This window comes from Nyctereutes procyonoides, unplaced genomic scaffold, assembly GCF_905146905.1.
Source record: "Nyctereutes procyonoides isolate TBG_1078 unplaced genomic scaffold, NYPRO_anot_genome, whole genome shotgun sequence".
Taxonomy (NCBI): Eukaryota; Metazoa; Chordata; class Mammalia; order Carnivora; family Canidae; genus Nyctereutes; species Nyctereutes procyonoides.
Window position 1 is genome coordinate 26,187,421 of NW_026575140.1, and position 142,467 is coordinate 26,329,887.

The window sequence follows — 142,467 nt, forward strand, 5'->3', positions numbered from 1 at the left end:
AAGCCCTTGCTCATATTGTGCCCCCAAACACCCTCCTTGGTTCTATGCTCAGCAGACTCCTGTCCCCTCCCACTCAGGCCTGCCCCAGGTAGTAGGTCTCCTGTTCAAATCCCTTCACCTCTTGGGGATGCGGTCATGCTGCACTTGCCACCTGCACAGGAAGCCCCAGGACCCCACTCTCAAACCTGTGTTGGAGAAATGAAGTCATTTCCATCTGCAGCCAGGACCTCTACCCACCTGCTGCCAGGGCCTGGGCCACCCAAGTGAATAAAGACATGACGGCCTGAGATGTATAGTTCAAAGGTTGGTATCTTTTTTGGTTTCCTTTTTTGTTTTTGTAAAGAAAAATAAGGTTGTGTTTTTTGTTTGAAACAAAACATGAGGAAGCCCCCCCTCCCCACTCCGCCTCTCCCCTGCCCCTGCGAGGTGCTGTAACCTCCGGGCTTGGGCAGGAGGGACCAAGCTGGCCCAGACTGAGACGGGAGGCTGGGCACTGTGTTGAGGCTTCCTCAGAGCCACAGAGGAAGGGTGTTCGGGAACGGAGTTTGGCTTTGTTAGGCAAAAAATAAAATTAAAAAACTTGACACACATGCCCGCTGTACAAATGGGGGCCAAGAAGCAGCACCTCCAAGTTGGAATCATCTCTGGCAGTTGGACACAGGGTCCTGGTGCAGCCCCTGGCTCCCCATGCCCCGTGTTCTGGGGGTGAGACAGGGCAGGAAACAGCTCTCAGGACAGGAGTGGGGGGAAGAGGAGAGAGGGGGAAGTCAGAGCAACTCCTTCCCCACATGGTAAAAAAAACTCTAAAAAAGCACCCAAGGCTTAAAAAAACGAAACCTCCCTGGCAGGGAGAACTGGGGGCATCCTGCTTACCAGCAAAATGCCTTACCTGGCAAAAATGTGTAGAAAAATAAAATTAAACTTTATCCCTGAATGATAAAGACCCTTCCTCCTGCCCTCATGACCACCACCCTCCACCAGCAAGTCTCAGAATTCCCCAAGACTGCCAATTCCTCCCCGAGTGGCACAGGATTGTGCAAGACTGTGGCTGCCCACCCGTGTCTGAGGCCCCGGGGCAGCGGGGACGGGGTCAGGGGGGCCTTTGATGGCCACATGCACACTCGTTCCTCACAGCAGTGGGGCAGGGGGAGTCCCTGTTGCCAGACCAAGGGCCCGTCCTTTCTCCTCTCAGGGGCAGGACGGGACCCCAGCAGAAAGGCAGGGGTTGGGGGGCAAATGTGCAGTAGCAGTCGGAAGGGCAGTGGCAGGGCTGGAGGGCAGTGGGGTGGGAAGGAAAGCCAGCTGAGTTGGCCTGAGACAGAGGTCACCCTGAGCCCACCGTGACAGCAGAATGAGACGGAGGGGAGGAGGTTCACGGCAGGGCAGGGGCAGGGTCCACTCCCATCTGAGACCTGCAGGCTGGCCCGGGCCTGTCCCGCAGGGCAATGCAGGCCAAGGGCTGGAGCCTCCCCTGTGGGCAGTGTGTGGAGGAGGGGCCCAGAAGCACAGGCCAGGAAATGGGGTAGGGGGCTCTGGGTAGTGTTCTCAGTGTCACAGGGCTGCTGCCTGGGAAGGGCACTGGAGGTAATAAAATGGGGGCACGAGAGGCCAGAAGGGTGGCTGGTGGGGGCGGGAGGGGAGGTGCTTACACTAGAACTCTGAGGGGCCCTGGGCTGGGGACCCCCGGTACCTGCCTGCCCACCAGGAGAGCCAGAAGGCAGGCTGGGCCTGGAGCTGACAGGACAGAGCAAGGCAGGGCCAGGTACTGCCTGTCCTCAAGGGGGCCTGCCCAAGGTCTGTTCTTCACGGGGCAGGACTGAGGATGAGGGACACGGGGATCACCCTCCATCCTCCCCCAGGGAACCTGAGGTGGCTGTAGTGGGATAGAAGTACAGTACGGAGATGTGGTCCTAGCCCGTGGCGCAGGGTCATGAGGCAGCCCAGCGCCTGCTGCAGGTACAGTAGTAGTGGCACGTCGGCCAGGTAGGCTGGGCAGTTGGGGGGGACTCCAGGGTCCTGTAGCCCCTCAGGGACCCCTGGCTTCGGGATCAGGGTCAGCACCAAACACAAGAGATGTCAGCCAAGGAGACGGGCAGGGAGGAGAGTGACCTCACGGACCAGGCTCAGCCCTGCGGTCTGTTAGGTGAGGAGGAGGGATCCCGAGCACAGGACGGGCCCAGTGAGGTCAAAGGCCCTGGAGAGGACGGTGGAGACAGCCCTGCAGGGAGGGCTCTGAGGCCGGCAGTGGTGGAAGCAGCATGCACCTGGGTGCCTCGGAGACCCTCTGGGCGCTGGGAGGCTGCGGACCACAGGTCAGCGCAGAATCTGGTACAGGTAGGCGGAGGTGAAGAACACATTGGCAGCTAAGCTCACGGCCAGGAGGCCCCGGACCAGGGAGGGCCTGAAACGACCTTCGGGAGAGAGCAGAGAGATACAGTCAAAGGGGCAAAGGTCAGAAGAGGGACCTGTGCGTGGTAGGGTTGCTGTGCAGCAGATCACCAGCCCAGCCCCCCAGAGATGCTGCTGTGGGGCCCTGCGGCCCTGCTCCCAGGGCTCTCCTGGTACCCAGAGAGACCCCTAAACCTGGGGTCACCTGGTCAAGTCCTGCCTCCCCCAAAGGCACCTCATTTCCTGAGCTCATGCTACCCGGCAGCTACTGGGCCAGGGTGTGTCCCGTACTTGTATCCTGGTGAGAGGGCCAGGAGTGTGTCCCCCACTTTACAGACAGGAAACGGGGGCTTTAGGGCAGTGAGTAGTACCGTGCCCAGGCTTCAGACTGGGGCTCCCCGCTCCAGGTCTGTGTTCTGGGTCTCACTGCTGCTGGGTCGCACCCCAGACTGGCTGGATTTGGGGGCAGCACCTATTTCCAGTCAGTTCAAAGGTTTCTTTGCTAAAAGACTTGTCGTGTACACGTCAATCCATCTTCCCCACATACATGTCCCTTGAGCCCTCCTAGGGAAAACACGGGGCGCTGGCTCTTGCGTGCCAGGCACTTTACAGAACCAGGATCTAGTCTCATACCCGGCCCTGCAGCCCGCAAGCAGAGGAGCCGGGATTGGAACCCAGCAGGTCCGTGCCCCGCGGTGCACCAGGCTCTCCAGGCCCGCATCTTCCCAGGGCCGTGCAGGAAGAGAAGCCACCGCCCAACATGGCAGCAGCAACCTCAAGATGTGGCTGGCACGGCAAAGAAACTACATTTTTTACTGGCATTAAATGCTCATTCTGTTAAATTTAAATAGCTCCCTGTGGTCAGAGATGCTGTTCTGATGCAGATCCAGACCCTGATCTGAGGGTGGGGCATGCCATCTGCCAAGTCGTGGTCGGACCCAGAAGGTGCTGGGTCCCCCATCACTCGAGGGCCCAGGACAGCTTGCTCTCTCAGGATTCCACACAGACCAGGAGGTGATGGGGGCTGCAGTACAGACCTCTCCAGGCAGTGGCCTCCTCCACGCACCCTTGGGTGGTTGTGTCCACCACACAGGTGGATGACTGGGATGAGTCATCCTCTTTCTTGATGGAGCGGCTGCTGCAGGCACTGCCTCTTTCTGGCACTGACCTCATGTCTGCAGAGAGAGAAGGGGTGTCTCAGAGGGTGCCCACAGCTCACCCCCAGGGACAGACATGGGCAGCTCTACCTCCAATCCCAGGACTGTCCTTGGATGTGGCCAGCCAGCCCTGGCCATCCCAGCCCACTCGCCCTACTCTGGGCAATGGAAGGCCAGGTCCTCGTTCATATCCCGGCTGTGTAGCTGCCACGAAGGGAGCTGGTTTTAGATCAGGAGCAGCAAACTGCACGGCCAACAGGTGCTGACAGATGATGGCCACAAGTGAGGCTTCCAGACGTGGGGCAGGGGGTGACCGAGGCGGGGACGTGGGATCTCAACTTGCCCTTCCACCTGTCTGGCCAGTATTCAGAGCCACTGTGGCCAGATCTTCGGACATTGTAAGAGACACAGGAGATCCACACATTCATGTGAAAGTCCTAAATTTTAAAGGTTGATGTTAAAAATTTAAGAATTAAAAAATACTTGACAGGACAATCACCATTTGAGCAAAACAAAAATATCTGTGACCAGACAGATGCAGGCTAGCAGGGTATAATGCATTTTTGATCCATCCCAAGGAACAAAGGACCCTCCAGGTCAATTGCAAGAGAAGAAAATAAAACCAGCCAACGGAGGGCAAGGTCTTGGATGGTCCAAGGTCCCCAAAAGCCAGGCCAGGAGTGTCTGGAGCTTGGGAGGGTGGCTGCACATGCTTGGATAAGAGCAAGGACAGGCCCTGCGTGGCCTCTTGCCTGCACGTGACCAGAGACACCGTCACAGCTCAGCTGGGCTCTCTTGTATCCCAGGAGGGCGATCAGAGGGTCGTACCCACAGTGAGCTTCGTGTCCTGCGCCGGCGATCTCTGTGGGACCTGGGGCGGCTCGAGGGGAAAGAGGCTGCCGTTGTGGGGCGAGTGTTCGTCTGAGCTGCTGGGTGTGTTGGGCACCTCCCCGGGGGGTGACGGAAACAGCAGCAGCTTCTGCCCCTTCAGGTTGAGCCGGGCCGGGCTGATGAGCGGCCTGCGGTGGCGCAGAGAGCCGGAGCTGGAGGCCACGGAGCCGGCCACGGAAGGTGCTGGGGAAGGGAGTGGGGAGGAGGGGCAGTATCCCGACAGCAGAGAGAAGTAATCTGGAAGGCAGGAGGACAGAAACGGCGACTTCTGGTAAGAACGGTAACAAGGATGAGTGCTGCCTACTGTCACAGCTACGCTTGCTACAGCAGCTGTGCTCCTGCCACTTTTCCTCTAGAAACCCAAGAAGAAAGGCAAGGCCGGCCCAAGGTGGGGGACAGAGGGAAGCCTGCCAGAAGCTGAGAGAGGCCAGAGGATCACAGAGCCTTAGCCCCGTCCCCTTCTGTCTGCCAAGGGCACTGAATTAAGCTCCACTAGACCGAGCCCTGCTGATGGCGGGATCCTCAGTGCGTGTATCCATCCATCATCACTGAGAAGGGGATGGCATTATACCTAATCCTGGAAACTATCACGCCCATTTCACAGAAGAGCAAACTGAGGCACAGGGGTGAGTCACTTGCTCAGGGCTGCACAGCTGGGAGGCATGGGGCTGAGGCTTGAACAAAGGCCCTCGTCAGATCCTAAGGCTCATGGTTAATCTCGCTGCTGGTCCCCCGCTCCCTCCAACTGCATGCTCGGGAAACTTGGGCCCACACTGTCCCCAGCGAAAGCAGCCACCCCGTTCTCCTTACCTGAAACAGGAACCTCTCCAGAGCGAGACACCTGAGATGGCGGACGGCTCCCGCTGAACAGATACCCCGAGTCTGAAGAGGAAAGAGGAGGGTGAGACATATCAGGCCCATGGTGACGACAGCTGCCCACCCTCTCCATTGTCCAGTCCCTGCCCTGCTGACATTTAACCTTTGTCACTCACGTCAGGCCTTCACGGAAACACAGGCTCTCAACTGACTCCCTGAACTACTGTCTGAGATATGCTTGGCCTATGCTTAGTTCACGGAGAAAGAAACAGACACCAACCCTCTCCCCACCACCTGCACCTGCTGGCCTGTACTACACCTCAGGGAGGACTGAACTTGCTGCTTTTCCTCAGTGAAGCACACCCCGAGGGCAGAGACACCACCCCAAGGGTCCTATGTTTCCCCAACACTCAGGTGGGAGCTGAATGTGGAGAGATTCAGCAACCACCATGTGCTGTCATGAGCGGCTGCTCCTCCACTGCCCGTGGGGCTATGAGGGTCCCTTGGTCACAGCGCACCTCCTGCCCCTTCCCTCACAAGGCCCAGCAACAAAGACCCGGCCAACCCATGTGTCTGGGTAAGGGTGGGCATGTGGCCCAAGCACAGAGTCCTTTCCAGAGCCCGCTCTATGGATGCTAGGAGAGCAGTCTCTTTGTTGGGCATGAGCTATAGGGATGCAGGGATGAGGACAGCAGCAGGAAGGAACAGAGGCAAGGAGGGTGAGAAAGAGAGAAACAGGAAATGGGAACCTGGCCTGGTGCCTGAGCCCCAGACTACCAGCTCCTTTTGGTTACCTAAGCCAAGGAACTGCAAAAACTCATCCTCGATGCCCCTGGCAGTGGAGACCCTGGGATCCCACCTGTCACCAGACATTTTGAGACCAGCCTATGCCCCACCACCCCAACCTCCAGCCTCACAGGGCAACAGGGAGGCTGCGGGTCCTCCACGATGGGTGTGAGGCCCTGCCTCAATGGCCTGCACTAGCTCTAGAATGCTACCCTCCCCTCCTGAGGGGCTTGAAATAGAAGCTCCCCAGCTCGGGCCACCCGGGGTTAGCATGCACAGAGAGCCATCCAGGAGAGTCAGGCCCAGGGCAGGGCTGCTCCTGGCTGGGCAGGTGCTGGGCTCCTGGTGCCCTCAACAGGCAGCCCACTCTCTCCCCAAGTTTTCCTCAAGACCCACAGGGAACAGAGAGGGATATCTCTGCTAAGAGGGTAAAGGAAAATTATCCTACTGTCAACTCGGGGTATAAGCAAAATGGCCTTTAGTCACCTTGGAGGAGCTAGGCCTCCAATTGCTGCTGTTATCAGCATTCCTATCCCATTATAATAACTTTAGTCATGTTTGCTAAAGGCCCTGTTCTAGAAGCTTCTCTGATATCATGCCCACCTCAGCCCTGAGGCACAACCTCTGGTTCTAGATCCTCCCAGGGTCTTGGGCTGGGGGCCTGCTTGGCCTGGGGCTCAGTTTTTCAACCCTGCATTTGCCCTGGCTCTCCCCAACACGGCCTTCAGAAGGCTCTGGCAGGACTTGAAATGAGCTGTCCCTACCTCGGGCCCAACCAGCCCCACCGCTACCTGGAAGCTGGATGGACACAGCTCTAAGAATACTCTAGGGGGAGGGCCCCAGTCCCTAGGCCTCCCAGGTTCCCACACTCAGGGAATTTCAGGGTCTCCCCTCACCTGCCAAGGGCTGCTCACAAAGAGTCCAAAGAGGCCTCATCAACTCTGCTGAATGACCATTCCCGGAGGAGGGTGCTGGTTACACTGCTGGTTACACAGAACCATCTGGCATCCAGGTGTCTGTACTTGGGGCAGTCACACCTTCTATCCTACTCTGAAGGCCTTGAACCCTACCCACTGTGTGACCTGCCCTCTTGTGGTGTGACCCACCCTCTACCCAGGAGGACACGGGCCTGCACACACCAGGGCTGCAGGATGCCTGAGCTCAGGAGCCAGATGACTGGGTACAAAGCCCAGCTCCAAGCTTGGGGGGCGGGGAGGGGATGTGACTGAAGTTCAGAGGGCATGTGACTGGAGCTGGAGTCCCCAAACAGGTAGAGCTGCTGAGGGGCTGAAACGGGAATCCGGGACTCTGACTGCAGGTTTCCAAGCCCAGATTAACCAAGACACCGTCCACATTCTTGGAGGCTGGGATCCTGCCTCATGATGTCCTGCTCCCAAACCTGCGCCTCCCAGGAGCCAGTCCCTAGGACACATCCCAAGGAGGATGCAGCCTAGTCCGCCCAGGTGGCTTCCCCAAGCGCTGAGGGCCATCACAGAGTGCTCGCCATGCTCTGAAGAGGAAAAACTGGATTTAATTTATAACTGACCTCCCAGGAAGATTCTGCTGGAGAAGGGGAAGGATAAAACAAAGTCTCTTGTGCCAGGGCCCATGTGCAGCAAGCGGTCAAGAAGTGGGGCAAATTTTCCAGCCCCCAAGGCCTCAAAACAATGGCAATAATAATGACAGCAAGAGGGGTGGTAAAAGAGGATGCCCAATGTGCGTGGATGTCTCAGTGCCCACAAGGTGCCAGCTGCCCTTCTAGAAGATGCTTTGAAGGTATCATCACCTCATTTGACACAAACACCCACAGGCAGGTTCTGCTACTAGCCTCATTTTCTTTCCTTTTTTTTTCTTAAGATTTATTTATTTGAGAGAGAGACAGAGAGAGATCGAGCACAAGCAGGGGAATTGACAGAGGGAGAGGGAGAAGCAGACTCTTCATTGAGCAGGAAGCCTGATGCAGGGCTCGAACCCAGGACTCTGAGATCATGACTTAAGCTGAAGTCAGATGCCCAACCAGATGAGTCCCTCAGGGGCCCCCTAGCCTCATTGTCTTTGAGGGAAACAGGCTCAGAGTGATAAAGCCCCCTGGCTCAAGGCAGCTAGCTACTGAGCGGACTCGCCAGGATTTGAGGCCAGTTCCGCACATCTCTACAGCAGGAGCTCTAACCACCCTCTCACCCACATCCCACCCCACACTCAGTCAGCGTCTCCCTGCCCAGCCCAGCTCACCCTGCCTGGGCTGAGCACCTCCTACCTGCTCGAGTCAGAGAGGGGATGGTTCCCAGTGAGAGTGCCCGGCTGAGGCGGCCTGGCAGCGAGGAGGGCGAGGCCCGTCGAGGAGACCGGAACAGCTGCTGGCTGGCAAGTGGCAGGAAGCCAGGCGGGCTGGGGATGAACAGAGATGCTGCAGGGCCCGCGCCTGGGCATGGCACGGCTAGGTTGGGGCTCGTGGGGAAGAGGCCGGCCGAGTCTCTCGGGAAACACCTGCAAGAGCCCGTCGGGCACGGGAGACAAGAGGAGGGTCAGCCCCGGGAGGCCCTGGAGGTGGCCTCCACACAGGTCCCGTCCCCTCTCCCCTGGTGCCAGGTGGGGCCGGAGTCGGGGTCCCAGGGAGGCGTGCGTTAGTTGAAGCAGAAAAGCAGTCCAACCGCATTCACGCCATTAGGAGCGGGTGGCTGGGAGGTGCCAGCGTGACCCACCCCTCCCTGCATGCCCCCTCCGATCCCCCTCAGCTTTCACAGCAAACTAGTTCCACTACTGGTCTCGGTATTAAAGTGACACTGTCGCCCTTGCCAACCTCATGCCAACCCTTTGCCTTGAAGTAAAAATGTTCAACCCTGTGCCAGGTGCTCAACGAAGGCCTTGCCACTCTGTGCTCCATGCCCAGAGCCTCTGGACAGGGCGGCTGTGCTCGGGGAGCCCCCTGCTCCACAGGGCCGGGCTCCAGGAATCCCGTTGCTGCTCCCTGGTCTCGGACACTCCTCTAAAGCCCCTTGCAGAGCTGAGGGGGAGGTGGCCAGGCGTTGGACTTCCCGGGGAAGAGGCTCTTGCGGGACACAAGCCTAACAACTCAAGCTTGGAAAAGACCAGTAAACCATTGCAAGGTCTGCCCCAAAGACTGAAGGTGACAGTGTCTCTTTAACTCGAGAATGGGACAAATCACACAATAGGACCTGGTGGCCCCAAGCCAGATTGTCAACCATGCTTCTGATTAAGGCAACCGATTACAGAAGAAGGGAAGGGGCAGAGGCAGTTAATACATTAGTCCGCCGTCTGGACGGAGCTGGGGGAGGTCCAGCCTTACCTCAGTCCCAAGGGACAATTGGGGCCATGGACAATGTGCCGACGGAGGGGCAGGCTGGCTCAGGCCCTGCAGCAGAGCCGGGGGCCTGCTAAGGGACCCACCCCACACCCACCGTGAACAAATACTCAGGGCACTGCTAGCTAAACTACACTCCGCTGACTGCCCTATTTTCACTCCTATCCCTCCTTTTAAACAAGTTCTATAAGGCGAGTGTAATGTCCACCGCTGCCCTCCTAGAGGGCCTTCCAAAGTGCCAGGAGGCTACCTGGATGTCAGAACCAAAGGCGGGGCCTTGGGTTTTGGGGGCATGGGGAAATCGTGGCAGGAACTCCTCAAACCAATCGCCAGGAGGTGGGTCTGGCCAACTCCAGGCTGGACGAGGCCGCACTCCATGTGCCAACTTGTTCTGCCCAAGCCTGACACCCACCTCCTTGCCCCCCAGACACCTGAGGAAGGTTCTGTCTCCATACAGGTCGATTTTCTGTCTCCACACAGGTTGTCACTGTAGAACTGGGTGTGATACCATCTGGCAGGATGGTGCTACTACTGTGGGGAAAGGTGAGGTGGGGGGCCACCGAACTCACAGCAGGGGCAGGGGACATGCACTGGGACCTTTGGCCAGTTGGCTCTGATCACGTGTGAAGGAAGCTCTGTCCCCTGCTGGGCCTGAATCTCCTAGAGGACCCACTGGGGGCAGGGCACGCTTGGGCCTGTCCAGCAGATGGCAGCAGGATTCTGAGCAGGCTTTCTGTGCCCACCCCTGCCGCAGAGCCCAAGGCCCACCCCCAGTAACCAGCAAGTGAGGGGAGAGGCTCCATGCCAGGCTGCGCAGCTCAGAGGTGGTCAGCTGTGCCCAGAAGCAGCTTCCAGGGTCTTTCCAGCTCTTCCCTTTTTCCCAGATCCTGCCCACACTTGGGGCCACCCTAGTGCTTAAAACTTGAGTCTCTCAGCCATCTGGCACAGAGCTGTTCCCAATCTGATTCCCTAAGAACACTGGCACTGAGGAGACAGCTCTTTGGTCTGACCCCTCTTGCTGTGACATGCAGTGACATCAGTCAACTAGCAGATACTTGTAAAGGGCCAAGCGAGCTCTCATCATGGCTCTGCAGCAGACGGTCCCTGGGAACCTCTGCCAGGCTCCAGAGAGCTCCAAAGTATCTATACTTCCTTTGGCAAGGGTTCCCCCCAGACCACCCTGCACCCTCAAACACCATCTCAGAGAAGCACTCAGCCCATAACCCAAGTCTGTACATCCACTGGGATAAACAGGTTCTGGGATGGGTCAGGCGGTTGTACTGTATCCCAGCTGACACTAAGGGGGCTGTCCAGTCTTTTCGACCCAATCCCAGTCCCAGACAGGAACGGAAGGAGAGAAAGGACTACATTTTAAGCAGCAGTTTATTGAGACGGGGGAAAATATGACCCAGCAGGACATGTGAGGGCAGCTGGGCCCCAAGCAGTTGGCGGCCATGTTGCCAGCACCCAGACCTGACTCCTGTGGGCATGCCTGTACCCCAAAATCCCCTTACCCTGCCACAGAAGCCTCTGAAGGAACGTGAAAGAACAAACAAAAAAGACATGGTACCTGATGCCCACCGGTAAAAGCAGAGCCCCGGAGGCATTTATTGAAAATACAGCACGAAAAACACAACATCTATGGCCAAGAGTTATGGTTACAGCAGAGAGAGTCACCGGCCGATCCTCCGCAGTTCTACTACACAACCAGAGAGGTTGGGACACTTGGCCATGGTCACGGACAGAAGGGACACAGGCTCCTCCCGGGGCGGGTGCGTCCAGGTGGCTGCTCAGCCCATGATGGGGACCCCAAATTCGGAGAGAGAAGACAGCCTCCCTCATGTCTTGGAGATGGTCACCCCGACCCCAGGTGATCTGACAGTTGTCCCCAGTGGAGGGGACAGAGGTCCCCAGTAGGGCAACACGTTTCCAGTTAATAAGCCACGGTCCCAGTGGTGCCAGCACTTCCTCAGCGGTTGCCAGTAAACATCAGAAGGTGCTAGAATATGCTCCAAATAACGAACTTTAAAGGACAGACAGGTCATTTTAAAAAGTCACACACAACTCTAAAAAGCCCAGGAAGCCTTGCTCCGATGAGGCTCATCTCATGAGGGTGTCTTTCCCTCCCCACTAGAGGGCAGGAAAGACATCTGCTCAGCAGGGGCTCCTGGCCAGCAAGAGAACTGGTTACGGTTATTATAAATAATTTAACTTAAATACACACATACACACAGATGTCCTGCTTCTACACAACGCCAAGAAACGCAGTAATTAGCATCACACTGTCAAGTTTCCTTGAGAATGGGAGATTCCGTATACAAGGGCATGCACAGCTAACAGACCACTGGCTCTCAGCCTGGTACCTGCGGCCGCCCCTCCCCTTGGGCGGGCTGCCTGGGGGTGACGAGCTAGAAGGGGGGCCATCTCCTCCCCAACCTCGGCCAGGCCAGCAGGGCCTGCTCCCGGTTCAGCATGCTCCCTGCTCGTCAGTCACCTTGTACCTCACCCTCCACAGAGAACAAGTAGAGCCCAGCCAGGAGGGGCCTTGACTGAGGCCACACAATTGAGGCTACACTGGTACAGGGGCAGCTCTGGACCCACCCAGGGGCCAGGGTGGGGCACAGGCTGCTGCACAATATGGTGAGTGGTGCGGGGTGGCTTCTTAGGACCCCATCAACGTAAGGACCTGTGACGGTGGGGCCCAGGCTCCACGAAGGGCCTGCCCAGGGTGCTCTCCCTCAGGCTCTGGCAGCTGCTGTGACCCTCACGTGCATGGTATCTGCTTTGCCTTCTCCCGCTTCAACGTGTAAAGTGGAGTGGTTGGGACCCTTGGGATCGCATCTGGAGGGGGACTCATGCTCAGAGTGATGAGTGGCAGGGCATACTGGCCCCAGAGGGAGTCATCAGGGTGCACAATGCAGGAAGAAACAGCCTGGGGCTGCTCTCCCACTGGGCTGGCACTTCTGTTTCCACAGGGTGTCCACACCAAGGTGAGCACTCAGAGGTCCTGGAGAAAGGTCGACCTCTCATTTCACAGATGGTAAACTGAGGCTGGAAAGAGCACGGGCCTGGCTAGGATCAGCTAGTGAGAGGCAGGTGTGCCTCTCCCCGGAGCGGTGACTCTGTCCCTCCCCTCCCACCTGACCCACAGAAGCAAAAGCTACCCCACAGAGAACTGGAAAGCAGGAAGCCTCGGCAGCCTCCATCAGGGGCTCCAGGAGCCAGGAGGGTAGTGGTGACAAATGAGGGCAAGGTGACAAATGAGCTGGTGTCCTGGGTGTCGCTCTTGGGCCCTCGCCTTGTGCTATCCACACGCAGTGAGAACTTTCCCCAGGCATCATATGGGGGCTAAGTGGAGGAACTCCCAGGCATGGGAGTAAGGGCACAGGCCAAGAGTACTCGGGCCTCTACTGCCAGCCTTTGCTGGCGACGCCTGCACCCTAGCCCCTGCAGGGGTGAGCAGAGGGCTCAGCCAATACGATAGGGCCCTGCCCTTTTAGGGCAGAGCCAGGCACGTCTCAGAACAGGGAGCAGCTTGAGGGTGCCCTAGTTCTGTCCTAGCCCACAGCAGTGCCCGAAAAATAGACGGATAAAGTAAAGACTGCTCAGATCCCCCAACGACCTGGCTGCTAAGAAGACACTTGCTGGCCACAGAAACAGGATTCTCTACTGTCCACCTCAAGAGTCTCACGCCACACTCATGGTCAGGCCCAGTCTGGACCCAAGAATTGCATTCTCCATTCCTGGGAAAGGAGGCTGGGGGACAGTGGGTCTCGGGAAGCTCTTAGGGGCAGCCCTGTGTCCTGCTGGTTCCCTGCTCTGTGAGGGTTGGCTGGACTACGGTCAGGACTAAAAGGATAGAGCAGAGAAGTGATGTGAGGACAAGGTGGGGGGGCTCTGTTCTGGCCCCTGCTCAGCCGCACCTGCCCATGCCAAGCAGCCTGAGTAGGCCATGCGCCAAGGGCTCAGCCTGCAGTCACTGTCACCAGCCCCTGAGCCCGAAGCTCGGGGATGGAGCAAAGTGAGAGGAGAGGCAGACAGCAGAGACCTGACCCTCACCCCCAAGTGTGAGAACCAGGAAAAGGGCGTGGCCAGGGTGGGGGCTCTAGGAGCTGCCCACTGGAGACCCTGGGTCAGAGGCAGGCTGTGTGAGTGCCGCCTGTGATCCAGTCTCAAGGCAGCAACAGGGTCTTTGGCCAGAAAAATGGCGGCAGTGGTGGGCAGCTAGAGGACACTTGGAGGGTGGCTTGGTGGTGCCGGAAAGGGCAGGGAGCTCTAGGCTGGGCAAGGGCAGGAGTGAGGCAGGTTAAGACGCAAGTCAGAGGGGCCCTGCTCTGGGCCTGTCCGTCCGTCTGTCCTCCCCCCACAGTCACTGCTGCTTCTCTGACCTTCGGGGCCGGAACCTCCTTGGGCCTGTCGCCTTCCTTGTGGCCACAGCTGCCGTGAAGCCCACCAGGCAGCACAGGGACGTGGTGCTGAACTTGAGTGTGTCCAGCCAGCTGGGGGAGGCAGCCTGCAGGTACTGCTCAGTCAGGTGCAGCCCCAGCAGCAGGGCCCATAGGCAGGTGGAGAAGGCGTCAATCCGCCGGAGCCTGTGGGACAGAGCACAGGTGGTGGTGAGGGCCCATGGCGTCAGGGTAAGAACCCACCCCCTCCTGCCACTTCCTCCTATGTCTGTCCCTGGCCCCGCTCAGAGGTCAGAGTCCAGGGTCGAGGAAAGTGTGGGCCTTTGACTCCCACTCCCAACATCCACATGCTATGTGACTCTGAATGGGCCTCAGGAGTCCGGCCTATAAACCTGGGTGAAGGACCCTCCCCTCAGAGCTGCTGAGGTGATGTGGACAGCATCCAGCACAGGGTCTCCAAAGTGCACGGCGGGGGAGCCCACTGGTCATCCAACAACCAGAGAGGTAGGAGGTCATCACCACCCCAACTCTGCAGATGAGGAGTCAGATGGGGGGAGAGGCATGCCCCATTTGGCCTAAGTACATAGGAGAAGGTGGCTGGCCAGCTCTGAGTGCCACCACTCCCTCAGGCAGGCCCTTGCTTTCCTCTTGCCCCCCAGGCTCCCAGCCACTGGAGAAGAGGAACCACGTCGTGCTCCAGCTACATCATGGAGCTTTACCCACTACTGCACGCCCAGCACAGTCTCTTAGCTTCAACTCCTTCCACCAAGTCCTGCCCTGCCTGGATCCCCACGCACCTGAGGCGGCCAGCCAGAAGCATGGCCAGCAGGCAGGTGAGCAGGCCCAATGCCACGACGCCCATCTGGTGGCTCTGCCCGAAGGCCCAGGCCTCGCGTAGCTTCTCTGCCGCGTGCTCGGGCAGCAAGCCCAGCAGCTGCTGCCAGCCCTCAGCCCCAGGGCCAGTGCTGTTGTCAGGTGTGGCTGAGCCATTACCACCGGGCGGCAGGGCTGGGGGCAGAGTGGCCTCAGGGGCAAAAGGGTTGCTGGTGCCATAGAGCGCAACGGTCATCAGGAAGGTGCAGGCCAGGAAGGCGAGGGCACGCAGCATGATGACCTGGACTGGGGCCTTTACCGCAGATGAGAAGCTCTGCAGGAGAGAGAAACTGGTGAGCAAGGTGGCCAGAGCCACTGACAATCATTCTTGGTGCGCACTCTGCAGAGGTCTGGCAAGGGCCCCAGAGCGCGTGCAGAACAATCTACCTGGTTTCAGGGGTGCCTGGGTGGCTCAGTCCATTAAGTGTCTGACTCCTGATCTCAGCTCAGGTTTTGAGCTCAGGGTCCTGAGCTCAAGCCCCACTTAAAATTAAAAAAAAAAAAAAATAAAAAAAAAAATTCCCATCTGGTTCCTAATGGTCAGAGATGGAGTCTTACTCGGTCTTAAATTCTCATGTACTCCCAGCTTTGTTTCTAGGTTTACTGCTGTGTTCCACTGATCTGTATCCTTTCTTGGCCTTCACCTACTGTGAAAGTCACTACGCTGGGTAGGCTACAGTTCTGCTCTGTTCTTTAGAAAAACCCTTATGGTATTATGGTGACCTGTTTTTCCTATTAAGTTTTTCAATCATTTTGTGAAGTTCTCAAAGTTTCTACTATGAATTGGCATTATAATAAACACAGAGATAACTCAGGTCAAAAAGAAGTTAAACACAGCAATAAGTTGTTTGGTCTAGGAACATGGTGGTGAGGAGGAAAGCCAAAGGTCAGCACTTCTGGCTTCCTGCTGTGCAGAAGTGGGTGTGCAGGCCAGGGCTGTGGTCTTGTGGTCAGGGGCCTGGGTGCAGACTGGAAACCACACACCAACTGGACAGAGAACACATCTGGGCACCCCACAGGACAGGCAGGAATGCCTCTGGGGTGGATGGTTTTACTGCTAATTCCACTTACTATTATATCAGAGTTTTTAAACCAGGACATTCCATCCACTTAGCACAGTGATAGTAACTAAAAATAATTTTAGCCAGATAGTCCTGTGTTCAAATCCTGGTGTGTGTCCCTCAGCCAGCTATGGAACCCCCAAGTTTGACTTCCAGCTGTGCATGGGAGTCACAGAGCCAAAGGGTGTACCTGCCATGTAGGGTGCTGTGGGGAATGCATGCCAGTATTGGGGAAGTGCCCAGGTCCAGCAGGGCTCTCATAGACCTCCCCCTCCCACTCAAGAGCACAAATACAGGTGTATTATGAGACTCTTGGGACACCTACTAAGGCTGATGACCCCAAGGGGCCTGGGGACAGGGTGGGAATGGGGCCCCCCAGAGAAGGCTACTCCCCCTGGGGAAAGGATCCCAGCTTGGCAGAACTGCCCTCCACCCACAGGGGCTCCGCCCTCTATCTCAGACTTAAGGCTGTAACTCCCTGAATGCCCTGCGGGGTGCCTCGCTCCAACCTGCGTGCGGGTCTGGTCAGCCTCCCGGCGCCTGAACTGCTGGCTGAGCAGCAGAGCGCGCAGCTGTCGGTTCTGGTGCTTGAGGTAGTGCTCGACGGCCGCCTGGCATGGCCGGCACAGCTTGTACATCTGCTCCAGGTGATGCCGGTATACCTCGATCTCCTCGTCATACCTGCCCTGCACGGGAGTGGGGGCGACAGAGGCTCAGGGTCCTTGGCAACCGGGGCTGCCCCTGGCGAGCAGGTCAGATCTGAGTTCTCTGGCAAGTGGGGTGACCACGAGCAAGGTGTCCCTGCTTGGATTAATGCCCTGCTGCCTGTGGTGATGTGGGCTACTGAGGGTAGGGCTGGCTAGCACATGGTAGGGGCCCATGGGTGACAGGAACCTCTCTGCCAGGTTCTGCTGCCACATAGGATGCACCTGGAGGCCAGGAGCTCAGGACACAGCCCCTGCTTCAGGCTTCACTCCTGGGCTCCAAGGCTCCAGGAAGGCACGTGAGTCACAGGAGAAAGAGCTCTAGCCTCACGATACTTAGATGTAGACAGAACAGCCCAGAGACAGGGCCTACCCCTTTCCTCAAGACCAAGGGTCCAGAAAACACTACAGACAAAGGCTTTACAGGGAGCTGAAGGGTCCTTTGGGCTTTAGAATAGCTCAAAAGATTCGAGTCTCATCTCTCCTCCCTCCAGGGAGGGAGCAATACATTTCTCCTTCCTCATTGCTGGAGGAGCCAAACATTTCAATCTGCGGCAGCCACGAGTGTTCAGTTTGATCTCTTCCTGGGCCGAATATGCCAGCACAGCTGCTCTGGTTGCCAAACTGCACATGTCTTCCCTTCTTTATGCAAGTCTCCCTTGCCCAGCCAGGACTCCCACGATATTCCTCCCTGCCCACAGGACTGTGGGAAAGCCAGAGTCTCTGGGCTCCAGGTGGACTCTTCTCCTGTTGCTTGGGGAACCCCCAGACTTAGGTGAGGCCTGGCAGGGGGCAGGCAGGCAGGATGTACTAGCTAACCAGGCTGCTGGGCTCCAAGGCAGGAGCAAGCTCCTAATACCAGGCTCCTTTTCCAGAAGTTGGGAGTGTCTTCTGACAACTCCAGAGCAACTGCCTGCCCAGCCAGTGGACAAGACTGACTTGGACATAGACAAGATGGGTCCAGGAGAGCCTGAGTGGGAGCCCAAGGATCCTACCTCCCCCTGCACAGGGCCAAACCCCCTGCAGGCACTGGAGTTTCCAGGTTGTTTCTGCACTTGGGAGCCCTAACAGCAGCAACCATGAGACAGGAAGGAGGGCAAGAAGCATGTTCCAACATAGGTGGAAGAAATCACACGCCCGGAACGTGGGGCTGGCGCGGGCCGGATGAGGAGGGGGCCCTCTCTGCCCCTCCCTACAGCTGCTCTAATGCACCCAGCCCCTTGCTGCGCCCCCCTCACCTCGTCACGTGGTGCGAAGGCAGCCAGCTGCTTGATTTTGGTGGTCTGGTGGTGGCTACACCTCCGGCACAGCAGCACCTGGCTGCTCACCCACTGTTGGGGCTGTGTGGGGGCACGGGGGCCAGGTGTGCTGCTCACCACGTGGTTCAGGTGCTCCATGTACTGGGCAGGGATCGGCTTGTTGTAGTCGCCATTCTGGGAGTTGGGGGGAAAGGGACCGGAGTTGGTGGGGGAAGTCCCCCACCCCCACCCCAAGCAGGAGAGCCTCCCTGCCAGGTCAGGCCCCCATCTAGCGACACTCCAGGGAAGTGTCTTCAGAGCTAGAAAGATCTGGGTTTGAACCCTGATCTGCTACTTGTAGTGGTGTGACACTGGCCAAACCACCTCAGCTCCCTGGGCCTGTTTCCTCTTCGTCAGAGGAGGGGGTGCCCGCCAGCCCCAGACAGGCCCGCACCTCCTGGAAGCCGTTGTACTGCTCGCAGTGGGGACAATCCCAGCAGTTACGATTCCCATAGGGCACGACTGTGTCCTGGTTGCAGAACCAGCAGTTCACGATGGTGTGTGTCGGCTTCATCCTGCGGATGAGGACAGAGTAGAGTCAAACAGAAGGGCTCTGCCACCTGTACTAGGGGACCAGAGAAAGAGCACAGGAAGTAGGATGGGAGACCCAGAGCTGGCGACACGGCGGGCTGGAGGAAATGATTGGGCCAGGATGAAGGGCTTGGCTGCATGTTGATTGCTTACCAGTCAGACCAGCAAGGAGGCCGAGGCTGGGCTGAGCTGAGCTTCTCCACAGGCCTCCAGGCAAAGCCTGCCCTGCTTGTGCTCCCCCACCTCTACCCCTGGTGTCCTGGGGCTTAGGCAGGGGTGGAGTGGGAGGATGGGGGAATGGGTTATAGGAGCCAGGGCAGGCCAAGCCATAGGGTCGACAGTGCCCAGGTTCTAGGACCACCCACCCAAGGCTCACAGACCTTGGGCTTGTCCTGGGCTATATGAAGAGTGTTCTTTGGGGAGTTTCCAGATGGCAGGAGCCTCCTGTGTTCCATAGATGAAAACCCCAAGAGAGCGAGGCCAAGGAGACTGAGGGGTGGAGACCAGAGACAGCTGCTCAGGCTGGAGCCAATCGTCCCCGCTGGAGGGGACAGGGCAGGCAATCCACAGTGGCCCTTGTTGGCCACATATGTGGTGACAGGTGGGGTCTGTAGGGTAATCCTGGCCCAGACACTGGGGGATCTGTTCTCTGGGCCCCTCCACCCACCTCACTGACTGTGAGGTGGAGTGGGGGGAGTACAGCAACTGCCCAACAAACTCCTCCAGTCCAGGGACCTAGAAACAATGTAGGCAGTGGGTAGCAGCTGCCTGAGCCCTGGGGTCCTGGCCTCACAGCTCCTGTCCTCCCTCAGAGGCAACCTCCAGCTCTGGGGCACTGCCTGGGCCCCTGCTGTAGCACACTCATGTGTGCTGTCCACAGGGCAGCATGACCTCAAGCTTCCTGGCCTGCCCTGGCAGAGTGTGAGCCATCACAGAATCTGCGTTCCGTGTTACTTCGATCCAACAACATGAGACACATAAAGGTGCTCTGCAATGCCAAGGGCCAGCTCCATCACTCTCCTGTCCCTGGGCCTGCCACTGTCCTGATACCGCAGCTACCTCCTGGGCTAGCCCCTCCACTGCCCCCCCATCGACCATGGGTAGGCTTCAATCTTACCCCCTGACAACTGGGGACAAGAGCATGCCAAGGGTGGAAAGTACGTAACAATGCTGGCCTAAATGCCTAATAAATGGTAATGAGCCTGGGAAGGGGTGAGGGGGAGAGGCAGACATGCAAGGAAGGACCCAGGGTACATGAGGGCACCCTGTATCGCCCCTAGCAGCCACAGCAGCATACTCCTTGCCTCTGCTCAGGTCAAAGCCCTCATGATGGATAAGGGACCACCACATCTTGTCAACAGCAAGAGGCCAGAACAAGGCCTAGAAACGGCAGCACAGCCCTGAGGTCATGGTGGCCTCTGGGGAATGTCATCTACTTCCTGGAACCTCCACTGCTTTGGGGGATAATGGGGACAATGATAATCCTTGCCCCAAAAGGAGGCCACTAAGAGGATCAAACCAGGGCATTTAGGAAAGTGCTGAGCCTGGCAGGTGGCTGGCGTGAGGCACTTGGACAGCTTCACTGGGCTCCAAGTAAAGAGTGGTTGAAGGCGGTGCCAGGCAAGGCAAGAGGTGTGGAAACCTGTTCCACCGAGAGGCTGGCACTTGGCTTTCCCTTCGTCAGTCTGCACCTGCTTTGCAGGCATCTCTGTGACAGAGCAGGGGCACATCCCAGTGAGTGACGATGCAGGCTGAGAAATCTCTCTCACCTGACGTGGGGGCCCTTCATCCTCACCATGGGTACCCTCACCCCCGCAAGCCACACCTGGCCTATGGAGAGAAGCCAAGCAGAGGAGCTGGCAGCCTCGGCATAAAGAACGAGCCAGGCAGGAGATAAAGGCGGCGGCCCGGGGACCCACGCGACTGAGCAGAACCTGTGGCTTCAGTCCCGGGGAGTCCCTGAAGCCCCTCCTGCCCCAGAAAGCCATCATTTCCACTCTGAGCCTCCAGCTCTGCTGCTCAGGAAATGAACCTGGCTTGGAAGTGGGTGGCAGGAAGGGGAGGTGGGGGATTAGCTCTGGTCCCTGGGGCCGTCAGGGCAACCAGCACTTTGGCTCCTGTTGCTCTCACCCTGTGGAAATCCCTGCCCAGGGTGGGGGGACCACCCGCCACTGAGGCCTCCCTCATAGCTCCTATGTGGCCTGTCCTGAAAAGGCCCAGGGAGCACTGGAGCTCCCCACTCAGCGCTGCCCCTCCCAGGGCTCTCCCACCTCCACCTCCACCTGTATCAGGCCTGACATAGGAGTGTTAGGGTCTATTCTGAGCCAGCTTAGCGCTGGTCCTGCTCTTGCTCAGGAAAAGCCTCCCTCCCCCCCTGCCAGGTCCTCATACAACCTCCAAACCACTTCTCCCCAAGCCAACAAATGCATCCCAGTGAGGCTCTAGGACAAACTACTCTGAGGACTGGACAAAGTCTGAGGTGATAAGACAGCACGTCCCTGTCCCACAGGCAAGATGGAGATGGGCCCTGGCCAGGTCACCTTAGGGAGGAAGGTTGGGCCCCAAGAGGTGGGCGGACAGGAGGATCTGGAAGGGTTCACCCAGTTTCTGCTACCTGCATGCTTAACTCTTGGGCTCTGCTGGAGCTAGAGGCAGCCTGAGGAGGTCTGAAGCATCTAGGAGCAGGCTAGGCTCCTGGGGAGAAGCAAGGAGTAGCTACATGCTCTGGTCCCACCTGTCCACAAGCCCTAAACATACACACTGGGAAAAGAAAGGTGGACACATGACCTCAACAATGGTATCACCCTATCAGCCCTGATGGACACTTAGTTAAAACAAAGTTTGTGCCTTGACTTTCCTACGATGGGGGTGGGGACATCTAGGAGTGAGCCCACCACTCTAAGGGATGCAACTCTAGGTCCTTGGCACCTGCCCTGAGCCTGGCACTGTGCCACATGGAGGAGACATACGGATGGTGCTTTGTCCCTAAGCGGGCTCAGAGGCTGGGGAAGACTGTTGTGGCAATGTTTCTGCCAGGCCCTCAGAAGGGCCTGGCACACAGCTGAGGACTCCAGGCACCGCATGTTGGCTGCGTGAAATCTGGGAGACTATCTCCGTGAGAATCAGGTTGGTTCCCTCAGGAACCAGGAGGTTAGCCTTAGCAGGGCCCCAGGAGGACAGCCCCCGACAGCCTCACAGGTGAGGGGGGCCTTGCTGGACCCCCACGTGGCTCCTCATTTGCTCCTCTGTGCCCTGTGGACAACATATGTTGTCCTATCCAGCCAGGAGAATTGGAGTAGGTGTCTCCAGGGTCACAGGACCAGCAGCACCAAAAGCAACCTGGTACCTCCAGGCCTCCTGCCCATCCTCAGGGCAGTCCTGCCAACACCAAGATAGAGAGCCCCCAAATCCACCTCTCTGGCCTGGGGATGGCAGACTGCCCTCCTTCACCTCAGTACAACCCATGTGTACTGAGCACATGCTAGGCTCACAGGGAGACAGGAAATGAGCAAGGCTCTCCACTTCTGACCTGGACATGAGGAGAATGACAACTTCACAGGGCAGCTAGTGACAGATGTCACAGGATAGGCCAACAAGCACAGCATTTGCTGTTACCCTACAGAATGGGTTTGCTGGTGTTCATACAGGCGGGACCGCTGGGCTGGGGGTGGGGTGGGTACACCCAGCATGCATCCAGGGCGTGGTGGCCCCTTGGCAAGTGTGCAGGACCAGGGGAGTGTGGCCAGAGGTGGCCAGAAGGATTCTGGACACCAGGATGAGGCTCTGCTACTTAACGCGGGAAGACTGCTCTTCTCTGTCTCCAAACCCCAAGAAGTAGATAATTTAATAAACACTCATGGTGCTACAGGAGGCCCGAGGCCCTCAGCAGGGATGTGCTGGCCGAAGACAGATCCTGGTGCTGAGAAGCAGTCTGGAGCTGGGCGTCTGGGGTGGGGGAGGCACAGGCAGCCATCACGACCACCTGGAGGCAGGGCAAGCTAGCCCAGGGAAGTGTAACTCAGCTCCCACCCCGGGCTGACAGTGGTGGCCTCCTGTGCATGCTCCGCGAGGACCCAGACTGTGCGGCTTGGTTAGGAGCTGAGGAGCTAGGATGGATCTGCTATTTAACAGAGGCAAGAGGAGGGCAAGAGCCCAACCCTCCAGGTCCTGGTCCCCTCACCTGGAGAATGGGTTTCTCAAGGTGGCGGCGTGCAGGTGCTTACGCAGGTCATCAGCACTGAGTTACTAACGATCCGGTCAAAACCGAGGCTCTGGGAGGGCTGCAGCCTTCAGAGAAGTGGCCTCAGGCCAGTCTTTGCTCTATATATGTCTCTGCCAGCTCTGTGCTGAGCCCACAAACATCCTACCTGGCCACGCCGCCTTCCAGAAACAACTCTCCTCACACATCTTCCCAAGGGTCACTCAAGACCCATGGTGGAGCCAAAGCCACTGTTCCTCACTGTCCGGGTGTTCGCCCTGGTGGAAGGAGATGGACTCAGTCTCTGCAGGGCTGGTCTTGCTTCTGAATCATGACAGTGGCCAATTTATGATGGCCAGATAAAAGCGAGTGCTTTTTGAAAATTTCAGAGCCTCCTGGGAAAAGTCTGGTCCTTCTCAGCCCAACCAAGGGGCCCCCATGCCACACCATGACTCTGGTGTCGTGCTGCTGGAGTGAAATGGCCTTCCAGGGACTCTCCTGGCTCCTCTCGGACCAGCCTGCCCAACAATGCACCAAGTCTCCAGATTCCTATCTCTGGGAGAGGCAAAGTGGTGGCCAGTAGTCCAGGAGGGGAAAACAGGACCCCTGAGAGCAGCCACAGCTAAAGACAGAGGAGCCTGAGGCACGGTGAGCAAACCCAGTCCAAATTCAGCCGCACTACACTCAGTGGAAGCCTGGCCCCGGCTCTGATCCTTGGTGTAACTGGGAGGCAGGGGTGTCACAGGAGACAAGCTGGGCCCTGGACTCCCCCACTGCTGTCCACACACTCTGGGAACCAGAGCAAACTGCCATGTGCTCCTGCCCTTCAGTTCCCTCACGTATAAAGTGACCGCTTTGAACCAGCTGGTCCTGGAAGGCCCTCCAGCTTCCAGAAATTGGGCAGGAACTGGGACAGTGGGAGACGTGGGGGTGTCAGGGACCCGGAGCGCTGGGAGCTCCTTCAATCCTCTCTTGGGAGGCCACCCCCTCCTCAAGCCTGCCAGTCTGGCTCACCCTGCAGACACCACCGATGCTCCAGCCCCCACCCTCCTCCAGGAAGCCTGTGACTCAGTGGCCCTCACTTCTTTCTCCCCTGGGTGAGCAGCAATATGTAGTGGCGGTTAAGGAAGAACCACCAGACTGCCCAGGTTCAAACCCCAGCTCTGCCGGTCGCAGCTGAGGGACTGCAGGCAAGTTCCTTCTCTTCTTCCATCTCATGTTGGAGCTTTGCGGGGTCCCTTGCTGAAACTATAAAGCCACCCATTTGGCCCCCAGAATGTTCTCACGACCCTTTTCCCCCTGTCCTCGGAGAGGCTGGATCAGATACAGAAGCAGCTGGGCTGCCCCGGAGGCCCTGCTGAAGCCAGAGGCCACCCTGCTTTCATCCCCCACCATGGAGGCCCCCCAGAGGTGCAGGCTCTGAACAGGGGTCACCGTGACGCTTGAGCCCCGTCAGCGCTGGGGCAGCCACCCACCGAAGCCGCCAAGCAGCAGCGGGAACCCCAGCCCATTGAAGAACATTAGGTTTCCCCGCTCCTGGAGGCGGCTCCTGGAGGCGGCACGGCCGCGGGTAGGAAAGCAGGCTCCGGGGCCGGCCGCTGCAGTGCACACGGTGGCTCTCCTAGTTCATGACAACGTTCTTAGCTCTTTTGTCCCTCGGCTTCCTTCTCTAGGGGGAGCTGGGGTCGTGACTCTGGGCCCCTGGGACGGCGTGTGCAGACCCGGGAGTGCCAGCGAGAACCAGCCCCCCACGGAGCCCGAGGCGCGGAGCGGGGCTGACGGCGGGCAGGAGCGCAGCCCGGGCTCCGCGGCCCTCCCGCAGGGTGCCGGGGCGGCGGGGGGCGGCCCTGCAGTCTCCGTGGGGGAGGAAGTTTGTGACCCACGCGCCGGCCGCGCTCGCCCGCCCCGCATTCCTGCGCCCGCCGCGCCCGCTCCCCGGCCGGGCCCTCGGGGGCCGCGCGTGGGCGCACAGGCTGGGCCCTCGCCGCCACGCCGCGGCCTCGCGGGCAGGGAGGCGCCGTGCGGCCGCGGAGGGAGGCGGGAGGGAGGCCGGCGGGCGGCGGGCCGGGGCGCGTGGGCCGCGCGCACTCACCTCCGCGCGATCCGGTAGAGCAGCACGCCGGCCGCGGCGCACGCCGTGACCCCCAGGCCGCCGGCCAGGCCGGCCGTGGGGCAGCGGGCCAGCAGCGCGCTCACTCCCTCCATGGCTGCGCGCGCGGGCGGCAGGCAGGCGGCGGCGGGCGGCGGCGGGGGGCGGGCGGCGGGCGGCGGGCGGCGGCGGCGGCGGCGGGGCTGGGGGCCCAGGGCCGCAGGCGGGACGCGGGGCGGCGGCGCGCGCCTGCTCGCGCCGTGACCTTCGCCGCTTTGTAGCCGGCGCGGGCCCGCCCCCTGACTCGGCGCGCTCCCGCCGCGCAGCCAATCGGGGCCCGAGGCGAGCCCGGGGGGCGGGGCACCGGCGGAAGCTGCGGCGCCAGGCCGCGCGCGCCCCCGCGCGGCGGGAGGTGGGAGGCGGGAGGCGGCAGGCGGGAGGCGGGAGGCGGCCCCGGCCCGGGCCCCCGCCCTCTTCCGCGCCTCCCGCGAAGTCCGCCACCCTTAGCGCCTCGGGCCACGGACTCTGGGTCGCCTTTTCTCCCGCTGGTCCTGTACCCCGACGCCCGGCCAAGGCCAGCCGGTGCACAAACAGCTGTTTTGCTGCAAGCTACTCTTTGAATCCACTCCATTAAATAAGAAATTAGTTAATGGGCACATGAACGTCTGTCCGTAGAGAAGTTGAACTAATCACAGGACAACCCTACCTGAACTTCGGGACGTAAGGCTGGAGCTATATGGCTATTGACCTGGAGGGAGGACACTTGGAAAAAAAGGAACGTGCACATTGATTTTGGGGAGAACTAAGTTTGAACAAAGACGCTCCTATATGCGTATGCTTGTAGAAGTCGAGGACTCTTCAATGCTGAGCTACGATTACCCCAGGGTGTGGATTTAGAGAAGTTTCACTTTATGCCATTTTCAGTATTATTGGCTTCAGTTAAATTACTTTTCATAACTAAAAACAAAACAAAAAACCCCAGCTGATTGTAAATGTTTGTATTCAGTTACACATCCAGTGTTTCTGAGGTCAACACTGGAGCTCTCCTTGTGGTGGATGGTGTGGGTGTGGGGTTATAGAGCAGCACACCTTACCCCTGTAACATCAGGTAATCTGCTTGGCACCCTAGTCACCTGCATTCCCAGGAGCTGCAGAGAGGGCAAGGAGCCGGGCAGGGTATCCAGGGGCTGATGAGAGAGGCCCCGTTGCAGATCCTCTTTCTTCCATGTGGGTGTCAGAGCCAAGGCCTTGCCTTGGCCATGTTGCTAATATACAGTATGAACAAGCAGCACTGAAACCTCCTTCAAGCTGTGTGGCACTGTACTTAAATACCACTTTCTTTCCAAGGAAGATTCAGAGACTGAATAATGTCCCACTCCCAGGATGGGAATCTGTGATCTACATGGACAGAGAACACACCCAACAATGAAGTCGTTGGTGTTAACTGGTCTTGCCTTCATCAGTGGTAGTGATGTGGGCTGGTGCCCCGAGTGAATGGAATGGTTTGCTGGACCCCCGCGGGGAGCGGCCATCACACAGGCTCAGATGCCCCCTCTACCCAACAAGCACTGCAGACCCACTGCTGGCCATTTTACAACTTACCATCTCTGAGTCCTCAAGCAAGTCATTAAACCTCTGAGCCTCTCTTATTTGTAAAATGTGGATGATGGTAATACCTGCCTCACAAGGCTGTGTCAGAAATAATTTCCATGAGAAAGTACAGAACATCTTACAGTGTTTGGCACCCAGTGGGTAAGCAATGAGAGTTTTACAAGTCATATATATACGTGGCTACTCAGAAATAATGAAATCCCGATGACTGAGCTTGTGCACAAGAGAGAAATTGTGAGATCTCTCCGTGGACAGCTCAAACACTGACAAGTTCCATTTCAAATCCGACAAGCCCCTTTATAGTTTCCTGCTTCTCTTTCTACTCCTGGTGCTTGCCTTTCTCATTTCAATGTCCTGGTGCAGGAGAAGCAAGCAGAGAACTGAATGATCCTTGATCAGTGTCAAATTTATTAATTCAAGGGGGATCCCTGGGTGGCTCAGTGGTTTGGCACCTGCCTTCGGCCCAGGGTGTGATCCTGGAGTCCCAGGATTGATTCCCGCGTCGGGCTCCTTGCATGGAGCCTGCTTGCTTCTCTCTTTGCCCCCACCTCCTGTCTCTCATGAATAAATGAATAAAATCTTTAAAAAAATTTATTAATTCAAGTATGTAGAAATGACAATTATTTTCAAATAATTCTCATACCCAGTTAGTGGATTTTAAGAAACCTAAGTTTTAATCTTCATACTAGATCAAACCTTGAAGACTTCAGGTGTTGTTATGAATACTAAAATACGAAGATGTTAAACATGGCTATCAATTAAACTGAGCTCCTGGAAGAGAAATCTCTTGTCTGCTATGTATTTTATGAGCACTGAGGTTTGACTAAAGTCATTTGTTTGGACTTCTATATGGCTGTTGACAGTTGTAGCAAATTCTACCAGTGAGCTCAAGCATACCAACAAACCTCCTTTGTGCCTAAAGGCGAACAAAATTAAACTCCACTTAAATACAATTTGAAAATATCCTACTCTCGCCCCCACCAGTGCATCTGCAACTGAATCTGAAACTACAATGCATCAGTTATTCAAATCCAGTATCTTTCTAGATATTCAGACTGAAAACTCACCTCACAATGGACAAACAAGCAAATTCCAGTAGAAGAGCTGGGGAAGGTTGTCCATCTGACCTGCCTTCTGCATTACCGTTTCATCCTTTATTGAATTTCCTTTAAAAGTGGGGAGTGGTGAGGTGTGGTTAAAATTCTGGTCATTTGTCATTTCTAGGGTTTTTGTTTTTGTTTTTAAACACATCTCCTAGGGGATCCCTGGGTGGCGCAGCGGTTTGGCGCCTGCCTTTGGCCCAGGGCGCGATCCTGGAGACCCAGGATCGAATCCCACATCGGGCTCCCGGTGCATGGAGCCTGCTTCTCCCTCTGCCTATGTCTCTGAGCCTCTCTCTCTCTCTCTCTGTGACTATCATAAATAAAAAAAATAATAAAGTATACTAAAAAAAAAAAAAAAAAATAAACACATCTCCTAGAAAAATAAAAGTGAACCGAGAGGTGGGCAATCAATCTTGTGTCACTGTCCTCTCCTCCAGTGCTAGGGATCCAAGAACAGGGTTAAAGACCTGACAGGAAGGGCCTATTAGTCACCATATTCCACATTCACGACTGACACGTACAAGGTGCTTGGGGGTTGACCTGGCTTAACTTCTGGAAATAGGTCCAGGAGTAAGTCTTGGTAAATAACTCATTAAAACTCATGCCTCTGGTTCCAACTGGGGATAAAGGATAACTTTAGAAAAACATTTACAGTCTAAAAAAATTTTTTTAAATATTTAGCGTCAGAAAGTTATACTTATTTTTTTTCTAACTCAGCACCCTGAAACCTTAAATTCTCAATCTGCACAAGACTTGGAAATGTACAGACCAGAAAAATGGCTGGGAAGCCTGTCCCGTCCACCCAGTGCCACCAGAATGCAACACATCTTACTTGTTCAGCAGTGTAGTGTCAGATGACAAAACAAGTTGTATTTTTATTTTGCAGGTTTTCTCTGAATTTCTAGGGTCATGTTTCACTAAATTACTTAAGCTGTAAGTTTATAGCACAGTGAACATAAAAGAGGACACAAACCAAATTTATACTTAAATTAAGTAGTGTGATTTAATTTAGTTGCTGCTTAATCCTGAATCCTCTTAAGTTAAAAAACAAAAGTTATAATTAACTATTAACGTTAATGAATTTAAACCTTCCAGAAAACATGAATCCAAAAGGAAATGTCCAACGGGATATGAGCCACATATTTTATGGTCTTTCCTGTTTCAGTCTCAAACGTTCTAAACATCAATGGAAAAAAAAAATTTCTCTATAGTTTTTTAATTTTATTCTTCTAGAGCACAATTTTCTGGCCTGTTACTGGGAACGGTCTTCTAATAGGTACACAATTAACTCATAGGTAGACAACACAATGGCAGTATTTGGTATCTGCCGGATGAGCTGGGCAAAGAGTCCTCTATAAAAGGCAAGGTAACCTTCTTCCCGGAAGACCAGCCGAGCAGTCTGGACAAAAGACTTGTACTTGGTGCCTTCCTCTCGGAGCCGTGTCCTTATGACTTCTGCAGAGAGAAGCACATACTTTATGCTACAATGAACCACATCGCCAAGCAATACAATGAGAGAATTCAAAGCACAGAGTTCTGTAACTGTCAATGTACATCTCTGGCTATTTGCCATTTCAGCTCTACTTGGACAGCATAGTCACTTTGGGACAATGAAAAGTTGCGATCTTTTTAGAATATTTTCTAATTCTGGGAAATGGTCAATTAAGGATGTTACATATAGATACAAAATAACTTTTAAGGGATTGTAAAAGCTTACATTGAATTGGACTCCATTTTAAGATAGTTTGTGGTTTTCTACTCCCAATTAAGCAAGCGCTATAATTTCACTGAAGGTGTAATTTGTATTAAGCAGAGCAAATCATCAAGACTTTCTTTTCATATGCTTGCCAACTTCCTCTCCTACTAATAACCCTTCTCCACCACTCTGTCCAGCTCAAAAGCTGCCTCCTGCATTTTTTTAAAAGATTTTTATTTATTTATTCATAGAGATGCGGGGGGGGGGGGCAGAGACACAGGCAGAGGGAGAAGCAGGCTCCATGCAGAGAGCCCGACGCGGGACTTGATCCAGGGTCTCCAGGATCACGCCCTGAGCTGCAGGCGACGCTAAACTGCTGTGCCACCAGGGCTGCCCCTCCTGCATTTTTTTTTAAAGATTTTATTTTATTTATTCATGACAGACACAGAGAGAGAGGCAGAGACACAGGCAGAGGGAGAAGCAGGCTCCATGCAGGGAGCCTGATATGGGACTCGATCCCAGGATTCCAGGATCACGCCCTGGGCTGAAGGCGGGTGCTAAACCGCTGAGTCACCCAGGGATCCCCTGTCTCCTGCATTTTTAAACTTTTGTACACCTGGCCCCTGTCGACACAGGCACAACCCCCCCCCCCTGCCGCCGCAAGCACTACAGCTGTCACTGCTGGACATCCTTCTGTCTCCCCCCCCTACAGGAGGCAGCCCGATCTCTTCTCCCTGAGCCCTAGGGGGCCGCTGAGTGTTCTACCATGTGACAGGGGCTCAATTACCTGCTTTTGAATTGACCATGTGTGTTCGTCATAGCTGACAGTGCAGCAGGCTTTTGAAAACAAAACCTGTTTTTCATGGTACAATAAACTAAGCTATTCTTTTTTTAAGTAGGTCAGTGGAACATTAGGTCTCTAATTCCTTAAAAAATAGACTTAGCAAAGTAGACTCACTCAGCACTCCATTCAAAGTGGAAGTTGAGAGTTGTTTTGTTTTGTTTTTTGGTTGGCACCCACACCATTTTTTTAAATCGAGAAATTTTAAATAAAATCCAGATTTTTGGCTTATCTGAAAACATCAGAAGTTCTATACCACAGGGCCCACATTTTGCACAGTATGTTTTGGCCACGAGTAGCTGGAGCTGAGAAGAGCTGAATTCCTGCTGCTCACATAACCTACACCAGACAGATGAAGCCAGTTTCACTCATATTCTATTACCTTAGTACCTGCAGGTACTTGCATTTCCATGTGAGCTGCAGAAGTCTAGCTTTATGGACAATGACACAAGCCTCACAGCTGTTTTACTGTTCTGGAAGAAAAAGCAAAACATACCATGTGGATAAGCGATGCAGGAAGCACATCCCTTAGAAATTGCAGCAGCTGCCATAAGTCCAAAAAAATTTGTGGAATTTTTCTCAGTCCCATTTGTAGAAGAGGCTAATGGAGCTTCTTTCAGATACTTCTTCAAACTTTCATAAATAGCAAAACAGATGATAGTTTCCGAAATTCCAGCATACGAGGCTGTTAATCCCCTGTAGAAGCCACGAATGCCTTCTGTCTGGTAAACATAGCGAGCACACTGGAGTGTGTTCATCTGCTTGGAGCCTCTTACTCTGTGTAAAGATCAATGAAAAGCCGTTAAAATGCACACTCTGGAGCCTGGCTCCTGTACCAGGCTGCAAAGAAAGGAGTGTTGAGTATAAAGAGAAATTACACATGGGTGAAATGTGGCTTCCCTGTCCTGTGTTCAGCTGAGCCTGGGCCCACCAGCTGGGACACCTGATAAGTCCACAGAACAGTATGTACATCTGTACCAAGAGCCATAAAAACATGTCCATAGCCTCTGACCTAATTTTGGAAAGAGCCGGATGGAGGAAGACGTTCATCACAGAGGAAAATACAACTGCAGTATAATAAAAACAACCCAGATGTCTAAAAATAGGGATAGATAAGCAAACTAGGATACACATACTAGATTAAAATAGTTGTGAAGGCAGTAAGCAATGCAGAAGTGCTTGCGTGGAAAGCAGGAGTATAATTACAATCATGGCAAAAATATGCTTTAAGAAAATGCCGAAGGAAAAACCTCACCAACATTCTGCCTGGGTAGTTGAGTAAGGTTTGTTACACTAGTAAGCTTTCTTAACTCTAGTCTCCAGATGGTGTATTAAAAAATATATATATTTATTTATTTGATAGAGAAAGAGAGAGAGAACACAAGTAGGTGGAGCAGCAGGCAGAGGAAGAGGGAGAAGCAGGCTCCCCGATGAGCAGTCTGATGTGAGGCTCTATCCCAAGACCCTGGAACCACAAACCTGAGCTGCAGGCAGAGGCTTAACCCACTGAGCCACCCAAGTGCCCCCAAATGGTGTATTCTGATTCCATTATTTCTAAATTTATGAAATAAACATAGAATAAACTACACAATTTGGCCTTGGGTTAGCTGCTCCTGGCTCATGATAGGTAGTATCCTAAACTGCCTAATACAAACAGAACCTTCTGACAGCATATCCACATTCCAAGAGCCCTTCCTTGGGGTTGAGGCCCAGCGAGCCCCCTGCTCCAACCAGTCACAACAGGCTCTCCCTTCTTCACTGTGTCTTTCCAAGGCTGTTTCTCCACTTCCTGGCTGGAGCAACCTTTCTAATACAGATCCAACCACACTGCTGTGCTACAGAGTGGTCCCCACTCACACCCCGAACCACAGCTCTAATGGCTGTCTACGACCCTCAAATTAGAGCCCAAAGCTGAACTCCAAGACCCTCCCGGGGCTTTAAAGGAGGTGCCCCCCACCCATGCATTTCTGTAGCCTTGCTTTTTTTATATATCCCCTCCTCCAGCACATATACACAGAGCACACTCCAACCATGCTTCCCTTCCTTTCGTCCCCGGGGAATGCATGCTTCCTGCATATTCCATTCTTGGCCAGAAGCATGTGCAGTGCCATGGACCCCCTCCCTCATTTTTTTCTAGATGGTAGGGTTGACATCACCACTAACAGAAGCCCTCCCTGTGCTTGCCCTGCCTGGACAGCATTAGGGAGGGACCCTCTGGGGTCCTTAGCATTTCTGGCCCCTATCTCATCAGCCTCTAATTCTATTACCTGTAAAGTCGTGAGCTTCTGGAAGGCAGTGCCTTAGTCCTTGCTGTTTCCCCAGTGACTACTGCAGAGCCAGCATGCAACAAATATTCATTGCTGCAGGACTGGTTAAACAAAGCTTCAAAATATCCTGAGCATGGAGGTGCTGGGTGGCTCAGTTGGTTAAGTGGCCAACTCTACATTTCAGCCTAGGTCATGATCTCAGGTCCACACTCAGTGGAGAGGGGAGTCTACCTGAAGATTCTCTCTCTTCCTCTCCCCTACCCCTCCCTCCACTGACACACTTCCTCTAAAATAAATAAATAGACCTTAAGTAAAATAAATAAAATGTCCTAAGCACAAATCATTAGGACATAAGTATAAAATTTTAATTAATTAATTAATTAATTAATTTATGAGAGAGAGAGAGAGAGAGAGAGAGAGAGAGAGAGAGAGACACACACACACAGGCAGAGGGAGAAGCAGGCTCCATGCACCGGGAGCCCGATGTGGGATTCGATCCCGGGTCTCCAGGATCGCGCCCTGGGCCAAAGGCAAGCGCTAAACCGCTGCGCCACCCAGGGATCCCAGGACATAGATATAAAAGCATGCATATAGGGATCCCTGGGTGGCGCAGCGGTTTGGCGCCTGCCTTTGGCCCAGGGCGCGATCCTGGAGACCCGGGATCGAATCCCACATCGGGCTCCCGGTGCATGGAGCCTGCTTCTCCCTCTGCCTGTGTGTCTCTCTGCCTCTCTCTCTCTCTCTCTCTCTCTCTCTCTCTGTGACTATCATAAATAAATAAAAATTAAAAAAAATTTTAAAAAAAATAAAAGCATGCATATAGAGGTTCTTAGCTGATTTGTCCATGTACCTGCTGTTAAGCAGCAATGATACTAGGACAGTGTGGGGCACAGCTGGCATAGCAAATGATTACCAGGGGTTTCCAGGAGAGGGTAGTATCCTGGCTCAGAATCCTGAGGAACAAACAGGCACTCTTGGGCGACAAGAGGGGTGTGGGACTCCTAATCCCTCCTGGTGAGGGTCAGCACACTCAGGGAGACGGAAGCCTAAGAACACCTGACAGTTATAGAAAAATTGCAAAGGACCTTGAATGTTAAGCCCACAAGTTAGGATCTGACCATGAGAGTAAGCAAGATTTATTGAAGGATTATGAGCAAGCGATCTATCCAAAATGAAGAGATCTGATGTATTCTAGAGGGTTCTTTCATGCAGAATGGATTGAAGAAAACATAGGCAGACCCCAAGCTACACTTCCAGAGGGTAGTCTTGTTCCGTCTCTCCTTTCTTTATAGGTTGCTTAGAGTTAGGCTGGAAGCTGAAAGCTTCCAGGGCCCACACATATTTCAGGCAAGAGTTACACAAGGGTTCTTAGAGTTGATGACAGTGTCCCTTATCACCATCACTTCTTTGAAATTAAGGTAGTTAGTTACTGGGCGGGCCACTGCTTGATCTTGCTATTTACTATATTAAAGAAGTCTCTTACTATATTGTATTAAAAAAATGATAATTGTACTTCAACAATTGGTTACCACTGCTTTCAAAAATATTACTCTAAAAAGCAACTGCAGAGGCGCCCCCAGACTGCCAAAGGGATCCATAACATGAAAATATTACAAATCATGGGCCAGAGTTTTAGGGCAGAAATCTAGTACACCTGAAGGCCTTTGCCATTCTACCCTTACTAGCATCTTCCCACTTAGAAGAGAAGCCATCTGGAGGAGCCCAAAGTGCTCTAATTGAGGGTGGGGGTAGGTCGGCCAAGAGCAGAGACCTGCCAACTACCTGAGAGAAGTCAGCAGCAGGTTAGGGGTGGCAAGTGAGCAAATTTCCAACCCATCCCCGCCCTGCGGTGCTACTTCTGCTGGCCCTCATTTCCCCACAATGCCTCGCAGCACACATCTCAAAACAAAAGGACTTTCTACATATAGCTTATATTCAGAAAACAACAAGGATTGGGATGGCTAAGGGCTCTGTATACCTTACTTCACAACTGGAATTGAGAGGAAGGAGAAAATCCTCACGAATATTAAGGAGGAACAATTAATGACTTACTTCCGTTCTAGCTGCATCCGAGTTTTAACCATCCATATAGGATTCATTAAGGTATTTGTGACAAAAGCTGGAAGAAAAACAAACAGCAAATGTCACCATTGAACACAATCCATGATTAAAGCTATTTCATATGATAAACTTTGAGATCAGGATTTAAATGGCTTAAAAGTAAAACTGGACAGTAGGAAGAAGTTACATTTCCAGACTGCAGATGGAAGTTACACTCTTTTAAAATGTAACATCCATTGAGATGTTGGACCTAAAAGAAACCTCTCAATTTTCTAGAGCCCTGTCTAGTCTTTCCAACCTGTAGGTGGTGCTGTTGGTATTTCTGGAAATGTCATTTCTATGATAAATAAGGAAACTATTCTAAAACTAAATTTATAAGCGTCAGGTCTAGAAATAATTTGTTTTAAAAAGTTAGTGATCTAATCCAAAAGGTTACCTTATATCAAATCTAAAACAGAAGCCACTAAATCTCCATTTACCTGAATTTGAACATACACATTTTAGTATCTCATTAATCATTTCAGGAAATTGAAGTTTTAAAGGCTGATTTGCTTACAGGAACCATTTCTAAAGCCTTTCCCATCTTTATATTGCTCATTGTTCCAGATCAACCAGAAAGAGCAGCATCATGGCATCAGCCTGACAGTGAGCTCTGAACACCTCGATCCCTCCACAATCCTAGGCAGATTAATTAGGAACCAAGACGGTGGTTTAGAGAACTCCCTCCAGGTCTGCTTTATTTGCCAATGGTTCTTTTAAGTTAATTTTGTAAAAGTCACAAAACCAACGAGCAGCTCAGAGCTTATGGCTCACTCGCGACCACCCTTGGGAGAGCTGACCCGTTCATTCGGTCACTCCACATTTCCTCCTTGGGAGTTCCGTGTTCGATAGAAATGCCTTTCTTGCATGAAGCAGCTTTGCATATGCTATCTTCTATTTGAGGGCCAGAAATTATGACTTGGAACTGCTCAGATGAGTTAGTAGAACTCTTCTGAGTGACAGAGGCAGATAAAACTGGTGCATACACACCTTACAGGCTGGCAGGAGGCAGAAATGCTTCATTGCATACCAATTTAAGTTCTTTAGGAGGCGCTTCCATTTACATAAGACATAAAATGGTACCCAAAAAGAGACAGCCTTCTCTCTTCAATCTACAAGTCCATGGTTCTTTGTCAACTATTTCCAGGGGAACAAATCCTGTTATGAATTTTTTGTTGTTGTTGTTGTTGTTATGAATTTTCTATAGTAAAGAGAAAGGATTCCCTCAAAAGGGAGCAGATACTCCTTGATCTGGTACTAGTCCTTCTAAAAGGTCTCCACAGCCCCATGCCCTCATCACAGAACCTAGCTGTGGACAGAAATGCCAACTGTGCATGGGATATGCTGGACACAATGGGGAGTCACAGAAAAAAACCTCAAATTTTTAAAATAACTTTAATGCAACAGAAGGATATGGAAACCCATTAATATTCCTTTAAAAAAGATGTAATACTAATCAGGAGTATGCACGAGCACAGATGAAATTTTGAGGAAGAATAAAATTTTAGTTGATAAAGAAAACAGAACCGAGTTACAATCTATTCTTGAACATTTGTGTTTTATTAGTTCCAACATAAAGCATTAGAAAAATGACTTTAGAGGCAAAAGATGCAGAGAGCTAATTTCTGGTTCCTGGAAAAAGCTGTTTGGCACAACACATGCTTTAGAAAACTGAGAAACTTATCTCCACTCACTTAGGGTAACATACCTGCAGAGCCAGCTGAGAAAATATGCACAATATTACTGTTAGGCACAAAAATGCCATTGAACTGCTCTTTGGCTTTGGAGTAACACGCAAAGTACACAGCCCTGTTTGAAGAAAGAGAGAACGCTACAGACATTGGCATGGCATTATATACATCCCTCCGCAACCTCTAAAAATGTAGGAAAGTATAAGAAGGTTAACAGGTAACCAAAAGCTTGACCTTATAAACCACAAGCTGCTGCTTATCACTCCAGAGAGTATTTCAGCGATGGTAGAAGTATCTAAAATAACTGGGGAAGAGGAGATTTTGGTAATATACAAAATCCATTTATATTCTTCATTCTGGATAAATGTCAATTCCTTAAGCAACCAAAATCTATACAACTTTTAAAATTCGTAATACTTCTAAAATATACCACACTCATCCTGCCTCACATAACAATGAGTATGTCAAATTATATTTGACTTTTTTTGATGACTCAGGGTCACATAGGGAACAGCCATCACATGTAAGTTTTCATACAGAGCTTCCGCTACTGAATATGCCCCCCGCCTCCCCCCAACCCCGTAACTCCTAGAGGTGGAGTTTGGCCTCCCTGCTGCCTCTCTGGTCAGGACTTCTCTGTCTGCTTTCTCTCCTCTGACTTCTTTCTTACTGGGCCTGGGGAATAGTGGCTGGTTGGTATTTTCCTCTGCTCTTTCACCAGCAATGCCAGGGAAAATGTCTCTTCATTTTCGCTGGCCAATGCATCAATCATAGAATGTATTCTTCAACTTAGGCCCTGGACTACTTATCATTATTGTGTTATGTAACAGTATTGTTTTTTTTTTCCTAGGTCCCAACTGTTCTAAATGGGTGTGGCAGCCAGGAAGCTACATCAGATTAACAGCTGTTACCAAATTAGCACTGTCCACAAGGAGATACAGCTTATTTTCTTTATTGAGTTGTGGACATATGCAGTGTGGACATATCCACCATCTATTAATAATGCATATGCAATATAATCTCACAGACTAGTGTTTTTATTTTTAAATAGGTTATACACATATGCTACAAAATTCTAAAGGAACAAAAGGATTTAATAACAATCTGAATTTTTACAACATCCTCAGGTGATTTGTATTATAAATTGGAGCAAAGATCTGCAAGAATCCTAGGAAGCTTTTAGTCTTCACCTTATATAGAACATTTTTATTTTTGTTATAAAGATTAATTCTCGGGAAGCCTGGGTGGCTCAGTGGTTTAGCACCGCCTTCAGCTCAGGGCCTGATCCTGGAGACCTGGGACTGAGTCCCTCATAGGGCTCCCTGCATGGAGCCTGCTTCTTCCTCTGCCTATGTCTCTGCCTCTTTCTCTCTGTGTCTCTCATGAATAAATAAAATCTTAAAAAAAAAAAAAAAAGGTTAATTCTCTTTAAAGTCTGAGTATTACATCAAGTAATATAAGTATCTTACCCCTGTCACCCAGCTCCCCTCCCAAGAGGCAATTTTTACAAGTAGTTTCTTATCTACTTTTCAGAGAGATGTTACACACACACTTCACCTGTTCACTTTTATCAAACACAGGCTTTAAAGAGATTTAAGCCTCATAACAGAATAAGGATGTTTTAAATAAAGTAAAGCCTGGAAGCCTTTAAATTTCTTCAGATCTCAGCTTCTAAGTGCATACGAATTACCTGGGAATCTTGCTAGAATGCGGATTCTGGGGTACAGTCCGAGAGTGTGTAGTTCTAACAAGCCCTGGGTGACATCAATACTGCTGGCCACATACCATACTTGAAGTAGCAGATACTTTTTTTTTTTTTTTAAGATTTTATTTATTTATTCATGAGAGACACAGAGAGAAAGAGAGAGGCAGAGACACAGGCAGAGGGAGAAGCAGGCTCCATGCAGGGAGCCTGACGTGGGGACTCGATCCCGGGTCTCCAGGATCAGGCCCTGGACCGAAGGTGGCACTAAACCACTGAGCCACCCAGGCTGCCCTAGCAGATACTTCTTTAGAGAAGATTATAGGTGATGAGAGCAGATGAATTTTCACTTACGAATAAAATAACTAGAAAGACATACTAGCAGTTGTCACTATTCTGTATGTCAGATGTATTCCATACAGAAAAAAGAAACTGGCCATCTAGTAGTACTGCTTTTCAGTAAGAGAGGAGTATTATATACTATACATAGTGAGCCAACTGAAAGTTTAATGCTTACCTTGATGGCGCAACTCCAACCAAATTTGGACCCAAGCCTCTAAAAAGTGACTTTGGTCCCTCCTTCTCCAAGATTGACCTGAATAATAAGAGAAGATCTTTAAAATCCTTTAGGCAGGGCCTATGCAAAACAATGAGGCCTCAGCTTTCACATTAGCTCCGTGAATACAGAACAGAATGTTTACAAGAGCCCAGACTCTTACCTGATTGTCCTGCAATACAGCATTAGAAGACTGAAAAATACTCCTTTTATGATACAGAGAAAAAGCATGCTTCAGAAGCATCAATTTGACATGTTTTCAAGAAGCCTTTTCCCTAGTTCACATGGGACCAAGATGTTCAGGGTTTGTACTACATGCTGAACTCCTCATATGGTAGGATGAGCGCCTGGCAAAACATCTGATACAGGGAATCATATCGTCATAATAACAAAATTCACTGAGAAACAGGTTCTGAGATTTCTTTGGATTGTATTCCTTTTGGATTTATTCCTTATCTCTAATAATCCAATCTTCCAGATCTTTACTTATTGTAAAAGGCCCCAATCAGGGATCTACAGAATAGAAAATCCTAATGATTTTCATGGGCTGGATGAATCTTATTTAAAGACAAAGCATAGTATCTCAAGCTTAAAGAGAATACTGCTTTTTTTTTCTTTTTTTAAATCATAGTAACATATATATAAGATGAAATTTACCATTTTCAAGTGTACAGTTCAGTGGTAGTATTTCCACATGTTAAGCAACCATCACCATCCATCTCCAAAACTTTTTCATCTCCTTAAATTGGACTCCATACCTATTAAATACTAACTCCCCATTACCCTCCCCCACCAGACCTTGGCAACCACCATTGTGCTGTCTCTATGAACTGGACTACTTTAGGGATCTCAAACGAGTGGAATTGTTCAGTATCTGTCCTTTGGTGGCTGGCTTATTTCACCCAGCACAGTGTCATTAGTGTTCATCTATGTTGCAGAATGTCCCAGAATTTCCCTTTTTAAGGCTGAATAATACTTTATTGTATATGGGCCACATGTTGTTTATCCATTTATCTGTCAATGGACACTCAAGTTGCTTTCACTTTTAGCTACTGTGAATAATGCTGCTGTGAACATTAAGTGTCCAGATATCTGTTCAGGTCTCTAGTTCATTTTTTGGTAATTTTTAAAAAAATTTTTTATGTATGTATGTATTTTTGAGAGAGAGAGAGAAAGCGAGAGAGAGAGAGGCAGAGACCTAGGCAGAGGGACAAGCAGGCTCCTTGCAAGGAGCCTGATGTGGTACTTGATCCCGGGATCATGCCCTGAGCCAAAAGCAGCTCAACCTCTAAGCCACCCAGGCATCCCGCAAGTCCCTAGTTTAAACTCTTAGGGGTACGTACCCAGAAGTGGAACTGCTGGATCATATGGTAATTTCTGTTTAATTTTTCGAGAATCTGCCATGCTATCTACTATAGCAGCTGTTTATCATTTTACATTCCTACCAACAAGGCACAAGCATTCTAATTTTTCTACACTCCTGCCAAGGTGCTTTAAAAAAAGTGTTATTTTCTGATTGAAAATGACTAAGGAAAGGATTGTATAGAACATTCTTTAGAGGCATTTTCCTGCTCCAACATGATTCTTCAAGTTGGTTAAATTTATTCTTTTCAGTGGCTCAACCCGACTCAATTTTCATGGTATCCAAGAGAATTTACACTGTTACACGGAGGTCCCCTCTAATCTTTTCTTACTGCAGATTTTTCTGCACTCAGTAATTAGTACCTCCAATTTCTAAGTTTATCTAGCTCACTAATGATCATATTGTTGTCAAAAGAGTTTATATAATGCTTTACCTTTATTATGACTCCGCAGGTAAAATAAAACAGTTGTGTTCCACTTTATGGAAAAGCTATTGGTAAAGATTCTGAATTCTGCCAATTTTATTTCTACCACCTTCCACTTTTCCCATAAAATTTCTGGAAACAAAGCCGAAATTTTTGGTGAAGAGGTTCAGTTGATCTGGTCCCTGGTATGCTAGGCAATGTTCAAGTTTTATCCAGAAAGAGGAAGGAAGCTTTCCTTCCTCTTCTTTCCTTTTTCAGGTCAATGTAATATTTCACGGTCTAGAGTCCCTGAATGTACAAACTAAAACATTTGAACCTTGGCTTCTTTCTTCAAATTTTTGGATGTTTATAAAACATTTCAATTGCTTGAAAATGAAAATATATTTGCACCTGTAAGAGCTGTCTTCAAAAGTAGCAGACTAGCAATTAAATAAGAAGAAATAAAAGGTATCTAGATTGGAAAGGAAAAAAACAGAACTTTTTTTTTTAAGTGGGGCTCAACATGGGGCTTTTGAATTCACAACCCTGAGATCAAAACCTGAGCCGAGATCGAGAGTCGGAGGCTTCACTGACTGAGCCACCCAGGCATGCCCCAGCAAAACTCTATTCACATAGACTACACAATCATTAACATAGAAATACTAATTAATACACTAAACGATTACTATAACTAATAAGTTCAGCAAGGTTGTAGGATATAATAAGATCAATATACAAAAATCAATTGTATTTCTACACAGTAGCAATGAACAATCTGAATACAGAGATAAAAACTGATTCCATTTACAAGAGCCTCCAAGAGAAGAACACTCCTAACCACAGAGATGGAGTAGATCCGTGATTGCCAGGGTGGAGTAGGGGGAGTTGGGAAAGACTGCTAGTGGGTACATGCTTCCTTTGGGGTGATGAAAATGTTCTAGAATTAGATAGTGGTGGTGGTTACATAACTGTGTAACCACTGAATTATACACTTTTAAAAAGAAAAATTTTAGGATATGTGAATAATAATAAAGTGGATCTCAGTTCCATCTAAATAATTAATTTATTCCAAAATATTAGGAAGACAACAGTCTTCTTTTCTTTTTAAACAATAGTCTTATTTTCTTATCATAGAATGTTTTTCTCACTGGCAGTTATCAGCCTGGGCCCTTTTATGGGATCCCATGACACACTCTTGTTTGTGTAGCCCAGCCTAAACCCTCTGGTCACCCCTGAGTATTACATGAAGGACCTCTGTATGAGATGCTACACAATTAGAGAGTGCATCTCACTCTAAATAGAGTGTACCTTTCTTTTTTTTTTCATGGCACCTAGAGAATGTAAAAGCACAGCGTTTAAAACGAAACCTAGCTATACAATATAACATCACTTGGCAATAAAAAGGAAGTACTGATACACACAACAAGGATGACCTTCAAGAAACATTTGGTTAAAAGTGAAAGCAGCCAAACACAGAAGGGCCTATGTTGTATTATTTTATTTATATGAAATGTGCAGAGGAGACAAATACAGAGACAGAAAGAAATTAGTGGTTGATTGCCTAGGCTGGGGCTGGGTGATGGGGAGTGACTGCAAATGAGAGATTTATTTTAGTAGGGATGAAAATGTTCTAAAGTCAAATTAGTAGTATTGGTCACACAAAACTCTGTGTACATATTAAGAACAGCTGAATGGTATTCTTTAAATGGGTAAATTGTTTGGTATGTGAATTATATCTTAATGTTAAACAAATCAAGAAACAACACAGCAAGGAAGAAAGAAAGGCTCCTTGAAAAAGGTCTAATACCAGAGTGGGGGCATTTGGGTGGCTCAGCTGGGTGAGCCTCTGCCTTCCCAGATTGTGATCCCAGGGTCCTGAGCTCCGAGGCGTTTCCCGCTCAGGGGAAGTCTGCTTCTCCCTCTGCCCCTTCCCCTGCTTGTGCTCTCTCACTCAAATAAATAAAATCTTAAAAAAAAAAAAAAGACAAAGGTCTAAGAAACAGAGGAAATATTGGCAGAACAGTTTTAAAATTCAGTTCTTCCATTAAATCAATCACAACATATAACTGATTGATCTGGAATATGGACTGTAGATTAGTTAAGAAGTAATATATGAGGGGATCCCTGGGTGGCGCAGCGGTTTGGCGCCTGCCTTTGGCCCAGGGCGCGATCCTGGAGACCCGGGATCGAATCCCACATCGGGCTCCCGGTGCATGGAGCCTGCTTCTCCCTCTGCCTGTGTCTCTGCCTCCCTCTCTCTCTCTGTGACTATCCTAAGTAAATAAAAAATAAAAAAAAAAAGAAGTAATATATGAATATTGAATTTCCTGAATGTGAAAAAACCGTACCATGGCTCTAAGAGAATTACCTTGCTCTTAGGAAATAAATGTTGAAGTACCAAGGGTAAAGGGGCATAATGATGCATGTAAGCTATTTTCCAATGGTTCAGAAAAAATATGTATGCAGAGAAGAAATGAGAAAAACAAATGTGGCAAATATTACAAATTGGTGACTTGAAGTAAAGAATATAACCAAGTTGTCTATACCATTTCTGTAACTATTCTGTAAGTCTGAAGTTATGAGAGACGGGGGGGGGGGGCAGAGACACAGGCAGAGGGAGAAGCAGGCTCCATGCAGGGAGCCCAACATGGGACTCAATACCAGGTCTCCAGGATCACACCCTGGGCTGAAGGCAGCACTAAACCGCTGAGCCACCTGGGCTGCCCAAAGTAAAAAGTTCTTTAAAAAAAAAAAAAAAAGGTGTGGGTCATAGGTTATAAAAATATTAAGCTCATGACAACAGCCCACAAAGTCACAGAAGCAAGGGGTGGGGTAAAGACCATTCTTGGGTTTCTGCAAACCTAACACGCGAGCTGAAGTTCATGCACTTTGAGTGAACTTTCACACTGGCTAAAACAAGCCACTTGGCTCTTACTGGAGGCAGGAGAATTTAGAGTTTTCAACTGTAAATACTTTTATTTTACTCCTTCTCAAAACAAGACTATGCTTTCAAAAAGCCAAGGTCTCTGAACAAAAGTGTCCAGTGACACCTTGAAATAACCTACAACTTGCAGGAGGGTATAAGAGACTTCAAATGGTCAGTATACTCAAACATTTTTAAAGCTTGGATTCTGTCTGTGGTCCCATTAAGGGACAGGGCACAGAGCCAGGCCCAGGAGGCAGTTAAACACAATTAAGGAACTCTGGCTCCAGGAGGCCCAAAAGCCTCTCATCTATAATGCAGTAGGGAACTCGTGTCCTCAAGCGACCCAGGCCTTTTAAGAACTGCAGAAAGACGGTCTCCATAGCTACGCATATTAACAGTGGGCAAAAAGTCAAATCTGTTACATAATTCAAACTTCCAACCTATCTGGATGTTTACAAAATTCTTCTGGAACAATCAAGTTCCTACTATAAATGGTACGCCTTGGCTTCATAATAAAGCATGTTAGGATACAGACTGACCTTCCCACAGTCGTATCAACTTTGATTTAGAGAAGAAACGCAAAAGGAAATCAGGATCTTGTTTGGAGCATTTCATTCTCCTTGCTAGTTTTTTTTTTTTTTTAAAGATTTTATTTATTTATTCATAGAGACAGAGAGAGAGAGAGAGGCAGAGACACAGGCAGAGGGAGAAGCAGGCTCCATGCAGAGAGCCTGATGTGGGACTCGATCCAGGGTCTCCAGGATCATGCCCTGGGCTGCAGGCGGCGCTAAACCGCTGCGCCACTGGGGCTGCCCTCTCCTTGCTAGTTTTAATCACAATATATATACTGTAGACTAATCCAAGACAAAGATCTCATCTGAACATAAAATTTCTTAAGAGATTTTATTTATTTATTCATGAGAGACACACACACAGAGAGAGAGAGGCAGAGACATAGATAGAGGGAGAAGCAGGCTCTATGCAAGGAACCCGATGCGGAACTCGATACCACATCCTGGGATCATGCCCTGAGCCAAAGGCAGATGCTCAACCACTGAGCCACCCAGGTATCCCTAAACATGAAAGTTTTTACAAGACAGAGACTAGCTCACTAATATATTACTTTTCAGATTAGAAAGGTACTTGAAAAAACAAAAATAAAGTACCTGAGTAATTTACAGAATGGGAGCTCTGATAGGGGGAAAAAAAAAGATTAACTCATAAAGCAGGCACAAGAGATAAACATATATTAATAATCCCTATGACAGGGACACCTGGGTGGCTTAGCGTCTGCCTTCAGCTCAGGGCGACATCCCAGGGTCCAGGATCGAGTACTACATCGGGCTTCCCACATGGAGCCTGCTTCTCCCTCTGCCTATGTCTCCGCCTCTCTCTCTCATGAATAAATAAATAAAATCTTTAAAAAAAAATCCCTGTGGCAAATCAAACAGCAAGGCCTAAACATGCTAGCATCTTGCCTTTTTTAAGTAACTATATTCAAAATGTAAAGATTATTGGTGCTCCAGTGAAGGATTTTTTTTCCTAACAGATTACCCTAACATGAGATACATGCAAACACTGATTTGCATTTTGAAAAATAAACTTCCTGTAAACAAATTCTGTTGCCTGTTAAGTCTTTTAAAGTATTACTGCCTGAAAGAGTAAGCCTAGAAATAGGCTGCTTAGTTTTAAGTGAATAACCATTTTATTCATTTGGGTTTTTGGTAACCCAGTGTCTTCTAAAAATGTGAACAATCTTGATGGGCTTTGTGGTATAGAGAAAAGGCCTCTTGTCCTCCTTTTGTCATTTACCAGATAAAAAGCCCTCTCTTTTTGTAGATCAACATTCCTAATAGCTCACCCACGTCAATGGAAGAAGGAGAAAGCTATCTAATAATCTACATGAAAGAGCAGGGTGGCTTCAACCAGGGACGAGAAAAGTAGCTGCCATCTATTACACCACCTTGAAAGTGTGCTTCCTTATGCTGCACACTCTTTTTATGTAAGTGCTGGGTAACAGGCTGCTTTTAGTACAAGAGGGAAAGACCTATATTACCCCTGGAAAGCAACTATGCTTTCTTCAGATGAGAATTATGTAATAGGATATTCCCCTTTTTGCCTTGGCCACCAAGAAACTCAGTTATAAATCTTAAGTTTAGGGATCCCTGGGTGGCGCAGTGGTTTAGCGCCTGCCTTTGGCCCAGGGCGTGATCCTGAAGACCCTGGATCGAGTCCCACGTCGGGCTCCCGGTGCATGGAGCCTGCTTCTCCCTCTGCCTCTCTCTCTGTGTGTGACTATCATAAATAAATTTAAAAAAAAATTAAAAATAAATAAATAAATCTTGTTTACTATTATTTATTTTTTTAAAAAGATTTTATTTATTCATGAGACAGAGACAGGGATGAGGGTGTGGGGCACAGACACAGTCAGAGGGTGGTGAAGGATCATGCCTTGGGTGGAAGGCAGGCGCTAAACCGCTGAGCCACCCAGGGATCCCCCTAAATCGTAAGTTTAAAAAGTGCAGAAAGGGGATGCCTGGGTGGCTCAGGTGCCTTGAGCATCTGCCTTTGGCTCAAGGCATGATCCCAGAGTCTCAGGATTAAGTCCCACATCAGGCTCCCTGTAAGGAGCCTGCTTCTCCCTCTGACTATGGTCTCTGCCTCTCTGTCTCTCCTGAATAAATAAAATCTTTAAAAAAATTAAAAAATTTTAAAAAGTACAGAAAGTACCTATTATGACAGCAGCTAATATTTATTATTTACATGGCATGGTGTGTGCGCTGAGTTCTTCATACTCCGTATCTTACAGCATGCCAAAATTCATTCATTCATTCATTCTGTTGGTACTGAATGCTTATTACTATGTGACAGGTAGCATTCTACATGCATGGGGACACCTCAGTGATCAAGACAAATCAAAGTCCCTGTGTTCAAGGAATTTCTATTCTGGTGGGGGCAGAGAGAAAATAAACAATATAATTATGTAAACTATACTGTATGTTGGATGGAGGTTAAGTGCTGGAGATAAAAACAGAGCAGGAAGAAGGGATAGGGCATGAGAGGAGGGCTCGTTTTAAATAACATGGTCACCGCAAGGCCTTCCTGCAAAGGTAACAGTGGGAGCCAGTCAGGCAGAGAGTGTCCAGTACAAAGGCCCTTCCTCAGAAAATGTTTCAATGTTCCCAGGTTAAATGGCTGAGAAGGAACAGAAAGGAGGCCAGCGTAGCTGGGTAGAGGAGAAACATCAGGAGGGGAGGCTGGAGAAGTTAAGGGAGAGGTGGTAGCTACGGTGTAGAGCCTATGGAGTGGTGGGCACAGGGCTTTTTTGGCTTTTCCTTAGAGGGAGAGGGCAGCCCCTGAAGGGGTCTAAGCAGGAGATTTTTGGACTGCTCTGTGGAGAGCGCAGTGAGAAGTGGGAGGTGGCAAGACTAGTTAGGAAGCTAGTCTGGTAACACAGTAAGATGTGGTGGCCTCCATCATGACAGTGGTGGAAAAAGGAGTGCAAAAATATATATAAATATGTCAGATTCTGTACATATGGGATCCCTGGGTGGCGCAGCGGTTTAGCGCCTGCCTTTGGCCCAGGGCGCGATCCTGGAGACCCAGGATCGAATCCCACATCGGGCTCCCGGTGCATGGAGCCTGCTTCTCCCTCTGCCTATGTCTCTGCCTCTCTCTCTCTCTCTCTGTGTGTGTGTGTGTGATGACTATCATAAATAAATAAATAAAAAATTAAAAAAAAAAAAAAAGATTCTGTACATATTCTGAAGGCAGAGCTCAGAGATTTTCCCGTGGGGTTTTGAGAAATAAGGTCTCAGGATGCCTCTGGGGTTTCAAAGATCCAGAATGGGAAGGATGGGGTTGTCTTTAATGGACAGAGAAGACTTTGGGAGCAGTAAGTTTGGGGAAGTTCAGTTTTGCACAAATTACACTTTGGATGCCCAGAGAACACCCCAGCTGAGAGGTCAAACACCCAGCTGGACTAACGTGGGAGGCTCAGAGGAGAAACACTGTCAGCTTACAGGTGGTACTTAGAGTTGCAAGACTAAAGCATGATTTGGCTGTCGCTAGGGCAGGGGACCACCACAGGAGCCCTTGGGGCCCTCCAACATCAAGAGGTTGTCACGGAGGGAGGCCTGGGTGGCTCAGCAGTTGAGTGTCTGCCTTTGGCTCAGGGCATGATCCTGGGGTCAGGACTGAGTTCCTTGCTGGGAGCCTCCCTCTGTGTCTCTGCCTGTCTATCATGAATAAATAAATAAAATCTTTAAAAAAAAAAAAAAAGGTTGTCACAGAAACTCAGCAAAGGGGCAGAAGCAGCAGCCAAGCTTCGTGTGAGCAGGGGGTATCCTCATCTACTTTACTCTTAGCTGCTTCAAATCTTCCTTAGAAATCTATTTATTTTTTTAAAAGATTTTATTTATTTGTTCATGATAGACACACATACAGAGAGAGAGAGAGAGAGAGAGAGAGAGAGACAGGCAGAGACACAAGCAGAGGGAGAAGCAGGCTCCATGCTGGGAGCCCGATGTGGAACTCGATCCCGGGACTCCACGATCGCGCCCTGGGCCAAAGACAGGCACTAAACCACTGAACCACCCATGGATCCCCCTAGAAATCTATTTTAAGGTGAATATATATTGAGATGACATTAGGCAAGTCACTTAACCCCTAATCTGCATTTCCTCATCTATAAACTAATTTCACATCTGAATGCTCATCTAAGGATTCTTGTGAAAAATCGATGAAATGATACCACAGAAACATGGTCATTTTCTAACTCAAAAGCTAATAAACAGCAGTTGAGAGTCTTAAAAAATGTATATATACGTCAAGCTGAGGAAAGAAAGCTTCATGAAACAGCTCAGGTGGAAAATGCCAATTTACAAATACTTTTCTAATAAAATGTTATGACAAAAATGTTAATATTTCCATTATTCGTATTTTGATGTGAATATAGAATAGGTGATTTTAAAAAGTACTCATGCGTCAGTAAGGCCTCAAGATTGTGCGGCTGTGGCTGCATGAATGCTGTGGGCCCACAGGGAAAGGAGCTATCTTACGTGTAGCGTGGTGTGAGCACTGTTCCTATATCTCACAAGATGGCGAGGCTTTTTTTTTTTTTTCCTTTGACTTACATTTCAATATACAATTGTCCTCACTGGGGGAAAATACTTATGTAAATATATATATATATATATATATATATATATATATATATATATAGAGAGAGAGAGAGAGAGAGAGAGAGAGAGAAAGAGAGAGAGTGATTTACAGGAGATAGAAGAAAGATGGAGATACTACAGTTGCAGAATAGGCATCCTGAAAACTTTAACTAGAGAAACATCCCCATTTACCTTACAAACTTGGCCCTGTTGACACCCACAACTTCTGGCTAACAGGTTCCAGTTACAGTAAATAGACAAATCCACTAGTCATGAGTTATTTGGCAAGCATGTAAGAGGAAGTTTTTTTTGGGGGGGGTGTCAGTAAAGTTGGCAAATTACCTGTCTGTTTCATTATGTTCAAAGCACTTTGTGTTCCTCAGAAGAAAGGTGTCATTTGAGACACTGCCACTGCCTAAACATAAAAAGGCATACAAGGATGGGGATGTTTCCTCAGCCATAGTTTTTTAATGAGTGAGCTTATATCCCTCCCTACTCAGATCAAAACATGCCTCCATATCTCTGTGCTTATCTTTCCTGGGCCTATCTCCCAGGTAGGCTTTCTGCCTTTTGTGTCTCCACAGCCCTTTTCCATGTTTCACTAAACTGACAGATCCTCTCAGTACCTCTTGGGTACCAGCCCTCTTTTCCCCTAGTTGGGTTTCTGATTCTCTCACTTGGGACCTTGCCCTCAGCTGCTGGTTTTGCTGTCCAGTTTTGCTGAATAAACTCAGATGCACTCTTATACACACATCTGGCATGGAAGTCTGGGTGACTCATTAGTAGACTTTACAAACAAAATGTGCCTAAAAATAAATTAAGCACTTTCCAATTCATTCCACCTTATCTAAAATGTGAGTGAATTCTGTCCAAAGTGCTAAGTGATATGGTTAATAAGACAGAACATTTCCATTTTATCGCATCTTTTTCTGTTTCCCAATGAAACATCTATATTGACAAACAGCAATGTCCTTCTTGAACACTTATCTCTGATAAGTTTCAGAGATCTGAGTATCATGTTTAGCTAAATTCAACAACTATTTATTGACCGCCTTTTATTTTTTTTATTTTTAAGTAATCTCTATACTCGACGTGGGGTTCAAACTCACAACTCTATAATCAAGAGTTAGGCCCGCTTAGGGCACCTGGGTAGTTCAGTTGGTTAAGCATCTGCCTTTGGCTCAGGTCATGATTCCAGAGTCCTGGAATCGAGCCCCTCATTGGGCTCCCTTGCTCAGTGGGGAGCCTGCTTCTCCCTTTCCCACTGCCTTTCCAACCCACCCCTGGCTCAGGCTCTGTCTCCCAAATAAATAAATTTTCAAAAAACAAAAAAAGAGTTGCGCACTCTGAGCCAGCCAGACACCCCTGTTGAACACCTCTTTTAAAGTACATGGCCCCGGGACACTTGGGTGGCTCAGCTGAACGTCTGCCTTTGGCTAAGGTCATAATCCCGGGGTCCTCTGCCTATGTTTCTGTTTCTCTCTCTCTCTCATGAATAAATACATAAAATCTTTAAAATAAGTATGTAAATAAGTAAAATAAAGTATATGACCCTAAGCTAAAACTCAGGTATTGCTGAGCACTCTTCTGCATTTGATTCTGCCTTAAGCATAGAGACTGATAGGCCATATTCAGTCTGTGAATATTTAGTCACTTCATAAGCAAATGAAACATTTTTTAATGCAGTAAAAATAACATCCTAGGCAGGTAGCTTCAGTATGAAACAAACATTTAAAAAACTATTTCACCAAATATACGTTGCAACTTTTCTATAAATATGAAATTATTTCCAAACAGCAAACAAAAAAAATCAAAATATGTTGTCTCTATATTATGCGCAGTCTTTAAATTTTTAATGTCACTCTACCAACCCAGATCTTGCCAGCCCTCCAAAGATTTCGGGCAAGAGCAACACCGTGATGCAACAATTTAAAAATGGATTTTTTGTTTGCTTTGTTAGGTTTACTTTGACTACTGCTGGATGATGATCACACGTAGCCCTGCTGCCAAGGGAGGTCAGAGCTCAAAGGTATTAGTACGGAAACCTAATTCTCAAGTTTGGACAAAGACTGCAAACAGAACACCGCATCTGGTGAGCCTGACAGACCTTCTGTACTTAGACTGGGCGCTGGCATCCAGCACGGTAACTTACTTCAGAACCTGGAAGAGTCCAGGTGTCACGGGTGTTGGTCTCACCATCCCAGCTCCGCTAATGGTCCCCAGATGAACCTGAGGATAATAGACTGTCCGAAGAGCTAATCTTGAAGACTGCAACCGTGTCTTAATGACTTCTAGTGGACAAGTGAAAATAGCACCAACCGTGCCCCCACATCTGTAAGAGAAGAAATCACAACAGGATAAGTTGTACTATTCCCTGTGCTGATAAAGTGGGAAAATTCATTTTTCTCTATTAAAGAAAAAGGCACCTGTTTGTTTCATAACTAGAACACACTGGGAGGTAAAAAAAATTTGTTGAAGTCTCAGCAGCTAAAGACAGAACCACTGTTAACACGTTGGCATACCCTTTGGGTTTTACCACTGGCTTTTTAATGACCCCTCCCCTCACTTACCTGCCTGCTGGTCATCTCTCCATCTCTCCGAGGCTGCACCTTCGCCTACACTATCATCTATGATGACCATACACTAGGACTCTGCCAATGTCTACCATTTTAACCCATTAGGAGTGCTCGTCATTTCTAACTTCACTGCCATGCTGCAGTGACTCTTCTAGACAATTCACCTTTGCACAATTGAAAATTACTAAGGGAATTTTACCATTTTGAGAAATCAATGTTCTCTACAACACAGACTTCCATTAGAGTATGATTAATTTGGCCTCCACTGAAAATTAAGTTAAAGCTCCTTAAAATGAAGTCCTTAAGCATCCCTCAGTCTCCCTGGATCAGGGTTCCCCCTGACCACTCTTTATAGTTTGTTCATGTCAAAATATTAACTGAATTTAAAAATTTAAATATTTTTCAAGACAATTCAATTATTTATTCTAAAATACCCACTTTCTTTTCTTTTTCTCTTTTTTTTTTAAATATTTAGTCACACACACACACACAGAGAGAGAGAGAGAGAGAGAGAGAGGCAGAGACATAGGCAGAGGGAGAAGCAGGCTCCATGCACCGGGAGCCCGACGTGGGATTCGATCCCGGGTCTCCAGGATCGCGCCCTGGGCCAAAGGCAGGCGCCAAACCGCTGCGCCACCCAGGGATCCCTCTTTTTCTCTTTTTAAAGAAGGCTCCACACCTAGCATGGAGCCCAACGCCAGTCTTGAACTCCCAACCCTGAGATCAAGACCTGGGCTGAGGGGCACCTGGGTGGCTCACTTAAGTGCTGGACTCTTGGTTTCAGCTCAGGTCACGATCTCAGGGTTGTGAGACTGAGCCCATGTCCAGCTCCATACTCAGTATGAAGTCTGTTTGAGACTCCGGACTCCCTCTCTCCTTCTCCCTCTCCTAGACCCCCCACCCTCCTGCACTCTCACACATGTGCTTGCATAAATCTTAAAAAAAAAAAAAAAAAAGACCCTGAGCTGAGATCATGAGTCGAAAACTCAACCGACTGGGCCCCCCAGGTGCCCCTCATCTTTTCTTAAACAATAATGTCCATGAAATTGCATGTCTGATGGGCTAGCCATGATTAATAATGTCAGGGACCATCTAAAATCATCCCACTAGTGTTACTCTTTGGGAAACACTGATGATCAGGACCTGTGTCTTACTCGTTATATCCCTGGCATCAGAACTCACAAGTGCACAAACAGTATTTGCTAAGTGAAGAATTACTGAATTCAGATTTCAAGGACAATGTCTTTCAGGGGATCTAAATGTTTGAAAAATAGCACATACTTTCTACCTTCTGTCAAAGGTTCCCTTAGCCCGGGAGCTCCTTGTAGGGAGGGGCTGAGTATTCACATACTCTTGCACACAGGTAGGATAACACCTGCCAAACAGGTGGCTCAATAAAAATGCTAAGCACCAGCACCTGTGATTGGAAACAGCAACATCAAGAAAGGATAGGCACTGGCAGACACAGTACTCAAGTTAGCTTCCCTATGCCACCAGATGTAAATGTTGGAAATTTAGAAGTGAATCTAGCACCCAACACAAACGGTGAAGTAAGGAATGAAGTAAAATTCCATGTGGTATTTTAAAATCAGGAGCCCAAAGTTCCAAAGAACAAGTACAATAATGACAACTCAGAGCTGGAAGCTATCAGTTTAAATAACAGCATTACTGCCAGTGTCTATGTTATGACAAACATTCAATTCTCCAACTATCCTATATAAGGTAGGAACTATCATTCACCACAAGAAGTATGAATGTCAGAAAAAGAGAATGAAATGTACAAACTAGGGGGAGAGTGTAAAGGAAAATGGTAATTTTTGGCTATTTAAGCAAACCTGCTTTAAAATCATGTTGGTAATGTACCGTAAATTGAACTATTTACGTAGCACAAGGTTTTCTGAACTGTGGGCCAAAGGCCATCAAGCAATTTAGGGGATCACAGTCAGAATGGCAGGAAAGACTTGATGTGTATCAGACAACCATCATTTGACCTTCAAGGGTTTTGCCAGTGGTATTGTCCTTTTGTTTTTAGATGGGGATCCCTGGTCTCAATGAGGTCATGTACTTTTTCAAAGTCACAAAGTGACTAAGTAGCTAAACTGAGACCAAATCCAATGTTCTTCCCACTATAGGATGATGGAAAGATAGTTTTGTTATCTAATTTAGACTGTTTACATTCACTATACATGACAAATTGCCTATTTGACAATTAGGCCTTTAAAATTCTGTGTTCTGCACCAATGAAAAATTGTGAGTCTAACTGAACACTGGTCTGTATAATTTGCTCTAAGCACTAGAATATGTCTAAAGAAAATGGGATATAGTGGGGAGTGTTTAAAAAAAAGGTAAAATCAACTAATTCATCTCCATTCACACGAAATAAATTACCCTTACCTATTAGAAAAACAACCATGTGTTTTAAAAGGCTTAACATTTAAAGACATTAGAAAACTCACACACACTACAGAGTAAGGGTAAACATCTGAAATCTATTTATGTTCAATAACATGACTCCATGTTGCTGAAAAAAACCCCAGAACTTCTGGGTAGTCTTTCATAAGAAAGTCAACAAGTTCAAACACGACACAGGTCAGCCACCTTTGCTTTGTCCCCATGTCAGTTACATTCCTCACTTTGGCCAACCATCAACCAAATCCATGCCACTGATCAAAGGATGACCCACTGGAAGGTATGCCTGCCCCAGAAAGCAAGTGCCCTCCTGATAGCAAGCTGGTGACCTCTTTGAGGCTAGCAGACTATGATCATTACCACACCTTCTTATGTGTTATATCCTGTGCCTATGGCAGGAGGGGGTGGTGGTTGTGGTGAAAAGACCCAGGCTTTCTAGACTCCTCACCAGGGGACAAACCAAGGTGCACTCAGGCACCTCTTCTACAAGACAGAGTGATGTCACCTCACAGTGTTACAGGCAATGACAAAATGGGGAAAACAATGCCAACTATAAACAGTGGTAAGAAGCAACTATTCAGCAGGTGAGCCCCTCCCTACCTACTTGAAACCTTAGATGAGAAACCATCATCAACTGTAAGTCATTTTTTTTTTAAGATTTTTATTTATTTATTCATGAGAGACACAAAGAGAGAGGCAGAGACACAGGCAGAAGGAGAAGCAGGCTCCATGCAGGACGCCTGATGCGAGACTCAAATCCCAGGACCCCAGGATCATACCCCGAGCAGATGCGCAACCGCTGAGCCACCCAGATCTCTCAACTGTAAGCCATTTTAAATGTTTTAAGTCATTAAAAATTTTTAAGTTATTAACCTATGTTGGAAACATCACCACGAAAATACTTCTGATTACAAGGAAAGAAGTTCTAATACTAAACTGAAATATCCAGAGAAGATTCTTCTTGAAATAGAAATAGTTCACAGAAAAAAAAAAAGAAAAAGAAACATTTCATAGAATTTTATCTTTCAGCTCAATTTTTTTTTTTTCCTTTCTTCATGAACCAGCACATAGCACATCCATCAGTCTGGGAGTATAAACTGACTTCTTTGAATTGGCTTTCCAAATTTTTCTAAAAACAATCATGTTGGGTCCAAAGCACTTGTGATTACAACAAATTACATTATTTATAGAAAAAAGTTCCTGCCAATTCTCAATTCTTTGATACAAAGATGACCTTCGGTATTAGCTTGGCTCCTAACCATGGTCACTCAGCTCAGATAAAGCCCTGTCCATTGTGACTCTGGCAGTATTTATTAACCGGGTTTTTCATGAGTCTCAATTCAAAAAAAGATATTATTAGCTCCATCCACCAGTCCTCCCCCCGTGTCTGCTTTTCAGTTGTGCTCTACTGAATTCCCCCTTTCTTATCAATGGACAGATTCCATGACTTTCTGGTAACTCCAGGTCTTCAAATTCAGGTGTGTCCAAAATTTCTATCTCAAATCTCATTCAAAACCTCCCTCCAGCAATGCCAGCCAGAAGTATGGCTTGAGGAGACTTGGGTCTGCTCTTTCTCTTCCATTCCTTTAAGGGTCCTCTGGGCACGAGGACAGAGGAGTGAAGTTTTTTTTTTTTTTTAAAGATTTTACTTATTTAAAAAACAAAACAAAACAAAAAAGATTTTACTTATTTATTCATGAGAGCCCAGAGAGAGAGAGACAGAGGCAGAGACACGGGCAGAGGGAGAAGCAGGCTCCATGCAGGGAGCCAGATGTGGGACTTGATCCTGAGACCCTGGGATCACGCCGTGAGCCAAGGCAGACGCCCAAACACTGAGCCACCCAGGCGTCCCCCAAGTAAAGTGGTTTCATGTGGTTGGTTTCTGTTTGCTGTGGGCCCACCTGGCTGTGTGTTCTGCTAATGGCCTTGGCAGACGTTATGATTTCAGTGTAGGTGGTGTGCAAACCTTCTTGGAGTGGTGTTCCATCTCACCACAGGCCCCAATACTGGGAACCCCCATAGTGGTCCCTCGAGCAGTCCCTCCCTGCGTGCCTTCCCCTCTTCTGATCCTCGTGCTCCTTGACACCAAGCGGCGTCCCACTAGAGTATTCATTCTTCCCTGTCAGGAGGCAGTGAAGTTGGCTCTTGGTGGGAAGTCCCCCCATATCCATCCCAAGCACACCACACCAGTTCCTCCTCATCCAGCTGGCATGGGCTAACAACCCATCTGCAGGAAGCACTGGCCAGAGAGCAAGGTACCATCCTTACAAATTCCCTCAACCTACAACCAGACCAGTAGGGACTGGGGACAGCAAAACGCTCTCCCAATACTCCACGTGCCACAACACTGACAACTATAGACTGTGCTCTGTATATACAATCTGGGGTGAAGTGGTCAATGGCAGTCAGGCAGATTCTGCATCTTTAAGTCTCAGGGTAGATGCCTCTTGGTTCAGCTGAGGGTCACAGGAGCCAAAGCACAGACAATAGAAAAAGTCACATCCAATGATCAATTATATGGTGGCAGTGTTGGCATCACATGATCGGGAAAGCAAGTCTGATTGGATACCAGTATTTCAGATCACTAATCTTCAAAGTGGGGGCATACTCCTAAGTTTGCACAATAGAATACTGGCCTAGCGGGGAAAGAAAAATTACAGAAAAAAAATTTTCAATTTTGTATAATCTCTACTATTTAATTTCTATTTTGTACATATGCTTTACAATATGTATAAAATTAATAGGATAATATAAATTTATACATGCATAAACATTTTAACCACAGGGCTGTGTGATTAGTCTGCAGAGCACTGCTCTAGACCAGTGGTTCTCAAGTGTGGCAGTTATGTCCCCATCCGAGGGACATCAAGTAAGGTATGGAGACATCGTTGGCTGTTGTTACTGGGGGAGGGGATACTATACTAGCATCTAGTGGGTTAAGACCAGGGTTGCTATTAAACATTCTACATGGGATGCATGGGAAACCCCACAGTAATATCCTGCCCTTTGCCAAAAAATTGTTGGGCCAAGGTTGAGAACCTCTGTTCTAGGTCAATAAAATGGACAATCTACTTGAAAACAGTACAACCGATGTGGAGGGCATTGCTGGTTGCCTCCCCAGCATCCATTCCCTTCCTCCTTAATGAAGTCTTAACAAGTCTCCAAATTTCTTATGTCATATAGTTTGGGTAATATTGAACCCATTTCTAGTTTTATACCTGACTCACTTAATCAACATAACACCATCTACACTGCCACGTCATCTGTTCAGAGATGGGCACATGATTCAGCCCAAAACAAACAGAATAATCCCCTGGGAGCAGAACCGGTTTAGAGATGGGTGCACGTCCAAATTGGTCCAATCAGATTAAGCTCAAGACTTTTCAATGGTGGAGAAACACTAGGAGCTGCAGGGAGCCATTCCGAGTTCATGCAGTGACCAATCTTGGAATCACACAGATATTTCTGGAACATGGCAATCAATGAGGGGTCCCATATTGACATTGTTGAGCCACTTAAATAAGCCCTCACCAAAGCCTGTTCTCTCTCTAGAATTTAGGTCCATGTGCCAATAATTAAGCCAGCTGGAAGTGAGTTTTTTATTACTTACAAATGAAAGCCTCCTAAATGAACCTAGTCAATTAAAAAAAAAAAGTACATCCTCCTTTTTCAAGAAAGCACTTACAGGGATCCCTGGGTGGCGCAGCGGTTTGGCGCCTGCCTTTGGCCCAGGGCGCGATCCTGGAGACCCGGGGTCGAATCCCACGTCGGGCTCCCGGTGCATGGAGCCTGCTTCTCCTTCTGCCTGTGTCTCTGCCTCTCTCTCTCTCTCTGTGTGACTATCATGAATAAATAAATATAATCTTTAAAAAAAAAAAAAAAAAAAGAAAGCACTTACAGAATTTTACTATTATCAGTAATCTTCCAAAAGTAGGTGGGACTCATGTAGCTAGTAGGCTATGTTTCCAACAGCTATGAGGAAACTCCTTGGATGTTCATTTAATTTTGCTCCTAAGGTAATATTGCTCTATCCACTGATGCCAAAGTTCAGAGAGAATTCTCTGTGGGATATTCCATTCAGTGTAGCCATCGGGAAAGGGTTTGGACAGAGTAGCACAAAGGCTATGAACAGTGAGCAGTTCAATAAATTACATGTCTGGGAGCAGTCATAAGAGAGAGTTGCTATCTGAAATCTATTTGCCCAATTTTCTAAAAAATTTATTATCTGGATTTTTCTGTGCCTTTTCCCTCCTACTACATATTCCTGAATGCCCTCCCCACAACTTTCTTTTATTCTTTCTTGCCCAGAACTGAAGTCTTGGGTTTAGTACACACATGTGGATTTAATCTTTTCACCTTCCTAAGCCTTACTTGATATCCCTCTGCCCATGGAAGAGGCTCCTCTCCTCCACTTTACAGCAGAACAAAGCTAGACTACCACTACTACAATATATACACTGGATTTTTTTCCTTTATCTTCATGTGACCGGAGACACAAAAACTTTTAATTATCCAGACAAACTTTTACCTTTTAACTCTGAGTATCAAGTAACAAGGACACCTTTCTAAAACCAGATGTTTTGGGGGGCACCTGAGTGGCTCAGTGGTTGAGCATCTGCCTTTGGCTCAGGGTGTGATGTGGGATAGAGTCCCACATCAGGCTCCCCACAGGGAGCCTGCTTCTCCCTCTGCCTGTGTCTCTGCCTCTCTCTCTCTCATGAATAAAATCTTAAAAAAAAAAAAAAAAAAAAGGCTGAAGTTCTTCCTGCCTTGCCTCTAATAAAAAACAAACAACTAGATGTTTTCAACAAGAACTTGTTTTCCATATAGACACTCACTCATCTTAGGCACTAAAGCCAAGACCAATCTACTCTTTATTAAAATCGCTACCTAATGGATAGTAAACTACTTTCCAGATTCAGAGCTTATACATATCTACACCATGGATTCTACCAACAAATGATACTGTCAGACAATCTGTGGTCTTCAGTAATTCTCTTTTCATCTACTAACTCTATAGTCACTACTTGAAAACACTAGTGCTTCTTTATATATACTTTTCTGGAATGTCTCATTTGAATACCTGGCATAGAAGATTTGGATCATGCAAATTCTGTATTTACTCAGGTCAAACCAAAATGTCTAGTTTCAATGCAGCTAATTACCTTTTAGATACTATCTCCTATATTCCATTTCATTTAGAAAGAAAATTTAAATAGCACCCTATGAATGGATTAAAAAATCCTGTAGTACTTTCTGAACCTGAAGAGAATCATTATTTTTTGCAAATACACAAATCCAAAATAATGTTACCTTACGCCAATATAGTTTCAGCAAATGTTAATATAGAACCATGTTCACAATTCGTAAATAATCAAAGTACTGCTTCTCTTTATTTGGGACAATTTAGCAGGCCACATAAACCTAAACCCCCAGATAAGACACACACTACCTTTTATTCATTTAAACAAGTACTGACCAAGCATGTGTAACACGTGTGATACCAGTATCACTCGCGATATACTAGTGATGAAAACAGACATGGCTGCTATTCTCATGAAGCTTACTTCTAGCAGGAATCTTTCTTAATTTTTTTTTTTTTTTATTTAGTTATGCTAGTCACAGAGAGAGAGAGAGAGGCAGAGACACAGGCAGAGGGAGAAGCAGGCTCCATGCACCGGAAGCCCGACGTGGGACTCGATCCCGGGTCTCCAGGATCGCGCCCCGGGCCAAAGGCAGGCGCCAAACCGCTGCGCCACCGAGGGATCCCTAGCAGGAATCTTTCATACAAAAACCATATAGTATTGAAAAATGTTTGTCACAAATAAAAAGTACACTGATGAAATGAAAGTCAGCTTATATTCTCAATATATCTATATGTAGGTATGCCTATATAAAGTATTATGCGCACACTATACCTATCTTACCAAAATTTCTTTAAGCATTTTAAATAAATCTTGCACCTTCTTTGCATTGGTCCCCTGGCAAATACAGGAATATGTGCCTAACACTCCAAAAGTAACCATTAGCTGATACAGATTACATCCATAGAGACAAGCACAGCACAGAAGTATACCAGGTGACAGCTGCCCATAATGGAAGGGGGGAGGGTACATGAAATACTGAATATTGAAAATTATCTTGATTATGTATTTTAAAACCTTAAAGACTTACCATATTCCCACTAAAATAGATTTTTAAAGATATGTATTTTTGATGACAAAAGAAAAAAATCATGCTACAAAAAGAGGACTAAAGCATATAATCCAGGCTGTCCCCCTCTAACTCCAGTGGCAGCTTAGCCTAGCTATTTCAGGTGCTGAGCATGTCTGCTAAGTCATCACCCGGCTGTCACTGCTAGTTTAACAGGTGAAGGGCATCACTAACACTATATGGACTATGAGAACCCCCAAGACATGTGAGAAGGAAAGTTTAAAGGATTTTTCTTAACAGACATAAAGTCTAGCCTCAGATGGGCAACTTCAGAGGATTTCAGCGTCTCTCTTACTGAGAGAGTCTGAAGAGTAGAAAGGAACTACAGGTTTTGCTATATAGTAACAAAACCTGTTTGAATAGGTTTTTTATACTGATGATACTGCCCAGATTTTGGGAGGAAGGAAGCAGAAAAACCACAGAATCCCTAAAGACACTAAAAATCAACATCAAGTGAATGATGTTTGTTCATGCAGAAGTAACACATTTTAAGAACTAGTTATGGGGATCCCTGGGTGGCGCAGCAGTTTGGCGCCTGCCTTTGGCCCAGGGCGTGATCCTGGAGACCCGGGATCGAATCCCACATTGGGCTCCCGGTGCATGGAGCCTGCTTCTTCCTCTGCCTATGTCTCTGCCTCTCTCTCTCTCTCTCTCTCTGTGACTATCATAAATAAATAAAAATTAAAAAAAAAAAGAAAAAAAAAGAAAAAAAAAACTGGTTATGAATGTGCTGGGAGGTACCAAAAGCCTTAAAAATGTGTTTTGACTCAGCAACTATACCATTAGTGGTTTATCTTAAGGAAGTAACCAGAGAACTACACATAAGGATATCTAGTTATTCATGTTAGCAAAAAAATAAGAAACAAGATTAAAAAGAAAGGTCATCAGAATAAGTTATAAATTAGGTAGCCCTGTCATAAAGTTACTATAACATCCTCACTCTACATTCCAGTCACTGGCCTTGGAAGCTGAGTTTGCCTTCCTCACTGCAACCACCCAACATTAAGGACTGATTAAAGGGTTACCTAGAAAATTCACTACATACTGCCATTAAAACTCAGTGTAGGGGATCCCTGGGTGGCGCAGCGGTTTAGCGCCTGCCTTTGGCCCAGGGCGCGATCCTGGAGACCCGGGATCGAATCCCACATCGGGCTCCCAGTGTATGGAGCCTGCTTCTCCCTCTGCCTATGTCTCTGCCTCTCTCTCTCTCTCACTGTGTGCCTATCATAAATAAAACAAACAAAAAAATTAAAAAAGAAAAAAAAGAAAATATTAAAAAAAACTCAGTGTATTACTAAGAAGAAAGCAATTTAAAGAATATGAGCCTATTTTAAAACTAGCTATGGAATTACATTTAGTACACATACACATGCATAGAACCATTTCTAAAGCGCTTATTTTAGGTGTTGATTTGTGGGTGGTTTTTTCTCCAGTTCTCTTCTTTAAGGGTAACACTGTTAAAAAGAGGACTATTACAGATTAAAACAGGAGTATTTTTACCTTTGCAAAGAGCCCAAGAAATGGTTTTAAAAAAAATCAAAAAAATTTAAAAGACTATGAGTTGTTTCGGGTGTAGTTTTTATTTCCCACGCTCTAAAGTTAATTTTCAACTATACCTAAGCCTCTGCTACCTGATAAAAACAATCGTTCTATATCATTAACTAGTGACAGCATTAAACCTGTTTGATCTGGGGATCCCTGGGTGGCGCAGTGGTTTGGCGCCTGCCTTTGGCCCAGGGCGCGATCCTGGAGACCCAGGATCGAATCCCACATGGGGCTTCCAGTGCACGGAGCCTGCTTCTCCCTCTGCCTGTGTCTCTGCCTGTGTCTCTGCCTCTCTCTCTGTGACTATCATAAATAAATAAAAATTAAAAAAAAAAACTGTTTGATCTTAAGAGTCCAATGACTATTCAACAGGAGAAATGTGACCAATTTATAAACAAAGGGCTCTGACTTCTTTTCAAAGACCTGAATTTCAGTTCTTTGGAAAAATGCCAGCTTAACAGTGAAAACTAGTTACTTAGAGCAAAGCAGTGCTATCGGCCATCACACCAGGTGGATCCACTGGGTTTACTGATTTTAACTATATAATATACTAAGCACTCAATACTTAGCTCCTTTAATGTTCTTCCCTTAAAGAAATTGAAATAATGTATTTCAGGCTACTGGGAATGAATCAAAATCCAATTAGTTACTCTGAAAGCATCCTGTTGGAAGATTTATTTTCTTTCTTGAGTGTGTCTGCAAGTAATCCCGAACTGCTGCTTAAGAAGGAACCTGTTAAATACAATGGCTTCAGGCACCATTCTAATAAACCCTCTACATTTTAATCAGTCCTTGCAAGCCCCGGCTACTGCGGTTTCCCTTGTCACAGGAGGCTGGTGCTCGGCCGGAGAATTAGCAGCCAGAGGGCACTGTGAAGGGCGGGTAGGGAGATTCAGCAAGACAGGGCAATGGATTATGCAGCAAGCCTAACAGAGGCTGCTCCGGAGCATGTAACTCTCCTAATCTTGAGTACAAAGGATTTTTGTAAAGCCCACCTCACTAACATGAAATCAAAATCATGGAGTATAAAATCATTTTTCAGTTACCCTTCTTGGCTTGAGAGATGCCTTTAACATGGCCAACCTGTTTAAAATTCCTCAGAATGACCAATTAATATCCTGTGTGACTTCAGAAATGCTACCCCCTTACCCCTGTGACTCTCAGGAAACACTGGGAGATGAAGTGAAAGGATGAAGAGGGAATGACAAGAAAGAGATGAATGAGAAATTCTCCCTACGTATGAAGAACCAACATTTTTTATTTGGAGAAACAGAGTGGGTGATCACCCATAATAAGTACACTTTCATCGTAGTTATTTTGCAGGTTAAGTTTTCTCAACCGATACTAGTCTGAAATAATGAACATATCTCAGTCTAAGCTGCAACTAAAATACTCAAGATGATAATCCAGAATAAATTCTAGTTTATGCAGAACGTTCTACACTTTAGAATTGCTGTGCCAGGCTTGCGAGGTCTTCAAGTAAGACAAAATATCTGGAAGACTTCAAAAAGACCCAGAGCCACTGGCTGTATTAAAAGAAAATCACTAATGCTAGAACACATCTTCACTACTATTTTCTGAAAACAAAACAAACAAAAAAACAAAACAGCTCCCTTCCTAACCTCCCTACCACCCAACGTCCCTAAAAATGCGTTGCCACCCCTGAAAAATATCATGTGCATGATGTTTAAAAAAAAAAAAATGCAGCTCTCAAAACACAGGGCACATCTTTCCGGGGAAGCGTCCACCAGCAGGTGGAAAGCATTTCAACACAGCTTCCGGACCTCGTTCCCGCCCCCACCCCGAGGGCCCCCAGGAGCCCTCCCACAGGTTGCTTGCAGGCCAGCATCTCGCAACGCCAGCACCCTGCGGGCCCCGGCTGATGCCCATCACCTGCTGCCCGCCCTCCAGACTGCACTCGCCGACGCGCTACCCGGAGGAAGCCCCCCGCCCCCCGGCCCCGCGCCCGAGCATCCACGAGTCAGACTGCCCAGGGCCTTGGGGGAAAGGCCCCGGAGCGCAATCCAGGCAGAAGGACGGCGAGTGCGGCACGACCTGCGCCGCCAGCTGGGAGGGCGTAGGGCGGACCGAGCCACAAGGGCCAGGCAGGACCGCCCCCGAGTGACGCTCGTCACACCAGCTTCTAATTGTCGAAAAGGAGAAAAAGCAGGCGAGGCCGCGGGAGCGCGGCGGGCACGGGGTAAAACCGCCCTCGGAGGATGCGGCCCGGGGCGGGGAAGGCCCGCGCCCCCGGGGCCTCCCCAGCGTCGGGACTTCCTCCTCCTCCAGGAGCCCGCGCTCCGGCCTGGGGAGGGCGGCCGGCCGGCCGGGGCGCCCCAGGGCGCAGCGGGGGTGGGGGCCCGCGAGGTGCGGTCGGGCCAGGACGCTCACCCGCCGGCGAAGAGGTGAAGCAGCGTGTTCTCCTTCTGCTGGGTGCCCGTCGCCATGGCCGCGCCGGCTCCGCGGCCCGCCGCCGCCGGGTGCCGCGGGCGCGAGGTCGCTCGAGGGATGCGCGAGGTGGCCCGCTCCGCTCGCCCGGCTGCCCTCAGGCGGCCGCCGGCGCCCCCGCCATGCGCGCGCGCCCCGACTCCCCGCTCCCCCGCGCTGCGCCCTCCGCGGCGTGGCCGCCGGCGCCTCACCGGCCTCTGCGGCGCGAGCCCAGCACCAGCCGGAGCCCGGCGCGCGGCCGTCACGTGGCGGGGGCCGGGCCGTGTCGTCACGCGGCTGCGCGAGCCCGGGGCGGCACGCGGCGGGGGTGTGGGCCCGGATCCCGCGCGCCCATTGGCCGGCGCCGGACGTGGGCGGGGCGACTGCGCGGTCGGGCCGGGTGGGCGGGGCCTGCTTGGGCCGGGGCGCCGGGAGCCGGAACCGGCCGAGGCTGCCTGGTACCCGCTCCGACGCGGAGAAACCCGGCTAGACAAAGCCCGGGGGGACCCGGGGCCCGGACTTCCCAACCGTTTTTCAGTCTGTTTTCAGTTCAGTTGAGCTTTTGTGATACGATGTGCAAAAAGGTGTAGAGATTGCATCTTCGGTTTCACAGCTCTGTACTCCACATCCAGCCCAGGGAAAACACGTGATCTCAGCAGCCTGGACCCCAGGGCACCCCTATAACGGGGTGTGCTTTTATAAAAAAATCATTATTTTTTTTCTGTGGCTCTGCAAAAATGCATTTGGTTTATCCTCTCTATCTGCGGCTCAGACTTCTGAGTTCCAAGCTTCCCTAGTCCAGCTGCCTCTCTACTCGGATGTCCTTGGGTGACTGTCAAACTCAGGCTGGCCTCTTACCTCCAGGTCTGACGGACAGGCCTTCTCTGCTACCCTGCCCCACATTATCACATGATTACATTTAATTTCCTTACGTAGGCTCCTGTAGTTACTTTGTTGATTTATTCCTTTAAGCTGATCTTTTACCCCGGAGTGGAAGCTTCAGGAGGGCAGGAATCTGGTTTCTTTTCTTTCTTTCTTTTTAACTTAAAGATGTTATTTATTTATTCATGAGAGAGAGAGAGAGAGACACAGAGGGAGAAGCAGGCTCCATGCAGGGAGCCTGATGTGGGACTCGATCCCGGACTCCAGGATCATGCCCTGGGCCGAAGGCTGAGCCACCCAGGGATCCCCGGTTTCTTTTATTTCTAATGGTGCCTGACAAGGCACCTGCTGCTAGTAATGCCCTAGAAAGTAATGAATAAATGTCCCAAGTACTCCCCTTTCTCTTCCTCTCCTCCCCCACACCTGCCCCGCCGCTTGAATTTCCTGTCCCGGTGATGATACCAGGTGACACCATGGTGGACTCCGCCCCCTCCCTCTCTTTTTCTCAGCAGTCCGTCACTCACTCACCTGGCAGTTCCATCTCCTGAAATCCTCCCAAAGCCACCACCTCCTCCTCCTCTGTGTTTCTTCCCTTACTACTGCTGGAAGTTTTCATGCCTCTCACCTACTTTGTAGCAAAAAAATCTAACTGCTCTCACAGGCCTCCCTACCCCCCCCTCCAGAGGCACAAGGTACAGGATAGATCAGCCCTTTGTTTTCAATCTCCAGACCAAGCTGCTGGATGTCCAGTGTGTAAACACAAAAAGAGCTCAGCAGAAGGGAAATTGTGTGCAAACACAAGAGCTAGATATTTGATTGCTGGGACTCTTTAAAAACAGCTCTTAGGAGCAGTCATCCAAAACACAAAGGCAGTGAATACTCCATATTAAAACCATTACTCCCAGGCTTAAGGAAGGGGAAAAAGCACACTAGCTCCATGATATAGGAAAAAAGAGAAAAGGAAAAAATGAAGGCAAACAGGAAGGGGGGGAAAAGCGAGTTTCTTTCGGTTCCCTAGATCTCCCAAATCCCTTGCTTTAGCTGCTGGTGAAGTCAGTCTTGGTCTTAGCTGAAGATGGTTTATGAGGCATGAATAGAAGGAAGGAGAGAGTTAGGGGGCCCTGTTAACCAGGAGGGAACCTCTCCCATCCGGGCAGGGTTCTAATCCGAGGAGTTGCTCTCCTTAGAGCAGAGCCCTACCTATTGTCTGCTCTTATGGAGGTGTCTGAGGCAGACCCAGGCTTCTAACAGCAAGGCAGTACCCAGCCTCCTGCCTGCTTTGGCTAAGCTAGTCTGGGCTATGCTGGGCACATGAACAGGCCTCCCCACCCCCTTGTGAAGAGTAACACTGCCTTCATGTAAAGTTTTTCCAAGGTCTTTCACATATATTATCTTGTTGGTTACTCACATTGTTTGGCAGCCCTGTTGTTTTCGTTCCCGTTTTATGGATAAGCAGGACAAATTTGCCCAAGGTCACACAGCTAGTTAGTGGCTGATGCAATGATCTTTCATGCCTCTGTGCTTTGGAACATGCTGTTGCCTAGGATGCCCCCTTCCTCTGCTGGACCTCCTCTGAGACCAGCTCAACAATTAGCTTTTCTATAAAGCCACCCCTGTTTGTGTGGGGGAATCGAGTACTTCCCTCTTCTGCTGCCTACCACACAGCAAAGGAATGGTGGCTGTGACTACCAATCCATGTTGCTGCAAATTATTGCAGTGAGCAGCAATACCCTGGCATATGTGTTGGTGGGAGTGCAGACTGGGACAACATTTTCACAGGGAAGTGTGGACACTGCCAAACATTGAAATGGGCACATTCGTTGACTTCCACATTGAGGAAGATATTTGATTGATTAATTCATTTATTCAATGCATTTTTATTGAGCATTTATCCTGTTTAAGGTTGTTTTCTAGGCTCTGAGGGTACAGCAGGGATTAAAATGGGTAGAAATCTTTATTGAAACAGCAGCACTCAAATTCAGTGATATATAAAAAGGACTATACATCATGACCAAAAGAGATATGTCTCAGGAATGACAGACTGGTTTAACATTTGAAAGTCAATCAATGTAATTCAAAATATGAGCAGAATAAAAAGGAAAAGCTGGATGATAGTGTCAATAGATCAAGAAAAACAAAACATTGGACAAAACTGAATAATCATTCCTGAAAAAAGCTCTCAGCAAATCGGGATTAAGAAGGAATTCCTCTGGGATGCCTGGGTGGCTCAGTGGTTGAGCATCTGCTTTTGGCTCACTTTGTAATTCTAGAGTTCTGGGTTAGAGTCTTGCATGAGGCTCACTGCAGGGAGCCTACTTCTCCCTCTGCCTGTGTCTCTGCCTCACTCTGTGTGTCTCATGAATAAATAAAGTCTTAAAAAAAAAAAAAAGAAGGAATTCCTCTACCTGATAAAGTGTATCTACAACAAATCTATAGCTAACGTCATGCTTGGTGGTAAAAGATTGCTTGTCCACCTCCCAAGATCAGTGTGGAACTAGAGGTCCCAGTCAGTGCATAAGAGAAGAAAAACAAATACAAGATATAAAGATCAGAAAGGAAGAAGGAAAACTGTGTTTAGTCACAGATGATGTCATAGTTTACTAGAAAATCCTAAGGAATCTTTATAACAAGTACTAGAACTAGTTATTGAATTTAATAAGATTGTAAGAGACAAGGTCAATATACAAGGAAGAAATAACTTTTGCTAGCTGCAAGCAGTTTCAATATGAGAAAATTTTAAAAAGATTTTATTTATTCATAAAAGACACAGAGAGAGAGAGAGAGAGAGAAAGAGAGAGAGAGACATAGGCAGAGGGAGAAGCAGGCTACCTTTAGGGAGCCTGATGCGGGACTTGATCCCAGGACCCCAGGATCACAACCTGAGCCAAAGGCAGATGCTCAACCGCTGAGCCACCCAGGTGCCCCCAATATGAAAATTAAAAAAAATTCTTACAGCAGCATCTGAACAATAGCAACAATAATAAAGAAGCCAGACATAAAGGAATACATAATTTCATTTATATGAAAATCTAGGGGATCCCTGGGTGGCTCAGTGGTTTAGCACCTGCCTTTGGCCCAGGGCATGATCCTGAGGTTCCGGGACTGGGTCCCACCTTGGGCTCCCTACATGGATCCTGCTTCTCCCTCTGCCTACGTCTCTGCCTTTCTCTCTCTCTCTGTGTCTCTCATGAATAAATAAATAAAATCTAAAAAAAAAAAAAAAGAAAATCTAAAAAAGGCAAAACTGCATTAGTGTGAAGGAGAGCAGATCAATAGATGCCTGGGGCTGGGGCTAGGAATGGGAAGGGGGACTGACTGCAAGGAGGCCAGAAGAATTCTTAGGGTGATGAAAATGTTCTCTCTCCTAATCAGGGTATACATATTTGTCAAAATTCAGTTAAAGAGATGGATTTTATTGAATGTCAATTAAATCTCAAGAAAGTTGATTGTAAGGGAAAAAAGCAAAACAGACTACATATGTAAATATACACACGACATAACAAGTTTAGTGATGAGGAAGGGTGCAGACGGATGGTTATGGAAATCCACTTAGGCGCTACCTTCATTTAAGCCACCGCTCCCAGACTTGGTAAGAGAGGGAGAGAGGCTTGTTTGGGATTTTTTTGCAACTGTTCAAATTTTGAAGGGCCTGAGGCTTCTTGCTGACCTCTTGCTGGTTTCTTCTTGCTTTCTTCCCCTGATTATTGGCTGTCAAACCTCTAATTGCCTCTCTAATCCTTGTTTTTCTGCAAAGCTGCCGGCTTTGGAAAACACCTTTCCCGCTGCACCCCCACAGGCTGGGATTTCAGATCTGTGGAGAGAACTGTAGGGAGCATTTTGGGTTCCTCGCTGAGGCTAAGGCCTGGAACAGGGCTGGTTTTTTTCCTGAGGTCTCACCTAGAATGAGCTGAGGTTCAAGATCCTGTCTGCAGCAGGGGGCTGGTGGGCAGCAGGGGCAGGGGCTATGGTTGGCGTGGGGGGGAAGGACAAATGCCCAGCAGGCTGCTGCTCTCTCTCCTCTTTCTCCTTGAGAGATGCAGCCTGAGCCAAGTTTCTGCCACAGTTCCAATGAGGTTCTGCAAGCCCAGCCTTCTCACTAATGAAAGGCCTGCGTTGTCCCTGCGCCCGCAAGGATAAGCCACTGCCAGCGAGTTGCCCTCTTGAGGTCTACCAGGCTGGAACCTGTTTGTCTGAGCCCTTCGTGAGCTGGGTGTCCCTGCCCCCGTGCTTCCCTGTTCATTTCTTAGAAGGAATGCACTGTAGGGGAGGAAAAATAAATTTACTTCTACCCTTCTAGGTTCTTGGCTGAGACTCCCCCTTGTAATAAAAGAGAGATTAACAAGAGAAAAAAAATTTCATGTCATTTCTTATATATGGGATCCCCTGAAGATAGCAGACCCAACCAAGTGACCAAAGGAGGTAGTTATTTTTTGTTTGTTTGTTTTCTGTTTTTGTTTTTTTAAAAGATTTTATTTATTCATTCATTCATAAGAGACAGAGAGAGAGAGACACAGGCAGAGGGAGAAGCAGGCTCCATGCAGGGACCCGGATGTGGGACTCTATCTCGGGACTCCAGGGTCAAACCCTGGGCCGAAGGCAGGCACTTAAGCCACTGAGCCACCCAGGGATCCCCTCCATGCCAGTTTCCCCACCTATCTGACGAGGCTAGTTATGGTACATATTACAGAGAGGAGATGAGTAATAATAATTCTACTAATACTTAACATGTGCCAGCCACTGCTCTATGTCCTTTGAGGACTCTAAATTGGAGCTATGACAGTACCCCCCATTCACTATGTCGCAGCGAGGTCCAACAGTAGGCCTTACTAGTGAGTGGCAGAGCTGGGATTTGAACAGAGGAAGTGCCATGGTGGAGGGCACGGCCTTAACCACGCAGTGACACAGTCTGAGGCAGGATACAGGAAGGGCTGAGGGCCGCGTCTGTGATCAGTACTGTGCACACAGACATCACCACCAGGATTCGTACTCATACTTATTTACAGTCATTGAAATGCACAGGAAGCCTTGTTTCCAACATAGAAGAGCAGAGTGGGCTGGAGAGAAAGAGGTTAAGGAGCTGTAGGATCCTAAGAGAAGAGAGAACTGTCATTTATTGAGCACCTGCTGTAAGCCGCCCTTGTATGGAGGACGTGTAAACACAACCCCTTATCCCAAATCCCCCAGGGCTGTGTTTCACAAGTCAAGCTGTTCTGATGATTTCAGAGAAGTCAGAGGACGCATATGCTGGGTGACACCCCCAGGGCAGCATTCCCTCTTCCAGCACAAAACAGTTTTGAATAGTTACATTTTGTGGGGTTTTGAAAACACCCTGTGAATAGCCTCCTGGTCAGGCAAGGTCAGGTTTTGCCACCAAACGAGGTGGAGCCAGGTCAGGCTCTGCTGCCGAGGGAGTTAGCCTCCGGTCTTCAGTGCTTTTTGGATTTTGGAGTTGTGGACGAGGGACTGCGGGGTGCTGTTGCATCTCACCGTCTAGCAACCCTGGGAGGCAGAGCATTTGCCAGGCCAGCACTGGTGCTGTGTCCTGTAATCCTCCTGGGAAGCTATGTGCTCTTACGATGCCCCTTTCACAGATGGGCAGACTGAGCTTCAGAGAGACTGAGTAAGGTACCCCCAGCCCCAGCCTGCAGAATGGGAGTGCCTCACTGCCAAGCTGAGGCCGAGGTGAGCACACCAACCCTAGAGTCAGGGCATGTGTGTTCAAATCCCAGAACCTTGGGCAAGTCAGCCTCTCTGAGCCTCTGTTTTCCCAACTGCAAAAGGGTAGGATGGTAACAGTAACTGCCCCATGGGATTGTGGTGAGGCTTCCTGTTAGATAATTGCCCCTTGGTCAGAGAAACTGCAGTTAAATATAAGCTTTGTTATTGTCATGCTTTCGGCTCCCAGCACCTCAGTGTGAGGTTAGGCCAATGAGGTGGCACTTGGAAAGCCTATAGTGCCAGAATCTTCGAGGACCCTCCGCAGAGGACGCGGGATCTGGGTTCTTGTCCACAGAGCTTGGCCCTGAGCTGAAGAGATTCCTGTTGCTTCCCTCAGCCCCATAGCACTGAATCCTGAGGGTTGCTGGGCCGGGAGCAGCTCCAGGAATGTGGCGGACCCACAGGGAAAGGCGACGGTGACTGGACCCACAGCGGCTTCTGGCCCCTAAGGGGAGGTAGGGCAGAGCTGGAGAGAGAAACGGGGTGGGTACCACCCACTCATTCACTTATTCATGTGACAAATACTGATTTGGCTCTCACTCTGGTACAAACCTGGGTATGGCAGGGGGGCTTCCATGGTGGGTGGGCTTCACAGAGTCCTGCCTGCCTGGAGCTGCCGGCTTTTTTTTTTTTTTTTTTTTTTTTTTGAGAGAGAGAATGAATGGGGGGAGGGGCAGGGGCAGAGGGAGGGAGAAGCAGACTCTTCACTGAGCAGGGAGCCCAGACGTGGGACTCAATTGCAGGTCCTCAGGATCATGACCTGAGCCGAAGGCAGGCACTTCCCCAGCTGAGCCCCCCCAGGCGCCCTGGAGCTGCAGCCTTGCAGAGAAGCCAATGCCAAGTTGGGGAGACCTCTTTTTCTAGGGGCAGCTTCAGCCCAGTTGCACCTGATGGTATTTTGAGAAATATGAGCTCTCTCTGGCTTCCTGAAAGATAACATAGGTGTTGGTAGACAAGGGACATAGAACAGGGCTGGGGGTCCCAGCAGCTCCAGGCTGACCTGAGATGGGCATGGGTCCCCATTGAGGCCCAGAAGTGTTGGGGAAGCGAGCAGCTTTGGGCTTGGACAGGTCATTTTTCAGGGGACCTTTTTCTGGGCCTCCTTGCCCTGGGAGGCAGAACCAGGGCACCCTTCAGAGAACTGAAGGGGTAATGTTCCAACAAGCCCCAGGGTTTGAAGAATTCATTAGCTCCTGGAAACTATCCCATGGTCACCGTCTTCCCTGGGGAGCTGGCTCTGGTTGCAGGCCTGACATCATCATGGTCTTAGTAGGGCAGAGCCGGGAGGCTGCTGCCCTGGGCCCAGGTCAAGGGAGGAGGCAGGTCGGCAAAAGGGATCCAGAATCCTAACTAACATTATAGAGCAACTGTGCTTCTATTAACTCACTCAACCGTTTTAACAACCCCGTCAGGTGGAGGCTACTATTATTGTCCCCATTTTACAGATGAGGACACTGAGGCACAGAGGATTTCAACCAGTGTGGTTTGGCTCTGGAGTCTATGCTCCAGCCTCCTCCCAGGACTGGATCAGAGGCTCTAAGCAGAAAGCATCCCCAGATCTTATCTCTGACTCAAACTGATATGTGAGCCACCTTCCCCGCAGATCACGTCCCTTTGTGCTGATGTGTAAACCTGTTACTGGTGAGGGAAGAGGGAGGCAGGGGCAAGAAAGCACAGACTGGGTTCTCATTACTGCAAGGCTTTTCCTGCCCTGGCTGTGGCCAAGAACATCAAAGCTGATAACTGAGCATGCCACTGTGTGCTCTGCCACTTTCAGGCTGTGTAACTTTGAGTGAGTTCCCTCCCTTCTCTGAATGTTTCTTTTTTTATAAAAAGGGTGCTTAATGGGACGCCTGGGTGGCTCAGGGGTTGAGGGCCTGCCTTTGGCCCAGGGCGTGATCCTGGGGTCCTGGGGTCAAGTCCCACATCTGACTCCCTGCATGGAGCCTGCTTCTCTCTGGCCTATGTTTCTGCCTCTATCTCTCTCTGTCTCTCATGAATAAATAAATAAAATCTTAAAAAAAAAAAAAAAAGAGGGAATCCTTGTGTGGCTCAGCCGTTTAGCACCTGCCTTTGGCCCAGGGTATGACCTGGAATCGAGTCCCACATCAGGCTCCCTGTGTGGAGCCTGCTTCTCCCTCTGCCTGTGTCTCTGCCTCTGTGTGTGTGTGTCTCTCATAAATAAATAGATAAAATCTTAAAAAAAAAAAAGATGGGGGTGACTGGGTGACGGGCACTGAGGTGGGCACTTGACGGGATGAGCACTGGGTGTTATTCTATATGTTGGCAAATTGAACACCAATAAAAAATAAATTTATAAAAATAAAAAAATAATAAAAAAATAAAAAATAAAAGGATTTCACCCTTATCAAATTAGTTTGTGTTATAGATCCAGATTGACTGAATTGTAGACATTTTGTGGACTTTAACATTCAAACACACCGACAGGTGAGTCCTGGGGGTGTGTTGCATGCTTATGTTTCTGCAGGACTAAATCACCAATTTTATTGAAGTTTTTGTGGAATATATAAATATTTTTTGTATCACTAAAAAGAAAAAAAGAAAAAAAAAGGAAACTGACTTATTAAAAAATAAATAAATACATAAATAAAAAATAAAAAGGTGCTTAAAATGCCTTCTTCAGGGGCGCCTGGCTGACTCAGTTGCAAGAGCACGTGACTCTTACTGTTGGGGCCATGAGTTTGAGTCCCACCTTGGGTATGGAGCTTACTTAAAATAAATTAATTAATTAAATAAATAAACGAATAAAATGCTTACTTCATCAGGTGGTTCAGAATCTTCCCAACACACACCTTCTCTGAGTTAGAAGTGGCCCCTCCTGCTTCCTTGGGACTCAGGAATAGCTTTCTTTCTTTTTTTTTTTTTTTAGGAATAGCTTTCTTTGTAGCTTTATAGCTCTCATTCCTCTGCCTCCAGGCCTTTCCCATTAAAGGGTGGGGTCCAAGTCAGGGCAAAACCAGGGCTCAAGGGCCCTGGGGGAATGTGTTTCATTGTTGATTAATTAAAGAGGTCCAGTGGCTCGAGGTAATTTTACAGAAGGGGAAACTGGGAGAGGTTACATCTTGCTGAGCCACACAGCTAGTAGGGACAGAGTTATGGTATGAAACCTGAGTCTTATCATTCCAGATTCCATGCTGCTGCTGTCAGATTGTAACGCCCACCACCAAAGGGGATGTTCTGGGTGGTTGACCATGTGGTATAAATGTGGTTCTTACAGCTCAAAAAATGCCAGGCTTCCTCATCTGTGATTGGGGGTCATACCCTCTCCCTAGATGACCTCCCCCAGCCCCAAGACTTCTTTTTTAATATTTTATTTATTTATTCATGAGAGACACACAGAGAGGCAGAGACTTAGGCAGAAGGAGAAGTAGACCCACGCAGGGAGCCTGATGAGGGACTCGATCCCAGGACCCCTGGATCACGTCCTGAGCCGAAGGCAGACTCTCAACTGCTGAGCCACCCAGGTATCCCCTAAATAAATAAATTAAAAAAAAAAAAAAAAAAGGAAGACCTAAGTCCACATCAGGAGTCAGGTGCTCAACTGAGCTACCGAGGCGCCTCACAAATCACTTATAAAACACTAAGCTGAGTTATTCTCTGATTCATTTATTTGTTTTAAACTATAATAATATAGACATAACAAAACTTACCATTTTAGCTATTTTTAAGGATACAGGGGCATTAAATACAATCACATTGCTATACAACCATCACCATCATCTAACTAGCTCCAGAACTTTCTCATCTGCCCAAACTCTGTCCCCAGTAAACACTAACTCTCTGTGCTTCCTCCTTGTGTCCCTGCTCGCCACCCTTTCACTTTCTTTCTCTATGAATTTGACAAATCTAAGTGTTTTACGTACAAGGAATAATATACCGTTTGTCTTTTTGTGATTAGCTCCTTTCTCTTAGTATAATGTCCTCAAGGTTCGTCCACATTGTAGCACGAATTGGAATGTCCTTCCTTTCCAGCTGAATAATACTCCATTGTACATATAAACCACATTTTGCTTATCCGTTCATGCACTGATGGTCACTTGGGTTGTTTCCGTCTTTTGGCTCTTGTGAATAAGATTGTCAGGAACTTGGGTGTACAAATATCTATTCCCTGATACTGCTTTCAGTTCTTTTGGTTGTGTGCACAGAAGTGAAATTGCTGGATCATGTGGTCATTCTATGCTTACTTCTTTGGGGAGCGGCCATGCCATTTTCATTAAAATATATTTTTTAAGACTTTATTTATTTACTCATGAGAGACACACACACACAGAGAGAGAGAGAGAGAGAAGCAGAGACACAGGCAGAGGGAGAAGCAGGCTCAACGCAGGGAGCCCGATGCGGGACTCGATCCCGCATCACACCCTGAGCCAAAGGCAGACGCCCAACCGCTGAGCCACCCAGATGTCCCCATTTTCACGAAAATCTGTGAGAAATCTCCAGGGGTCAACAGACAGAGGGTTGTGGCTACTCTCTAGCTACTTGCTGGATTTTATAGCCCAGGTGCTTGGGGTCAGATGGCTGAGAGTATAGGGATGCAGGTGGGGCCCTACAGGGGTGCAAACGGTGGACTTTAAGACATCTGCTAGCAGAGACATCTGTCATCTGGATGCAAGGGGGAGGGGAAAAGAGCTCCTCTGAAAATGTGTGCTCACAGGCCTGACCCCGCGGGTGAGTTTGGAATTTGAATTGATACTTCTTGTGGTCCAGAAGGAACCATATAGGAAAGTTATGCTTGCTTTTGCTTCTGCCCAGAGCAGGGGCTGTGATGTGCCTTGAGTGTGGCTAGTTTGTTTGGGGAGTGGTCCTAGGCATTGCCCCGAGGTGAAGGAAGAGAGGAAAGAGGTATAGAGGGTGCTAGTGAGCTGTTACCACTGTGGGGATATGGGGCCAGATCCCTCTGGGGCTCTCAGGGAGGCCACGTGGGACACAGTTTGGAATGCCTCCCTGAGGGGCATGGAAGCTGGGTGTCTGTCCACCCACTCCTATTCCTCTTGTGGGGCTAATTCCTGTATCCCTCAGACTGTCCTGTGTTCCCATAGCCAGGGGCCGTCCTCATGGAGGATTCTGTAAACCACAGGGGTCCACCAAGGGAGCACCTGCCATGGCTTTGGGGGCTGGTTGAAGGGATACAGGTGGCTCCCCGACAATACTTGATCCATGAACCTGGTAGCCCTGGGTGGCAGTGCTGGGGTGGCCAGCAGAAATCCCACACACCGTCAACAATGGGTTTACAGGATTCCCATTCTTTGGTGCCCAGCTGATTGTGAGTCAAAGCCACCATTTCAAAGCACAATCTGCTCTTGGCAATATTTCCAGATTCTTCTGTCACGGGACACTGCTTCATGCCTGTGTCTCTGTACATGCTGTGCCCTTTGCCTGGACTCTCCCCTTTCCCTGCTGGTAGATCTACCTCAAATGTCACCTCCCTGCGGAGCCCGCTGCTCTTCTGCCCCAGCTCCGGCTAAGCATTCCTCCCTACGCACCTCCGGCCACCTCAGCCGGGTGTCCCCAAAGAGAAGCATTTGTTTCCCTTTATTGTTTCTGCTTTAGTTTTTACTGCATGGCCTGTGCCCCAGGAAAAATGTGGAAAATGAAGAGATGACAGAGTTGTCTGGTCCCTTTTTGAGGAGAGCCTTGCTACGGCAAAGCTGCTAGTCAGCTCCATTTTAACAAACAACCCCCTGTCCTCAAAAATAACAGCATTTTATTCTTTAAAAGTCTGTGAATTTTAGATTAGGGTTCCCCTCATAGTGTGGGTATCGGTGTTTTTGTTTTGGTCTTAAATTGTGGTGAGAGGGACTCCCTCCTATTCAGTGGAGTTTCATTTTTTTTTAAGATTTTATTTATTTATTCATGAGAGACACAGGGAGAGAGGCAGAGACACAGGCAGAGGGAGAAGCAGGCTCCCTGCAGGGAGCCCCACGTGGGACTCGATCCCAGGACCCTGGGATCATGACCTGAGCCAAAGGCAGACGCTCAACCACTGAGCCACCCAGGTGCCCCTCAGTGGGGTTTCAAACGCACCCCCCAGCCCAGGGCTCAGGGACCCATCCCAGGACACTGTTGGTCCTGGCAGCTGGTGGGGGAACTCGCTTTTCTGTGACAGTGCAGAGAAGCTTCCTTCCTCAGCCCATCTCCCCTCCTAGGGCTTTCCCTTGGGGGAGGGCAGGGGGCTCCGCTAATGCTCTGGGCCTGCCAGCACTTCTTAGGCAACCTCCGGGACTAGCCAATCTTTCCACTGAAAAGCAAAGCTGGCACTTCAACCCTCGTGTTGAGGACACCGCTCAGGGACTTGACCCCCATCTGTGCCCTCACAGGCAGCCCTGACAGCCGCAGATCATATTTCCATCCATCCTAAGGCCTTTAGAAGTTCCTGAATGGCAGATTCCGTCACAAGTCACAAGTCTTCAGTAGGCCTGAACTGGGAAAGTGACTTTAAGTGGGTGTTTTTATTCCAGGATCATTTCCCGAGGTGGAGGGTGAAGGCAGGGGCTCCTATCTCAAGAAGACAGCCCAGCTTAACTGTATGTTTTGTAGCTCAGACTTGGCATCAGGAATCATATCCATCAGCGAGGACTGAAACAAAGGAAAACTGAAACTGATGAATCAGTTAGACTCAGGGTCATTCTATTATTCATCTGTCTTGATGGATTTTTTTATTTTTCAGAATAAAGGTACAGCCTGAAGACCCATTTTTGTATGGCCTGGGCTCTAAGAACACTTTTTTACATTAAAAGAAGAAGATTTATTTATTTACTTGAGTGAGAAAGACAGCACACAAGCAGGGGCAGTGGTAGAGAGAGAGCGAGAAAAGCTTAAGCAGACTCCACACTGAGTGTGGAGCCCAACTTGAGGCTTGATGCCACCACCCCGAGATCATGACCTGAGCTGAAATCAGGAGTTGGATGCCCAACCAACTGAGCCACCCAGAAGCCCTGTTTTTTACATTTTTAAAGAGTTGGGAGAAAAACACAAAAAGAAGAGTATTTCATGGTATGCCTGGTGGCTCAGCATTTAAGCATCTGCCTTCCAGCTCAGGGCATGATCCTGGTGTACTGGGATCGAATCCCACATCTGGCTCCCTGCATGGAGCCTGCTCTCCCTCTGCCTGCGTCTCTGCCTCTCTCTCTCTCTCTGTGTCTTTCATGAATAAATAAGTAAAATCTTTTTTTTTTTAAAGAATAGTATTTCATGATGTGAAAAGAATAGAAATTCAAAGTTCCTTAAAGTTTATTGGGATACAGCCACACATATTGTCTGTGACTGCTTTCCGTATGAAGGCAGAGCGGTGTAGTTGAGGCAGTGTTGCATGGCTGCAAAGCCTAAAACAATTATTGATTGGTACTTTAGAGAAAGTTTGTGGAGCCATGGGTTAGAATATTGGTGATAAAGCAGTTAATAATACTACCCCTCGGTAGCACCTAGTAAAATACTGGGCAACGCTGAGCATTTGTACATATGTAATGAATGAATGAATGAATGAATGAATGGACTGAGTGGACAAGGTAACTTGGTCTCACACAGAGGTTTACATGCGGCTATTTCCAGATCCAGGCTGCACCAATGCTGAGGCTTCACAGAGGAGTGGCAGTCCTGATAGCAAAGGTTGTGCCCATGTGCTAGGACTCAGGGGATCAGAAAACTGCCCTCTGGACAGCAGTTCTCAGGAACACACCTGTCCCAGTGTAAATGCCGCTCCCTTGTTCCCAGAGCTAGCAATGTCAGGTTACCTATCGTCTCTGTTTTCTCAGGCTGCCCTAACAAAGTGCCCCAGACAGGGGACTTTAAACTGCAGAAATGTATTTTCTCACAGTTCTGGGGGCTAGGAGTCCCAGATCAAGGTGCCACCAAGTCTGGATTCATGGACAGCCTCTCTGCTTGGGTGGCCTCCTTACCTCTGTATCCTAACATGGTCTTTCCTTCACGAGTGGGCATCTCTGATGCCTCTCTCTTCTTATGAAGGAGAAGTAGAGAGGGGGAGAAAATCTCAAGCAGAGTCCACACTGAGCGCAGAGCCCGATACGGGGCTCAATCTCACAACTCTGAGATCATGACCTGAGCTGAAATTAAGTTGAATTTTTATCCAACTGAGCCACCCAGCTGCCCCATGACCTTGGCAATTCTGAGTACTGGGCAGGTGTTCTGTTGAACATCATTCAGTTGGAAATTATCCAATCTTTTGCTCATGAGTAGCCTGGGCTTGTTTTTTGGGAGGAAGACCACAGAGGGGCAGAGGCCTCATCACACCGTATGAAGGGTACCCGCTGCCAACATGACTCACCACTGCTGTTGTTGACCTCGGTTACCTACCTAGTTCAGGTGGTGTTTGCCAGGTGTCTCCTCTAAAGAGTTTCCTTTGTGTCTCCCTTCCATGGTATCGTTATTGGCAGGTAGTCACTATGCACAGCCCGCACTTAAAGGGTGGGGGTTGTGCTTCACCTTCTTCAGGGGTCATATCTACTTCATCACTTGGAATTCCTCTGTACATGAGGTGTGTCTTTCCAACGTATATACTTATTCAATCATTTACTTGTATCAGTGCAGACTCACAGAACTTTATTGTCTACTTTGAGTTGTTATCAATACTACACTATTTATTTTGTTCAAATTGTTCTAGTGTTAGCTACCTCAGGAGCTTTCCCATTGGCACCTGTCTCTCTCTTCTCTCTCTCTCTCTCTCTCTCTCTCTCTGTTAAAGATTGTATTTATTTATTCATGAGAGACACAGAGGGAGAGGGAGACATAGGCAGAGGGAGAAGCAGGCTCCACACAGGGAGCCCGATGTGGAACTTGATCCCAGGACCCCAGGATCTCGACCTGAGCCGAAGACAGACGCTCAACCACTGAACCACTCAGGCATCCCAACATGTCTAAGATTTCTGTGTTCATCTGTCTGTGCTTATATTAGGCTGAACATGAGTCCATCCTGATGTCTCCCACTCTACACCCACTTCACATGGCTCCTTCTAGCCGCCCCCCCCGCCCCTATCACTTCCACTCCAACAGTGAGGCCTGGGCTTCCACCATCACCATCCACTGCCTGGTTTATTGGATCCTGGCACACACGTGTGGTGCAGCAGAACTGTTCGCCCACATACCGCCAGGAAAGACTTCACCAACCAGAGCGCAAGGGCATCTGTGAGGCTCCCCTGTCTTCTGTCCTCTGGTTCCCCACTCAGCCCCAGTTTGTCAGGTGACCTTGGGCGGACATCACCTTCAGTGAGGTTGCATCACATGTTCCTAACACACAGGATCTTTGTCACAGTCTGCCTCCCATCCCAGGATCTTCCAACCTCCTCGTTGAGTTTTTAAAAGTCTGCCCCCATTAAGAGTCACTCCTTGTGCCAGAGATTTTGAAATGCCCAGTGGCACAGGGAACAGGTTTGCTGCGCCCCCTCCGCACCCATCCCCTCCAGCCACCTACTTGGCCTTCCTCCCAACCCTGGCAACCACCCATCTGCTTTCCAACTCCCTCTTCTGCATTTTAACTGAACTTGACTTTCTCCGTGGGTTCCTACCCTCTGGCATTTAGCATCTTTGACAAACCTTGTCCTCAAGCGCCTTGGGTTCCTCCCACCCTGGCACCCCAGGTGTCCCCCTTTTAGAGCTAGATTCTGCACTTGTCCTCAGTCTGATGTTATCTCTAGCCACCAAAACTGCTCCTGCCACAGTCACTGATGGCTTCCTGGTTGCTAAACCCAGAGGGCCCTCCACAGCCCTGTGGCCACCTCCTGGTGCAGGAAGCCTGGCCCGCCCTTCTCGCTCTGCACTGTGTCTCAGGGTGACTCACTTCCTCTCCGGCATTACTAAACACCCTCCTGCTGGGGCTCCCACGTGGACACGTCCACCCAGACTTGTTTTCAGTGAGCTCCTCCGGCCTTCCCCTGGACTTCCTGCAAGACATCCTCACAGGTGCCTCCGACATGATGGGACCCACACCAACGATACTAGAAGTCACCACAAAGTAGAGGATGTAAAAACATTTTATTTAAATCCAGAAATTAAAAAAATAAAAATAAAAAAATAAATCCAGAAATTAAAAAAATCAGGGACTTGAGTGGCTCAGTAGTTGAGCGTCTGCTTTCTGCTCAGGGTGTGATTTTGGGGTCCTGGGATGGAGTCCTGCATGGGGATCCGGGCAGGAATCCTGCTCCTCCTTCTGCCTATGTCTCCACCTCTCTGTGTCTCTCATGAATAAATAAATAAAATCTTTTTTTTTAAAGATTTTATTTTATTTATTCATAGAGACAGAGAGAGAGAGAGAGAGAGGCAGAGACACAGGCAGAGGGAGAAGCAGGCACCACACAGAGAGCTTGATGTGGGACTCGATCCCGGGTCTCCAGGATCACGTCCTGGGCTGCAGGCGGCGCTAAACCACTGCGCCACCGGGGCTGCCCAATAAATAAAATCTTAAAAAAAAAAAAAAAAGAAATAAAAATATTTTAAAAGTTAATCAGCTGGCAGGCAGTCTGCTGGCATTCTTTCTCCTACATCTGGCTTCCCCCTCTCTGACCTTGCGCCTCTGTCACCATGTGGGGCGAGCTGCAGTGAGTGGTGGAAGCATTTCTGGAAGCCTTGTCCGTAGACACTTAACATAACAGACTTGGCTATGGTCCATTTAACACACTCCGTGAAACCCAGTTCCCCCTCCCCTTACCAGTCCCCAATCATTGTCACGTACTACCCCTGACAGGAGAACAGTGAGTTGGCAGGGGGAGTCCAAATGGAAAGAAGCAAAATTTTGGGCACCTGGGTGGCTCAGTTGATTAAACATCTGCCTTCCACTCAGGTCATGATCCCAGGGTCCTGGGGTTGAGCCCTGCATGGGGCTCCCTGCTCAGCAAGGAGTCTGCTTTTCCCTCTCCTGCTCCCCCTGCTTGTGCTCACTCTCTAAAATAGATAAATAAAATCTTAAAAAAAAAAAAAAAAAAAGGAGGGACACCTGGGTAGCTCAGCGGTTGAGCATCTGCCTTTGGCTCAGGGCGTGATCCTGGGGTCCTGGGATTGAATCCTGCATCGGGCTCCCTACAGGGAGCCTGCTTCTCCCTCTGCCTATGTCTCTGCCTCTCTCTGTGTGTCTCTCATGAAGAAATAAATAAATAATCTTTAAGAAAAATAAAAGAAAGAAGCAATGTTTACCTGATTGCTGTTGAATATTTCACTTTTGCAAATTTTGCAAAAACATTTGACCGTGAAAGAACTGTTGCTAGGCTCCCGGATGCTTAAGGCACACCTCCCTCTCTGTGTACAGAGGTCCCTTCTCTCTCTGGAAAGAGTTCATGACCCATGCTCTCCTGGTGAGCAGGCCAGACGGTGCCCATGGTTCTCTTAAGGACATTTGTACATTTTCTACTTGTGGTCACAAAAGAAATACAATACTTTACAAACTTGCTTATGTGGACACTCATAGTACCATTATTCATAATAGCCAAACAGCATAAGAAACAAATGTCCATCAACTGATGAACAGATAAACAAAATGTGGTCTCTTCACACAGTATTTCTCAGCATAGAAAGGAACGAAGCACCATCACCGGCTACTATGTGATGAATCTTGAAAGCATTACTGCACATGAAAGAACCTAGACACACAAAAAAACACAGGTTATATGATTCCATTTATATGAAATGTTCAGAATAGGCAAATCCATAGAGGCGAAAAGAAAGTAGATGAGTGGTTGTTGGGAACTGAGGGAGGCAGAATGAGTGGGTAATGCCTAAGGCTCCTTAAGGTAAAAATGCTCTAGAATTGGACCTATCTGTGAATATATCAAAAACATATTGTACATTTTAAGTGGGCAAACTGTATGGTATGTGAATTACAGCTGGATAAAGCTGTCCCTAAAAACCCAAACACAATAAAATCCTCACTGACAGCTTTAAGGCAGTCAGTCTCCATTTGTTTTTTTTATTTTTAATAAAAATAAAAAAAAGATTTTATTTATTCCTGAGAGACACAAAGAGGGAGGCAGAGACATAGGCAGAGGAAGAAGCAGGCTCCCCATGGGGAGCCTGATATGGGACTCCATCCCAGGATCCTGGGATCACGCCCTGAGCTGAAGGCAGAGGCTCAACCACTGAGCCACCCTGATGCCCCAAGGCAGTCTTCATTTAGATTAGTAATCTAATGACAACCAGGAGGTGTCACTGTGTCTGTAAATTCTCAGGCTGTGTCAGTGCTATAGTTACTTTCACGACGACCCCACCTTGGGTGGAACAGCTTTAGATCAGCTCAAGACTAGCTGAAAAGGCCCATGCAAAGGTGCATAAAACCACATCACACTTGACGCTGGTGACGCACATCTGTGAGGTCCTGGAAACTGAGTGAGAATACAAGGGGACAGATTGTGGGGCACCTGGGTGGCTCAGTTGGTTCTGTGTCCAACTCTTGATTTTGGCTCAGGTCATGATTCCAGGGTCTTGAGATAGAGCCCTGTGTCGGGCTCTGTGCTTTAGCAGGGAGTCTGCTGGAGATTCTCTTCCTCTCCCTCTGCCCTTCCCACTTGTGTTCTCTCTCTCAAATAAATCAATCTTTTTCTTTTTTAAAGATTTTATTTATTTATTTATTTATTCATTAGAGACAGACAGAGAGAGAGGCAGAGACACCGGCAGAGGGAAAAGCAGGCTCCATGCAGGGAGCCCAATGTGGGACTCCATCCCAGGTTTCCAGGATCACGCCCTGGGCCAAAGGCAGGTGCTCGACTGCTGAGCCACCCAGGCATCCCTAAATAAATAAATGTTAAGAAAACGGAACAGATTGTGCACAAACCAAAAACAGTCACATGGTTCAGCTTCGGATTGTCATCTCTCTACTCTAAGACAGCAACTTGGGATCATGACCTGGGACAGTTTTGCAAGCGACAGAATTTTCACCCTGTCTGCAGCACCTCGGTGTTGCCCTGCCTCAGAGGGAGGCCACTTTCTGATGCCAGATCAAACCCAGACGCGATTACAGCAGCTGAGTTAGGAAACAGCCACAAAGCAGCCAAAGAGCTCGATTCCAGAAGCTGATCTGAGGGTGAGTGTCTCACACACACAGTGTCAGTCAAAGGCATCCATTCTCGCTGAGGTTGATGGGTCACAGGGGCCTGAGGAGGGAGGCCAGACGGGTTTTCAGAGCAATCACGAAGAGTTCATACCCCCTTGAGTTCCAGCTCTACCTGCAGGCTTTTTGGCCTCACTTGTGATCTCCTGGCACATTCGCAGTGAATCTGGACACTGTGTGGATCTCCTGGGGCCCGGTTCACCCTATCACCAGAGGATGTTTAAATTTTTTTTTAAAGATTTTATTTATTTATTCATGAGAGAGACAGAGAGAAAGAGAGAGAGAGAGAGAGAGAGAGAGAGAGAGAGAGAGAGGAGAGAGGCAGAGAGAGAAGCAGGCTCCATGCAGGGAGCCTGATGTGAGATTCGATCAGAGACTCCAGGATCACGCTCTGAGCCAAAGGCAGACGCTTAACCACTGAGCCACCCGGGCATCCAATCACCAGCGGATGTTGAAGATTTTAGCTTCCCTTTCACCATTAATTCTCCTGGGCGTTAGGCCTTGTGCTGAGTTGAATAGTGGCTCTCCAAAGTACGGGCTTTCACAACCTGTGAACATGACCTAAGCTGGGAAAAGGATCTTTGTGGGTGTAATTAAGGCTCTCTAGATGAGATCACCCTGGATCATCCGGGTGGGCCCTACCTCCAATGACTGGTGCCCTTGTAAAAGAAGAGACATTTGCACAATAGTGCAGAAGGCCACGTGAAGAGGAGGAAGAGGTTGGGGTGGCCCGGCCAGAAGTGAAGGATCACCAGGAGCTGCCAGGAGCTGGAGGATGAGAAGTCTCTGCCATAGACCCTCCAGAGGGAGCAACGTCCTGTGGATACTTGGTTTCTGACTTCCAGCCTCTGTAACTGTGAGAGAATTCATTTCTGTTGTTTTAAGCCACTCAGTTGGTGGTCATTTGTTACAGCGGTCACAGGAAATCAATATGGTCCTTGTACCTGTAACTGATATATGATGTATTTATTTTAAAACAAAACAGCATTTACCACATGCCAGGAGCTATGTAGGTTAAGCATTAACCTACTTACACCATCTAATCCTTGGAATAATCTGCGTGGTGGATGCTAGTATATTCCTATTTGGCCATGGTGAGAGGGAGGTGCAGGCAGGTTGAGTGGCCTGGCCATGGCTGGATCAGGACCTGCGGTGTGATCAGCTCCCCCAGGGCTCCCATCCTTGGCTACATAGTACTCAGGCCCTGCGAATCAAACCCATATACAACCTCTGCCTGGCCTGTCCCTGAGATCTGAGGTTCCTTGCACCAATGAGCCCTGCAGGGACCTGAGGGGCCGTGGAGGGGGGGGAGGTTAAAGGGTTAAGCCCAAGCCTTAAGTGCCAGGCCTAGAAATGACCCTGGGAGTCTCCTGCTGCCCTGCCCTAAAGGACCTCTCCTTCAGTAGCTCCTCCTGCCCCTGCCAGCCTCTGAGGTTGAAAACCTCTAGGAGAAAAATGATCAGTCCAGCAAGGAATGAGAGGTTGGAGCCCTGGACACCATTCTCTCCTTGTACGAGTGCAACACTGAGTCTTGCCCAGAAGGCGAGATGCTCGTTGGCCCATGTATTTGTCCTGCTGCGTGTAAGCAGGAGTGACTACAAGATACTGAAGGCTTGGCAGGGCAAGACAGGGCCCAGTCACAAGGGACAGTGTGCACAGGGAGGGAGTGGGATCATGAGACTCTGCTCTGTGGATGGAGATGTTTGTCCCTGCACAGAGTTCCCAGCTTCTGAGGACAGATGGCTCTTAGAAGCCTGTCCAGGTACATGCATCCTTCATCTCTCATCCTTGCACCTGGAAGAAAGCCATATTGGTTATTAAAAAACATTTAAAAATAGAGTAAACAAGTGCAGGTCCTGGGCCGCAGGGCTTGCAGGGACACCCATTCAAGGCAAGTAACTTTAGCTCTGTGACCTTTCCCACGCTGGCCAGGAACTTGTCTGACTGTCAGGCCAGAATGAGCGCACGCATGAAAGTCAGTGGTCAGAGCTCCCTCCTCCCCTTGCGGCCCACAGCTGCTAGCTGACGCCAGAGGGGCGGGCTGGGCCTGGTGGGACAGACTGTGGGCACTGGCTGCTCCAGGCTGAGGTGCAAAGCCATCCTGCGCAAGACCTGCCTGCCACCGCACTCCTGGATAGGACTGGCTTGTTTGTTTGAAACTGTGCCAAGTTTTGTCTTTTCTTTTTTCTTTTTCTAGAGAGGATCTGAATGTGAGCAGAGTCAGGTAAACCCAGAATCAAATCACTAGATCAATACTTGCTCACCACTCACTGTCAAGGCCTCAAAGGTTCAAATGTATCCTTTGTCTTCCACTTGTCCCCTGGGCAGGAATCCCATCCTGGTTCCCAAGAGCATCTGCTTAGAATTTTTCCTGGATTGTGTCCTTCTCAGAGAGGGACATCTAAGAGCTTCAGTGTTATTTACCAAGTAGACTGAAGTTCCCAGGGAGAGGGCCTCCAGAATGTGCACTGAATGCCTCAGGGAAGTGTAATGACTTCCATGGGCCATGGGTGCTTTTGCTTTCGCGGGTCTTTTTCCCACAAAGAGATCATTAAAAGTTATATTTTAGTACCAGGTCAGTACACAGACAAACATCATTCAGGCTGGATTTGTTATTATGTATTTATTAGTAACATAATCCTTTTCTTCCCCCTGATTTTATAAAGTAGTTAAAATATTCTTGTGAGCTCCAACAAGTATCAAGGTGTAGTGTCTCCTGGGCCTGAAGGTGGCATCTGCCCTGGTCCTGCTGGTCCACCAGTTTCAGTCGCTAAGGGTCACAGGTGATTGAGGCTCACTGAGCTAGCTAAGCGATTTACATGCATGCACACTTCTTTTTTTAAAAAATATTTTATTTATTTATTCATGAGAGACACAGAGAGAAAGACAAAGACATAGGCAGAGGGAGAAGCAGGCTCCTCTCAGGCAGCCCAATGTGGCACTCAATCCCTGGACCTGGGACCACTCCCTGAGCTGAAGGCAGATGCTCAACTGCTGAGCCACCCAGGTGCCCCTACATGCAAACTCCTATTTCGTTGCTACAACAGGCCCATGGGGTGGGTGCGTTTGCTACCCTGCATCCCACGGATGTGGAAACTGAGAAATCACCAACTTGTCCGAGGTCCAAACCCACGGCCAGCCACACTCCACAAGTCTTGCTCTTCACCTCTATGCTAGATGCCTCTTTACCCATATCTGGCTTGGAAAAGTTGACGTGCCCACAGTTCATTGCAAAAGCCACACCCAGCTGCCTAGAAGCCTCTGTTAATCAGTAGCCACTTGCACCTGGCCTAGCAGGCACCCCCAGGAACAGTAAGTATAGAGTGAAGGGAACAGTGGGGCTGCATCTGCCTCTGCAGCAGGCTCTCCCCTCCCACCCTCTTCTCTCATCTTTGCCAGCCCAGTGTCCTCAGTGGGGTTCCATGAGCAAGGCAGCTGGCTCTCTCCAGTCTCAGCTACCTCAGGCCCAGGGCCATTACCCTATGAGAATTAGCAAAAGGCATCCCTTCCTCTAGACCCCTGATTGTCAGGAAATTGATGCAATAAACATATAAATCTAGGATGTCCAGCATGTTCATGATGTGAACAGCACTGTCTTTGATGTGTGCTGTGCATAACCTGCCCACCCATACTGGGTGATCCTGTTTAGCCCCCAAAGTGCCCCAGGGCCATTGCCTGCTTTCAGGAGTCTCTGATCTCTCTCTCTTCTAAAAAATGTTTATTTAAATTCAATTTGCCAACATATAGTAATACACTCAGTGCTCATCCCTTCAAGTACCCTCCTTAGTGCCCATCACCCAGTTACCCCATCCCTCCATGCACCTCCCTTTCCACAACCCTTTGTTTCCCAGAGTTAGGAGTCTCTCAAGGTTTGTCTCCCTCTCTAATTTTTCCTCACTCAGTTTCCCTCCTTTCCCCTATAATCTCTTTCACTATTGCTTATTTTCCACGTATGAGTGAAACCGTATAATAGTTGTCCTTCTCCAACTGACTTATTTCACTCAGCATAATACCCTCCAGTTCCATAGGAGTCTGTGATCTTAATGATGATAGGCCGGTTCTGGGAGAAGACTGGTGACTGAAGTGTTTACTGCAGAAAGACAGAGGACCGTGGGAAAGTGACATGGTGGCCACATAGAGACACTGGGGATTGGTACTACACTATCCCAGGGAGTTGTACTTGGGGTTGGGACCATCTAGCATAGTGTACCCTGGAGGTGAGGCCTGAAGCTTGCACCAAGTGCTACAAAAGCAAAGACAAAGGGGCAATTAGTTCTGCTGGGGCAGAACGGACAGCTAACAAAGGTTTCCTGGAAGAGGGGACATTTGAGCTGGGCTTTGCAGGATGAATAAAAGTTTGCAGGGGTAAGAATCCAGGAAGAACATTTAAAAAAGGAGTGTAGAGGGCAACCCGGGTGACTCAGCATTTTAGAGCTGCCTTCAGCCCAGGGTGGGATCCTGGAAACCCGGGATCGAGTCCCACGTCAGGCTCCCTGCATGGAGCCTGCTTCTCCCTCTGCCTGTCTCTCTCTCTCTCTCTGTCTGTCTCTCATGCATAAATTAATAAAATCTTAAAAAAAAAAAAAGGAGTGTAGAAAGGAGGGAGCAGAGAAGCTGGAGACTGCAGAACTATCCAAGGCTCCTGTGACGCCCCTGCTCTGGCACCCATCCCCCCAGTGTTACAGTGGTTTATTTACTTGCATCTCTGTCCCCTTGCACTGTCTGCTCCTGAGGACAGGGACTGGGTCTATTTGCCTTGTATCTCAGAACTGGGTTAAGGTCTCACACAAAGGGGCTCTCAATACATCTTTGCAGGGTGAATGCATCATCACCTGTTGATTTGTTGTAGCCAGATTTTTAGAGGCTGAAAGTTGGAGTAAGGAGGTAAGAGGAAGCAAGGCTGAAAAGGCAGCTGGAGACATTGTGTGGGTCTGGGGGCTCTGCCACCAATCCTGGGTTCACCATTTAGGGGAGTAGAGTCAGCAGAAGGGTGATCCAGACTTGCTCTTTTTCTGTTGCATAAGGTTTAGGGCGACCCCCCATTTCAAGGGGGCAGAGCCTGAGGGTAGAGCCCTGAGATAGCAAAGGAGAAAGGAGGAAAGTGTTGAGATTGTGGGCTTCCGGCCTCATCTACCTGTGCTGAAATGATGGAAACAGTCCCACTGAGGGAAAGAGGGAGTTCTCCAAATTTGAAGTGAGTCAGGAAAAGCATCACATTCTCCTGGGTCAATTTCAATGGAGTGGGTGGGAGTGGCATAGGGCGTATGGGACCCATAACCTGTCACAGGGCAGGTACATGAAATTATTCACTCATGATCAAGTGGCATTTATCCCCAGTACAAGGCTGGTTCAACAGTCAAAAACCAATGAATGTAGGGACGCCTGGGTGGCTCAGTGGTTGAGCATCTACCTTCGGCTCAGGGCGTGATCCTGGGGTCTGGGGCTGGGTCCCACATCAGGCTTCTTGTGGGGGAGCCTGCTTCTCCCTCTGCCTATGTCTCTGCCTCTCTGTGTGTGTGTCTCTCATGAATAAATAAATAAATCTAAAAAAAAAAAAGAAAAGAAAAGAAAAGGAAAACAGGTTGGCAGTTTCTTACGATACTAAACATATTCTTACCAAGTGACCCAGCAATTGCACTCCTTGCCCACACAATGTCTCACAGAAACCTACACACAAATGTTCATGGCACCTCTATTCATAATTGCCAAACCTTGGGAGCTACCAAGATGTCCTTCAGTAGGTGAATGGAAAAATAAATTTTAGACATTTAGACAATGGGATATTCTCAGGGTTAAAAAGAAATGAGAGATCAAGCCCTGAAAAGACACAGAGGAGACTTAAATGCATATAACTAAGTGAAAGGAGCCAATCTGAAAAGCCTACGTGCTGTATGATACCAATTGTGGGACATTCTGGAAAAAGCAAAACTGTGGAGACAGTAAATGGATCAGTGGTTGCCAGGTGTTAGGGGGAGGGAGGGAGCATCAAATAGGAGGGAATTTTTATGCAGTGGAACTACTCCGTAAGATACTACAATGGTAGATGTATGTCATTATATATTGGCCAAAACCCTTAGGATGTACAACATTGAGAGTGAATCCCAGAGTGAACTACGAACTTTGGGCGATGTGTCAATGTGAGTTCATTGTAAGAAAGGCACCGCTCTGGTGGGGGATGCTGATCGTGGGGGAGGCTGTGCACATGTGGGGGCAGGAGTATATGGGAACTCTCTGTACCTTCTGCTCAGTTTTGCTGTGAACCTAAAACTGCTCTAAAAATAAAGTCTATTAAAATAAATTACTCACTCAGCCAAACCCCTTTCCTGAGCCCCCCCGCATCAGCCCTCTGAGCTGGGGAGTAGAAGGGAGGATGGGGCTCGCGGAAGAGCCTCTGGGAGAGGCTGCCTAAGGAGGCAAGGACGGCAGTTGTCCCTCATCCAGGCCTGCCCGGGTCAGCCTCATGTCTACATTGTCTACATTGTCCCCTACCTCATCACCCTGCAGGGGACAATCACGGGGAAGGGGGCTGGTGGTGATTGTAAACCTGGGAAACTGGGCAAGTCAGTGCCCACCTGTGAAATGGGGTAGTTATTACGACTCTGGCCGGCGCCGGTGAAGATCACGGAGGTGGCAGGGTGGATGGCTCCTAGTGTGGACAGCTAGTTGTGGTCCCCGAGGCCTTGCAGGTTCCCTGCGGTTCCCGTGGGCGCCACTCCGCCCCCTGGTGGCCGCAGCGGGGAGCGGCCGCTCTGGCCGGCTGCCTGGGGCAGGACCACGCCTGCACCTGCCGCAGGACCACGCCTGCACCTGCGGCTTCCTCGGCGGAGGCTTTGCCAGGGGTGAGCCCTACTCCTCAAGCGTTCCCAAAGGTGGTCACGCCGAGTTTTCTTCCAGATTTCTCTCTCTCAGGTCTTGGGCCACCATCCTCAGGACAGGCTGGTGGACGCTTGGGGGTCAGTATGCAGGACTGTGCTCCAAACTCCTTCATCCACCCATAACCAACCTTTCCTGGGATGGAGACCACTCCTCTTTCTCTCCGGGCCGCCCCCGTCCCCGCCCCTCCTCCCTCACCGGACGCCCCTCAGGACCTTCCAGGACACATCCCCAGAGGAGAGGGGCCAACCCTCTCCCCTCTGGAAAGCCCGCACCAGCCCAGGGGAACCCACCCCATAAAATCAGTGGCAAGGGCTGGATATAGAAAGAGGTCCTCCCTTGGGACCCCCCCTCAAGGGGCAGAAAGTCCAGAGGAGGGCGCTGCCACGTGGTTTTTGAGTGAGGCCAAAGTGCCAAGACTTGGGATGGGTGATGGCAAAGAGAGAGAGGGGCAGGGCTTTACCCATTCCCATCTCCAGCAACCCTAAGTAAGTATTTAAACAAATGTGAAGGGGCACCTGGGAGGCTCAGTGGTTGAGTGTCTGCCTTCAGCTGGGGTTGTGACCCAGGGTCCTGGAATCAAGTCTTACATCAGGCTGCTCACAGGGAGCCTGCTTCTCCCTCTGCCTATGTCTCTGCCTCTCTCTGTGTGTCTCTCATGAATAAATAAATAAATAAATAAATAAATAAATAAATAAATAAATAAAATCTTTAAAACAATAAAAATGAAAAAATGTGAAGAAGTATATGTTTCAAATTCCCAAGTTGATGGTACTACTGTTTAATTCACGAAAGGAAGAAATTAAGAGGAAGTGGTAATATTGGCAAAATAATTGATTGGCCATTAGGGGAAAATTCTAGATTCCATTAAAAAAAACCCCACTGTATTAGACAAGCAATTTGTGAGGATAAAATATTTACAAATAACATCTTTCTGGATTATTTTCTAGTGCTGTCTTCAGATAGCCGATGATGTCTTTCATGTCAATGTGCCCTGGTCCTCACCCAGCAAAATAGCAACCCTAGAGTTGTCTGTTGAAAGACCCCCATCTCCCTGTCCCTGTCCCTACCCCAACTTAGGTCTTTGATTTTGGTGATGGTATTAATCTCAGAACAGCCTAAGTGTGACTGGATTCTGGAGTAAACTGGTGAACTGATTGGAAGCCAATGGGGCAACACCCCTAGCTGGGAGAGTGAAGCGGTTGGGGGGACGGGGGACCCCTGGGCATGGAAAACTGGAAGATGGCATGTATCTGTGTTTGGGTTTTCGTCTAGACCTGAGTGAGTTGTGAAATCAGGGCATGTTAGCCATGTTTATCTGAACTTGAAAGGGCACAGTTGGCCCAAAGTGACACCTAAGTTAGTTACAACATTTAATGTCATCGCTCTTGTTTTGGAAGCCATGATGCAGCCAACACAGAGGTTGTGTGGGGCACTCCAGGATAAGACTGGCAGGTTCCTCTGGAAGGAGAGTGAGTGTCTGAGCTCAGGGAAGAGAGATGGCTAAGGGAGAGCCGTCAAGGGCTCCCAGTGTAGGCTGGCCGAGCCAGCGAGCTGAGCGAGGGCCTCATCTGCTCAAACCTAGACTCTCCTGGATCTTTGCATTTTGTACCACTGTCTACACGGAGTTATTCTTCACAGGCTTAGGAATCTCAGGACCTTGAGAAATTTTAGGTTCAGGTGATTTGATAGTGGTCAACTGTGTAATTTAAAATTTTTCTGATAGTGTCTCAGATGCATTTCTGTTTAAAGAAAATTGGTTTTCTGTGATAGAAGAATTAGAACCACAGAGATCTGGGGAAACTGGGAGAGAAAGGGTCAGTAAAACCTTTGTAGTGGGGTGCCTGGGTGGCTCAGTGGGTGAAGCATCTGATTTCAGCCATTGAGAGAGCACAAGCATGGGGAAAGGGGATAGAGGAGCAGAGGGAGAAGGAGAATCAGACTCCCCCTTGAGCATAGAGCCTCACGCAGGGCTCCAATCCAGGACCCTGAGATCATGACCTGTCTGTCTCTCGTGAACAAATAAATAAAAATCTTAAAAAATAACAATAATACAGTTGGAGAGATTGGATGGGGGTCAAGATGAAATGAGAATGAGATTGGCCACATGGTAATTGTTGAGGAGGGCGCTTATGCAGAGGTGTTCATTAGACTATTTCTCTATTTTTAAAAAATATTTTATTTATTTATTCATGAGAGACAGAAAGAGAAGCAGAGACACCGGCAGAGGGAGAAGCAGGCTCCCTCTGGGGAGCCCCATGTGGAACTCGATCCTAGGACCCCGGGATCATGCCCTGAGCTGAAGGCAGATGCTCAACCACTGAGCCACCCAGGCGCCCCTCTTTCTCTATTTTTAAAAATATGTTTGCAATTCTCCATATAAACGACCCATAATAAAAAAAAAGGTTTTATTTTATTTTTTTTAAAAGGTTTTAAAAATAAAAAAGAGGAGTCACATAAGGGCTTCTCTGGGTGCAAAGGGACTCAGTCACACCCAGAGGTACCCTGGCGGGTCCGTCCAGATGCCCCCCTATGTGCCTCAGTCCCCTGTGCCCACCAGGGGGCGGCCAAGACCACAGTAACCTACCCAAGCGCCACCCCATCCTTCCCCGCCCTCCTTTCTCCACCCCCTCTGAGATCTGCAGAGATTTCAGACTCCTGGGGTGGGGGGAGGAGGTTGATGCACAAACCCAAAAGATGTGCATAAGGTCAAGGCCAAGGTCACGACTGCAGGAATGTGCAAGCAAGAAGGGCTATCCCAGGGTCGCTTCAGAGTACTTTATTTAATCCTTTGGTTTCTATCCCCAACTTTCTCCACTCTCCCTGTGTGTGTTTTGTTTTTGTTTTTATTTATTTTTTAGTAATTATTTTAGGGATATAATTCACATATCATAAAGTCACCCATTTAAAACGTACAATTCATTTGTTTTTAGTATAGGCAGATACATGAAACTATCACCTCTGTCAATGTGAGAATTTTTTTTGACACTTTAAAAGGAAACTGTGAAACCTTTAGCTATCACCCTGCCTAAACTCCTATGCCCTGCCCCCAGTTCTAAGTAACCACCGGTCTACTTTATGTTTCTAGATTTCTCTATTCTGGATATTCCCTTGTGGTTTTGATGAGCAACCAGGCCTCTTTCTCTCCCACCCTGGAAGTGAGACCATTACAGGGGCTCCTGGCACCTCTTGCCCTGTCCCTGAGTGAGTTCAGTCCAGAACATGAGAGTTGCAGCCTGCCATCATACTCTGTAGCCTGCAATGAGATAGGCTTCTCCAAAGTTAGAGTCTAAAGAATCGGGGTCCACCAAAGTGGATTGCATCCCCCAGTCCACACACATGTGCACACACAAGGAATTAGATCAGGGTGATAAGCAATTATAGTTCAGACAGGTCTGACCACCCTCACACAGCTGGGGGATTGTAAAATGGTGCAGCCGCTATGGAATACAGCTTCCCAGTTCCTCAAAGCGTTAAACATCTAGTCACCCCTATGACCCAGCAATTCCACTTCTAGGTAAATACTGAAGAGAATTGAAACTGTATGTCTGTGCAAAAGCTTGCACACAAATATTCGTCGAAGCATCATTCATGGTAGTTGAAAACTTAGAAAAACCCAAATGTCCATCAACAAGGGAATAGATAAACAATATGTGGCACATCCATAGAACAGAATACCACTTGGCAATAGGAAGGAATGAAGTGTGGATATGTGAGAGAACATTGAAAATACTGTGTGGGGACGCCTGGGTGGCTCAGCGGTTAAGCATCTGCCTTTGGCTCAGGGCGTGATCCTGGAGTCCTGGCATCGAGTCCCACATCGAGCTCCCTGCATGGAGCCTGCTTCTCCCTCTGCCTATGTCTCTGCCTCTCTCTCTCTCTCTCTCTGTGTTTCTCAAGAATAAAATAAATAAGATCTTAAAAAAAAAAAAAGAAAATACTGTGTCATGTGACCATACCAGACACAGAAATTGATCTGAAATGTCCTGGTCAGGTGAGACGGTGGGGATGGAAAGTAGATCAGTGGTCGCCAGGGGCCAGGGAGAGTGGCAATGGGGAGTGACAGCTCATGGGTATGGGGTGTTTCGGGGGAGGGATGGAGACGTTGTGGAGGTAGATGGTGGCGATGATTGACAGTGTTGAGCATCTGCTGTAGACCAGTGAACCACACATTTCAGAATCGTTAAATGGTGAGAGAGGAAGATAGAAACGGAGGGGCCATCTTTCAGCCAGGGAAGTGGGAGCATCTGAGGATTTATATTAGAACCGTGGTAAGAAGCAGGATCTGAAACCTGTTCTAGGCAGCCACCTGTGCTCCCCATGCCGTCAAATTCACTCTTGACCAGGTCACTGAGGACCTTTCTGGGGCCCTATCTTGCCGATTGGGGCTGGCCCTTCTGTTCACAGACTCCAGACTCCCATATCCATCTGTCTCAAAGCCCTGCTGGGATACCCAGTAGGGAGCCCAGCCCTAACTTCTGCAAAACCACTGTCACCCTCCCATCAAACCTGCTCCCCCCACAGACTTCCTGACCCCTGTAAACAGCAGCTCCATCTTTCCAGTTGGAGGCAGCCGTGGGTAGAATATAATTTCCTTGTTACCAGAAGGACCAGCACCTTTAGGTCCTGTGATGGTCAGATGTGAACATCGAGGAATTGAAGCTTCCAGGGGAAAGGTAAAGGTCTTGGGTTCAAATCCCAGCCCTTACTTCCTGATCATACAGCTGTGTTTGGTTACCTAAACCTGCCCAAATCAAGTGTGTCCTCCCTGTGATGGTGGTCATGAGGCCTTCTAGGATGGTGGTTTCAGATGAAATAATGTGGCAAAGCCCCCTGCCATTCCCTGGCCCACCAGAGATGCTCCAAACCGACACTTCCAGGGGCCCTGGGCTGCCCAGGTGACTGACAGTGGGGGTGGTGGGGATGGGCCCAGGGCTCCAGGATCACCTCCGCGAGCTCCACACTCTGCTCCTAGGGTGCTTTAGGTAGAATCAGAGAGATCACAAGCTGAAGAAGTTTCCCCTCGCGGCTTGATGCAGAGCATCTGGGGAGGGCAGAAGGGTGGGCCAGGAGCTCTCAGAGACAGCAGAAGCCTTCGAGTATCACAAATATGCTCAATCTGGCCAAAACCGTGTCTGCAATCAGGCCCAGGAGAAGTACTTGCACAAAAATAACACCTTTGGAGATAAGAGGATGTTTCTTATCTGGGGGATTTTCTTCTGGGTCTTCACACACCGAGCTCAGGGGCGGCTTTGGAGGGAATTTGGAGAGAGGGCGGTAAAGGTGAAGAGGCTGGAGGGCCTGGCTTGGGGAGCGAGGGGAGTGGCATGGCCGGTGGCTGTTTTGGGGAGCCGGGGCGCCTGGCAGGTGTTAAAGGCCCAGATGGGAGGAGAGGTTCGGGCGAGTCTGGGAGGAGCGCTGCTGTGATGTCACGGAGAGGAGGTGACCGGCTGAGCATGAAGACCGTTTCTGGGCACAAAGCCCGAGTGAGAGAATAGCAGCATCCCAGGGGCTCCGACATGTTCCCTGGCTTGATGGCTAACATTTTACAAGATCAAAGTCTTAGGAAGTGCTCTGCAGGGAGCCGCCGCCTCCCCACGCCTGAGCTCCAGCTCCCAGCCCATCTCGGATCTCCGGGGTTTGTCTGGGAACATGCAGCCGGGCTCCTGGGGCTGTGCACGGGCGGCCCATTGACCCGGCTCAGAGGACAGCTCAAAGCCGGGCGGGTGGGTGGCATGGGCTGATGGAGCCCGGGGCGGCTGACAGGCCAGGGCAGGGGGTGCTCCCCGAAGACCTGGTAATGACCACTGGGCTTCCGGCCTCTGGTCCCAGCTGAGCAGACATTTGCTGGTTCTTTCCAGCCCAGTGTCCTTGACTTCTCTGATTTCTTGCCCTTGGGGTCACAGAGCCTCATCGCCTCTGGCTGATGATGAAGTGCCCTGCCCCTTGCTGCCTCGATCTACTCCCTCACTGCTACTAGTTGAAGCAGAAACATTTGGATCATCTTCTCTGTTTTCTAGGGAGGAAAGTGAGGCACTTCAGGTGTGTGTGTGTGTGTGTGTGTGTGTGTGTGTGTGTGTGCGCATGCGCGCGGGACGCGGGGACCTGGTGGGATGGCCATGCGCCTGTGACATGTGCTGGCACAGCACTGTGGGGGCTTGAATATGCCCAGGAACTGCTGAAGGAATGGACAAGGTGCAGACTTTTATGGAGCAGGGCCTGAGATGTCGTGTTTCCCACAGGCTACTAGGTGACCTGATGTGGCTGGTCCGTGGGCCACACTGAGCAGCGAGGCTGTGGACTCTGTGCCCTCCCTTCAAAGCCAGCTCCTGGCAAGGCCACTCTGCTGCCTCTCATGGTTGCTACCTGGTGCTACCAGGCATGTGAAACAGGAAGGAAGATCAAACAGAGGACACTCCTTTTATCTGTTGGATCGGGAGCTCCAGAGGTGGTCGGTCTGCAACCAGCTGTTCTGGATCCTTGTCGTGCATCCAAATTAGGTGGAGTGGGAGGCAGAGATTTTCAAAGATGCTCAGACTGCACTCCCTAGAGATTCTACTTCCAGTTGACCTAGGATGGGGTCTAGGCCATCTCATTTTCAGAAGGTCCCAGGGGATTGTTGAGCACCAAAGGGTGAGAACCACGGCTCTTGGCGTTAAGTTTGATACTTATCATTCATGCATTCACTTGTTTGCTCCTTCCTGCAATCATTTATATAGGTTGCTAACATTTTACAAGACTGAAGTCCTGGGATCTGCTCTGTTGGGAGTGACTACCTGCTCCCCAGGATTTATGGAGCCACCACTAGATACCAAGCACTGGTTTAGGCCCTGCGGACACACTGTGAACAACAGGAGCCCCTGAACAGAAAGCGAGAAGACCATTGAGAAGGAAAGGCAGAAAGGGGAATCGGGGGTGGTCGCTGTTCTTTCCTCAGTGTGCCGGGGCAGGCCTCTCTGGAAAGGTGACCTCTGAGCTGAGACATCCAGCAGAAGTACACTCTAGGCAGGTGAACGGTTTGCAAAGGTCCTGAGGTACAGTGTGCTTGGTGTGTTTGAGAAGCCAGGAGAGGAAAGATACAGAGATACACTTAGCAAACCAAAGTGGAGAACAGTGCGTTACAAACTTGCTAGAGACATATATTTATTTGTTTTAAAATGAACTCTAGGGATCCCTGGGTGGCGCAGCGGTTTGGCACCTGCCTTTGGCCCAGGGCACGATCCTGGAGACCCGGGATCGAATCCCACGTCGGGCTCCCGGTGCATGGAGCCTGCTTCTCCCTCTGCCTGTGTCTCTGCCTCTCTCTCTCCTCTCTGTATATTCTCATGAATAAATAAATAAAGTCTTTAAAAAAAATAAAAAAATAAAACGAACTCTAGGGGCGCCTGGGTGGCTCAGTCAGTTAAGTGTCTGCCTTCAGCTCAGGTCATGACTGGGTTCCTGGGTCCTGGGATCAAGCCCTGCTTGTTGAGCTCCCTGCTCAGTGGGGAGCCTGCTTCTCCCTCTCCCTCTGACCCTCTCCATCCCTTGTGCTCTTTCTCTCAAATAAATAAATAAAATCTTAAAAAAATAAAATGAACACTAGAAGCTTACCTCTGGAAGAAAAGAGTGGCTGTGGACCGGGGTTGGAGAGAGACTTATTGTATTGCCTTTGTGTACATTTTAAATTCCAAATGCCTGCATTACTTATTCAAAAACAAATAAAATTTAAAAGAAAGAAAAAACTAAACAGGGGACTAGTGTGCCTGGGGCTAAGGGAGGAGCGGACCCCAGGGAGGGAGGGGTGTGGTCAGGAAGGCCCCCTTAAGGTATTGAGCTTTATCACTACTGTGTGACCTTGGGCCAGCAACTTAACCTCTTCGTGCTTTTGTGTCTCAGGTCCTACCCTCAGGCCTGTGGTGAGGGGTAAGGAGCAGAGTGTGTCAGCAGCGCCTCCCTGCGTGAGACGGGAGCCCCCAGAGGGTCCGAGCTGAGGTGTGACCGTCCTCAGGAGCTTCTGTTGCAACAGGGTCCCTCTGGCCACTGTGTGAAGAGAAGTGGGGGGACGAGCAGGACCCAGAGGTAGGGAGCCGGGTAAGAGGCCCCTGCACTCATCCAGGTGAGAGGCTGATGGCTGGGACGTGCTGGGTATGAAGGCGCTGCCTGTATTTGAAGCAGAGCCAGCCTGAGCTTCTGATGGGTCAGACCAAGGCTGTGAGGGGAAACGGGGACTCCAGGGTTGTCAGAGAATTGATGCTGCTTGTCCGCTGAGATGGGAGATGGGGAAGCCTGCAAGGGGGCAGGTGTGCGGCCCGGAAGGTCGGGATGCCTGCCCCACATCCCCACAGAGATATGAGTGGGAAGCAGGATGTCTGGGTCTGGGGTCCAGGGGGAATGTCAGGAGCAGAGATAGACTTTTGGGAGTTATTACCACATAGGTGGCCTGAAAGCCCGATGTGGGGTGAGCTCACACAGGATGACAGGGTGGGTGGAGAAAAGACCTCTCTGGCCCTGAGCCTTCAGGTCTGCTAACCTTAGAGGCTCAGAGAAGAGGAGGAGGAGGAGGAGGAGGAGGAGCAGCAGCAGCAGCAGCGATAAATGAGTCCCACGAGCATTTATTGAGCATATACTCTGTTCCACGCACTGCAGACTGCTGGGATAGGAGACGAAAGGCCCGGACCCCACACTGGGGAGCTTCCAGGTTGATGACAAACTGATGAAGTAAGTATACTCAGGGCCTAGTTTGGGGGGTCTGAGCAATAAAGAGAAGAGTATCCACACCTGATTTGGTATGGAGGGAGGTTTCCTAGAAGTGGAACCCTTGATCTGAGTCTTAAAAAAACAATCAAGTGGGGCAGCCCCAGTGGCGCAGGGGTTTAGCGCTGCCTGCAACCCAGGGTGTGACCCTGGAGACCTGGGATCCAGTCCCGCCTTGGGCTCCCTGCATGGAGCCTGCTTCTCCCTCTGCCTGTGTCTCTGCCTCTCTCTCTGTGTGTCTCTATGAATAAATGAATAAAATCTTAAAAAAAAAAAAAAAACAATCAAGTGTTGGAAAGGGAGGAAGAATGTTCCAGAAGAACTCATAAGAGCGGCATGTACTGAGAAGTGCAGATGTTAGCTGGGGTCCTTGTGAGGTCCAGGAGACCCCAGTCAGTGGTCTCCGGAGCCTCATGCCTGCTTTTGATCCCAAGCATTGTGGTCACCATGACGCCCAACAGTGGTCTGGGGTGGGGGTTGGGGGGCAAATCCCGCCTGGTGTCTGTTACTGCCGCCTGCGATTTAGGAATGTTGTCACCAAAAAAAAAAAAAAAAAAAAAAAAAAAGAATGGTTGTTACCTTTTTAAATGGTTGGGGAAGAAAAATAATCAAAGGCAGAATAATGTTTTGTGACATTTGAACATGATACACAATTCAGATTTCAGTATCCATTAATACAGTGTTGTTCAGACACAGCCTTGTCCATTCCTTCCATATGAACAGGCTGCTGAGGTTCTGTGGGGACAGAGCCCAGGGAAGCGGCAGAGGTCACATGGCCTGCAAATTTAAATTTACACAAAAATGGTGGGGCTTTGTGATCCCGTGTTTCAGAGACACCTAGCAGTGAACAAGACAGGAATTGGGGCTCCAGGCTGGTGGGGCCGGCCTGCTCCAGAAGCTGCCTCTGAGGGCAGAGACTGTTTGGAAAGTGATCTCCTGCTTCTAGAATTTCTCCAGCTCCTTTTCCCCCTGGGAGCAGAGTCAGCTGTCATGAGGGAGCAAGTGACCTCCCAGACCAGGCTCTGCCCTGAGAAGCTCCCTCATAAGTCGGCTGGCGGAGGTGACAGGTGACGCGGGCCTTGTGCAGCCTCTGGGAACATTCCCTCTGGGGTGGTGTTTTTGACGTCATCCATGCTCCAGGCAGGGAAGGAGCCACACCATTCTCTCACTGGTAAAATGAAATCTCCACTTACCTAGAATCAGGTTTCATTGTTTTGTTTCACCCTTCAGGAACAAAAAGGTCATTCAAGGGCAGGCATAAAACCTTGTTTTCTGCAGCAGGAATCCTGCTTCAGGTAGCTCCACTGCAGGGACCCAGCCACAGGGCTCCTGGAGTTCACCCCTGAGGGCTGGAGGACAGAGGACTGTCAGGCCTGGGAGCCCCCTGGCTCACCTGACCCCTGACCTCGGAGCTGGCAGGAGGAGCAGGGTGCCCTGAGATACGGAGATGCTCCTGTGCCTGGTAACTGAGTGGGAAAGTCACTTGCTCTCTGAGTGACCTGGTGGCTGGTGTGAACCTGTCCTGAGAGATGCATCCCATCCTCAGAAGCAGCCTTGACGGTGGCTAAGAACAGGGACCTGAGCCAGACCACTGGGGTAGAAATGTTGTTTTTTTCTACCACTTAGCACCTCTGTGCTAAGTCATCTATGTGACCTTCGGCAACTTACTCAACCTCTCTGTGCCCCTGCTTCCCCAGCTTCTATAAAATGTGGTAATCCTAGTATCATATAAAGCTGTTAAGATAATTAAATGGTTTAGCATTTGTTCTTAGAACAATGCCTGGCACAGAATGTTCTGTAAGCCCTTGTTACATAAACTAAACAAAGGAGGGGACTCTCAGAGGGACTCAGGCTCTCTTGTTCTCTCTCAGGTCCCAGAGCACTTTATCAATGTGCTCTCCTAGCGATTAACTGTTTTTAACTTAATGTCATTGGCCCCAGGGTGAGTACTGCCTTCAGTATTGTGGCCCACGCGTTACCCAGCACAGAGCCTGGCTCCGATGAGGCTCTGGATGAATGTTGGTGGAGAAACAAATGCATGAAACACCACCCCTCTGCCCAAATTATGATTAAAAGATTTTATTTATTTTTTTCATGAGAGACACACAGATGCAGAAACACAGGCAGAGGGAGAAGTAGGCTCCATGCAAGGAGCCTGATGTGGGACTCGATCTGGGACTTCAGGATCACACCCTGGGCTGAAGGCAGACGCTCAACTGCTGAACCACTCAGGCGTCCCCCCCTCCCCAAATTAATAGACTATTCTTGAAAAAAGGAGTCCTTGAGAAGCAATCTTCCATGCTAATCGCCAAAAAACTTTCAGAGTGGGCTGGGTACTCTTGCTGGGGGCTGCTGGGTCTGACTGGGGACTTGCAGGGTTGCTGAGTAGTACCCGTGACAGCATGTGGCAGGTTGGGAAATGCAGATGCCCAAGAAACCGAGGCAGCTGGAGGGTGAGCAGCTTTCTGGGTGCCATGGCTTCCAGCCAGCCAGGCCCTGTCCTGCTGAGCCCCAGAGAGAAGGCAGGACCCGTTGACAATCAGCCAGCGGTGGGTTCCCCCAGTATAGACTTTCCACTTTCTTCATTTCTTCACAGAATCCACTTTTCTTCATGAAGTTCTCGGATGAACCGGGTTATTATAATTCTAGGGGCCAGCTCTGCAGCCAATCCTGGGAAGTTAAACCTGAAAATTGGCTCCGAAGCTCAGCAGCTCCTGGGAGGCAGCAAGTGTTCAGAGACGACTTCTGCTCCCTGAGAAGTAAATGGAGGGACTGGCAGGGGAAGGAGAGTGTCCCAGGAGCCTTAAAGAATCTCGCCGAGAACTCAGGTCAAGGCATCTGTGAACCCCTGGCTCAGGCGCTCTCTGGACAGCAGTTCCCATAGCAGCCCTGAGTCATCCGGCTCGGCCCCACCCTGCTGTTCACACCTTCATTGGCATCCATGAGGAGATGGTCTCTTCTGGAAGCCTCAGAAATAAAGAATGTGCTGGGAGGCTCCTTGTCCCACCTCTGCCAACGTCACCTTCTAAGCTCCTCTCTGCTCACGGAGGCCCAGACACTGAATCAAAGCTCACGGAGCCAGCTGGCAAGAGGCGGGCAGAGGTCTGACATCACTGCCTTGGCCGGTCTGCAAATCAGAACCACCCGGTGAGGGAGGAGGGGGACAGACGATGGATGGCTTCCTCTGACAGCCTTTGGGGTCTCATATTTAAAAACATGTATGTGGCCATTGTCAGAAGCATTAGATAGGCTTTGGGTGGTGCCTAAAGGCCTGATCGGGATCATCTGGGCTGCGGGGAGACCTCTGTATGCCCCACCATCAACACTGGGTGCCAGAGGGGCCTCCCTGTGAGCCACTGCTGGCAAGCAAGCCCATCTCTCCTCACCTCTGCAACAGGGGGGTTCAGGGAGGGCATGGCCCCAGAGTCCGAGATCGCAGCCAAGGCAATAAGAACAGTGGCTGAAATACTAGAAATTGCACTCTTAAGTATGGGACAGAAGGGAGCTGATGCATGCCTGGATGAGGGCTGCTGGTGTAAATTAAAACTATCTCTTTGGAAGAAACTTGGAAAGTAAACTTTCTCAAAGCGATGTTCCACAGCATTTGGTTCATTCATGACTAGAGGGCTTGCCATGGGCCAAGCCTTGTGTTGGTCAGCAGCGAGCCAGGCACAGACATGGCTTTGAAGGACCACTCCCCCACCCTTCCATGTTGGGGGGCAGGAGGAAGCAGGGACAGGTCATTAAAAACAGCTCCCAGGCAGGTGCTGTGACTGAACCACTAGCAGAGTTGTGGGGAGCTGGGGCCTTGTCTTCCAGCTGGAGGAGGGGTGCGGCGCTTAGTCAGGGGAGGCTTTCTGGAGGAGGTCATTCCTGAACCGAGTGATAAAGGATGAGTAAGCATTTGAGGGTCGGGCTGGGGGCAATGAAAACATTCTGGGCAGAGGAGACAGGAAGAGCAGGGATGCAAAGGCAAGAGAAAGTGTGTGTGTGTGTGTGTGTGTGTGTGTGTGTGTGTGTGTGTGTACGGTGTGGCTGGCATATTAAATGAGAGCTGGATTGTACAAGCATGAAGGGGGCGGGGGCCAAGGGCCTGATCTGGAAGGCCTTGTGCCCCCTGTGAAGAAGCTGTATTTTATTCCACAAGGGATGGGGAGATGCAGACAGGAGAGTGAAATGGAGTCACCTCTGGCATGTGTATCGTTCAGGATTTTTTGAGCTGGTGTGTCACAGAAACCCAGTGTCAACTACCTTGAGCACAAACGGTGGTTATCAGCTTTCAAAAGTGCGGTGGCCTAGGACAGCTCTGCCTTCAGGAACTGAATCCAGGGGCTCAGACCATGTTGGCAGGAAGTCAGCCTTTGTCTCCACCTTCCTCTAGGTGACCTGGTGGGCCAGGTGGACACTGCCTGCGTAGGGATGCTGGCAAGTCCAGGCTCCCGTCCTGCCAACTAAGCAAGCAAGCCATGCAGAGAAGGACGCCTGCCTCAGTGTACATCCTGTGGCCTCTCATCAGCTGGGATGGAGTCATGAAACTGTCCCTGAACCAATCATGGTGCCTAATTTGCAAAGCTTGGGTTGCTTGCCACCTGCAAGCAGGGAGTGGGGCAGTCCCATGGATTGAGGGGCCGGGGGTAGGATGACTTCCCTAAAATGAGAAGCAGGTGCTCTGATCAGGAGAAGGGAATTGGGGTGCCGGGTCATATACAGTCACATACAGGATGGTTCCATTTATTTTATTTTTTATTTTTTATTCATGAGAGACACAGAGAGGTAGAGACACAGGCAGAGGGAGAAGCTCCCTGTGGGGAGCCTGATGTGGGACTCGATCCCAGGACCCCGGGATCACAACTTGAGCCGATGGCAGACGCTCAACCACTGAGCCACCCAGGTGCCCAGGATGGTTCCATTTATAGGAAGTATCCAGAATCAGTGAGTCCATATAGACAGGCTGAAGATTGGTGGATACTAGGGACAGGGAAGAAGGCACAAAGAAACCGAGGGTTTCCTTATAGGGGAGATGAAATGTTTGGGAAGTAAATTGAGGTGATGGTTACACAGTGCACAACACTGTGAATAACACTCTCCCAAATGCCCCTGAGTTCTTCACTTTACGATGGTTAATTTTATGTTAAGTAAATCTCACCTTAATAAAAGAAAAACACAGCCGGTGTCCACCCCCAGGCATCCTGGGATGCTTCTTCAGTCCACAGGGCCTGCCCCGGGGAGACTCCTTTTTTTCCTGTTTTCTCCCTTTTTGAACCTCAGAGATTTTGGGGCCTGCAGTGGGTTGAAAGCCGGCGGCAATTCTAGGCACGGTCGCCCGCAGGGCCACTGCCCACTGCAGGGGCCGTGGGAACTGAGTGGTTGGTCCAGAAGCTGAGCTCATGTACTTTCATGAGACCTGGTAAAGCAAGCTCCAGTGAGATGCCAAGGACGTCTTGTTCACCAGCTGTACCTGTTTTCCTCGCGGCTCTGGGCTCTGGGCAGTGGGAGGGAGCTCTGCTGCTCGGGGTGCAAGGCTGGGCCCCCCACCCCAACAGGAAGATGGAGCGCTGGGTTTCCATCATCGCTTGGCACGGAGGGTGTGCATGTGACGCCAGTATGAGTGAGGGCTAGTCCTGGGGAAGAGCTGTTTGCACTGGATTGTAAAGGGGAAAGAGGGTTTTGGCTCTCTCTCTGGGCCTTTCCAAATCCTCCATGCTGGGGTTTGGGCAGAGCCCAGAGCTGCCTTGGGGCTGTCCCAGAATGAGCCTGCATTGGCTCCTTTAGGAATGGGAGTTTGAATCCAAACCCCTCCTTGGGTTGCTCAGCAGAAGAGGACTTCTGGTCCTCGCTGGCCTGGCACTGGGTGCGTCTGGCATGGACAAGGGGACCAGTCTTTGGCTGAGCTGTACTCCGCTCCTACCTTGTGCTGGAGATGGGCTGATCTCCAGGTCAGGGTCTGGTCTCCATGGATGCTTCAGGGATTCTCAGGACATGGTCTTGGACCCATCTGTATAAGTCACATGGGGTCCAGGGCTTGTTTATAGTGCAGATTGTGGCTCTTCCCTCTCCCCCAGCCAACTGGGTCAGAACCTGCAAGTGATTTTATAAGCTCCTTCTGGGGATGTGTCCACAGCTGAAGCTGGAGAATGATGGGAATTTGGGACCATGCTTGGCTCGCAAAAGCTGAGATTTCCCACCTGGTCCCCCTTGTGCTTGGATATGCAGGGTGGGCATTCTCACAGATGATGGCTTCTGGCACAGACAGGATAGTGGGTCATGGGATCATATGGAATGGGTTTGAATCTTGACTCTGCCATTTACCAGCCAAGAGATTTAGGAATAACCATTTTACCCTGCTGGTACCGTTTGCTCATCTGTAAAAAGGAGATCCCCAAATTCATGTCCACCTAGACTCCCAGAATGTGATCTTATTTGGAAATAGGGTATTTGGGGGCATCTAGGTGGCACAGTTGATTAAGCAGTCAGGGATCGACCCCACATGGGGCTCCCTGCTCAGCGGGAAGTCTGCTCCTCCCTCTCCTGCTTCTCCCTGCTGCTGGTGCTTCTCTCTTTCTCTCTCTTTCAAATAAGTAAATGTTAAAAAAAAAAAAAAAGGTAATAGGGTCTTTGTATTTAAAGATCGTGACATCACCAGGGATTTAGGCTGGATCCTAAATCTGATGACTGGTATCCTTGTAAGAAGGGGAGAGGATGTCAGCCATGCACAGAGAGAAGGCCATCTGAAGGCAAAGCAGAGTGGAATGGTGTGGCCAAAGGCCAAGGAAGACCTGGAGCTCCCAGGAGATGGAGGAGGCTGGGAAGGCTTCTCCCCCAGAGCCTTCGGAGGGAACATGCGCCTGCTTGTGGTCTCCTGAACTGAGGGAACTAATTTGTGTCATTTTAAGGGTTCAGTTTGCGGTAATTCATTAGGGGCAACCCCACGAAAGAGAAACACCCCCTCAAAGGACAGTTAGCACTGAAAGCACTTGACACAGCACATAGTAGGTGCTCAATGAACGCCCACAGTCATCACTGCTGCCTGTGGCCCTGCAGAGGACCAGTTTCAGAAGGAGCATCTCCGGCGTCCCCAGGGGCACGCAGCCCCTGTGGTGCACTGTCTCGGCCTGCACCCTGCCGGCTGCCTGAGGCTGGAGCCCTGAGAAGGCAGCACCAGAGGGAGAGAAAACAAGGAGGCCGCTGGGAAGGGCAGCAACAGGCCGAGGGTTGAGGTCCGGCGGAGGAACGCTCACCGCCATGAATCATGGCTTGCAAGCCAATCGCTGCCTGCTGACACATCACACCCCGGGGGGGAGGACAGCGGTGACCTAATGCTGGTTGTCACCCACTCAGGGCTCCTCCCAGCACCACCCAGTGCTCAATGGTGCCCAGAGGGAGCTGTCCCCACCCCACCTCTGCCCAAGTGTGTATGCTCTCTCCTCCCTTGCACACACAGCAGGACAAGCAGACCTTCTGAGCCAAGACTTCGGTGGAGGTTTATTATTTGGATGCTTTTGGAATGGGCAAGGCGAACAGTTTCCACTTCCCTGAGGGCAGCCGAGTCATAAACCCTGGAATACGCACTGCACATCTGCCACAGCTGCATTGGGAGAGTCTGCTGGGATGAGCGTCGAAGGGATTTGTTCCCAGGGCTGGAGTCCCATTTTCTCCTGCCTCCATCTATAAAAATAATGGCTTACAGAGGGGAAACAGGCCCAGAGGAGCTAAGGACTTGCTATACATCTTCAAATCAGAGACCTTGGTGGTGAGAGCAAGGATTGGCATCGAGAATTTATCTTGGGCAAAGCTCTGTTCTACTTCCTGGACCAGCCTCCTCATCCTCTTGGCCGCTGCTGTGAATCTCAACTACCCTGCTCCCGGTTCCTGGATGTACCCTGTAGAAACAACTCAGTTTTCTTTGCCCTCGCCTTCTGAAAGCAAGCACGGCTAACAGCAGTGATGTTAGCTCAGTGAACTCCCTCTGTGCATAGCCCACCTTCCAGGATGGAGAAAGTTTTTCCCAGGACTTGGATTCAGGTTCTTGGTCACTATATTGCCAGACTTCGTGAGCAAGAATTTTAGGAGAATCTATTGGGACAGGACATCTGGCATGGAGGATGGGTCCCTTGCATCTGGGGCACACACAGCCTCTAATCTATGTTCCATCCTCTCTGGAGAGAGCTATAGACTTCAGTAAGCTGAGCCAGTTTGGTGCATGGGCTTCGACCTGGGGGTCTGGGAGCAACGGGCTGGGCCGTTTTGAGCTCCCCAAGGCTCCTGCTTGTTTATTTTACCATCATAACTTGAAGCCAATTCTTAAGCATTACCAAAGCAACAGCCCCAATCTCCAGCCCTTGGCCCCCCTCCAGCCCCACATGGTGGGGACGAAGCAGCAGGAGGAGCAAGGAAAATGAGTCAACAATGCCCCCCACCTCCCAACCACCTGGGAAAACAGTGACCCAAAAACCAGAGCCCAGCTTCTCTTCCAGGGTGATTGTTCTTTCCCGTGGTCCTGCAACTCTGTACCTTTCACACAAGTGGAACAAAGTCGGGCGAGACCTCTCTCCCCGTATTTTATTTTACTTTTGTTGTTATGGTTGGAGCCGATAGGCTTTTCAAAACTTTTATTGACATTTAATATACACGAAGGAAGCGTACAAACCATAAGTGTACAGTTTTTTGGTCACAAACGGAAGCAGCACCCTTTTGCCGGTACCCAGACTAAGCAACGGCTTATGAGCAGCCCTCTGCCCAGGGCCCCCGGGTCCCCACTCCTCATTACTATACCCCCTGGGTACCCATCATGCTAGCTGCTCACTGCATAGTTTAGCTTTGCCTGTTTTTGTACTTTGTATAAGTGGAATCATACACTATGTTCTCTCCTGGATCGGAGCCAACAGCATTTTTAGTTACTGAGAGGCTTGAGTGGCCCCCTTCTTGCCACTGGCCCTGGGGACGAGAGGACACAGAGAAGGCACCTTCCTTGTCCCGCAGGTCAGTGGGTGTCAAGATAGGAACTGGAAAACATATATAGAATGGTGGGGCGTGGCTGGGTGGCAGTCTTGATTGAAAAAAGAAAGGCGCAGCATCCTTTTCCCTTGTGCTCCATGTAACTTGGGTTTCCATCTGATGTTCAGGGAAGGAGAAAGGAGGGGAAGAGCAGTCATATTGAGCCTGACCAGTGGGGTCTCCAGACCCTAGCCCCCCAAAGTCCTCATTCCTTCTGGTGGGACTCTGGGGCACCTGCATCATTGCAGGGGGGGAAGCTCTCCCTGCAGGGCTGGCTCCAATCGCCCCTGTGTTTGTGCCTGGGGGGCGCAGGGCAGGGGCTCTAGCAGCTGCGGCACCTTGTGTCCCCGTGGCGTGGGCAGGCCTAGGTTCTTGGCTCCCTCCCAGGGTGGGGGCTGCATTGGGCGCCTGCTCCTGCGTGGATTTCACTGGTTTTGTCCCAGGACCAGGGAGGGGGGCTGTTTTTGCTGCCTCATATCCCTTGGGCCAGGGAATTTCAAACTATCTGCAGAGAAGGACCAGCTTCCAACATTTCCAGCTCATCACAGCCTGCTGCCTCTGTGAAACGTACCATGCATGGCTTAGTCAAGAAAATGAAATGGAAGAAATGAGAGCCGTTCAAGATACAAACCCCCATTTCCTCTTTTTTTTTTTTTTTTTGGTTATTAGAGTCAACAGTCACCAAAGTATATTTCCCATAATATAGTAGGACAAACCTAACGAGGGGAAAAAGGCATAGAGAAGTTTCTCAGTGTTTACTCCTGATTGCTCTCTGTTGTGTTGCACTCGCGACAAGCCGTGAGCTGATGGCCCCTGGCCCGCGGTTCCCGTGCAGCGGCACTACCTTGAGATCCCTCTTGCTGCCCTCAGTTGACCTTGTCCTTCTCTGCGGTTTGTGTCTGCCTGGGGCCCCATCCTCGTCCTAGTTCTGAATGCGCTGCCTTAGCTGAAGTGAAAGAAGCAAACCTCTGCCCACCTGTTTTGGGATCCTTGGGTAAGATCTAAGCACACAGGCCACGCTCTCCTCAGTTGCTAGCAGATCCCGAGGAGTTACGTTTCACTTCCCTCTGCCGTTGGTGGCTTCTGTCTCTCAGATGCAGGACAAAGTCCCTCCACAGCTGGGTTGGAGGATTATCCAGCTGGCAAGAAGGTGGTGCCACACTCTGATCTTCTCTGCTCCCTTTGCCCCCAACCACATGCTGCACTGAATCCTGGCACCGCAGTGTCATAGGGGTTGTCCCTAGAGCCCGGAGGAGGCACCATTTACCCCCTTGCTGCTTGAGCCTCCATCCGACCATCCTAGTCCTGAGCCCACGCGTCCTGGGCTTGTCCTTTCTGGAAGCCTCTCAGGACCCAGGTGGGCTGGCAGCTTTATTCTAGCCAGGGTGACACCGGGTAGGTAACCAAGTCCCCTGTCCCCGGTGCCCTCTCTGTCCCTGCAGGAGATCTGTGGTCTTGGCACCTCTTACTCCAGGGAGGTTGCTCAGCCCCTCCCTGTGACAGCCTGGTCATTGCTCCTGTGGCCTCTACTGCGTGACTACCTTCCCCAAAGGACAGCCCATTTGCGTGTCCTCCGGCCCTGAGGGGCATGGACTCCTCTGATGCCGGTGTCACCAGCCTGTGTGAGACAGCACCCGGGAAGCGCGATGCCGGGGAGGGCGGAGCGCATTTTCTACGTGACATGACGTGGGTCTAACCAGGCTTCCTTTGGGCTTGGTGAGGACAGGGTAACCCCCCCAGAGACACAGGCAGAACGGGCGCTGCCGGGATTTACGAGCTGTCACCGACCCTGCCTGTACAAGCCTGCTGGCTTTCCCTTTCCTCTCTCATTCCTCAGCTTTCTTTCTGTTTAATAACCCTGGCTGCATACTTCTCTAAACCAAACCATCTGTTTACTAGCTTTTTATAAGCAGTAATAAAGACAGGGAAGACCCAAGGGCCCTTTGGTCTCCAGGCGGCTGGGGAACAAGTCGAGTGCCACAGTGGGGGCCCGGAGGGAACGCCAGGGCAGGGTCCTTTCTTCTGCCTGTAGCTGCTTGTTCCAAGCCCTATCTCCTTGCAGAAGAGCTGGGGCTGCCGGTCCCCCACTCCCCTTTCTGTGGTCACATAGCAGGACTTGGGGGTCCCCTGCCCTGCGGCAGGCTGCCTGCTGGAGAAGGAGCTAGTGTGGAGACGCTGGGAAATGATCCGGGCTCACGGGGTGCCAAGAGGTCACTAGGAGGGAATGTTCTGAGTGAGCCCAGGAAAACAATTCGACAACAATGCCGAGTGCCTAGGTGACAGGGAAAAAAAAGAGGAGTCTGTTTGGGAACAGATTTCAGCCTCCGCTTCCAAGGCATTAGTAATTCAAGCAGCAGTGAGTGTAATATTTACTTGGGAAACTATGAAAAGTCTATAACAATGTTCTTTTCCCAGCTTTCATCATGGGCTTGCTCGGTTCCGAATGCAGTCAGCCCCCTAATCACAAACAGAGGCGCACTCTGCCATCTGGCAGCAAGGTGTCAGCATGCTGCGCCCGCACCCAGCAGCACCCAGGCTCCTCCCCAAGGGGCCCCAGGAGGCCCGAGACCATGGGTCCCACACAGCCGCTGTCACAGGGACGTTGCGTGCACCACCTGGAGAAAGAGGAGGGACAGTGGTGCTGCTGATGACAGCATCTGGCCCAACGCTTTAGAAAATTTTCAGTTGATTTTATTTTTTGGTGGGGGAAAGGGTGGGGTGGGGAGCAAGAAGGAGACTGGCCAAAGATCCCTGTTTGCCTGGGACTGAGAGGGCTTTTGGGCTACAGAACTTTATGTTCTAAAACCAGAGAATTCCCAAGCAAAGCAGAATGAGCTGGTCCTTCTGGTGGGAGGGGATGCCTACAGGGTAGACAAAAACACAGAATTCAGTGTCAGCATTTATGGTTTGCCCACCTGGAAAGGTCAGGTCACCTCCCAGGGCTTACCTGTGAAAGGCAGAGGTTGGTCCTATGTGGGGAGATGCAAATTGCCCCGTCTGCAGGCAGGGCAGGTAAGCTGAGGCTGAAGGGGGCGGGTGTGAGGTTATGGATGTCCTATGGAGGTCCTAGGAGACCCCCAGAGGAGGGTCCACCCCTCCCCCAGCTACCCCCAGCCCCAGCAGAATGTGGGCCCTGGTCTACCAGACGTCTGAGTTTTTAAAGAATTTTTTTGTGAAAGCTCCCAAATTCTGAAGTATTGGCTCACATATTAATGATATCCTGCATAGGCCACACAAACACAGCTGATTGCCAAGTTGGCTTCTGGGCAACTGGTTTGCAACCTCTTGACTACACATTTTCTGTTTCCTGTCAGTTCTAACTTTCAGTAATTTTATAAACTCCAGCCAGCCATCTCTCCAGTTAACTGGAAATGAATCACATGGTTTACTTTGAGAAAGAATAAGCAAACATATATGTTTCAAAAGCTGATTTGGGGGATTTAATTCTAAAAAGTGGTTTCTGCAGTGCCTCAAGCTGGCATATCTCTCCCTTTGTGTGGGTGCTGTAGAGCTCAATTTTGTTGAGATGTGCTGTGACCTGGGTGAACATTGACAATAGTATGTGAAACAAAAGAAGCCAGACACAGAAGGTCACATGTTGTAGGATTCCATTTACATGGATAGTCCAGAACAGGCAAATTCATTGAGATAGAAAATAGATGAGTGGGTGCCAGGGTCTGGGTGAATGGTGTGTGTGTGTGTGTGTGTTTATGTGTGTGGTCAGGGGAATAATGGCTAGTGGGGTTGGGGTTTCTTTTGAGTTGATGAAAATGTTCTGGGACTTGATTGTGTTGATGGTTATACAATAGGACACTTTAAAATGGTGATATTTTTATAGTATATTAAAAATATACTGTTCAGGGGCACCCTGGGGGGCTCAGTTGGTTGGGCATCCAACTCTTGATTTTGGCTCAGGTCATGATCTCAGGGTGGTGAGATCCACGCTGGACATGGAGCCTGCTTGAGATTCTCTCCCTCTCCCTCTGCCCCTCTCCCCACCATGCATGCACACGCATATGTGCTCGCTTTCTGTCAAAGTAAGTAAATAAATCTTTAAAAAAATATATACCGTTCAGGTGTTGATTCTCCTCACATGGATCTGTCGATTTTATGCAATCCCAATCAAACTTTCAGCAGGCTTTTTGGGTAGAAACTGACAAACCAATCCTAATATTCAGATGGAAACGTGGTATAGGTAGAATAGCTGAAACAATTTTGAAAAAGAAGAACAAAGGAGGAGGTCTTATACTACCTGATTCCAAGACTCCTAAAGCTACAGTAAGCCAGATAATGCAGAATTGGCAGAAAGACAAACAAATAGATCAATGGAGCAGAATAGAGAGCCCAGAAATAGACCCACATAAATATGGACAACAGATTTTCAACAAAAGTTCAAAGACAATTCTGAAGAAAGGGGATACGCATTTCAACAAATGTTCTGCAAAAAAAGAAAAAAGAACATTGATCCATACCTTGCGTCTTATAAAAGTTTTAATCCAAACTAGATGTAAATGTAAAACTGTAAAACTTCTAGAAGAAAATCTTGTCACCTTGGGTTAGGTAGGGATTTCTTAGATATTGCACCAAAAGCACAATCCATAAAAGAACAAATGGATACACTGGATTTAATCCAAATGAAAAAAACTTCTGTTATTTTGATAGATACTCGTATGAGACTGAAGACAAACCACAGACTAGTAGAAAATACTTACAAATCATATATCGGATAAAGGACTTGTATTCAAATACATAAAGAACTCTCACAAGTTAATAAGACCACAAGTCACTTAAAAATGGGTTAAATATCTCCCCCAAGAATTGCTTATTTTGTTTGATAAGCTTATGTTTTCTCTGTTGGATGACCATTAAGCATACAAGACCACTAAAATCATTAGTCACTAGGGGAATGCAAATTAAAACCACAATGAGATATTACTATACTTCTGCTAAAATGGCTAAAACTAAAAAGACGGGCATCTGAGGAGCTCAGTTGGGTAAACATCTAACACCTCTTGATCTCTGCTTGGGTCTTGATCTCAGGGTCATGAGTTCGAGCCCTGCATTGGGCTCCATGCTAGATGTGGAACCTATTGAAAAGAAATTATTAAAAAAGAAAAAAAGAAAAAGAAAAGACTGGCCACATCAGGTGCTGGTGAAGATGTGAAGCACCTGGAATTCATATACTGCTGGTGGGAATACAAAATGGGACAACGACTCTGGGAAATACAGTTTGGTGCTTTAAAAATAAAGTCCCACATATAGCTGCCATATGACCCAGCCATTCTGCTTCTAAGTATTTACCCAAAAGAAAAGGAAATGTACATCATAAAAGGACTTATAAACCAATGTCCATAGTAGCATTATTGGTAAAAAGCAAAAAACTGAAACACCCTGAATGCTCATAGCACATGAGTGGATAAACACATTGCAGTGTATCCATTTGATAGGCTTTTATTTAGCAATAAAAATAAACCTATACAGGCGAAAATGTAGATGAATTTCAAAATAATGATGCTGAATGAAAGAAGTCAGACAAGAAAAAAAAGTACAAGTATGTACTTGTACTAGTCTTCTAGGGCTGCCAGAAAAAAGTGGCATGGACTAGGGGCTTAAACCATAGAGGTTAATTTTCTCATGGTTCTGGAAGCTGGAAGTTGAGATTGAGCATCCGCAGGTTTTGTCTCTTCTGGGGCTTCCATCCTTGGCTTGTAGATGGGTCTTTTGGTGTCTTCATATTCTCTTACCTCTGTTTTTACCTAACTTCTTTTTAAAAAATTCCTTTTATTTTGTTAAGTAGGCTTTGTACCCCATGTAGGGCTTGATCTCACGGCCCTGAGATCAAGAGTTGCATGCCCTACCAACTGAGCCGGCCAGGTACTCCCTACCCTCCTCTTCTTATAAGTTCACCAGTCAGATTGGATGAAGGCCTATTTGAATGACCTCATTTTAACTTCATCACCTCTTTAAAGGCCCCATCTCCAAATACAGTCACACTCTGAGATGCTGGGGTTGAGGGCTTCAAAATATGAATTTTGGGGGGACACAGTTCATCTCATAACAGTATTGTATGATCGCATTTATATAAAAGTCTAGAAAGTGCAGACTAATCTCTAGTGACAGTAAGCAGAGCAGTGGCTGCTGGGGTGAGGACGGGGTGGGGGAAGCAGGGGTGGGAGGAGGAGATGACAAAGGTACTTGAGGAAACTTTTGGGAATGATGGATCTGTTCATAATCTTGGCTGTGAGCATGTTCTCATGGGCGTATGCAGGTGTCAAAAGCTGTCAGTTTATACACTTTATTTATTTATTTATTTAATACACTTTAAATATGTGCTGTTTATTGAATGTCCATTATACCTAATATATTAAGGTATCTTTTTAAAGCAATTTAAGGGGTTAATTCTAAAAGGTAGTCTCCTTCAAGTGTCCTGGACCTGGTATACTTCCAGTTGCATCCTGTCCACCTCTAAGAAGATCTGACGGGTGAGAGCATGCTTCCCATTCACTCGCTTCCTCTCCTCAAGCTGGGGTCCACATCACCTGTTCTCCTGCAGCCAGGCTGGTCGTGAAGCACCCCCACAGACCAAGATTCTTCCTCCCCTAGGGTGGAAGGGGGGGTTGGGGGAGGGGGAAATGCTGCCTCCTCTCTCCAAGGTATTCCAGCCCCCACTGGCCACCTCCTCACCTCCTCCTCCTCCTGCTCTAGATCTTGGAGTCAGCTTTGTGCTTGGCCAAAGCCTAGAATGTCCTCTCCCATCCCTTGCCTCCTCCCCAGAATTGGGGTGATAATAAAGCATCACTCCTGTGGTTATATTATATCGTTGACACAGGTCACCTCAAGATAGGAAGACGTGCACCCTCAGAGGCAGAGCGCTGCTCCGGCTGCTGGCAGATGAAGGCAGGAGAAGTGAAGTGTGGGAAGGATTGGACCCACCCCAAACCACGGCTGTTCTGGAGACAGAGGGGCCTTGTGGGTGGGAATGTGGGTGTCTCCAAGTTGCTGAGGGCAGTCCCCTGCTGACAGGCGATCAGAAGACAGGGACCTCAGTTCTCACTGTAGACTCAGGGATCTCATGTTGAAACGTGAGCCACTGGGGCAGTGTCGGGATGTGGGGCCTCGGGAGGTGACTAGGTCAAGGGTGGAGCCCTTGTGAGTGGGGTTAGTGCCTTTATAAGGGACTCCAGACAGCTGTCTTGTCCCCTCCTGCCATGTGAGGGCATGGCGGAAAGACAGCTGCCTGTGAACCAGGAAGTGGGTTCTCACCAGACACTGAGTCTGCCAGCACCTTCCCAGCTTCCAGAGAGGTGGGAAATAAATGTTTGTTCTTAAGCTCCCTGTCTAGGGGTTTCTGTTATAGCAGCTCCAACAGACCATGGCAGGCCTGTGACTCCAGAGAAACCGGACTCTGAATTGAATCAAACCTGGAAGTGGATTCTTTCCAAGAGCTTCCAGATGATAGCCCAGCCCTGCCACCATCTTGATTTTGGCCATGTGAAACCCTGAGCCTAGACGCCAGTAGAGCCCACCCAGATTTCTGACCTACAGAATGGTGTAATAAAGGGGTGTTGTTTTAAATGGCTGAGTTTTGTGGCAACTTGTTACACAGTAGAACTCAGAGAGGAACTCTCTGGCCATCCCCCACCCCTAACACCTTGATTCTTTCCCCTCAGTCCCTCTGTTACCCACTAAACAATAATTCTGTCAGTGTTGTGAGACTCTATCCCATGCTGCTGCTTAGCCCATAAAGGCAAAGCCAGTGTCTAACTAGCTCATCCATGGGTCCTGAGTACCCAGGCCTGGGCCCAACCTGCCACTGGCCCCTAATCAGTGTTAGTGAATGAGTGGATGATCCCTGAAGATCACTGAAGATCACTGTAATCAAGTCATCTTCCCTGCACTCTTCTTTCTTTCTTTCTTTCTTTCTTTCTTTCTTTCTTTCTTTCTTTCTTTCTTTCTCTCTCTCTCTCTCTCTCTCTTTCTTTCTTTCTTTTAAAGATTTTATTTATTAATGAGAGACACAGAGAGAGAGACAGACACATAGGCAGAGGAAGAAGTAGGCTCCCTGTGGGGAGCTTCATGCAGGACTTGATCCCAGGACCCCAGGATCATGACCTGAGCCAAAGGCAGACGCTCAACCACTGAGCCATCCAGGTGTCCTTGCACTCTTCTTTCTCAGGAACACGACTATAAGTGGTCATTTGAATTAGAAGGCTTCTCATCAAATGTTAAAACAAATGGGATCTTAAAATTATTGTTATTAATTTCATCTAACCAAGGCAGTTGGCTGACCACTTTTCAAAGCTAAAATTGGGATTTAGACCCAGGAAATTTTTTGGGAAAGATCCAGTGATACTGTTGTTTTGTAAAACATGACTGACCAATTCTTAGGACTCCTGAGAAGTGATTAGGGCTGGAAAGGGGTCTGGTGGTTCCTGGAAAGGATAGACGTGGAGTTTCCACTTGATCTAGCAATTCCCCTTCCTGGTGTCTACCCAAATGAAATGAAAACATGTGTAAACGAAATCGTGTTCATGAAGTTCACAATAGCATTATTCATGATAGCCAAAAAGTGGAAACAACTCAAATGGCCAGAAATTGATGAATGGATAAATCAAATGTGGTATATCTATGCAATGAAAAGTTATTTGGACACAAAAAGAAATATAGCTCAGATACAACCATGGATGAATCTTGAAGATGTTGGCCAAGTGAAAGAAGCCAGAACCAAAAAAGCACAGTGTATGATTCCATTCATGTGAGATGTCAGTAATGGGCAAATTCCTAGAAAAAGTAGCTTAGTGATTATGGAGGGCTGGAGAGAATGGGGATGATGACTACAGACTGTGGGTTTCTTTTGAGGGGGATGGAAACGTTGCAAAAGGGACTGTGGTGATGGATGCATGACTCTTGTAAATATACTAAAACACTCCATTGTATACCTTGAAAGGGTGAATTGTATCTCAACATACAATTCACCTACAATGGCATGTGAATTTGATCTCAATAAAAAAAATTATATGCCATGAAGGTAAGAATAAGAAAACATGTATGGGTGAGAGCTGCAATCGTTACAAAGATGGAGAAGTGGGAAAAGAAGCCCCATCCCCATGCCCTGCTGGGACACCACCACCAAGACTCTGAATCTGAGGAAGTTTTCCTGCTCTGCTGCAAAGGCAAGGGGGTTTTCAAGTTTAATCATTGGTGTGCTTGCACTTCAGGAAAAAAAAATATCTAAAATTTGGCATGAGAAAGCCACTGAGTATATGCAATCTTCAGATCTTCTCTCTCTCTCTTTTTTTTTCTTCAGATCTTCTCTAATGGGATGGATGATGTCATGAAGGGATATTCTGGGTTTCTTTTTTTTTTTGGGGGGGGGTGGGTTTCTTCCTTAGAATCCCTGCTGGGCCTTCCAAGAGCCCAGGCTCCAGGACCTTGACACCTTCTGCAGGAGATGGGCATGCCCGCCTCTGTCAGGGTACACAGAAGTTCTACTTGCCTAATTCCTACAGCGGCTGTGGCTGATCCCCCCAGGGAATTTCAGAATGGTTGGAAGGAACCCACCACCTGAGTAACACTTACAGTAGAGAGAGAAAGGACAGTAGAGAGAGTAGATATCCAAGGGGACTTGGGTCCCCAGTGACTCTGGGTTCAGGTTCAGAGGGTGCCTTATTAACGCTATGCAGGGACAGATGTTATTTTTTTTTAATTTTTATTTATTTATTATAGTCACACACAGAGAGAGAGAGGCAGAGACACAGGCAGAGGGAGAAGCAGGCTCCATGCACCGGGAGCCCGATGTGGGATTCGATCCCGGGTCTCCAGGATTGCGCCCTGGGCCAAAGGCAGGCGCTAAACCGCTGCACCACCCAGGGTTCCCGGGACAGATGTTATTTATGAGAATCAAGTCATGGACCCTGGGTAGGATCTCGGTTTGGGACCTGGAACTGTCAGGCATGTAAATCTGAGCCTGGAGAGATTGTTGTGGCACCGTGGCCTGTCTGGGTCTCACTTCCCGTAACTTCCTATATAGGCTTCCAGTTCAGGTCTGGAAAGAACAGAATCCATCTTTGGCCTTTTGTAGACTTTTCCACTTGACCCGGGAGGTGAGACCTGGTGTTGGGTTGTTCTGAGACCATGCTGTTTTACAAGGGCATTTACAAGCATGTGGCATTTGTATTATTCTTCCTTGGGACTGTCTATAATCATATCTGACAAGTATGTTTATCCCAGATGGACCGAGATGCTTGGTTCAATGTGAAGGCTTCCTGATGTCTGCCCAGTCCTTAACCTGGAGGAAAACTCTGGGCCTCAGCAGGGGTGGTTGGCTAGAAGAGAGTCACAGGACCTGTGGGTAGTACCTGGGACCGCAAAGCCTGAGCCCCCCATCTGATCATCCATGATCTCAGCCCTTCACTGGTCTATACATCTCCCACCGCGATAAACACGTCCTTCCCCACTTGGCCACAATCTAAATGAGGTCTTCCAAGATTGAACCACATCAGCTCCACGTTGCCTGAAGGTGCAGGCTCTGAAGGGCTTTGTGCAAAGCTCTTGATCTTAGGGTTTGCACAAAGGTGGAGTGATGTTAGGCAGCTGGAGAGGAGTCCTCTCTAGGTGGGAACCCCCTCTGGGTGCTACGATCAGCCCTCACCAGGGGGCGCCACACTCCTCCTTTAACGTTATCCTGGTCTGGCTTCCAGATTTTAAAAGCTCAGGAAGGGGATGGCGCACCTTCCAGATTCTCACAATCACACCACTTTATAAAGTGCTTGTAGGCATTGAAGTTTCCGAATGAATAGCCTGATGATTTTCGGAGAGTAAACACAGCTGACCTACCTGACAAAGGCTCTTTGATAAAATAGCAACAGTGGACTCCAAACTGAGTTTCCTTCTTGGTTTCCACTCTGGTTTTCGTTCCATCTTATGACTCAAAAGTACTTTCTCCTTTTTCCAAGTATAGCATCAGTCCCTTCTGGAATCTTTAGTGGTAAAGAGACCCTGAGAAGGTGGATCTAGCAAAAGGGAGGCTTTCTCTTAAAAGAGTCTAATCAGACCCTAATTAGTCCTGGGAGCAGCTGCTATGCCAAGAAACTACACCAAAATGGTTTTCTTCCTTGGCTGCTGTTGACTGTTACAAGGAGACCATGGTGGCAGGTCTTGGCTGCACAGGGGCTGGGCCTCGCTTCCCTCCCACGTGTACCAAGGGAGGATTGTCCAGGGATTTATTCTTTGTTGTCACAGCTCTCGTTGTCTGCAGGACTGCAGGAGGAGGAGCTGCCCACGATATCTGGGGGAGCCCGGCTAAGGGTCCTTGGAGGGGGAAAGGTCAAGCCACTGCCGTGGAGAGGGATCTCAACTCTCCTACCAGGAGAGCAAGGTGTGGTGTGCAAAATGGTGTTTGAGATCACGTGTATGTAACACTCACAGGCATGCAAATTGGGGACCCCTTCCCCTGATTTTGCCAGTAGGTGCAGGAGTTCACACTCATGCCTGGAACCATTCATGAGAGCAGTCGATGGTTATGGTCTGGGTCTGTGTTGTTTCCAAGTCTCCCGAGGGAGCCAGTCTTGCTTCTCCTCTTCCACTGTGGATGTTCTCGCCAGTGACAGGCTCCTGCAACGCAGACAATACAGGGAGCCTGGGATGTTGGGAAGGGTGTCAGAAGGCCTCACACACTCATTACTTTAGTTGTAGGGCCCTGAGGCCACTCCTCGGGTGGCTGGGGGTTCTGGATCTCAAAAGCAGCTGTGGTTTCACTGGGGGTCTCTAAGGGTCAGCTTGGCCCTCTGTTCCTTGGGGATCTGTATTCTAGCCACCACTGCCCTGCATGGGACCGACCTCGGTGCCTCCGTGCCCCTCAGCCTCGTTTGGGCACATTCTAGCCCTCTGACATTTTCACAGTGGAGATATCATCTGGGGGTGGTGGGAGAGGATGCAAAGGCAGAAAATGATGCTCAGGCTCATTTTCAGAAAGATGTCAGGAAAACCCCTTGCTCCTTATCCCACGGCTTCCTTCTGGAGCCCTCTCCACAAAGCGCCTCGCAGAGCAGGTGTCGTCGGCAACTGGGTGATGAAGGGGTACACACTCAAGCTCTGAGTGATCCTTGAGTTCATGGCTTCCTAGATCCAGCTGGTTTTTTTTTTTTTTTCCCTTTTTAATTGGAAGGACTCAATGTTTCCAACTTCTCATTTTGCCAAATAAGAATTTTAAGGATAATAGCTGTATACTATTCTGATCACTCTTATTTTTATTTTCTTATAATTAAAATAAATAGTCTCCACACCCAATGTGGGGCTCAAACTCATGATCCCAAGATCAAGAGTCACATTTTCCACTGACTGAGCCAGCCTGGTGCCCCTTTTCTGATCATTTAAAAAAAAGAAAGGTCTTCCTACAGAATTACTGAATCCCAGAGTAAACGACCAAAAGATGGTCTTTATATATTTTTTCTTTTAGATTTATTTATTTATCTTAGAGAGAGAGCATATGCAGGGAGGGACAAAGGGAGGGGGAGAGGGAGAGATCCCCAATGATCGCAGAGCCCTATCCCACGGACCCAAGATCACCACCTGAGCCCAAATCAAGAGCCAGATGCTGAACCGACTGAGCCACCCAGGCATCCCAGAGGATGGTCTTTAATGGAGCGTACTTAGCTTTATGAAACACTTGCCACCTTTGCCTTTGTCTTTTCTCATTTCACTGCTTGTCTGTGATCAGTCCTCAGGCCCCAGCAGGTTCTGCAGACCTGGGGCGTCTCTCGCTCCCCTTCCCTCCTCCTCCTTGGGACCTGGGGGGCCTCCGATGCGCCCAATGTTGCTTTTTCACAGATACCTGTGTGGTGGCCTTTTGCATGTCTCTCTACACATGTGCCCTAGTGCATCTCCCTCAGTGCTACCAACTGGCTTCGTCACCTTTGGAGAGTGGGGGTGAGTGGGGGCTGCTCGGAGTGGCTGAGCCCAGGTGTTTGTATTAAATACCTGAGGGTCAGGACAGGACTTTTCAGCAAGTTCCCAATCTCTGTTGAAAGACAATGGCCCCAGAAAATTTGTCATCCACTCAAGGTAGGGGACTGAGGTGGCTTGCGGGTGGAAATGCTCTCTGCTGAATACAGCCCATGCCTGCTGGCCCAGAGCATCCTCCACTGTCCTGGCCTTGGCGCCGCCAGGCTCTCCGTGTTCCCAGCTCAGAAAACAATCTCAGCCTGGATTGGGGTGGTGCCTCTCGGCTTCTCTCTCCTGCTACTCAAAACATATAAAGCTCACATTTTCTCCTTTTCTGTCTCTCCACTTTCCTCATTTTGCCACTGCCTCCCCCCCATCACCCTCATCCCCAGGGCTTACCCAATGAGCCTCCCATTGCCTAGCTCTGCCATGTGTGCCTCCGACCTAGGAGGGTTAACTTTTTCCATATAAGATGATCTGGAAAAGCTTTTTTCCTGTCCTATCTGCTCCCAGCCCACATAGACACATTTCATCTCTGTCCTTCTGCATATATATAGTGGAGCCAGCCATGGAGCAAGAGACTAAATACCAAGTTGCATTGCTCTAGGTGAAGTCTTTCCTCCTGCTACAGAACATATTATTCAGACACTTGTTGAAGGTGGTGAGGCTGACTTTATCCAAGGGAGGGGCATGGTGACAGGTGTAGGGACCACTGCAGTGGGGTCTTGCAGTAGGGGAGGGAGGTTGGGCTCCACTCTGAACACAGCAGGGGCAAGTAGGAAATGATAGCCAAGGTGCAGGGTGGGGTGGGGGATGGGAAATTACTGAGAGGGAATGTCAAGGGTATAGAGGGTTCTGGCTAAACCCACCTAATGGGATTCCTGCTGAAGGCAGGCAGGGTGGTTAGACATCACCTAGGGGGTGGTGGGCGTGGGGGTTCTTGCTGAATTGATTCAGCAGAGTTCTCTCACAAAGAAGGGCACAGTTTGGGATAGGAGAAGTTTCAAGAGCCTGGAAAGGTTTTGTCAAGCAAAGAATCTTTGTCCTCCAGCGTTTGCCCCAAGGATACACCATACCACACAGGGCTCCGTAATGCTGTGGTGTGAGATGATGGCTTTCCTACCTCATGGAACCAGCGTTCTCATTAGGGAACAAAAAGTCTTTGATTAGGAAAAGACCCAGCTAAGGGGTGAAAGATGAGGCCCTCAGAGTTAAGAGAAAAAGAGGACCAAGAAACAAAAGCCTCCAAACACCGAGAGCTGCCCTGAATCTTACAAGAGCGGGCGTTTGGGTAGAGGGAGGAAGAGGGGCACGAAGAGGCTGGAGGCGGGAGAAGGGGACCAGAAATAGGGCGAAGGCCCGAACCAGGTTGGCAGAAATGGCTTACGGGTGTTTCGGAACAGGGAAAACGCTGATAATGTTTTGTTTGCATTTGTACACTTGCTCCATCTCCCCAGGCTTTTCTCGAGAATACACAGAAACGTCTTCCGCGAATAGTGTTAGTACTTGGTTTTCAAATCAGAGGAATGAGGCTGCACCTGCTGTGAGCTGGTGCCCAGGTGCAGGTAACGCGGTGGGGAATCGGAGCGGGAGACAGGGCCGGAGAGGCGCGATGGAAGAAAGCCTGGGGTGGTGCCTATAGCTGCCACCTGCGTGTAGCAGGTTTGCCCGCACTCATCTCAGGGTGGTCTGCATGCCACCTCGAGACAGAGACGTAACTCTGCAAATCTGCTCTTTCAAGGAGCATTTATGGATCGCCGACTGTGTGCCAGGCCTGCTGCTGTAGGACTCTGAGGATGCAGGAGGAACCTGGACGCAGATACATTGTTTCTACCGCTCCCTGGAGTCACCATGGCTTCCATCCGTGAAAGTGTTGCCAGCAACTCCTGCCTGAAGGTGAAGTCTGAACAACTGCCCATTCCAGAAAATGGATGATGACCCTTTACAGCCCAGGCCCAGCTTACCTGTTCAACCCCTCCTCTGAAATCCCTCAGGAAGCCCCTCCACCCTCAGATCGCGTCTGATTCCCTGGATGTTTCTGGAATGCATCAGGCAGGCTGCAAGACATCCATGCCCCGAATTCCATTCCCCCTCCCTCCAAACCTTCTCCTCTGGACCTTTCCTACCCATCCTTCCAAGCCAGCTTGGTGGGCACTGGCCTCGTGGCGCTCCCTACCACTCCATCTGCTCTCCCCACCCAAGTGCCACAACCCCTCCCAACCCGGCCGCTGCCATCATGCTGGCATCCGGCTCCAGTGGTGCTCCTAGTTGGCAGGGATGGAAGGCTCATCATGAGTTGCTTCCATTATGTCTTTCCTCCTGAACTGTACCAGCGAGAAGAGCCTTGTCTTACTCATCTTAGTGTCCGCCCAGTACCTGGCACTCAGTGAGCTGTCTAGGCAGCGAGGATGAGAAATGTTTTCTTTTTCTTCCTTTTAAAAAAATTTTTTTTAAATTTTTTATTTCTTTATGATAGTCACAGAGAGAGAGAGAGAGAGAGAGAGAGAGAGAGAGAGGCAGAGACACAGGCAGAGGGAGAAGCAGGCTCCATGCACCGGGAGCCCGACGTGGGATTCGATCCCAGGTCTCCAGGATCGCGCCCTGGGCCAAAGGCAGGCGCTAAACCGCTGCGCCACCCAGGGATCCCTAAAAAATTTTTTTTTATTTACTTAAGAGAGAGAGGAGTACAAGCAGGGGGAGCAGGAGTGGGAGCAGGAGAGGGAGAAGTAGACTCCTTGCTGAGCAGGAAGCCTGATGCGGGGCTCGATCCCAGGACTCTGGGACCATGACCTGAGCCAAAGGCAGATGCTTAACCAACTGAGCCACCTAGGTACCCCGAGAAATATTTTCACCTAAGGATCTGCAGAACTTTCCCCAGTGTTGGGAGGATAGGAACATCAACTCTGGCTGCAGCCTCCTCTCTGACTAATTTTCATTCAACTCCCAGTATAAATAGCTCCCTCTCCCCGTATCAGAAAACATCTGCTCCCACTAGCTGCCCAGGCCTGTACCAGCACTATAAATATCCTGGCTGCATCTCGGCTGCTCTGGCCCAGAGACCAAGAGAACTTGGAAGGAGTGAACACCAAGCAAGATGAGGGCAGCGGGAGCAAAGAAGCAGAGATTGCCCAATCTCCCTCTCTTGAACCTCCAGGCACAGGCTTACAGTACTTCCCACTTGGGCTTGGAAACCCCCACCGTATTCCTGGGAATTCGGCAGAGGCAGATAAATGTCAGCGACTCCTGGTCTCGTGGTTTTCAACACACTGTCTGAAGCGAAGACCCAACTCCTCTCTCACCAGTGGGGAGGCAGCTTGACACTCAAGCTGAGCCAGCCCTCCCCATTCCAGCAGGGTTCTTGCAGGATGGGAGATGATATGGCTTTGAAAGGGTTGCTTTTCTTGCACATGTATAAGGAATCATGTAATTCTACGCTCCTTGAAGCTACTTTTTCTATTTCATAAACAGAAGAGCTAATGTCTACGTAGTGTTGTACTCTAGAACCTGCACAGATTTCCAACAAGGGAGAAAGGAGGCTCGTGCTTGGGAGAAGGGACGTGAGAAGTAGTCAGGTTCCATCTAAAAATACTAGCTGCAGACATCACACGCTGTGTTTGTAAAACCAGGGTATGGTACAGACAGAGTTTGTGGGTGCACTGGAGTGAAAGCCTCTTCTTGGCTCACCAGCCTGTTTGATGCTCCCTGGGAGGTGGGGTGGCTGATTTCTCTTCAAACCCCCTGGTGAAATGTCTGACTGCCCGGGGACCTTCAGCGGCTGCTGAGTAACAAAAAGTTTGCTGGTTGCTTCAAGTCTACAGAATCTCTGTGCAGCAAAAATTCACTGAAGTTAGATATTTTCCCACCCAACTTGGCTGCTCCCAACCAGAAGGAGCTGTGGTGGGATAAGGGGAGGGGCCCTTCTTGGAGCATTCTCCGTGTATGGGTCTGAGTTCTCCAGAGAAACAGAACCAATACATATATTTACTGTAATGAATTGGCCTCCAAGGATTATGAAGGCTGAGAGATCCAAGATTTGCAGTCGGCAAGCATGAGACTCAGGAGAGCCGATGGTGTACGTTCGGCTCTGAGTCCAGTCCAAAGGCAGGAGACCAGTGTCCGGCTGGAGGACAGTCAGACAGAGAGAGAATTCTTTCTTACTCAGGCTTTCATTCTGTTCAGGCTTTCAGTGGATTGGCTGAGGCCCGCTCACACTGGGGAGGGCTTTTGCTTCTTTCTGTCCACCGACTCCAATGCTAATCGCGGCCAGAGACACCCTCACAGACACACCCAGAAATAATGTTTGACCAAGTATTTGGACACCCTGTGGCACAAACTGACATATACAATTAACCCTCACACTTAATTTCCCCACATTTTCTTTTCTTTTTTCTTTAAGATTTTATCTATTTATTTATGAGAGACACAGAGAGAGGCAGAGATGCAGGCAGAGGGAGAAGCAGGCTCCTTGCAGGGACCCCGATGTGGGACTCGATCCCAGGACCCTGGGATCACGCCCTGAGCCGAAGGCAGACGCTCAACCACTGAGCCTGCATGGCTCCCTGATTTCCCCACATTTTCTGTCCACCTTCTTCCTTTCCACGCGCTGGGCTGCCTCAGCTCCTCTAGGAGGAAGTGGGGTGGGGGGTACCCCAGTAACCGGCCACTGCTTCCTTTGGTCATGGAAAATATTTGAAGCTGACACTTTCTCCTGTGAGGGGCTTTGGGGTTCCTCAGTGACTCCCCATAGGCTGGAGGATTGCTTACCCATGGTTCTCTGAGGGGACGAGGACACTGTAGCTAGTGCCTTAGCATCTTTGCTCAATCCTTTCTCCTGGCAGCCCTCACTGCATCTGGTGTGTGGGAGAACCGGGGGGCAGGAGGGCTCTGCATCCGATCATGCAGCCACCTCCCTTGTTCTGACTCCAGCGTTGTTGTCATTAAGATTTCTCAGGCACGCAGCAGATGCTGGTTGTCTGATCCTCTGAACTGCTGGGCATGCACATCAGCTCTGAATGGCCCCCTCTAGGACCTTCTCACCTGTTCCCTTCCCTCATTTGTGGGGCACCCCGCAACTCCTCTGAAGACATCATCTCTCTGATTTCTTGCCACCCTCCCTACGTGTGAGTGGTCACGGGTTTTCAGCAGGCCCAGCTGAGCGAGTCAGCACCTCACCTTGATACACGGTGGTATTGGCACCTACTGGTTCTCTGCATTCGAATTGAAATAGCATCATTTTTTAAAACATCTTTCCTCCTTTGGATTAGCAGAGGGTAGTAGCTCAGCAGGTAGTTATAATAGGTACAGTCTGTCTTCTTTGGCTTAATTATGTTCCAAACATTTCCAGTGTCCTTGGATCGCCTTTGGGGTAGAGAAGGTTGGCAGCCAGAGAGCCTTTGTGTGCTAGGGTCCTAGTGGCTTTAGAGAGGTGGTTGTTCACCTTCTGGAATCGGGCCCACAGTCAAGGAAGGAAGAAGGGCGAGGTGGCATTGCTGGTCTTACCTGTCTTTTACAGAAAAAAAGAAAGCTTTTCCAAAGACTCCTCAAAAGACAGGCCCCAATTCATCCTTTGGTAGGACTGTGCCAGGACAAATTGGGTCTCCCAGCCTCAGTGGAGCTGGGCAAGGGAGGAGGGGGCTGGGAATGTCAACATGGTAGTAATGGCAACAGTATCTGTGTCTTGTTCTGTGTCACCTCAATTGAGATGGTGACTCTGCTCAGGAGAACCTTCCCCATCCTTCTCCTCTGCTTCCTCTTCATTATCAAATATTAATGGGCTCTCATGAATGATGCCATGTAGATTAGACACTAGATGTGGGCAAATTAGATTCTGTCCTCAAGGGACTCATCCTGATTCTTATAGGGTCCCTGTAGAGTCAGAGACATAGAAGTCACACTTTTTACTATCACCCACTAGTAGGAAATTGTGGTGGTGTTTCAGCCTCAACTCAAGAAAATTCAGATGTTGCAAAGTGACCTGGATGTAGTGGGATGGGTCTTTTTTTTTTTTTTTTATTTTTATTTTTAGTGGGATGGGTCTTAATGACAATGCCCAGTGGGATGGACATCAAGATGCGAAGATGTGTATCAAACTGTTAAGAGAGAAGAAGGAGGTTCTTTGGAACACCTGACAAAAAATTGGATCTAGCCTTAATATTTGTTTCTCTTTCGTGGAAATTTTAGTTTGAAGTCGGTTCTGTCTAGACCTTTCAAGATAGGATTGTTGTATAGGCTGCAGGTAGTTGAATTTGCAGTTGAAAATTAGTTTTCTAGTTAGATATCTTTGGGGGATCATATGATTCCCTGAAAGTAGGCTGGCTGCACTCTCAGGCTGGTTCAGTGTTTTTAACGTTGTTACTACTTCAGTTCAGTAAATCTTGTCTTTCAGGCCTAAAATAGCTTCAAAGTTACCAGACTCGATAGTAGAGACACTTTGGCACCAGAAAGAATCTAGCTGATAATGTGAAGAGAGCCTTTTAAAATGTATCCAGGATAACATTATTAGGTTTGGGAGGGGGTGTCCTCCCCACTTAAATTGGGATAACGGATCAGGTGCAGGGGCAGAGAACAGGGAGATGGAAATGTCAGTTATTCGGTCTGTGGGTATGTGGGCTTGCTAACGCTGCACTCCTGAAGCAGACGTGCTGATTCATCCTGTCTGGTTGAGAGCTGCCCGGCTGCCCTGTGTGTTCTCTGCAGCCGGAGGATCCCAGAAGAGGAGAGAGGGGGATGCTCTGGATATGTGTAGTTCCTCCCCATCTGCCCAGTTAGGAAAGTGGCTCTGCTTCCTTTGGGAGAGGAATGGGTGGGAGGAGGAAGTGGTAAGGGGTTGGGGGAGAGAAGCAAGAAGTGTCCCCCTCGGAATTCCCTCTGCATGACAACATGATGTGGGAATACATGCCTGCCTCTTCCCCACGTATATAAACTTAAAACATTATAAACATAAGCCGGTACAGTATGCTCTGATATGTGATAGAGCAAATGGCTGGGATTCTAGACGCTTCTGTCTTTTTATGGATCTCCCCCCGCTGACCTACCTGCCATGTGTAAGTCAACTTCTCTTTGCGTCTCAGTTTACTAATTACAGCCAGAAAGATAATAACAGCCTTCATATTAATAGGGCTGATATAGAGGTTGTTGTATTCAACCTCAGTCTTGCTTTTGTCTTATCACAGATTTTATTATAATGCTAGTTATTAATAAATCATATCACCCCCATTAGAAAAAACCTGGCATTAAATACACACGAAAATGGCTACATCCAGACAATGGGATATTGTTTCACTCTCAAAATGAATGGGCTATCAAGCCTCGTAAAGAGGAAACCTCGGTGCATGTTACTAAGTGAGAGAAGCCAATCTCAAAAGGCTGCACACTATATGATTTCAATTATATGACATCCTGGAAAAGGCGAAATTACAGAGGTAGTAAAAGGAATGGTGATTGCCGGAGGTTAGGGGCATTTATAGACATGAAAATGGTTAATAGAGAGGCCTGGGTATATTTATTCTTAGAAGTCCAGCCCATTTCATTCCCAAGGTCTGCCAACAAATTCTTCCTCCATATTTGAAATGGATGTCATGTCAGGCGGAGGGAGAAAACACCACTACTCGTCCAGTATAGACATTTATTCAAGCAACCTCACCTTCCTCTTCTCTTTGTCCGGGTTGCCACGGGGCTCGCTGTGCTCACCCCGCGCACAGAGAGCATTGCCAGGTCAGCAGTATACACTGTCCCTTCCACACAAGGAGTATTATTTAGTCTAGAAACTCTCAAAGGAAATATCCGCTTGCACGTGAAAAATCTCTGGAATTTCTCTGTTCCTTGCTGTCCAACATCCCTGTATCTGTGAAACCGCCTTGAAAAGCCTCTGCACACAGGGCTGCTTTGTTCCCTGGTGAGGCAGGCCCACTGCAGCCCACTTCTGTCCCTGCCACTGTCACTCTGAGCTGCTCCCGCCCCAGCCCCTGGTGGTGCCCAGGAAAAGAGAGGAGGAGGAGGTGGAGGAGGAGGAGGAGGAGGAGGAGGAGGACGAGGATCTTCTGCAGATCCGCAGTGAGAAGTTTTGCACAATCGCAGCAATCAACAGAGGAATAGAATCTCCAAGCTTAAACCCCGCAGTCCTGGAGTATCTAGGCCTCACTGCTTCTCACTCTAGAATTAAGACAAGGAGGACTTTGGATCTAGACTATGAGAAAAATTGTGAGCTCATCTGATTCCCTCCTTACCCATTTGATCTGCCCACCCCCAGCCAATGGTGACGGATCTGGAGCTTATTTAGATCAGGCCCCCCAGGGATCCGGGGGCATCCAAGGGCCTTATCTGTGAAGGTATAATGAACTGAGCAACTGCTATGCCATCTCTTTGACATAAAGACAGGGACACTCTTTCCTCCCCATTTCCTGGGCACCCCTCCACTGTTGGAGGACTGTCTCGTCTCCACCTGAGTCCAGTGGAGGCCAGACAAGCAAAGGTGAAAGACCACAAACTCCTAGCTCATTTTATTTATTTTATTTTATTTTATTTTATTATTTTTAAAGATTTTATTTATTTATTTGAGAGAGAGAAAGCCAGAGACAGAGCATGAGCAGAGGGGGAGGGGGAGAGGGAGAGGGAGAAGCAGATTTCCCAGTGAGCAAGAAGTCTTGATGTAGGACTCGATCCCAGGATCCTGGGACCATGACTGAGCCGCAGGCAGACTCTTCACCCACCCCAGGCACCCCTGAGCTCCTTTTCTAAACAAGTTTTATAAACATCTTTCTCTTTGTGCCAGCAGGTTGGGTTAAACCAGACTAACACAGGAAAGGGAAGGTGGAAAAGGATCCGAGGTAAAGAGGGTACCCTTTGGAAAACAAGAAGTATTCAAGTACCAGGTGTGAAAGTTTTAAATAGAAACCTGCTTACATTGCACTTGGAATAACAACAGCTGGCACTTGGAGGTCCCGGTTCTTTTCAGAAGACTAACATTTAAGTTCCAGACAGTTCTGGGACAGTCTTAACATCACATGAATTCTCTGTAGCAAATGCCCCAGTGCAGTGGCCTGTTGTGTCTGTGCCTCTCAGATTCTGAGTTTAGGAGTTTATTTTCTGAGTTATATACTAAACCTCTCACATTCCAACACACACACACACACACACACACACACACACACAGTTTTTTAAAAATGCAGTCATACATGGGAATTTATGACATCAAACCCTTAAAAATTTTGGTTTCAAAATACTTACTGGGGGGGAAATAATAACCCTCTTGATTCACAATTTTTTTTCTCTGCTTCTTGTTCATTCTGGAACTGTGGCTGGCACACGCTTAGGAGATGGGGTTAGGAGGCATAATCCGGTCTTCACATACGCCTGGCCTGGGCGCTACAGATCAGAATAGAGAGGCTGCTTTTGGGTCACTCCTAACCTCACAAAAGACTTTTCAAACAAGATGAAAGAAAAGAAGTTCTGGTCCATTGGAACAAACCGGTGAGCTTTCAGATGGCAAAAATGCAGCGAGGCTCCGGGAAGGCGCCTCTGTGGGGTGGCTGAGGAAGGAGGGTTACAGGCTGGGCGGAGGAGGTGATGGAGGCCTCTGCTTCCTCCAGGTGTCCTTTACGCGGACTTTCCAGTCAGGCTCTTGGCTGCAGGCGGTCATCCTTTTTCCTGTGGCTTGGGCATCTGCTTTCCAGCTCTCTCTGGAAAGCCTGTGTAAGGGCCGCCTGCCTGCATGGGCTGTCTCGCGCACAGCTCTACCAGTTGCACAGCCCTGCTCACAACTGGGGAGCATGACCACATTTCAGATGCATTTCTTCCTAGGAGCTCATAAAGAAGCATGCTAAGTTGGCCCTGGCACAGCAAACACCTGTGTTCCTAAATCATGGAAGGCTCCGTCTCCCTCCCCACTTTCCTGTATTTGTTGGGAAAACAGAATATACAGAATTGAGGAGGAGGGAGAGAGGCAAGCGGTGGCCCAACTCCTCCCACATCTCCCGGAGCATAGGAGACACGCAGTTTCCTTGAGCTTGAGGAACTCAGAATTCCTCCATCACTGGTGTGCAGCAAACACTCAGTAAGTCTTGTGGGATGAATACACTGAGCACTGTTGTAGGCGCTGGGCTGTGACAGAGGCCAAGGAGAGTCAGAAATCCCTGCCCGCGTGAAGCTGGCTTTCCCATGGGTGAGGCAGATAAGGAATGAGACAAGTAGTGGGTGCTGCTTGAGATGGGGACACAAGCTTGCGAGAAATTATGGGGGAGAGGGACCTCTGAAGACAGTGGTTGGGAAGATCTCATTGCTGAGTGGGTGTGTGGGTGAAGACCCCAAGGAAGGGAGTGAGGGATGACACAGAAAGAGGGCTCCTGGTAGAGAGAGCAGCATGTGCCAAGGCCCTGAGGTAGATATGTGCCTGGTGCATTTAGCCAGGGTGGCTGCAGCCGGGTATGTAGACTGCATAGACAATGAGCCAGAGAGAGGGATCCCTGGGTGGCGCAGCGGTTTAGCGCCTGCCTTTGGCCCAGGGCGCGATCCTGGGGACCCGGGATCGAATCCCACGTCGGGCTCCCGGTGCATGGAGCCTGCTTCTCCCTCTGCCTATGTCTCTGCCTCTCTCTCTCTCTCTGTGTGTGTGTGACTATCATAAAGAAAAAAAAAAAAAGCCAGAGAGAGTGAAGGAGTGGACTTTGTTTAGGGTCCCATCTTCAAAATCTGCCAGAAGCCTGTTCAAGGGACAAGTCATTCAGATGATAAGGTGGCAACCGTGACACTGACAGATAAGACAGGCTACAGAGTTGATGGCAAGGACGGGGGGTTTGGGTATGTAATGGGAGCATCCTGGGTCTGAGACAGGTTGTGCTCTGGAGGAAAGCATGGAAAGGGAGTGGCCTAACTTGCCCTAGAGCAGGAGCTTTGAGCCCTACTGAGAGAGATGTTTTGACATTTCCTGTGACAGCTGGACTGACTACTTTTATTTTTTAAATATTTTATTTATTTATTCATGAGAGACACAGAGAGAGAGGCAGAGACACAGGCAGAGGGAGAAGCAGGCTCCCTGTGGGGAGCCTGATGTGGGACTCGATCCCAGGACTCCAGGATCACTACCTAAGCTGAAGGCAGACGCTCAACCACTGAGCCACCTAGGCGTCCCTGGACTGATCCTTTAAATAAAAGAGCATGGAATCTTCATCCTAAAATGACCTCTCCTGAGGTCAGCTCACCCCTTTCCATCTGGGACAGCACCTCCTCCGTGTTGTCCTCCCGTCTACATCAGCAGTTATTGGCCTGTTGGGAGGTAAGAATGTGTGGCGTGGCACATCCTCTGCTCTGTCAACATGGAGAAAGGAAGCCGCTTTATCGAATCTGCCCTTGTATCCAGTTCCTAAACCATCTGTTGCCCCAGCCTCCCCGTGACCCCCCATTTTGTTAGGCAAAAGTGTTCCAGCATGTCGTGCCCACAGTTATTTTGGGATCCAAACCAAATTACTATCTCTAAGCTTCCTAGGACCTCATCCTCTGCGATAGAGAAATTGTTGCCAGGCTGGGAAAGAGCTGCTTTAGACTCTGACCACACGCACCATTGCTGCCCCATGTGACAGCGCAGGACTTGTGCCACCAGGCCAGCAGCATTTGAGCCCTGGCTGCTTCCAAAGACCTTTGGAGCCGAGCCCTGTCACTGCTGTGGAGCGTCACCTTTCCTTTCTGCCCTCAGCAGTGTTCCCAGTAACTTCTGTGAATGTAGAGAACACCACTCCATAAATGTGTGTTCTTAAAATGAGGGTTTTGAGCCCATGTTAGCCTTTTTTTGTTTTGTTTTTACCAGTGTGGGGATTTGGCTCAGGGGCCATGCAGGCCTGTGGGACATAGTTACCTTTGGAGGTGGCTTGCAAGGCACTCTGAGTCACTCTCACACCCCACAAATGTAGCCCTCCTGGAATAAATACTTGAAAAAAAAAAACCCAAAACCCCAAACCTTACCCTGTTTCCTGGCAGTTCTGAAACTCCTAAGGGGTGAGATGTTGCAATACCAAGGGGGCAGGTTAGAGCGAGGTGCTGGGCTGTGGGAAACCTGGCGTGATCTCATCATGCCCGGGCCGTACGTGGGGCTCTGGTTACTGCCCCGGGAAGTGTCAGCAAAGCAGGGAGAAGAGCCAGGCCCCAGAAATGCCAGAGAGAGTGGCTAACCTGGGTGAGCCGTGAGGTTGCTCTGGAAGCCCTGACAACCATGGTCAGATCCTAGCGGGAATGCTGTCTGCTGACCAGCAGCTCTGATTCCTTTGCTCAAACCCCAGCTGTGCTGGGGACTGACCTCATTCATGAAGTAAACATTGAATCAGATACCAGCAGGCCTAACCCTGGTTGAGTGGAAATAACATGGATGTTTCCATAATTATGAAGCTGCCAATTGGATTTGGCAAGAGGATCTCAAAATATGTCAATCGGAATGAGTTCATTACCTTTTCTTGCCAATTCAATCAGGGGCCCATTGCCTTGTTGCGGTTGAAATTATTTGTATTAAAATGCTTTACTTACATTTGAGTTTTTATATTCCAAATAATGTACTGGAAAGCAGTGTAGTCTAACAACTGGAAGACAATCCTGGGAGCTGATCGACTGGCCTAGCCTTGGGGGATGGCGGGTGTGCCAGCGGTTACCGCGATGGGTCTCCTGATCCTGATCCTAGAGGAGCAGCAGGGGCTGCAGAGCAAGGGTCCTGAAATGGGTATGGTCACAGTCTTGGTTCTGGGGTTCCAGCACGCTAGGTCAGGGGTTGCACCATGCACTGACAGCTCATGCATGGGGCATCCCTCAGGTTGATGCTCCCAGGCTACCTGTTGTTCGTGCCCTTGACTTCCCTTCTACCCTGCTCCTCCCTTTCCACGCAGCCATTGAGGGGATGAAAGCCTTGGTTTGTGACCCTGTTGTAGTGGGCACCACCGTTCATAAAGCAGTTTCATAATCTGAGGGAGAAATGATACTCGACGGCTGTTCCTTTCTTTTCCTCATATATGTGTAGAGGCATCTAGAGCCTGGCATGTGGAGCCCAGTGGCCTGACCCAGCCCCAGCTCTGCCCCCACACAAGACCTTAGGCAGGTCACCTCTGCTCTCTTCAGTGCCTCCATCTCACCGTCTATGAAGACAGCACCTTCCCTCCGGGGGTGCTGTGAGGATACAAGTGTTAGTTCATGCACAGTGCTCAGAACAGCGCCTGGCTCCTAGAAGAGGGTCGGTATCTTCATCACTGTTATCACTAGTCTGAATGAGTGCACACACACAATCCACAACTGCTGGAGTTGTGCAAAATGTAGTGATAAATTTACAAGGTTTAAATCAACAACTGCATTCTAGGCCTGGCAGTAAAGAAACAGGCAGCCAGAGTTCTGACTGGTTCACTTTGTCATTTAAATTGGTTGTGCTGGGTTCATGTTTAGTATTTCTTCCTTAGAATAGTCATCTAATTTTTAAAAAAGATTTTATTCATTTATTCATGAGAGACACAGAGACAGAGGTAGAGACATAGGCAGAGGGACCCCAGGATCACGACCTGAGCCAAAGGCAGACGCTCAACCACTGAGCCACCAGGTGCCCCTGATTTTTGATATTGAAGTAACTCAGAGAAAGGGGTCATCATTTCATTTGAAGGTGATTCTGCTGATGCTCAATTTCTGCATGAAGTCGCAGGCTGAATACCCAGAGGTCCCTGTCCCCGGCCCACGGAGCTTTCTTCACCGAGTGGTGAGAGCAGTTGGTATTTTTCAGCCTCACAAAGACCCCGCTGTCCCCTCAAACTAAGCCATTCAAACTGTTTCCTTGTAATGCTGTGCCTGTTTTGGCTAAACCTCCTCCCAATATCCTAGGCCCTCTGTCCACGCTAGGAGGGGAGGAGGCGATCCCAGGGACTTGCTCCTTCTCTGTATGCAGGACATCTGGGCCAGGGTGGCAGATCTAACAAGGCCTGGCAGGGGGCTTCAAGCATTTCTGATGTCTCAGGGTACTCTGAGGAATCGTGGAGAATTGATGCAGAGATCCTAAATGTAAATACACACACATATATTAATTGGATAAACTGAAGGCCAATGAACTTAGTTTTGATCATGGGCAAAATTCTGGAGCAGAGAATCAAATGAATGGTTGCCTCACATTTAGGAAGGGTGATGATAAGGGTCAACATGGAGTATAAAGAATGTCTCTCACTAGATTAGTGAATGCGTGAGCACTCTGCCATAGCGCAATGACTTTTGACAATAGTTTGTCAGTTTCTCAAGAAATTCTTATGGACAAAATAGTGATGAAAAGCTGCTAGAGCTTGAAGGGCCATTAGCTAATCATGTGGCACATCTCCATTTAAGGTGACACCACTTGCTTAAGACCACCCAGCTAATTACTGTCAAGACTGGAATATGTGCCTGACCTTGTTTCCCAGGTGAAGGCCCCATCCAGCGCCTGTGGCTGCTGGGCACTGTGAGGTGGAATCCTAACAGCAGATGGGACGGTGTCCTCCTAGGGGTTTCTCTAGGGGCTTGCCAAACAGGTCTGTCCTTGGCTCTAAACTCTTCAACATTCTATCAACAGCTTGGATAAAGCCAAAGATAACTGCTTATCAACTGTGCAAATAACACAAGACTGGGAGAGAAGGCCAACATGTTGGAATTATAGAATCAGGATCCAAATTATCTCAACAGGAAAGAATGATTGGTGGAATCCAACAAGATAAAATGTAACTGGAATACATGTAAGGTCCTGCATTTAGCTCCAAAAGGCGATTGCAAAAGTATAGGATGTGGTTGGAAAACATGTCCGACCTCACCCATAATCAAAGAAATGCAAATTGAAGCAACCATGAGACAATCATTTTCCTTTATCAGATTGGCAGTGATTAAAAGAATGAAAATTCCCCACATTTGGTGGCTAGGGTGTGGGGAAATAGGCTCTCTTGTAAACCACTTGTGGGCGGATAGACAAAAGCACCCTTGCTGGAAGGCAATCTGGAAATATACAGCAAAAGCTATAGAATGTACCATTTGTCCCAACAGCTTCATTTATAGAAATGTATCCGAAGACAGGTATACAAAGATTTATGTACAAGAATAATCATAAAAACACTGTTGAGCAAAGAATACTTTTGGAGGGGTGTGTTCCATTTGGGAACAGAAGTCTTGAAGCCTCAGAAGGGTACCTTACAGGTTCTGCCAAATCCTTGATGCTATAAAGAGGAAGGATCAGGGTCTGTGTAGCTCCTGAAAGCCAGACCAGGACTTACAAGAGATAGTACCTGTTAATTCTGTTCAAAATTAGGATGGGTTGGTTGCCTTGTACATTCCCCATCACCAGCACATTATTGCCCTCAGATTATGACACTTTGTCCATGGTGTCAAAGAGGACAGTCATTGTTCCTTAGCTATTGGGATGAAATGCTCATCCTGGTTACTTCCAATGTGAAGAGGCAATGAGTCTTTGCTGCATTAAATCATCAAAGGGTGGGGTCACCACTCAAGTTTAAGGTGGCTGGGAGGTCACACCAGGTTCCACTTCTGGACACTGAATTCTAGGGACAAAGTGAGAAACCCTCTTGCCATCCAATGCCACTCTTACTGAGGGCCTGATCACCCCCTTCACCCCAAATCTTTTAGGAGTGCCTGCTATGGGTTGGTCCCTCAAAGATATACCTAAGGGAAGTTTTTGGCTGAACCTGAAGAAAAGACATAGAAAGATGTATGCTCCTCCTTCTCACTAAATCATTTCCACCGTATTTTGGCTTCCAGTACACAGATGTGTGGGGTAAGCATTCAACTGCTCTATCTACACTTTTGCTCCTTTGCATTAATTTCATCTAAAACTTTCAATTTTGGGCAGCCCTGGGGGCTCAGTGGTTTAGTGCCACCTTCAGCCCAGGGCCTGATCCTGGAGACCTGGGATCGAGTCCCATGTCAGGCTCCCTGCTTCTCCCTCTGCCTGTGTCTCTGCCTCTCTTTCTTTCTCTCTCTCTCTCTGTGTCTCTCATGAATAAATAAATAAAATCTTAAAAAAAAATAAAACTTTCAATTTTAGGGGCCCCTGGCTGGCTCAGTTGGTAGAGCATATGACTCTTGATGTCAGGGTCGTGAGTTCAAGCCCCATGTTGGGTGTAGAGATTACTTCAAAATAAATAAACTTAAAAAAATAAAATTTTCAATAATAGTCATAAACCACATCTGCCCAAACTATATTAACTAAATTATATGCAGTACCCCCACATATGGAGATACACTACTTTTGGATGCTTACCTTTCAGTTTATGAAGTCCCTTCCTGGGATGTCTTTCATCTAATCTTTCCATCAACTGTATCAGGTGGGCATTACTAAAAACACCATCATTAACTCTTGTTAATTCTTTATTGAGCTCTAACTTCGAGCCACTCTGTAGGCACTCCATTAGGTAGTCACACAACTCTGGAGCTGGGAGTAGCCTTCCCCAAACCATTCGGTGTCAGAGTAATCCATCCATAGGACAACTCATCACATCACCAGCAACAGACATAGGTGGTCTCTGAGGTCCCATACATTCTGCTCCCTCAAACCCCCATCTGTCTCCTATCCAGACCCCTTACTCTGAGCTCAAGTCACATGGGCCTGTCATGTCTTCCAACTTGGCACCCTCCTTCCAGCCACAGAATTTCTACACACTCTTCCCTCTGCTGGAAGTCCTGGCTTTCCTTCCTGTGTATCCTTTGGGTCTTGATAATGCTATGAGATGGATCATGCTTCCCCAGCCCTCAATTCATGTGCCGAAGCCCTCACCCCCAGCACCTCAGAATAGGACTATATTTGGAGACAGGGCCTTTCATGAGGTAATTGCGTTTAATGAGGCCCTTGGGATGGACCCTAATCCGATCTGACTGGTATCCTTATAAGAAGAGATAAGGATATCTAGAGGGACAGCAGGGGAACAGGTGCACTGAGAAAAGGCCATGGGAGGACCCCTCGAGAAGGCAGCCATCTGCAAGCCAAGGAGAGAGGCCCCAGAAGAAACCAAGCTTGTGACACCTTGATCCTGGATTTCTACCTTCCAGGACTGTGAGAAAATAAATTTCTGTTGTTTAAGCCCACTAAGCCACAGTATTTTACCATGGCAGCCTGAGCCGACTGATACAATTGAGAAGTCCTTCCGTCGGGGATGCTTTCCCCACCTCCCCCCCATCCTCACCTTTGGCACTATCTGGCTTTTACTCTGTCACACTTGTCACAGTTTGTGAATAATCATACATTTGGATGACTCTTTGGCTATTGTCTGCATCCCTTCCTCAGGATGTAGACTCCAGAAGAGTGAAGAAACATGTGCATTCAGGTTCTCTAGTGTGTCTTCAGCAGCTAGCACAACACTTGCTGCTCCTATAGGGGCCTTTCTATATCATTGGGTGAAAGGCTGACATATTGTTTTAATGGCACTGCAAATGAGGAACTTGAGGCTCAGGAAGGTTAAATTTCCCAAAGTCACCAAGCAGCTAAGTAGCAGAGCAGGACTGGAATCCAAGCCCCTGCAGCTCTGGCTCTTAACCACTACAGGACACTCCAAGTTTTTGTTTTTGTTTTTTTTGTTTGTTTGTTTTGTTGTTGTTGCTGTTTGAATCTTAATCACCTGGCTGAGGTAGGGTTTGTAGTTTCCTCCACTGTCCTCTTTTCCCCAGCCCCTGTCTGGTTTTGAAACGCATCTGTTCACTCAACAGATACTTCCTGAGTGCCTGTCACATGCTGGCTTCTGTCTACAACAAGGAAAAAGAGACAAAATAAATACAATGGAGCCCAAGGGGAATGAAGGATGGGGGAGTCAGGCTAATGTTTAGAGTCAGGAGGTTAGGAACGCCTGGGTGGCTCAGTGGTTGAGCATCTGCCTTTGTCTGCCTTTGTCTGCCTTTGTCTCAGGTTGTGATCCCAGGGTCCTGGGGCTGAGTCCTGCATCAGGCTCCCTGCAGGGAGCCTGCTTCTCCCTCTGCTTATGCCTCTGCCTCTCTCTCTGTCTCTCATGAATAAATAAAATCTTAAAAAATAAAATCAGATTAGAAGGGCACCTGGGTGGGTCAGTCAGTTAAGTGTCTGACTCTTGGTCTCAGTTCCTGAGATAGAGCCCCACATTGGGCTCTATGCCCAGCATGGAGCCCACTTAAGATTCTCTTTCTCCCCCACCCTCAGCACCCTCCTTCCCCCCAAATCTGGAAGTCAGAGTAGGCTTTTTTTCAGTAAGGAATGTGGGAGCCGAGACTTGAGGAGGTGAGGGAGGGAGTCCTGGGAATATTTGAGGACAAGTTCCTTGCAGAGGTAAAAGCAAGTTCAGTGTCCCAGAAACAGAAACAAACCTGGCAAATGACCCATGTGGCTGGAATAAAGTGAGTAAGGGAGTCACAATGAGGAAAGGGGCTCAGCCAGAATCTAGGAGTCTGGTGGTGCAGGACATTTCTGGCCATAGTAAAACTTTGCCTTTCACTCAGTGAGAAAGGGTCTTTGGAAGGCTTTCACAGAGGAGCCACATGATATGACCTTTAACAGAATTTACACAGGCTGTCATGTGAACATGGACTAGGGAGGAGAGGGCTGAAGGTAGAATCTGGGGGACCAGTGAGGAGGCCATTACAATAACCCATGTGAGACAGGATGGGGACTTGGTCCAGGATGGTGTCAGTGAGGGTAGGATTCTGAATATGTTTTGAAGAAATAGCCAATAGGATTTACCAACAGGACAGACCGAATGTCGAGTGAAGGAGAACTCAAGGTTTAGAGACTGAGAAGCTAGAAGGATGGAGATGTCATTACAAAGAACACAGGTAGAGCACCTTTTGGTGGGGGGAAGCTCATGAATTTTGTTCTGAACATGATGAGTTTGAGCTTGCCTACGAGGCATTCAAGTTTTGATGCCAGATAGGCAGTTGTACCTTCAGGTAAAGAGGGTCAAGGGAGAGGTCCAAACCCTCATCAACAAAAACAGATGGTGGTTAAAGTCATGAAACTAAACGAGATCACTTAAGATATTAAATGGAAAGAGAGAGAAGTCCAAGGAGTCCAAGGAGCCAGTCCTAGGGGCACTGCTACATTTAGAGGTCAGGGGAATGAGGAGGAACCAGCAAACGAGATGGAGAAATAGAAGCCAGGGATGCAGCAAGAAAACCAAGAGTGGGGACGCCTGGGTGGCTCAGTGGTTGAGCATCTGCCTTTGGTTATGATCCCGGGGTCCCGGGATCGATCAGCATCGGGCTCCCTGCATGGAGCCTGCTTCTCTCTCTGCCTGTGTCTCTGCCTCTCTCTCTCTCTCTCTGTCTCTTTCATGAATAAATAAATAAATAAAATCTTAAAAAGAAAGAAAACCAAGAGTGTGTGGCACCTGAGTGGCTCAGTCGATTGAGCATCTGACTCTTGATTTTGGGTCGGGTCACAATCTCAGGGTCCTGGGATGGAGCGCCCGGAGGGGCTCCCCTCTCCTCGAGGAGTCAGCTTGAGATTCCCTCTCCCCCTCTGCCCCTCTTCCTGCTTGCTCTCTCGCGCAATCTGAAAAGAAAACCAAGAGTGTTTGCAGGTCCTACGAGCTAAGTGATGCGAGCGTTTGGTGGAGGAGATAAGTGTCTCAGATGCTGATGATAGAGCAGGTAAGGCGGCCGCGGAGAAGAGACCGAGTGCGCCGGGAGAGCGCACAGAGGGAAGCGAGCCAGGGACCGCGAAGACAGACATTCTTTCAAGGAAGCTGGGATGTTTAGATAAAGGGAGAGAGAGATGAGCTGGGAGCTCAGGGAAAAGCAGAGTCACGAAAAGACTCTCTTAGGAAGAAATAGTGATATGCTTTTGGGAAAGACTTCGTGAAGAAGACACCGAGACCCAAAAGCGTTAGGTCACTCCTGGCACTAAATTTCCCGGGCCAGTCTCTTCTTCCCACCGGACCCTGCTGGAGGAATAAACTTTAGCTTCACTGGGGCCTCCAGCCTTACACTGAATCCAGTCTAGGGCGGTGTGAATTTCTACTTTCCTCGGGCCGAAGCACTTCCGATATTTACTACCTCGGGTGAAAAAGCCCCTCAAGTCGTACTGTGGGCTCGGACTCTAGCTTTGAGGGTTCCCGGGAATCGCGCTTCCGCAAGGCGCGAGGGCGTCCGCGTTGCCAGGCGACCGCGGGGGCTCCGCGCGCTTCCGGAAATCCCCCGGGTCAGCTGACCGGCTCTTCTCCAATCCCGTCTCGGAGGCGGGGCCCGACGCACCGTCTCCATAGCAACGCCGTTGCCAGTCCGCGCTCCAGGCTTCTGCACCGCGGGAGGCGCGCTCCGATGACACCACCCACCCCGCGGCGCCTGCATGACGTCACCCGGGCTCTGCAGAGGGCCCCCGCCGACGCGCAGGTGTGGAAGCGAGTAGGGCGTCGGACGCGGCGTCCGTGTGATGTCAGGTTGTGTCAAACACCACGTTGTGAGCGAACCCGACGGAGGTCGGCTTGCAGCCGCGCCTTTCGCCTTCCCGGGAACCGGCGGAGGTGCTGCGGTTCCATCTGGCAGTCTCGGAGCTGTCTTGAGTCAGGCAGTCCTCACCTCCCGGTGCCTCCCTCCTTGCATCCTAATGCCCCCTACCAGGCCGAAGATGCTAGTTGAATTCCCACACTGCCCATTCCAGCAAGCGTCCTCAGGTTGGTCCTCTTTCTAAACCGGCGCCTGTGAGATCAGCAAGCAAAGTTTGTGGCTCTGGGTGTAACCAGAGTCCTACCGAGGGCCTCACAAATTCCCAGAGTCGGGACTTGTAGTTTGAAGGACTTGCAAGGACTTCTCTTGACTGCTTGTGCTTCTCTCACATTTTTTAGCCAGGATCGAAACAGTCGACGTGGCTAAGTAAATGCCCTCCAGGTAAATGAAGTGCCAGTGTTTCCAGACTCCTGGGCGGCACTGTGCTGGCGCTGGGGATCCAGTGATGATGACATCTCTGCCATCCGTGAGAAGTCATTTCGTGGATGAATTCAAGAGACGTTTGTGACCTCAGCTGTGTGCTGGGCACAGTTTGGATTATGACTGTTCATTGAGAATGAACATTGAGAATGCAGGGCGATTTAGGATCTAGCGCGTGGCTAGGAGTCAGGTTTGATTTTGAACACAGGATCTGCTGAGTGATCTTGGGTGAGTTACAGATTCCCCTCTGCACCTCGATGTCATGATTTCTAAAAATGGGCATAATAATGCCTACCTCCTACAGGTGGATAAGAGCTAAACCTCATGCTACCATTTGGGAGACCCTTTCCTTTTACTTTCTTGTGTTTCTTCTCAGAACGTACCAGGAGGACACCACCACCCATAGAAGACAGCTTCCTGACCAGCACCCCGTGTCAGAGGTCATCCACAGATTCTCCTCAAATTGTTTTAAAAACAGCTCTCACCCAGACGCTGCTTTCTGTGGGTCTGTACGCTGAGGCCAAGTTATATTTAAGCAGAGCCCTCCTACCTCATCCCCAAGAAAGCTCCTCTAAAACCACCTACATCCAAAGGAAAAAAAATCCCTTTCTTCAAGTGCATGGTGACTTGAAGCATAACATGTGCAGTGTGTTAGAGGGTGGCCTGGGAGAATGGGTCGGCTCCTGGGTCTCTGTCTGGGGAGGAACAAGGCACCATAAGGGCTGGGGAGTGAGTGTCTGGCTCCCTTGTCACCACAAGGCCTGTGGTTTCCAACCCTGTCTGCATCCACGTCCCACTAAACAACAGTGGGAAAGAAAACAGACTTGCACACAAGCGGACACACACACACACACCCAGACTTGCACAGCCTTCAGAGGAAGTGGAGCACCAGATGTTCTGGGTTTCCTGTTCGATGCTTCCACAGCTGGTCGAGTCTGTGGTTGTGGTTTGTCTGTCTCGGGCTCATGTGAGAGACAAAAGCTGGGCTGACGGGAAACCTCCCCTCCCGGCCCCCCTTCCTCAGCTCTAACTGATCAGTCACACGGAAACCTGGCAGGTCAGACATTTCCTGAAACACCCAGAGCTTGGATTCTCCCAGGAGGAGGCTGACTCCCCCTCTGCTTGAGAAGCAGCCCCTGGGCTGAGGGTCAGCCCTCAGAGAACCTGGGGATGACGGCAGCGTCTCCGAATTTACTATTCATGGAGAGCTTCATCCCTGCTGAGCAGAAGGAAGCTGAGGCTAGGTTGCTAGAGTCACTGATCCGGGGCCTGGCATAGAGCAG

General features: G+C 49.1%; 2 protein-coding genes and 1 long non-coding RNA gene across 3 annotated transcripts; 1 reads left to right on the top strand and 2 right to left on the bottom strand.

Moving 5' to 3' along the window:
• Positions 1–291: 291 nt before the first annotated feature.
• TMEM201 (transmembrane protein 201) lies at positions 292–24,653 on the bottom strand. The gene is made up of 11 exons (XM_055306482.1): positions 24,524–24,653; positions 18,097–18,217; positions 17,643–17,837; positions 16,210–16,386; positions 14,564–14,913; positions 13,749–13,952; positions 8,296–8,525; positions 5,247–5,318; positions 4,374–4,673; positions 3,426–3,563; positions 292–2,411 (listed from the first exon to the last, which is right to left on the bottom strand). The coding sequence occupies exons 1-11, from the start codon at positions 24,634–24,636 to the stop codon at positions 2,314–2,316; spliced, it is 1,998 nt and encodes a 665-aa protein (XP_055162457.1). The 5' UTR covers positions 24,637–24,653; the 3' UTR covers positions 292–2,313.
• A 2,986-nt stretch (positions 24,654–27,639) lies between these two features.
• Positions 27,640–63,325, bottom strand: SLC25A33 (solute carrier family 25 member 33). Its single transcript, XM_055306879.1, has 7 exons — positions 63,076–63,325; positions 50,094–50,273; positions 38,049–38,126; positions 35,847–35,947; positions 34,091–34,157; positions 30,268–30,548; positions 27,640–28,689 (listed from the first exon to the last, which is right to left on the bottom strand). Exons 1-7 carry the CDS (start codon positions 63,129–63,131, stop codon positions 28,487–28,489), a joined length of 966 nt encoding a protein of 321 aa, XP_055162854.1. The 5' UTR covers positions 63,132–63,325; the 3' UTR covers positions 27,640–28,486.
• Positions 63,326–83,563: 20,238 nt separating this feature from the next.
• Positions 83,564–101,467, top strand: LOC129497544 (uncharacterized). Its single transcript, XR_008661959.1, has 4 exons — positions 83,564–83,633; positions 97,529–97,748; positions 98,279–98,350; positions 100,983–101,467. It is a non-coding gene; the product is annotated as an uncharacterized LOC129497544 (long non-coding RNA).
• Positions 101,468–142,467: the final 41,000 nt, after the last annotated feature.

Bases quoted from the DNA above. Each gene is read 5' to 3' on its own strand.
- SLC25A33 (XM_055306879.1), bottom strand. From the start codon at position 63,131: ATGGCGACGGGCACCCAGCAGAAGGAGAACACGCTGCTTCACCTCTTC. The intron at 50,274-63,075 runs GTGAGCGTCCTG...CTTCTCTTACAG, and splicing joins CTTCACCTCTTCGCCGGCGG to ATGTGGGGGCACGGTTGGTG. The intron at 35,948-38,048 runs GTAAGCATTAAA...TTCTTCAAACAG, and splicing joins GTTGGAGTTGCGCCATCAAG to GGCTGTGTACTTTGCGTGTT.
- TMEM201 (XM_055306482.1), bottom strand. From the start codon at position 24,636: ATGGAGGGAGTGAGCGCGCTGCTGGCCCGCTGCCCCACGGCCGGCCTG. The intron at 13,953-14,563 runs GTGCGTGGGGAT...TCTGTCCCACAG, and splicing joins CTTCTGGCTGGCCGCCTCAG to GCTCCGGCGGATTGACGCCT. The intron at 8,526-13,748 runs GTCAGAGAAGCA...GGGCTCTTGCAG, and splicing joins AGGAGGTTCCGGCCCCGAAG to GTGTTTCCCGAGAGACTCGG.